The sequence below is a fragment of the Hakea prostrata genome, chromosome 5 (genome assembly GCF_041222555.1).
Source record: "Hakea prostrata isolate BN-2017 chromosome 5, UWA_Hpros_2, whole genome shotgun sequence".
NCBI lineage: Eukaryota > Viridiplantae > Streptophyta > Magnoliopsida > Proteales > Proteaceae > Hakea > Hakea prostrata.
In genome coordinates, this window is record NC_142604.1 from 9,358,881 (window position 1) to 9,477,228 (window position 118,348).

Sequence of the window (118,348 nt, forward strand, 5' to 3'; positions counted from 1 at the left end):
ATCTTCCTAGCTTCATTTCTAGCAAAACTATACATTTGAAGATCCGGATCCTCTGTAGTCGAGCTTGCTTCACCTCGTTTCGTTGAAGTGGTTTTTTTTTTCTTTTCTTCGAGAACAAGTTTTGATTTGGACCGTAGGGGGTAGGTGTTGCACTACAAAGAAGAGCTCTCGAAAGAGACTAGCATGTTCTTGCTCAGTCTCTTCCCTAGATACAGAATCAAAACAATCTGAAGAACCTTTATGCCACTACATGATTGTTACAGAATGAAGTTCCAAGAAAATACATGAATTTCCCAGCATGTATGTTAAAAGCATCCCATACATACTACGCAAAGAAACTCTTCAGACGAGCAGAAAGCGAATTAGCCTGCAAGATACAACAAAGTAGGTAAAAAGGAGACTTATTATTAAACAAGAAGCACTAATACAAGTAGACTATATGATTTCATCTGGATTTCAAATGAAAATCAGTTCGATATCATAAATAATACACACATTCTCCTGCTAACGTTTCCTAAAGCATGGGCATGCATTAGTTGCCGATCACTGGACTTGGGCCAAAGTGGTCTGTATGAGCTGGTGAACGTGGTGGATCTTCCATTAGAACTGTAGGGTCCATTGCTCTAGTGACTTTGGCAAGAACGGAGACCTCTGCTACGCGAGCCATTGCTCTACTTGCATGGGAACCACTCAAGGTGGTGTTGTTTTCAGCACCAATTGTCGATGTAGTTTCCTTCTTGTTAGGCTCTTTTGCCTCTTCAATCTTCAAATGCCTGCTCTCCACAGAAGTAATTGCAATAGAGAAAATAGCAAAGACAAGAAGAAGAAAAAGCACAAGAGGAGCAAAGGTGATCTTGACATTCGCCATTTGTCTGAATTAGGAAAGCAGAAGCAAGCATGGGGAGGTCAAGACTTAGAGGCCAGAGAAGAGAGAGATATATAGGCCTTAAGTGGGGCCTACACGTGATGTATTTATCATCGAGATGGTTTCTTGGACAGCTTCTAAATGTATCTCCCAAGCATATCCAGTGATTCTCAGCCTTTATATCAAGCTTTATTCCACACTTTAGGGTCAGTTGTCCCCAAATTGTCTCTGTATTCTTCACAAAACGCCATCGCGTGCTCGTATTAAAGGACAAACAGAGCAGTTGACGGGACCCTACTGATCACATGGGATGGAACGTAGAAAATCATTTCAGATCGATTCCATGGCCCCCACCGCCGTCATTTCAATTTCCACCGCGTGCAGGTGCAGGTGCAGGTGCAGCACCAAGCAATTTCATCTAGAAGCAGAATCCCGCACACTAAAATCTAAAGACAACGACAAAAGCTTATCTCTGAATTTAGCAATAAGTTATTAACTCTGAATGCAAATGGCATCGATTGTCTCATTGTCTGCATGTAGGTAAAAGGTTAGGGTTTCAGAGAAATTCTCGTTGAAGTAGCAAGTCAAACACTGAAAGCAAATGAGATCTAATCAAAATAGCATTGGCCCTTTGGCTGCTTTAGCGATAAGTTATTCTATTAATTTTTTTCTATATTGGTTTCTTGTGTACTGTGCTGCCAAGGTACTGATACAGAGAATATGAACCATGAATCTTAGAGAACAGGAAAGATATATACACGACAATCAGCCCTGGTATATTTTAATCTATTACCCATTAATCACTGACTGTGAAAATGGCATGCAGAAAGCTTTAAGCCACTCATCATGGTAAAGAGGGCAAATTGCAAATCCTACATATCAGATTCCAATGATCCCCCTCCTACACCCTTTCTCTTTCCACCCTCGTTTTTCACTGCTAAGTTAACAAATATTCTTGTCATTTTCTTTTCTTGACTCTTGATGACCTAGAGGAAATCATGGGGTTGGAGAAGTTGAGGAAGGATGGTTTGAAAACAGAGGTTAGTGTTTACCCAAAAAAAAAAAAAGAAAATCATGAGGTTGGTGAAGAACACCATTGCTCCTTCTGAATCTAAACCACAGGCGCCCCTTCTATTCTACATCTGCTTAATTATAAATTTAGGGAGCTTCCCTTCTGTAAGAAATTTTTTTGTCTACCATGCATGAGACTTATTTTGTTCAAGCTAAAGCCAAAGGCAATCAAAATATTTTTGTGGTTATGATGTAGAATTTGAGTTTTTTACATGAAATTCACTCTTTTTTTTGGATAAAATTAGTGACCACCCACTATTATGCTATAAATTATATGGCATCTACTTGAAAAATTAAAAATTATCCACAGTTAAATTTTTGTTGTTAAATGACAAGTAAATTACCTAAATGTCCTTATCTTTCTCTGATTGAAAAAATGAGAAGAACTTGCTTCCTTATGTTAGAAGTTTACAGTGCATGCTTTTCTGAGTAAAACTCTTAATTGCGTCAATACTTCTTATAATTCAAAGTCAAATACTTTTGTGACTAAAACTCTTAGTTGAGTCAATACTTGTTATAATTCACAATCAAATTTTATCCTCTACTTCACATTTTAGATTGGGGGAAATCGCAAAAATTTGAGAGAGAGACGGTTGTTTTAGGGTATTTTTGTAATATTTCTGCCCAAAGACATTTACGTAATTTGAATTTTTGAATGATTTAAATGGACTTAAATAAGGATAAGGGCATTTAGGTAATTTAACTCGTCATGCCTGAAATGGGTAGATCCCATTAAGCTTAACGTTTGTGAGGAATAGTAACCATTTATATTTCCCTAGGGTGAAAGAAGAAACGGTTATTTTCCTTTTCTCTCTTTAATTATATTAAGAATGAAGATTGTTTAATTAAGGTTACTTTTCCCTTAATTACTAAGATAGTAATGTAATTTAGTATAAACTGTAAATAAATAATATAAAATTTCAAAGTTAGTTTAGAAATTTTTAAATAAATTAAAGATGCCATCATGTCATCACTTAACTAACAGAATTTAACGATAATAGAACATCAGTAATTATATGTAAAACAGGGGCAATAGTAATTATCTCTATAGAGTTCCTGTGCTTGTGTATCTTTATTGGTGAGGCACGGCTCATTTTGAATTTTTTTTAATTTATTTACAAAAGCTCTTTTTATATATTAAATAAATAGAGGAATATAAAAATTGAATTCATCACCACCTCTTACTTATAAAAGCATCTCTATCATTATTCAATTTTGCCGTTTGCAACTTGCAAGTGGATCAAATAAAGTATAATCATCTGTCTCCCTTCAATGTCTCCGCGGTCTGGGGAGCTTTAATCATGTCTATGTAGTTATAATGGGTTCCTACGCACCCGGTGACTGCTTCAGTTCATCTTCACTTTAAAAATAGGAAAGAAAGTCTGATGGGCTTCACTACCACATCGAAAAAGCAGTAAGATTTGATTATTTTAATAGTAAAAGAATGTTCCATGGACAAGTTCTTGGATCCATGCAGATTCTTTGTTCTTGAGATCTGCTAGATGCAGATCGAGGATCTACATGCCAAGCTCTTGCATAGATTAATTAGGCTAAGTCCTAACCCTAACCCTAACCCTAACCTTAACCTGAGAGTGTGGCCGGCATTGTTGCTTGATTGACAAGACACTGCAGGACTGCATGAAATAACCTATATAAATTACAAGGGGAATACACGAGTCATGTCAGGTGGGTTTTAAGAGGAAAATGTTAGGTAGGCTATAAGAGGAAAATGTTAGGTGAATATGCATGGGACAGTGAGGTAGAAGATCATGTGATGTTCCCCTGTACATTTGGACGGTATTTTTGTTTAAATGGTTTAGGGTTCAAAGCTTTAGTATATAGCCATTTCAGTTTATCTCCAGTCCACAGCCATAGCTTTCGAACACCATAAGCTGTGAGTCATTGTACCACTAGTGTATATATACTTTGGCTTGTAAGTGTAGTGTTTTCTGGTTTTCGTTCTGGACTTTCTGTTTTTTCAGTAAAAGGAATGGTTAGGACTTAAAGTCTTTGAACAGTTAATGAATGACTAAAGACCTATGTGTTCACTCTTTGTAGTAGAATCTAGGGTTGGCCAAAAAGAAAATAGTAAGATCTAGGGTTTAGAAGCCCATTCTTATCTTCAAAAGTTGATATTTCATGTGAAAACTGGATTTTTTTTTTTTTTTTTTAATACTACCATGTGTAACACTTTAAGTGCAAAAATACCCAACCAGTAATGGAAAGTGGACTGTTGTGAAGTTCAGATTTGAGAGAAATGCTACGCTTGACATGCTGCTAGATTGAGTTTCATTCCATCTTTAACAGTTAACAACAAGGTAAAACACTCTTTATTAGAACAGTCTGTTCAAATGCAAGAAAACAATATCTCTTCTATATGATACTCTTTAGATGCATCTCATTAAGGAGCTCTCCTACTTCTCAACCTTCCTGGTTTGCTGGTTGATGCATCGGACAAGATAAAACTAGATCAAAGTGAAGAGTTTCCACTCTTGAAATAGTAAGCTTAGCCTGAATTCAACCTACAAATTAGAATGTGTTTTATAGATTATGAATTCTCTATCTTGTCTATTTAAAAGAAATAAATAAATATAATAATTTATTTTGGGCAAAAATGAAAATTATTTGATAACATTTGTCTAGAGTAGGTAATGGAATCAAATATAAGTTTGGTATGTCAAAATGAATTGGAGAAATAATGATAATGAAAATTGATAACAGATCGTTAGGGTTTGAGAGTGAGAAAAAGGAATCGAGTTGTCTACATTCTGTTAGCTAAACTAGTAATATGTAATTTGTATGTAATATGTAAATATAGTACACAGTGTTTAATTATAGGGAGATACAAGTATATAACATAATAACTATCTAAGCTACCGGTGTATCTAGTGGTATCCTAAACACAAACTTTAAACCCTAACTGGGTAGCAGATCCGGACGACAAATCGACAATGAAGTAGAAGAGGCTAGTTTGCTAACACTAGTCTTCTGAGAAGCAGTGACAGCGCTGCGAAACCTTCTGGGGCAGCAGGTTTTAATTAAATACCGAGTTGAGGTGATTTTTATGAATGAAACTATACAAAATTCTCATTCCTGGTCTCCAAGACGACAGAATTGGTGAATCAAAAGGCTTAACTGAAACAATTCTTATGAAAAGAAGAAAATCTCGTTGATTTGATGGCCAACACACAAGTCTGTTCTGACTCACGAGCGCAATCTTGTTAGGTTAGTGCGCTGCATTCGCTGATGAATGTCATTAAATCTCAGCTGTTCGAAATGCTAGGCGCACATATAACCAACTATAAATAAAAATCAAATTTTCTTGAAAACGAACCAAATTATGTTTTGAATGGTTGGGGTTCACTAGTCTACCAATATCACTGCATGGCTTCCTACTCCAAAGAGACTTGCATGTCTTGCTAAATATCTTTCTCTGGATACAGAATGGAAACACATCTGACAAACCATTTATTCCAATACATGATTGGTGCAGAATAATAAAGTTTCAAGAAATTAAAGACATGAATTTCCCAGCTTGTGTATGAAAAGCATCCCATACTACACTAAAGAAACTCTTCAAGAGACCAGAAAAAGAATTATCCTGCAAGATACAACAAACAAAGTAAAAGGACACTTTAAATAGGAAGTACTAATACAAGCAAACTACAGGGGTTTCTGGAATTGGTATCAGCTAGGCTGCTAGGGTTTCGGTTTGAAAATCTGTTTATAATAAACGACCCACACAATCTGCTGCTACCGATTCCCAAAGCATGGTGCATTAGTTGTGAAGGGAGTGCCCCGCCCCTGGACTTGGGGCAAAGCGCTCTGCATGACCTCGTGAAGGTGGAGAACCTTCCAATGGAACTGCAGGGGTTACAGAGACCGCTGATGCACGAGCCATTGCTCTACCAGCATACGAACCAGTCAAGGTGCTGGTGTTTTCACCAACAAGTGTCGATGCAGTTTCACCCTTCTTCTCTGAGGGAATTAGGGTTGTTTTCCTGTTCGACTCTTTTGTCTTTCCCATCTTTAAATGCCTGCCCTCAACAGAGTTAACTGCATTAGAGAAAACAAAGAAAAAAATAAACATAAAAGCAAAGATGAACTTGACTGTCCCCATTACTCTAAATTAGAAAACCAAAAGCAAGCGTGGAGAGATCAACACTATTTGAGAATAACTCAAGGTTAGAGACGAGAGATGCTTCAATTTGACTATACCATGGGCTATTTATACACGTGAAAAGACGATAGTGGTTGGGATGGTGGACCCTATTGAGTAATAGAGACAGATCATTCAACGGCCGAGATTTGCTCTACACCCAAAATATATCTTGACCTACTCCCAAGCAAAATCAAAGAGACAAGACTGCAAAGAAACACACAGAGAGCGACACACACAGAAAGTTTGAAGTCTAAAACTACAAAGGGAGCTGAGATAACTTGAGTAAGACGTAAGGATAGGTACAGGGATGCAAAGCCGCACACACGAGCACATACACGCACGCACACACACACGAGGGTTTGAATAAGTATTCAAAGATTTGAGTCATGGAACTAAGCCAACTTAGCTGGAATAAACTCTATACGAACTAGCTACAAAGAAATGAATGAATATATCTATATTGGTTTCCTTGTTTCTGAGGACTTTTCTAACAACTTCTCCCTAATTCTCAGCCTCTGGATCAAAGCTTTATTTCACATTAAAGGGTCAATTCTCACAAAAATTTTCTTTTTCCTTCTCAAACCTAGCTAGTTCTCACAGTTTCATTCTGTGGCGTGTCTGTACTGGAAAACAGAGATGCTTTGGAGAATATTGTAGCTTTATCAGATTCTCATGTTCCCCCTCACCTGCTTCCGCACACAGCGAGCTTCATGGAAGTTTTTAATATGGTTCAAAGCTTTAGTTCTAATCAGCTCTGACTTCAAGTCAAGACTTATCTTTTGGTGTAAATGTTAATTTGTTGAGCTGTAGGGGTAGTTTAAAAGAATCTTGATTCTCTTATTACGTATGATACTGTCTAGGTGCATCTCATTAAGGAGCTCGATCTCCTCCTTGTCAACCTTTCTGGTTTACTAGATCAAAGTGAGTTCCAGCTTTTGAAATGGTACACGCCAGCTTAGCTTGAATGCATGCACCATACAAACTAGAATGTGTTAGTAAAATTTAGCATGTCCCATGTATGCATTAGAAATGGAACTGTTTCCTCGTCTTGTCATCTCCTAGGTTTTGGGTGCTACTTTTAATTAGCTTTTCTGTAATAATTGCATTGAGGAAATGGAGAAAACTTTCGGCGAACCAGAATCAATACTGCCATCGAATATTCTTTATCTACATTCTAATTACCCTTGATTCAAAGCTGTTTCAAGTGTTGGATCGACTTCCTTAATTTACAATTCTAGGGTTTGATTCTCCTGATTACATGGTATGAGAAACGGATCACTTGATTCATAAAAATCTAAGTTTATTTGCTGTATACCATCTAAGTTTTTTAAAAGCAGAATATGAGAATCTGCACACGAAAGAAGTACAGAAAACCACAATAGCTAACTCTGAAAGCAAATGCCAGTCCCTTTGTGTCGTAATACAAATTTTACAGTTTCAGAGAGACTATTCTGGTTGTCGTCATCGTCAAAGACTTTCTGGGAATAATAAGCGGTGAAACCTACTGAATGAAGATAATTTAGTTAAACTTAGAAGTCTCAGATCAAATGCGGCTTTTTCATGATATGTGGCTTTATTTTGTCCCGTCTCTACTCTCTACTTGGAGCCCAAAAGGCATCCCTCCCGACCACTGCTGGGAGCAGCTCTGCTCCCAAGCAGCCTGGGCTCGCCTCCTTGGCTAGCAAGATCCAGGTTTTACGGAAATTTCTATAGTTTTCTTTATTCAAGTTCTACAGACTGATGAAAAGAACCTGTGATTTTATTATTATTGGGTAAGTATCACTTATGTCCATGTTAGTTGATCAAATGACATTTACAGCCCCTCTTAATTAGGTAATTTAACTTACTTTTTCTCTTACCTAGTAAAGTTATCAAAAGTCTCTCTTTTGTGAATTTTTTCAAATTTTTTTTTTTTTTTTTGGTAACAAATAAACAGGGTTTAGTAATCTTGGAAAAGAAAACTACTCAAGCATTAGGGTGTCAATTGCATACCGAAACCGTTTAACCGACCGAACAGCGCCGTCTAAAACCGCACCGTACCGTACCGTACAAAATTCGGTACGGCACGTACCGAAACCGACTCTTGTCTGCATTGGCTTGTAAGTGTAGTGTTTTCTGGTTTTCGTATAAAAGGAATGGTTAGGACTTAAAGTCCTATGTGTTCACTCTTTGTAGTAGAATCTAGGGTTGGCCAAAAAAAAAAAAAATCGTAAGATCTAGGGTTTAGAAGCCCATTCTTATCTTCAAAAGTTGATATTTCATGTGAAAACTGGATTTTATTTTATTTTATTTATAAAATAATAACTTATTAATACTACCGTGGGTAACACTTTAAGTGCGAAAATACCCAACCAGTAATGGAAAGTGGACTGTTGTGAAGTTCAGGTTTGAGAGAAATGCTACGCTTGACATGCTGATAGATTGAGTTTCATTCCATCTTTAACAGTTAACAACAAGGTTTAACACTCTTTATTAGAACAGTCTGTTTAAATGCAAGAAAACAATATCTCTTCTATATGATATACTCTTTAGATGCATCTCATTAAGGAGCTTTCCTCCTTCTCAACCTTTCCTGGTTTACTAGTTGATGCATCGGACAAGATAAAACTAGATCAAAGTGAAGAGTTTCCACTCTTGAAATAGTAGAGCTTAGCTTGAATTCACCATACAAATTAGAATGTGTTATATAGATAATGATCTATCTGGTATATTTAAAAGAAATAAATATAATAATTTATTTTTGGGCAAAAGTGAAAAATGATTTGATAACTTTTTTCTAGAGTAAGTTATAGAATCAAATATAAGTTTGGTATGTCAAAATGAATTGATAAATAATGATAATGAAAATTGACAACAAATTGTTGGTGTTTGAGAATGAGAAAAAGGGGATCGAGTTGTTTACATTCTGTTAGCTAAACTAGTAATATGTAATATGTAAATATAGTAAACAGTATTTATAGGGAGATACAAGTATATAACATAAAAAGTAGGTATCTAAGCTACCGGTGTATCTAGTGTATCCTAAAACACAAACTTTAAACCCTAACTGGGTTGCAGATCCGGACGTCAATGAAGTAAAAGAAGCTAGTTTGCTAACATTTGTCTTCTGAGAAGCAGTGATAGCCCTGCGAAACCTTCTGGGGCTGCAGGGTTTAATTAAATACCAAGTTGAGGTGATTTTTATGACTGAAACTATAAGAAATTCTTATTCCGGGTCACCAAGACGACAGAATTGGTGAATCAAAAGGCTTAAAAGAAACAATTCTTATGAAAAGAACAAAATCGCATTGATTTGATGGCCAACACACGAGTCTGTCCTGACCCATGAGCACAATCTTGTTAGGTTAGTGCGCTGCGTTGGATGATGAAATGTCATTAAATCTCAGCGTTTGAAATACGAATGCACATATAACCACTATAAATATAAATCGATTTTTCTTGAAAACCAACCAAATCATGTTTTCAATGGTTGGATTCACTAGTCTACCAAGATCACTGCATGGCGTCCTACTACAAAGAGACTAGCATGTCTTGCATGCTAAATATCCTTCACATCTGACAAATCATTTTTGCCACTACATGATTGGTGCAGAATACTAAAGTTCCAAGAAATTAAAGACATGAATTTCCCAGCTTGTGTATGAAAAGCATCCCATATTGCGCTAAAGAAACTCTTCAAGAGAACAGAAAACGAATTATCCTGCAAGATACAACAAACAAGGTAAAAGGACACTTTAAATAGGAAGTACTAACACAAGCAAACTACAGGGTTTCTTGAATTGGTATCAGCTAGGGTTTCGGTTTGAAAATCAGTTTATAATAAATGACCCATACAATCTGCTGCTACCGATTCCTAAGTCGATAATTAAACTGCCATAAATACTTCAAGCACAGAAGCATGTAAAGCTTTCCATATCAATAAGCTAATTAATGCAATTCCTCCATTGTACAATTAGGAAGAATCAAATTACACTGATAACGTTAAGCCATCATATGGTCATCTGACTCTAGTGCAGATACCCAAAGCAAGGGTGAGTAATGGTCATCTTTAATGCAGAAGCACACCCAGAAACCCTAGTAAACCGATCATTACTTTTCATCACTCCTTTTAACTCTTCTGGCAGCTTTTTCTCTTGTTGTTAACTCGGGGAGAGCAGAGCATCATATGAATGAGACCACTAAGAAGGGCCCTTGACAATGAAGCATTCAAATGGGACTAGCCAATTTGTCACAATATTTACTAGCCGTATCCTTAAATTCTTGAAGCTTTAAGTAACTGAAGATTGAACAACCAGGAGAGACCATGAAATAGGCCTCAATATGCATGATTTCAGCAAGAGATCTGCATTTTAGATGCATGATTCATGAAAGCATTCAACCAAAGCAGAAGAGTCATTCAAAGGTACCACTAGAACTTCTAAGAATTCGTTATTGATGCATCTAACATCAAACTGCATCAAATGATTCTTCACCCCCTCTTCTGATTTAAGAACAAAACAAATTACTGTTTTCATCAGTTTCTTGCTTCTTCCATTAAATTTAAGTAGGTAACTGTCAATAAAGAAAGAAATGTAAAAGAAGAGGGGAAATGATAAGAGCTTAGAAAATTGTTGGGTTTGGTTTTATTGGAAGATGGCCCATTACTTGAGTTAGCCCATACCCCATATGCTTTATAGATGGGCATTTAAATCTTTTTGTTTAGAAGTTGTTGGCTGTTTTCTTGTTTTGCAAAAGTTTTTCTATAGAAGTCAAAAAGGGGCTAATTACATTTTTGTTAAAAGAAGGAATTGAAAAGGAATAAATCCCAAAATAGAAAGGAAAGAGCTTCAGTCTCGTTTTCAAGTATGTCATATCCAATTTCGTTCAAACTCTTCATTGGGTGGTCATCCAATGTCCGATCAAACTGAATTTTGAAATAAGTTCGGTGACTTCTCGTTCTTCAAATCCAACGGTGAGATTGTGAATCAGAGCTCGCAAAATCAGTTGGCATTTATGCTTCTATTTTGATGAGATCTATCTGAAACTTCTTGATTTCATTCATTATTGGAGTTTATACATTTAATGCTACATGTCAAGGACTGTTGTTCTTGATGAATATTGATGATTTCTGATGCGTTCCTCTAATTTTAACTAGAGAAGATCCTTGTATTCCCAATTTTGGTGATTAATAAATTTTTAAGTGGATTAGAGTCCCGTGGTTTTTGCTCTTTACATCAAAGAGGTTTTCCACGTTAAAATTTTTTTATGGTATGTGTTGATGATTTTTATGGACATGCTGATGTGTTTCTGGATGTGTTTGTGATAGAATTAGCAACTAAGTTGTGAGAAAAATATATTGTTCACATTATGTTCAATAATTTGTCTACAAGAATCTCTATTTATCTGTTTTGTAACAAGTTCGCTCAAGGGGAAGAATTCATTTGTTTCTATTGTTATTGTCAACATTGTAGTTGAGTTGTTCGTTCCTCAAATGCATCTTTGTCTTTGCAAAAATCTCGACCAGTTTGGTCGAATAAACAACGAAGAGGGGAAATGATTGAGTTTAGAAGACTGATAGACAAGTTATAGAAATATCGGGGAATTTCGAGCTTTCTTCAAAATCAAATAGAAAGATTGACCCAAATGAGAAACTCAATCAAGGTTCACTGGAGCGATTTTTCGAAAGAAAGCCATTGGGAAGCAAGGAAAGGGACGAGTCGGAACCCACCCACAGCAGAGCTAGAGACTTGTGTGGATCTCTCACTTTGGAGACGTGGGCTATTCAGATTTTCAAACTATAGTATTATGTAACTTGTATGTAATATGTAAATGTAGTATTTAAAGGGAGATACAAGTGTATAACATAATAGTTATCTAAGCTACCCGTGTATACTCAACACAGACTTTAAACCCTAATGGGGTAGCAGCTCCGGACGCCAATGAAGAGGTGATTTGTTAATTTGGGTAGAAAATTTTGGATTTCTTGTTCATTTGGATGATTTGTCAAATTATCTGATTCCTTAGATTGGGTCTTGTTGCTATGAAACTGTATTAGAAAACATAAGAATTATAAGGAATAGTTTAACTTTGCCGATTCATTCCTTCTTTGGCTCTAACTTAATGGTTCTCTTTCTTGAATCTTCAATGTTTTGACTTTTTTTTTTCTAACGAAACCATTTGATTATTAATGGTGGGGGCCAAATGAAGACATATTAATTTGCTGCTGTGAACAAGAGGAGATATTACATATGTTACAGTGAGAATTCAACTCATTATCTCTCCACTAAGAATGAGTTGAAAGAATCTCATCACTACTCTATCTTAGCAAGAATTTTAAAAAATTGATCAATTCAGTTTTGCCCTTTGCAAGTCGATAAAATAAAATATAATCATCTCTCTTTTCTTTCTTTTTCGTAACCATCATCCCTCGCTTTTCTTTGGCTTCGGAGAGCTTTATTATATCTGATCACCTGGTCTCCATGTAGTTATAATGGGTTCTTACGCACCCAGTGACTTCATCAGTTCATCTTCACTTTAAAAGCAGGAAAGAGAGTCCGATGAACTTCATCTTCTCCATCAAAAAATATCAAGATTTGATTATTTAATAGGACGCGTTGTTGGATCTAGATCTTCTGCGTCTATGTTGCGTGTGATCATCACCCTTACAATTCATATCATCAATAATCAATAAGAACCAGAGTCCCCTCCAACACACAGTCGGCGACTCAGTGGTGGAAGATCTTCAAGGTGAGTGCCTTTCGTCAGTGGACATTCAATGCAGAAAGAAATCCTCGAAACTTGGAACGTACAGTTTCTAGGGTTTTTTTCTTGAATTGATTCTGAACCAAAATTGACCCTTTACGTCATTGATTACCACTTCTGTTTCGTCACTAGCTAACGGTTTCAAAAGCCTGGACAAGACAAATTTTGAAACAGCAAGTCGGCTTTAGATTGAATTAACGAAACAAATACAAACTAATAAAATGAGACTCCTACGTTGTTTTCCTCACTAGCTAAGTTGAGTTTAGCATGGATTATATTTAAGCAGTTAGAATTGAGAAAAAATTTTAATAAATTGAGGAAAAAATACAGAGAAAAAAAATCGTAAAGATTCAAATTAAATAAATAAATAAAATATTACATTTGCTATGGCAAGAATTGAACCATCATTTCTTTATTAAAATTTGTGAGTCTTACCACTAGAACACTTTGACAAAAATCATTATTTAGTTTTGCCTTTTGCAACTTTCAAACTTGCAAGTGGATAAAATAAAATATAATCATCTCTGTCCTTTAAAATGTCTAAGGTGATCTTGACATTTTCCATTTTAGTCTGAATTTAAAAAAAAAGCTAGACTTTAAAAATAACTCAAGGTTAGATGTGTTTCAAAGTGGAATACACGTACGTGTCATGTCAGGTGGCCTTTAAGAGGAAAATGTTAGGTAGACTGCAAGAGAAAAATGTTACGTGCATGCATATGCATGGAATAGTGGGATATATAGAAGATCAGAGTTGGGATCATCTCCCCGTCAGGGGAACACAGAGTGTTCTTCGATAGCTTTTCAACCACAAAAACAGTGGGGCCCACAGGTGAAAGTATGAGTTTTTATTTTTCTTTCCCAAAATGTGTTTTTCACCCTATGGCCCCCACTGTTTTTGTGGTTGGAAACCGTCAGAGAGCACTCAGTGCTCCCCCGACAGGAAGATTATCCCAACTCGAAGATCACGTGATGTCCCCATACATTTGGACGGTGGTTATGGTTCAAAGCTTTTGTATACAGCCATTTCAGTTTCTCTCCTATCCACAGCCATGGCTTTCGAACACCACACGCTGAGTCATTGTACCACCAACTGAAATGGCATGGATATGCTCTGAATCTAAACAACCGACTCTTGTCTGGCTTTAAGATTAGTGTTTTCTGGTTTTCAATTCGTTCTGGACTGGGGAAGGTTAGATATTTTTATTCCTTTTTCGGTGAAAGGAATGGTTAGGACTTAAAAAGTCTTTGAACAATGTAAGACCAAAGGCCTATGTGTTCACTCTTTGTAAGTAGGATCTAGAAGCCCATTCTTATCTTGAAAATTTGATATTTCATGTGGAAACAGGAAATTTTTTATTTTTTTTGGTTGCTAACTTCGGTTACTAATCCGGTGTTCGACCCGAGTCGCACACCTGGCTATGGTGAGCGAGTCTCCCAGCGAGAATTTTTTGCATCCACAAGATTTTAATTCCATGACCTTGCTTAAACGGACTAAGGTGCTTATTCTACACTAGGTTATGGAATCAAATATAAGTTTGGTATGTCAAAATGAATTGACAAATAATGATAATGAAAATTGATAACAGATTGTTAGGGTTTGAGAGTAAGAAAAAAAGATCGAAGTGTCTACATTCTTTTAGCTAAACTAGTAATATGTAAATACAGTACAGAGTGTTTATAGGGAGATACAAGTATATAACATAATAACTATCTAAGCTACCGGTGTATCTTGTGTATCCTAAAACACAAACTTTAAACCCTAACTGGGTAGCAGATCCGGACGACAATGAAGTAGATGAAACTAGTTTGCTAACACTTGTCTTCTGGGAAGCAGTGATAGCCCTGCGAAACCTTCTTGGGGTTGCAGGGTTTAATTAAATACAGTGATTTTTATGAATGAAACTGTAGGAAATTATCATTCCTGGTCACCAAGACAACAAAATTGGTGAATCAAAAGGCTTAAAGAAACAATTCTTATGAAAAGAACAAAATCTCATTGATTTGATGGCCGACACACGAGTCTGTTCTGAACCACGAGCGCAATCTTGTTAGATTAGTGCACCGCGTTGGATGATGAATGTCATTAAATACTATCCGCACATATAAGAATAACCAACTATAAATAAAAATCGATTTTTCATGAAAACGAACCACATCATGTTTTGATTCTTTTGAATGGTTGGATTCACTAGACTACCAAGATCACTGCATGGCGTCCTACTCCAAAGAGACAAGCTGAAGCATGTCTTGCTAAATATCTTTTCTGGATACAGAATCAAAACACATCTGACAAACCATATATTTATTCCAGTAGATGATTGGTGCAGAATAATAAAGTTCCAAGAAGAGAACACATGAATTTCTCAGCTTGTGTATGAAAAGCATCCCATACTTCGCTAAAGAAACTCTTCAGGTGACCAGAAAACGAATTATCCTGCAAATACAACAAACAAAGTAAAAGGACACTTTACATAGGAAGTACTAATACAAGCATACTACTGGGTTTCTGGAATTGGTAACAGCTAGGGTTTCGGTTTGAAAATCAGTTTATAATAAATGACCCATACAATCAGCTGCTACCGATTCCAAAAGCATGGTGCATTAGTTGTGAAGGGAGTTTCCCTCCCCTGGACTTGAGCCAAAGTGCTCTGCATGAACAGAGACCGCTGATGCACGAGCCATTGCTCTACTTGTATACGAACCAGTCAAGGTGCTGGTGTTTTCACCAACAATTGTCGATGCACTTTCACCCTTCTTCTCTGAGGGAATTAGGGTCGTTTTCTTGTTCAACTCTCCTGTCTTTCCAATCTTCAAATGCCTTCCCTCAGCAAGGTTATAAGCATTAGAAAAAACAAAGACAAGAAGAAGCACTGAAGCAAAGATGAACTTGAACTTTGCCATTAGTCTGAAAAAGAAAAGTAGAAACAAGCCTGGAGTGATCTAGACTCAAGAATAACTCAAGGTTAGAGACGAGAGATGCTTCAATTTGACTACATCATGGGCTATTTATACACATGAAAAGATAATACTGGTTGGGATGGCACACCCTAGTGAATAATAAAAATGGATTATTCAACGGTCGAAATTTGCTCTACACCCAAAATATATCTTGACCAACTCCAAGCAAAATGACAAGACTGCAAAGAAACACAGACACAGAGACAAAAGTTTGAATGAGGAGTCTAAAATTACAAAGGGAGCTGAGATAACTTAAGTAAGAAGTAAGGATAGATACAGGGATGCAAAGACGTACACGCGCACACACACACAGGATTTGAATCAGACAAAGATTCGAGTCATGGAACTAAGCCAACTTAGCTGGAATACACTCTATACGAACTAGCTACAAAGAAATAAATGAATATATGGGTATTGGTTTCCTTGTTTCTGAGGACTTTTCTAACAACTTCTCCCTAATTTTCAGCCTCTGGATCAAGCTTTATTTCACATTAAAGGGTCAATTCTCACAAAATTTTCCTTTTTCCTTCTCAAACCTAGCTAGTTCTCACAGTTTCATTCTGTGGCGTGTCTGTACTGAAAAACATAGATGTTTTGGAGAATATTGTAGCTTTATCAGATTTCCATGTTCCCCTCACCTGCTTCCGCACACAGCGAGCTTCATGGAAGTTGTCAACATGGTTCGAAGCTTTAGTTTGAATCAGCTCTGACTTCAACTCAAGCTTGACTTATCTTTTGGTGTAAATGTTAATTTTTTGGGCTGTCAGGGTAGTTTAAAAGAATCTTGATTCTCTTACGTATGATACTGTCTAGATGCATCTCATGCATTAAGGAGCTCGATCTCCCCCTTCTCAACCTTTCTGGTTTACTAGATAAAACTAGATCAAAGTGAGGAGTTCCGGCTCTTGAAATGGTACGCGCCAGCTAGCAGCTTTAGAATTTGTTAGTACAAATTTTGCATGTCAAATGCATGCATTAGAAATGGAACTGTTTTCTGGTTTGTCGTCTCCTAGGTTTTGGGTACTACTTTTAGTAAGCATTCTGTGTTTCTCAGCCGTTTGTTCAAACCATGTTTCTTGTGTTAGGTCGACTTTCTTTATGCCTCATCAGGACTCTCAAAGGGTTTGTATACTTGCACTTTTACATTGAATATGATTGATTAAGAAAATGGAGATAATTTTGGGACTCAAGTAGTTGGCAAACCACTGATCGCATGCTCCTGTTTACATGCATTTATATGTAGATAATGACAATGATAATTAGAATAATTGCATAAAGAAAATGAAGAAAACTTGGGAGACAAGTAATCGAGGAACCAGAATCAATGTTGCCATTGAATATTCTTTATCTACATTCTAATTACCCTTGATTCAAAGCTGTTTCAAGTGTTGGATCGACTTCCTTTTTATAATTCTAGGGTTTGATTCTCCCAACTGATTACATGGTATGAGAAACGCAGCTAAGTTTTCTAGAAGCAGAATATGAGATAATGCACACCAAAGGAACTAAGGAAGTAAAGAAAACCACAATAGGCAACTCTTGGCCACCCATTTTGATTTTTTTAACTTTTTGGGTTCAATAGTATAGTTCAAAAAAAGGGGGGGAATCGTGTCTAATTCCGACCATTATTTTAGATTTGGACGTTCACATTAATTAATGCACAAAACCAATGTAACTCTGAAAGCAAATGCCAGTCCCTTCATGTGGTAGTAAAAAATTGAGAGTCTGAGAGAGGCTATTCTGAGAATGATAAGAAAATGCTGTCGGGGAGCACAGAGTACTCCTCAGAGAGAGAGATGATCCAGACTCAACTAGGGAAGCTTACTGAATGAAATTAATTTAGTTAAAGTTACAAGCCTCGGATCAAGAGCTACACAATATTACCAAAAAAAAAAAAAAAAGCTACACAATAAAAATATATATTTTTGAGGCTTTTTTTATCATCTGTGGGCTTTATTTTGTCCCGTGTCCCGTCTCTCCTTGGCTAGCAAGATCCCGGTTTTACATGAATCCAAAGATTTCATGAATCTAGATTCATGAATGCGAGATTTATACCTATTTAGTTGTGAAAATCATGAATTCATGAAATTTAGATATTCATATTTTTACACTAAAAACATGAACATGTAGATTTATGGGTATAGCAGAGATTTCACCCCCTACTATAAAAGCACTAAACATTTTTAGATATTTGAAATCTCCAGACTTGTGGAACCAAACATGCCCTTAGTTTTTCTTTATTCAAGTTCTCCAGACTTAACAAAAGAATTTGTGATTTCATTATCATTAATAACAAAAGAAAGTTACTCTCATGCGCAGGAGGTTTGGGCAGTTCCAACTCCGAAACACCAACTAGTTTGGGAGGACGAGCAATAACAATTTGGTATAGCTTGATGACCAACTCACTAATGGTTCGTCATTACTAATTTCTTGAGGAAGCCTTCAGGATTGAAAATTTTCAGAGTTCATTATTTGTTTTCGAACCTCAAATGCATCCTTATCTCTGCAAAAATCTCAGCCAGATTGGTCGATTATAACAACAAAGAAATGTGATCGAGTTTAGAAAATGGACGGCCAAGTTATAGAAACGTTGAGGAATTTGGAACTTTTTTCGAAAATCAAACAGAAAGATTGACCCAAATGAAAAACTCAATCAAGCAGAGCCACTTCTCATCGACACCTTCGAAGTTCGTTGGAGCGATTACCCGAAGGGAAGGAGTCAGAACCCACCACGGCAGAGCTGGAGAACCCTTGGACCTCTCATTTCTGAGGTTGGGGATCCATATGCCTAATCTACAATTCAGATTCTTCAAACTTTAAACCCTAATTGAGTAGCAGATCCAGACGACAATCAAAGCAGAAGAAGCTTAACTCAACTCGTTCATTTCCTATTCTCTCATAATTATAAATGATTCTTATGTTTTAATGTCTGTTTAGGGTAGTTTTAAATTTTTTTCAATGGAACAAAAGAAACCATATATTAGATATGCAAAATGGCATTAACAGGAACAACAAACTGTACATTGCCTTGCATCTCTGCATACAGATGACGCTAGAAATCTAAATCAATACAACAGAATTGATCAATCAAAATGCTTAAAAATACAATTCTTCAGAGTGATCCAACATGAAAAAAAAAAGGCTCAGTAACTAAAGGTTGTGACCATCGTACTGAAGTTGGTGCTGTGAGAACATCCTGATTATCACACCAAATCTCATTGGTTTGATGGCCAAGACAATAAATCTGATCAGACCCACGAGCAATGCTAATAATCTCAGGTTAAATACTGCACGCTGTCAGCATCCATCCTGACCTGACGACAACGAAAAGGCCACCGAGAAAAACCCCGAAAAACCAGCCTGATCTGTTTATTGTGCGCTGTAAGCTCCTGCGCATAACAATATGGGAAGGGAATCATTTTCGATTGCCAAATTGCCATAAAAATCTAAAGAGAATAGCATGTCTTGATCAAAAGTACATAAGAAAGGGAAATTCTGGGAATACGAATTCAACTGAGAAAGGATCTGTACTGGTCTTACCATGTATAACATTATCTCTATGAACCCATCAGTAAAAACAAATTTCTTACCAAAAAAATCAGAAAAAACGAGTACTGAACACCACAGAAATAGCCACTTGACATGAACTAAGTCCAACTTAACCTGAACTACTTGTTGATGATCATAGAATAGCATAACTAGAGCAGTGGTCTATGGGTAAGAGTTGGTTCCCAACACCAATGGTCCATTGATCCAAATGTGCTTGGACCAGTCACAAGAAAGAAACAAGTTTCAATGTAGCTGGATTACAAAAAAGTGTTAAAATAGAAGGGAAGGCATTTGATTAATTCTGAAGGACTCTTCACAAAATTCAAATTTCTCTTGAATAATAAATTTTCTAATTTATTTTTCTTACCCTTGAGTGGTTGAAAGCTTCAAAAGCTGTTTATAGGTCTCAGCCCCAAATCACTGAATAATCACAGCACTATTTGCTGGCTTCAGAGCTAGGGTTCATAGGATCCGATCTCTCAATTACAAAATGATCAACTATTCGAACAGTAGCAAGTGGGTCTTGATGAGCAGCAGCAGAACTCCACTTGCTTGGGAACTTCCTAAGGTGACTCGGTTTCTGAAGTTTTACTTCCTTCTCCCACTCTGAATCCAGTTTCCATTCCTTTGGCACCTGCAAATTAAAAGAATCAATAATGCCTCCCCAAGGAAATGGAGAGAAAAAGCAAAATAAGAATGGAATTAGCTACACAGCCCCCCCCCCTTCCCCCAACTGGCCAAAAAAATATTTTGAATTAGCAATATTTATTAAGTCTTCTTTTGCCGAGGATGATAAATTCATCAGACGTATTCTGAAACTGGATCAGTTGGAAAATTCATTTCCACAAATGGCCAGTGCTGAGAACCAATCACTAGAGCAAACCCAACTACAGCCGCCATTATAGTTACCCAACCTCGTATTTCCATACACATGAAAGACGAAGGTAATAATTGGCTTTATCAATTGCTATTTCCATACCATACCCAAATCTCCAAGTATAGGGGTCGGTCTTGTTGAATTGTCGGTTGAAATACAGTTGTAGACCAAGGTCAATGCATCGAAACAGCCTCTCAGCAACAATTGTCGTGATAATGCAGCATAGGAAAGTCCCCCACCCATGCCCCCCCCCCCCCCAAAAAAAAAAAAAAAAAACAGACTACTTGTGTGGAATACTTCTGTGCTAGGTTAGCCACCCAAATCTCCAAATGGCCCATGATACAAAGCCGGCAGCGCCAGAACCCAATTGACAGGAATTGGGCAGAGGAATCCCCATCAAACAAATGGAATTCAATGGCAATTGTTAAGTACAGTTCCTCAGTATTGCCAAAATTTAGTGAAGGTAGTCTCATACCTTGTCAACTGCAAGGGTGAACACTTCAAGGTCACCGTCACGCGTAATGTGGAAGCGAGTGAATGCCTTGTAATTTGCAATGCGAAGTGAGGAAAAAGCTTCGTCAAAGTGGATGTGAAACCAGTTGATACAGACATATAAGTAACTACCAAACACCAGTGATACCACAGGGGTTGAGAAAACCCAGAAATAGAGGAAGACACATGCATAGTAAATGATGGCACCTCCACGTGACAGTGACTCCATCCCATTCTTGCAGATGCTACTCCTAGTGACGGCCATAACCTGAAAAATATTCAGCACATGTTCAATATTTATTAATAGAGAAGTACCCAAGGGAATTTTTCAGAATTAGACCACATTTCTCACCTCAGGAACATCAAATGCAGACATAAGATACTTTATACATGCTGGATACAGGCCAAACGTCCACTGTTCTATACGAGCTCGAAGACCAGTTGGGTCCGGGAAGTGCTCACTCTCCACCGATCGATACCATTCATACAATGTGTGATATCCTTAAAATAGACAAGTTAAGCACAATAATAAATATTTAAAAGTTCCAGCTACCAATTTTAGCACCTTTTTTAAGATAACAAGTTGACTTCAATGATGGAATTTGCATATTCACTACTCCCAATCAACAATTTTAGGCACTGCAAATCAACTTAGTCAAACAACTATAGCTAATCATCAAGGTTAGCATTTATGCCTCTAGTTTTTCATAAACTGCATTTTCAACCTATGAACACCAGTAATTAACCACACTTTTACCCAAGCAATTCAAGTATTAATATCTCACTTTTATATAGATCCTCTTAGTTGTTTCAATAACTTAATCTGGATACAGAACCAAAACAGATCTGACAAACCATTTATGCTGCTACATTCTTGGTGCATAACTAAAAATATGATCTGCTATCATTTTGCATAATTGACAATTTTTAATGGTACTATACAACCTAACAAGGAGTGCGGAGGAAGCACACAAATAAGAAAAGCAGACCTGAGGTTGCTAGCAGCTGATGACGGATACATGTCTCAACACCCAGTTCCAGCAACAGCATGAGAATTAGTGCTGCAGTCATGTGAGTGAAACCATGAACTATTCCAATTATTGCCCGTTTCTTCCGAGACATTTTGGAAGGGACAAAACAAAATGATGCCAATAGTAATAACAGAGTTCCAACAGAAGAAACATATGAATTTCCCAGCATGTATATTAAAGCATCCCATACTGTGCTAAAGAAACTCTTCAAATGACCAGAAAATGAATTATCCTGCAAGATGTGGCCAAGCCGACACTGGAAAGAACAAATCAAAACTGTTAATCGTCTCTAACAAACATTTCCAATTTCAGCCCAGAACAAAACAAAAAATCCCCAGCATGTTTATGGATGAGAAAGAGACGGTGCCCCATGCCAGGACCACAGGGGGCAGGGGATGGGATTGTGTGCATGTAAAGTCAACCCAATGTGAAAACTATACTTGTCATCTAGAGAGAGACTGTACATGTCATCTAGGAGGTCAACAAAATCTGGTCATAAAGAGGAGACATAACAGGGAGCACAGAAAGCTACCTGTGGAAACATAGAAAAAGCCAGTACGAAGTAGATGATGCCACCAATGAAGTCAAACTGCCAGTTCTTCTTCCTGAACTTCAAGATATTTCCTAATGCAATCTGTAGCAAATTCACATGTATGTCAGATTGGCAATTATTAAGTTTGTACCCAGTGCATTAGGTTCCACTGCAGGGTCTGCGGAGGAGTAGATATACACGGCCTTAGCAAACCCCTGCTTCATGGAGAAGCTGTTTCCTGATTCAAACCTGCAACCAGCAGATCTCAATGGAGACCTTATCATTGTGCCGAGGCCAGCCAGTAGGGTCAGATAGACCATTATGACAGCCAAAAAAAATATGGAGAACTTATATTGTTGACTAGTTTGCAACAACTGAAGTGCAAGAATCTTTTACTAAGAAAAATGTGCAAGAATCAAAATTTGAAACTCACTCTGCTTGAATCCTCAATAGATGGATATGCAGCCTTCCTTTCATATGGAATCCCATTCAGCCCTTTGAAACCAGTAAAAACATGGGTAGGATGCAAAAAAGCCCCACCACAACCATTGACAAGTAAATGTTGCACACAGACTGGATTATCTGAAGAAACAGAAGAATGACGCATATAATGGTGCAAGTCTCCAGCCATTTGGAGCTTACACCTTCCCTTCAGATAATCACGAATTAAATGAGAGACATTCTTCCCTGTGACATCATTCCAGTACCAATCAAGTAGCCAATTTGGTTCGTGTGTTAAAATGATTACACGGTCATTCTCCCCAACCTGGAAAAAACTGAATATTTTATAATCCATATGATCCAGACAAACTACATGATTAATTCTGTGAGGTTACCTCAGCAGAAACTAATGGCGTGTTCAAATCCTGGAATACATTCTGGGTATAGAATGCATTCAAGTGAGAAAATAGAGAAGAATCCGGATTCAAAATGCCTTGTAAACCCAGGATCTATTCTAAGAATGCATACCAATGATCGACTAAGCAATTAATCATAGACATCAAAAAATTATGTTCCTCAGGTTGAGCACTGACATTAAATGAAGTATATCACCAATGAAATCAGGTAACAAGGTTCCCAATAGTTGAAGTGTGAAATCTGACATGACCCAAAACTTCTTTTAGTGAAATAACTTCCTTGAGTAATATATCATGAACATAATAGATCAAGCATGGTTGCAGGTGCAACAAGAAAAATCACTAACATTCAAGTCACAAATTTCTTCTTGCAACTGAAGTTTTAAAGCTTTAGAACTGGAGTCAAACACTAAAACACTTCATTTCAAAAATAGACAATTAGACTAATTAGTAAAAAAATTCAGGGTGTCAATCGGTACGGTTTCGGTAATTCAATACGGTACCAACTTTGAATACCGAAAACCAAAACCTTACCGTACCAAATTTACACAGTATAGTACGGTTTCGGTATTTGCAAAAACGGTTCGGTACGGTTTCAATATTAAATCGGTATGGAAAAACGGTTTAAACACGGTATCTAAGCAGTATACTTTTGGTACAAACAAACCCATGCCACTTTTGTTATTAGTTCATTAAGATCCTAATGAAATTGCAACCAAACAATCAATAGAATTTGATATTAACAAAGACAAAGCAAGTAAATCTAATTAATAGTGACAAAAACAAGTAAATCTAAGAAGAGGAGTGAAGGACGAAATGAAAAACTGAAATAGGGAATTATGGATAGGGTAAAGGTAAAATGTTTTCATTGTAAAATTACAATTATATCTCTTAATTTGGTACGGTACCAATTCGGTATGGTTTCGGTACATACCGACAGTGTCGGAATGAGTACCTAAAACCGGAACCGTACCGAAGAAATTCGGTTTCGGTACGGTACGGTGCTGTTTTAGATGGCGTGGTTTGGTACGGTTTCGGTACGCAACTGACACCCTTAGTAAATATCATATCGCTTCCAAAACAAATATAAAGCAACTAGTAGAAGAATTTCCTCGACTAGATGATACAACATCAGATACAAAGAGACTATTACAGACAAACAAGAGGAATCCATCATGCCACTAAACTGTGTTACATGCAACATAGTCATTCAAGGAGGCTATATTTGGTGTATATTGCAAAATCACAAATGGTACCTTCTCTTTAATCAACTCCGAGAAGAACTTGAACTGATACACATCAATGTCACAATGGAGAGCCTGATCAAGACCGAACACCCACCATCCTTTAGGCAGTTGCAAGGCAAAATAGCTTTTTTTTTGGGGCAGCAACCAACCACCTAACCAGCTTCTATGGCATATGTGCCTCATAAAAGTGTGAAGCCCATCAAACCAGTCTGTAGCAAATCTAAGACTTGTAAGGACCATATTAATGATCTTGGCAACAAAAACACTAGACCTAGTCTGCAAACTAATTATAATAATAACAAAATTGTGTACTGAAAGTAAGACTACACTAATTTCCTTTTTTCATTCTGTAACAACCCATAACTCTAATTGTTCAAAGAGTTTGGTAAGCATTAGCACTAACCATGATTTCCAGGAAGTACAAAACACTGAGGTCCATCATTTTGAATTGGTTCAGATTCTGCACAGGGTATCTCAGGCTTGTTTACAGCAACATGCTCTGGTTTATAACAAGGTGGAGGCTGCAATGCGTATTCGAATGGACGAAAAAACCGCTTCTCATAAGTAAATTCTGAAGGATTGGGGTACCTGTAAAATAAATGGGGACTTTAACTTTTCCCAACTCAACAATAAAAACACACTATGATAACAACTGTTTTTCATCCTTCCTAACAAAACTGACAAATTATGTACCTATAAACAAGCAAAGCAACTAGAAAATACAACTAAATTACCATGGAAGCTGCACTTCATTTTCTCAACCATAAAAGTTTCAGTAGGCCATTCTTTCCAGAAGGCAGGAAACTAGAAGAAAACATTTAGTTATTACTCCAGCATAAGTTGCATCTAATCAGAAAACCTGGACCAAGTAATCAGTTATTTATTATCTTTACGGAAAACAGAATACAAGGAGGTATATAGATGAGAGAGAGAGAGAGAGAGAGAAGCATATTTTGCAATCCATTTTGTCCTTGACTACATGAGAGAGATCACAAGGGAAGTGTTTGAAATCAAGCACTTGTGAACCTAAACAGTGGCTGAATCGATGAAGAGAACAGAAGAAAAGAAGAAGAAGCAGATGGAAAAACCAGCAGCAATGGCCTGCGATTCTAGCAAGTCTTCCTAGAATTGCAGCCTCCCTTATTTATAGATCTCATAGTCTAAATTACAACTTGAGAAACAAGCCTCCTTGCCCTCTATAAAAGGAAATAAAAGTGCATCTCATGGACTCATGAATCTGTCCAAAATAGAAAAAACCAAAAAGGAAAGTACATGAAATTAGAAAGAAACTTGAAAAATAAAAAGTATGATGAAAACAGTAACTATGCTGTCCCATTCTCCTAAACAATGAGCACCAAGGAACCTTTTCCAAGAAAAGAAATTATGTAAATCATGAGCAAACCAAGCTGGCTGTCCAAGGCTGGTGCACCAAGGCAGCAGCCTTGAACTATGTGCACTAAGCCTGCACAATTCTCAACACTCCCCCTCAAGCTAGAGTATACTCAAAGAAAGCTCCAGCTTGGACAATAAGAATAAACTTGAAAGGCAGCACCAGTCTTGAACTGTGTAGCAATAGCAAACTCTAATAAGAGAACTTCACCTAGAAGATAATCAACATCAACTTTAATAAAAATAATAATAATAATTCTTCATGTAGAACAAACCATCCAATAATGAAAACAATCAGAAAAATCCATAAGTATAGCAGCATCAAAGACACTATCCAAATACTGCCAGTAACAAGGAGGAATCTCCACTCTAACAGATAAAAATTGTATCTCTAATGTCCACACATAACCTCTTGCAACACAGCAAAGTAGTAGGCAAAGGTACGGGTAGGTAAAAAAACAATATTGGTTATTGCGGACCAAATAGGTAGGTAAAAGGCAGTATAGGTTACTGCAGAACAAGTAGGCAAGGTACTATGGATTACTAAGAATCAAATAGGCATATAAAAGATAGTATAGGTTACTATAGACTGAGTAGGTAGGTGGTGTTGTACAATACCATCTTAGGAGGACAAGGATCTTTACCAATAATATTCTTCAACAAATCTTGAGTAGATGTGGAATGAGCATCCAATCTCCCCCTCACATGTAGCATTACACGTAGACTAGTAATGAGAACAATATCCAATATAGAAAGATCCAAAGCAAGAATTTCCAACGTGCTATTTGATGGTAGATATAATCTTTCATTCTTCTAGCAAGTCTAAATCCAAAAAATTATTTTCAAACTCTCCTCATGGTAGATTATAAGCTGCATGCATGTGCCCAGCTTTAAAAAAAAGGTTCAACATATCCAATCAGGTAAGTTGTGGAACCATCTGAGTATGTCAATGCAATTAGAGAAATCCCCAAAAGGAAACACAGCCAAAAAGTAGACTTGGAAGCCTAAATTGAAGGAAACATTGGGAACCATTTCTAATTAAATATGGAAACACGAAATAAAGAAAGTTTAGGAATTAGGAAACTGAATCAGAAACAAAATTAGGAATAGAACCAGAAACAAAATCAGAAAACAAGCCAGGAATTGAACCAGAAAGGTCCCAAAAACTGAATCATATATGGACCAAGAACTAAGCCCAAAACTGAACCCAAAATTGAACCCAAAATTGAACCCAAAACTGATCCAAGTCTGAACCCACAACTTAACCAAAACCTGAACCAAAAATCAGACCAACCAAACCATCTTCTTCCTCAACAAACCCTCAAACTTGCAAATCGAAGACAATCGAGCTACCTCAACATCTTCCTATTCAACCTTCCAAAAGAACTATTTTCTTAAATGAAAATATGTCTTAATGAAATCAAGGCAGAAGACAAAATGCAAACAACAAGAAATCTTAGAAAAACAAGAACTTCGATCAGCAGAAGAAAATAGACGGCAGAAACTCAGAAGTAACGAAGTTGAAGAAAGATGAACCAGACTTCTTAGAGTAGTAGTAAAGAATCATAAAAAATGTAAGAAGAAAAAAAAGTGAGGGAAACACAACAACCAACCAGACAAACGGATCACATCAAACACAACAACAAATAAACCACAGACTTTCTTCTTCGAAAAACTTTTGAGTCTTGGAAAATTTGTCGGAATCCTTCAATTTTAAAATCAAGGGCGACAATCGAACCATCCACAAAGTGCAAAAGCAACAACATGCAGTGATAGTGAACACCGAAACCACCGTAAGTCCCCTTTTTCTCTGACAGCTTATTTTTCTTCTTCACAACCGAATATCGCAGAAACAAAACCCGGATCCCAGCAGCCGCACCAGAACCTCCAATCTAAGCAAATTGCAGAAACCTTCAATCAAAGTTCAGGAAACTAAAACGAAGTATTTTTATTTTTTTTAATGGAAACCCTAATTCATCTTTTTCATTGAACTAGGGTCTCATTATTCAAACGAAAAATTGCAAACGACTCTCAAACCGGCAATCAAAAAAAGCAACCTAGAAATCAGATTAATGCTCTGATATCATGTTAGAAATCAAGCACTTGAGAACCTAAATAGTGGCAGAATCGATGAAGAGAACAGGAGAAAAGAAGAAGAAGAAGCAGCAATGGCCTGTGATTCCAGCAAGTCTTCCTAGAATAACAACCTCTCTTATTTATAGATCTCATTGTCTAAATTACAATTTGAGAAGCAAGTCTCCTTGCCCTCTAAAAAAAGAAATAAAAGTACATCTCATGGACTCATGAATCTGTCCAAAATAGAAAGAATCAACAAGAAAAGTACATGAAACTAGAAAGAAACTTGAAAATAGAAACTATGACGAAAATAGTAACTATGCTGAAAGTAGAAACTATGCTGTCCCATTCTCCTAAACCTTGAGCACCAAGGAACCTTTTCCAAGAAAGGAAAGTATGTAACTCATGGGCAAACTAAGCTGGCTGTACTTGTGCACCAAGGCAGCAGCCTTGGACCACGCACACTAAGCCTGCACAATTCTCAACAGGAAATCCTAGTGGTGCAAACTTGCTCATTCGATGACCTGCATTTTTTTAATTTACGGCGGTGGAACAGTAGGTAAGGGCGCTGGCTGACCTGAGACCATCTGCTGAGCATGGCTTTGACTCCAACAGTGCTATGCAGTAGTCCTCAGGGACTGTATTTATGCTCCATTGTTCATATATCATCCTTAACAGACTTACATGCCATAAAAATTTGTTTCACCAAACAAGATCTTTTCACGGAGAATGAATTTCAGATGGGAAACATAACTAATACCTAGAGTGACCCTTAATGGTAAATTTAGAATGACATTATGATAATAGGGAGAGAATTGTCAATTCACAATACGGGTAGAACTGTAGACCAGAATCAAGATAGACTGAAATGAAGATTACCAAGTAGAGATGAACCAGGTACCCTGAAATTCTGACGTCAGACAGATGGACAGATCTGATTAGTTACTAAAAACATAACATAAATAACTAAATGGATGTGTTAATGGATGAGGGAAGTGAACAAACAATAAAAACCACAAAGTAACACCCAGGCTTCTTACCACAAGCTGGATCGATTAAATTGACCACCAACCTACCGTGACCAAAACAACATTTTTCTCCATAGAAAAGAATGACTTGCAAAAGCACATATTGATTTCAACACAAGTGAGGTGATCAACGCCTTACATAAGTCCCTTTATATAGCCAACCTAAAGTAGTAGATATTAAATACAAGAACCAACCATTAGCACACCAACTAACCAGAATATTAACTCAAACCTAATATTGACTTAACCATTACATAACTCTTGACAAAGGAAAGCTCCTTCGACAATGGAGTTTCTTATTCACAGCACTTTATATTGATTATGAGATAATTCTCAAGTTTCCATTCATATTGGAGTAGACTCACTCTTAGGTCTATCCCATGAACGGCATAATGTGTCAGCTGGTTCTATCCCACTTGAATAGTCCTAGGCTCCTAGCCCATGAAAGTCATGGACTGATTTGGATCATATCCTTAGGCCATTTGTGATGCCCCGCATCTTTTTATATTATTATTTTATTATTGTGTGTGACTGTGTTAGTCTTTAGGATTATTAAAGGATCCGATGATTGGTTTAATCAAATGATCTGAGTATAGTTAAAGGATAGTTTAATTGAGGCTAGATTCCAATTGACATTTGGTCAAGGTCAGACATCGCTTGTGGGTCCCACAACAGTTGAATTAGACTGAACTGAAAATGAGGAAATGATCAACATGATCTTCTGAACCCAAAGGTACTAATATTAGCACCTCAAAGTGGGCCCTGCATAAGATATTACAGCGGGCCCACAAGCCCATAACAAAGCCCATATAATTAGTCAAATATAAATATATGTATATATTATACTATAGATAAATATATTATGTATAAAATAAATCATATATATATATATTGTATTATATATAATATAAATCACATTATTACACCCCACATATGATATAAAGAGGAGAGAGAGAGGGAGGAGGTGACACATCTCCCACCTCCTCACGTGGAAGACTATTGTCTTCTAATGCATGCCTATGAAATTTATAAAAGCAAGAGGAAGCGACACATAAGGGTATCTTCATTCCATCTCACCACTTCATGTAAATAACCTTGATAAAGTGAAAATGGGAATCAAAACAAAAGGGGTGTTTCTGCGTAAACAGAGAAGAGAAAGAGGAGAGAGAAGAAAAGATTTCAGATTTTAGAAACGTGTAGAAGAGGAGTTAAGATGAGAGAGAGCTAGCATAAGAAAGAGAAAGAGAACGTGGAGAAAAGCATTAAACCAAGAGAGAGAAGATAGGTGAGAGAAAAGAAAGAAAAGGAGAAATATTGCTGAGGTACAGAACAGAGAGTGAGAAGATAGGTGAGAGAAAAATAAAGAAAGTGGAGAGAAGCCATTAAAGGCCTAGAGGAGAGAGAAAGAGTGGGGAGGAGAAGAGAGAAGAGGAAGGCAAGAGAGCAAAGAGAGGAAGACCGTGGGGAAGAGAGAGAAAGGAAAGAGGAGAGAGGAGAGAGAAAGGAGGAGAGAGAAAATAAAATAAAATAAAGGGGAAAATCTCTCATTGGTTCCCACATATTCGAAATAGCCAGGAATTACTTGAGGTACAAGAGGGAGAGCGGATTTTAACAGAACCAAGGTCAAAACACACACGCATGAAACAGGGACAGGTAAGTGATACTGACCAACCTATGTATGTTAAGTGGGTGATTCCCTTTAATAGATATGTAACATTCACATGATGACATGAAATCTATTTTGTTTATTTATTGATGCAATTTATGGAAAATGCATGATATATGTCTTTGTGTATTAAACAAAAATGCATGGGATTGGATGACAGCTTAATGACTTGATTGAATTGCTTGAATTAGAATGCTGATAGTATTCTTGAACTGTTAATCATGAATTTGAAATGATGTTCATGCTTGTTAAATGTAGAATTATCAAGCTCTCATATTTAAATGATTGAATTGTATGAACTGTGTTCAGATGAGACTAAATGATGATTGAAAAGAAAAGATACATTGAGATAGACAGAGCATGGTAATGCAATGCTGAATTGAATATGAAAAGAGTAAAAGAAAAAGAAATGAAAATGTAATGGCTTCTGTAAGTCCTGGTGCTTAATGTACCCAAATGGGAGGGCATAAAGAAAGACTGAAAAGTGAAAAGAATGAGTCTGTGCAGATGGCAAATCACAAGGTGTACAAGGCCTTGTGCCTAGAAGCCACTTCGGTGGTGAAGAGATAGAAGCCACTTCGGTGGTTAAGAGACGAAGCCACTTCGGTGGTGAAGAGACAGAAGCCACTTCGGTGGTGAAGAGACAGAAGCCACTTTGGTGGTGAAGAGAAATGTATATCCTCTGGATTTGCCTAGGCTCAAGACTATAATGTCAAATAACATAAATGAAAATAAATGAAAGGAAAATTGAAATGCACAATGTTATATGACTTTGATGTAATAATTGGTGCATAATGAATTGCCTGACTTACTTACATGGTTGTCTATATTGCTTACTGGGCCGCAAAGCTCATAATTGTAAATGTTGACAGGTCCACAGGTATATGACAAGGGCATGGTTGTCTATATTGCTTACTGCCACTTGATAGTGCATTTTAAAGTAGAAGATGGAAAACTTTTCTTTTCTTTTTGTTGCAACTGATGTTAGTTTGACTGAACTGTGAATGTATACATTTCTTTGAGACTGTATGTACTTTACTAGACACTGTTGAAAGGACAAACGTAAACATGACAGGACTTTAGACTGTGTACATATGTTTATGAGTCAAACTGTCAAACAAGTTGTTTGTTTGTTCTTGAGAATGTTTAGTTTAGCATTTTGTTTTAGTAGTTATAACCAGATTGATAAAGGAAGGAACTGTCGCGTGCCCTAGTTAAATGTCCATAATGTGGGCCCCACCAAGCATGTGAAAACTAAGGTCGTGACACCATTGATGAACGGCTTCTTCCTTCGAGAGTATGTCTTCAGCTCTGCATCACATAGGTAGTTCCTTGTTTCCCACAAGCAAATATTCAAATGATTTCCACAATCTACAACAGCTTGGAAGTTTTAGAACTCCTCCATGAAAAGAATCTTTTTAGCTCTCATCATGACAACAACAAACACATTAAAAAAATGTGCAGATCATCTTATGTAAACCCAATTCTAGGGTTAGGGTTTCTCAGGCATATTCCTAGAATTTGGGAATTGCCTAGAATCTTCCAGCAAAAAATCATAGAATGCCTAGGATTGGTAGAAAACAACAACAACAACAATAAGCCTTGTCCCAACTAAATGGGGTCGGCTACATGGATTCTTGCCCTCCAATCAGTTATGTTCGAGGCCATGCTGAAAACAAGGCCTAAGCTATACATATCCTTTCTCACCACTTCTCCTAAGGTTATCTTAGGTCTACCCCTAGCTCTTCTAGTTCCTTCAATATGGATTATATCACTTCTCCGTACAGGGGCATTTATAGGTCTTCGTTGAACGTGGCCGTGCCACCTCAAACAACTTTCTCGAAGCTTATCACTTAAGGGAGCAACTCCCAGACCAACTCTAATATGATCATTTATTATCTTATCCATCCTAGCTTTGCCACTCATCCATCTTAGCATCCTCATTTCTGTTACACTGAGTTTATCTATATGATTCTTTTTAACCACCCAACACTCTGCACCATACATCATAGCTGGTCGAACAACAGTCCTATAAATTTTTCCTTTAAGCTTTAATGGAATACGCCGATCACATAAGACCCCGGACGCACCTCTCCATTTCATTCACCCTATTTTAATTCTTTGGGAAACTTCATCCTCTAAATCACCTCTTTTACTTATGATTGAACCTAGGTACCTAAAACAATCACTCTGGGAATCTTTTTATCGTCAAGTATCACCACCTCATCATCTGCCCGATCATGACTAAAGTTACAAACTAGATATCTGTCCTTGATCTACTAAGTTTAAAGCCTTTTGATTCCAAAGCTACTGTCCATGAATCTAATTTGGTATTAATCCCCACTTGGGTCTCATCTATCAACACAATATCATTTCCAAAAGGATACACCAGGGGACCTCATCTTGAATGTCTTCGGTTAATTCATCCATTACCAGTGTAAATAGATATGGGCTTAAAGTTTACCCTTGATGTAGCCCAACTGTTATCGGGAATTCATTACTTTGTCCCCCCACTGTTCTAACACTAGTCATTGAACCATCATACATACCCTTAACTATATCTACATATTTACTTACAACACTTCTTTTCTCTAGTACTTGCCAAATTAACGCTCTAGGGACTATCATAAGTTTTTTCTAGGTCAATAAATACCATATGAAGGTCTTTCCTACAATCTTTATACCTTTCCATAAGCCTCCTAATTAGGTAAATAGCCTCAGTTGTAGATTTTCCCGGCATAAACCCAAATTGGTTCTCCGTAACTGTAGTTAAGAGTCTCAAACGGGTTTCAATTATTCTCTCCCATAATTTCATCGTATGGCTCATCAATTTAATGCCCCCATAGTTATTGCAACTTTGAATATCTCCTTTATTTTTGTAAATTGGAACCACAACGCTTCTCCTCCATTCATCAGGCATTTTCCCTGTGCTCATAATCTTATTAAACAACTTAGTCAACCAAACTAGTCCATGGGTTCCTAAGCTCTTCCATACTTCAATTGGGATTTCATCAGGACCTTGTGTCTTGCCGAGTTTCATCCTCCTTAAAGCTTCTTTTACTTCGGACATCGAAATTCTACGTACATAAGTTCAAACATTGGTGCCTTGGTGAAAGGTGTAATCGTCCGAATCATAAGTGCTTGAAGAATGCTCATTTAGTAAACTAGAGAAATAGGTTTCCCATCTTTTCTTAATGTCCTCCTCACAAACTAATACTTTACCATCTCCATTTTTAATACATCTAACATGATCAAGATCTCTACTCTTCCTATCCCTCACCTTAGCTATCTTATAAATAGATTTTTCCCCTTCTTCCGTGCCCAACTTATTGTATAACTCTTCATACTTCTTTTCCCTTGCTTTTCCCACAATTTTCTTAGCTTCATTTCTATCCAACCTATACCTTTGAAGATCCTCAACATCCTTAGTTCTTTGCCATGTCTTAAAACTAGTTTTTTTATTCCTAATGGCAGTTTGAACCTCATTATCCCACCACCACATCTCTCTATAAGAATGGAACTTTCCTTTTGATTCACCTAGGACATCTTTAGCCACCTTCTTAATACACATAGCCATCTCATTCCACATTGCATTGGTATCCCCTTTAAAATCTCATTTTCCTTGTTTGACTACTTCATTAACGAAGGTTTTCGAGCACTCTCCTTTCAAATTCCACCATCTTATTCTAGGATAGTTTACCTTGGACCTTTTATGTGTTCTTGGGACTAATCACATACCCTAAGACCACAAGTCTATGTTGTGCAATTAAGCTTTCCCCCGGTATCACCTTGCAATCCTTGCACAACAATCTATCAATCCTTCTAGTTAGGAAGAAATCTATTTGGCTTCTGTGCTGTCCACTTTTGAAGGTAATTAAATGCTCCTCTCTCTTTTTGAAGTAAGTATTTATAATAAATAGATCAAAAGCAATTGCAAAATCTAAAATTGAAATCCCTTCCTCATTCCATTCTCCAAAACCATATCCTCCATGTACACTCTCATATTCTCTTTGATCTTTTCCAATATGTCCATTTAAATCACCTCCTATGATAATCTTTTCTCCTTGACGAAATCCTTGTATTAATCCATCCATATTTTCCCAAAATTCTAGCTTTATACTTTCATCTAATCCTACTTGAGGTGCAAATGCACAAATTATATTTACGAACTCTTTCTCTATTACAAGCTTGATAGCAATAATCCTATCATCCACTCTTTTAACATCCACCACATCATTTTTTAAATCTTTATCCACTATTATACCCACTCCATTTTTATTTGTTTTATCCCCAGCATACCAAAGTTTAAAGTCATCCAACTCTTTGGCTTTTTTACCCTTCCATCTAGTCTCTTGAATGCAAGCTACATTAATTCTTCTTCTCCTCATAACATCTATCAATTCTAAGCTCTTACCAGTTAAAGATCCTATGTTCCAAGATGCCAATCTAACCCTACGTTTATGGTAGAAAGAAGCTAAATAATTTTTGTATTGTGGAAAGGATGGATATGGGTCATCCAAAATTAGGTGGGAAGCCTTTTGGAGAAAAGGGGAAAATTTTGGGTTTGTCAAAACCCAAGATGGGATCCTTTACTAGGTAGTAGGGTAAGAGACATAAAAAAGTAATGCGGAAAGGATAATATTGCTAACAAAGATGAAGATCTGACGACCTAAGAATGGGTTAGATGGGATGGAAGGGAATTAAGTTTGAGGCTTATCAAAAGGATATGGGTTGAATTTCGAAAGGGAGAAGGATCTTTCTTTCTTGCTCCTTCCTCTTCTTTCTTTTCTTTTCTTTTCTTTTTCTTTTTTCTTTTCTTTCTTTCTTCTTCTTCTTTCATTCTTTCTTTTTTCTTTTCTTTTTTCGGTTTTCTGTTTTCTTTTCTGCCGCAAGAAAGAGACACAGAGAGAGAGGGCCCGACAGGGTTGGGAGGGAAAGAGGGGGGTCGTAGGGTAGGGAGGGATTGGGGTGTCATGAGGGGCTGGGGGTGCTGCTGTTCAAGTGCGGCAGCAGGCAAGGTTGCACAGAAACAGAGGAGGGCTGGGGGTGTCTTGCAGGGGTAGGGATAGGGGATGGTGAGGGAGGGGCTGAGGCTTGCTGGGGAAGAAGGGGGGAGAGAGAGAGAGACTGGGGTGGGGAGGGGATGCTGTACTTACTTGCTTTGCTGCTGTAGTTCTTGAAGGAGATGATGGAGACTTGAAGGAGATGCTGAAATTCCTAACAGAGATGCTAACTCTTGAACAAATCTTCTACTCAACCATGGTCCCCTCAACTTACGAAACCATGATCCTCAAACTCAATCAATTTTATTTTATCATCAACAATGAAAATTACAAGATTGCTAGCTATTTATTAGCTTTCAAAAGACTATAGGACCCAGTGGAATTCCTATTCAAACACCACTCAACTTAGGAAAAACTCAAATAAAACCCTACAATTCATCTGAAAATAATTCCAGCACTAAAAAGAAGGCTAAAATGCCCTAAATACCCCTACTAGGGGGTTCGGCCAGATCAAAGGGGCTTCTTGCAGCCATCCAAGGGGGCCCCCTTAGGGTTTCGGCCGGCGGGTCTTTGTGTTCACATGATCATCAGATTATTCTTGGAAGTGTCCTCGGTATGGTACTTCCCCAGCTGCTGCCTATCTCCATCTTTGCACAATAAAATAAAATACTGGTATAGATGAAATCACTAGAAAACATGCACAATTGTGGTGACACCCCCCCCCCCCTCCCAAGTTCAAAAAATATCTAATGTACATTCTACCAGATGAAAGTACCGAATTCTCACCTAAATATTGAGCTAGAGCTACTAATATAGAATATAGAAAAAGAATAGAGCAAATTACATGACACCAACTATATTTGGGGTGAAACTAGTGACCACCCACTATTGTCTCATAAATTACATGGCACCCCCATGCAAATTATAAGTTACCCATGCTACGAAAATGGGTTATGAAATTACCTAAATGCCCTTTGATGCCATAACCAAAACCAGGTCACCCATATATCCTATGCCGCAAACTGCTCTCTACCACCGGAAACCACCCACCATCGCCAACGACCAGACCTCCCCCCCCCCCATCTCTCTCTCTGGTATCGAATGGATCCCTTTACGCTTGAACTCCTCTTCCACCGCTGCATCCTTGAATACCCATGCCTCAACTCTGATCCTTCCAAAGCCCAAGCAATTTTCCTCCCTTACTACGGCAGCATCAACTCTCTCCGCTATCTCTATGGCCCAGAAGTTAATTCCAGCGCCGACCATGGCATCTCCCTCTACCGCTTCCTCCATTACGATAACCCACAAATCTGGTTTATCTCTCAAAGACGCCATTAGCGCAAGCATTTCAAGGGGAAAACTTGTCTCTGGCGCCGCCAACTATTCAAACCCTAAATTGACGGCTTCAAGATCGTTTGCGAATCCATTATGGGTTGAAGTTGCAGTTCTACCGAAGCAATCGATAACAAACATGAGAAGAATGCCAGAATTGTTCACAATCAGAGTGGGAGCGATCATGGTGACTGGTTTTATCTTGGCTACAATGTTCTATCACCTCGATAATTTGCCAAAGGGAATTCAAGAACAATTAGGGTTTTTCGCCTTTGCGAAGTTGATGATTTTCTACACCTGTGTAGATGCACTCCCTGTTTTCAACAAGAATGGTACATCTTCATAAGAGAAACAGCTTACAACGCTTATCGACGCTCCTCCTACGTTCTCTCGCATTCTCTTGTAGTCATTTCATCAATCATCTTCTTGGCATTCACATTCGCTGCAATAACTTTTTGGGCGGTGGGTCTCACCAAGGGTACAAAAGGCTTGTTCTTCTTCTTCGGAACAATCTTAGCAGCTTTCAGTTCAGAGAGAGAGAGAGAGAGAGAGAGAGAGAGAGAGAGAGAGAGAGAGAGATGGGGGGTGGGCTGAAATAGCCGGCGGGGAGGGGGTCTGGTCGTCGGCGATGGTGGGCGATTTCCGGTGGTGGAGAGCAATTTCCGGCATAGGAAGAAGATGGGTGAAGGGGAGAATCCCTTCCACCTGGGGGTTGGGTATGGCATCAAAGCTCATTTAGCTAATTTCGTAACCCATTTTAACAACAAACTTAACCATGGGTAACTTGTAATTTGCATGTGGGTGCCATGTAATTTATGAGACAATGGGTGGTCACCCAAATATAGTGGGTGTTGTGTAATTTGCTCAAAAGAATATATTCTTACAAAAGCTAGTTAATGGGACATCACCTACAAAAACTCTCCTCCAAGTTCAATTTAACAAATAGGATAATGTTCATCAAGCTGTCTTCTCAGTGAACTAAAATGCAAGGGGGAAAAGAAGTCCTGATTCTATATCAGCTAGACATTAATAAAGTATATGTTCTTAAACATGCAAATTAATGGATCATCAAGAAATCCCCTCCCCCAATTTTAATTAACAAAGAGGAAAATGTTCAGCATACTGCCTCATATGTTAATATCAAACTCGAGGAAAGATAGGCATGGTCCCATTCCCACATCAGCAATACCTATATGCAGAGTTTGGGAGAGCAGAGTGACAAAAGAAAAGTAAATCAGACGCTAGCTAACAAGGATTCAAGCTCAAGCTGATTCTGACCAACTTAACCAGCTTTCTCATGACGAAAAGAAAATAAGTGTTTTGTTGATCTAGGAAGATGCAACAAAAAAGGGTTAAATTAAATATTTGATCTCAGAAATCAGTGATCTACATTCTAACCATCCACACTCGGCTTTTATCAAAGGTTTGGCCTCAAGGTGATGCCTTAAAACTATAGAGCTACAAGAAATGCACTATCTTGATTAGTATAATTAAATAAAATGTTAGAATTTTTCAACAAGGAAGCAGGTAACAACAAATCAAACATGGGGAGTTGGTAACCTGTAGCATATAAAGAAATTATAATCATTTTAAGAAACAAATAATTCATTGCAGAAAAGCAACAAGAAGCCAATATATTCCTTCCAAGACAAGTCAAAACCCCAAAAAAGCATGGCAAAATTTTGTGATAGGTGAAGAAAATTACACAGATACTCATTGCTCAATAGTTTCTGTCCAATTAGACCAAAGTTGTAATAACATCCAGGCGACCCAGGGCATTGGAGAGGGCCTGGATGCAAGGCTACATTAACAAGGTGACCAAGGCAACCAAAATGCCACCTAGGTGACACTAGTCATCAAGGTGCATGGTTGCCAAGGTTGTCATCTAGGAGACAATAAAAACTATACTTTAGACATCAGCTTGGACCATTTATTCCTTTTAATTCAATTAAGAATCATAACTAAGAAGCAGAAGTTCAACTCACGCAAGATCCCCGCCTATGAGAAGTAAATCTCCACGTGGTAGCGAAGACATAGAATTGTTGAAATTGACACGAATAGAGGGCTGAGCAAGTAATCGGGCTACAGCATATGCTGGGTTTCCACCATCCCCAGTATCAGCCATGAAGTCAAACCATAGGTCTTCCTTATCACTAAAATGATCAAATAAAAGATCATCTTTTTGAGCTCCATCATGAATCTTACTCATTGCAGCCTGATCAGAGAACAAAGATGAAGAAGCAAAGGAAATTCTGAAACAAGAAATTTATTCAGAAAAGAAAAACAATCAAAACAGTCTTGCAGAGGGGGGGGGAATCACTAGAGAACCTTTAATGCACAGCACAGAAAGAAAGAACAAGAACCAGCACTTTAAAGTTCACTTCGACGCTTCTTTACTCAGTCAAGGGGAACCAACGAGTGGTGAAAACAAGGGTCATGATGATTGTGAAATAAAATGGCCTGAGAATGCACTAGTGATCTTTTCCAGCTGTGTGATTGTATATTCCCCTTTTTATCCACTTTGTCTTGAAACAATGAGAAGGAAACAAAGGGGACCTATAAACCCTACATTGAAATGGTAACTACTAATAGAAGGTCCTGAAACAAAATAGACAAAGCTCACCAACACACCGTGAACGAGAAATATGGGATTTTATTAGTCATCTCCTAGAAAATTGTTTTCCAGCCATTCATATCTACATTCCGTGCACCCACTATACCATCACAGAGATGCTGGGCAAAATTATTGGACATCGGTGCCGTGAGTGTCCTCATGGATACCAGTGTACTCCAAAAAGGCATAAAAGTAGGGCTCAATGGACTTGAGGTACATTGCATCTTTTCTTGTAATTTATTGTTCAGTATTTTTTATACTAGAAAAGCTATGGTCAGATCAAATTATTCACAAGATATGACTAATCAAACAGAAAGAAAATCATTGTTAATTTTTAATTAATACCTTAGTATTCTCTGCACATGTTATTTTAGCTTACAATGGTGTAAAGAAATACTACAATTCGTATAACAATACTGCAAATACCATAGAAGAGTGTCTACGCATGCAAATATGGGTTCGCAGAGTTACCATATGTTATGGTTGTCATGGCAGTCCCAGGCAAGGATGAGGTTCCCAACTTAGGCAACATATTGGGCAAAACGGATGTCAAGCCAGTGCTTAGATACACAAGGTGATAGAGTCATTGAAGGGTTCATTTCTTTCTTTCTTTCTTTCTTTCTTTCTTTCTTCTTCTTCTTTTTTGAAGGTGGGTGTGGTGTGGTGCGGGTAAACAAAATTTTATTGATGATGTCAGACAAAATTCTGCCGAACAATCCCCAGATGCATCATAAAGTGGGAAGTGCATAATATTAGGAGGAAGAAAGAAAGAGACACTTTAGTAGCTTCCCAAAGAGCAGCCGAAAGTGCTAGTTCCCCCAAAAAAAACTTATACATAGACCAATCAGAAAATTACTGCCAAACAGGTGGAGCAAGAGGGGGAAACATCTAAAACATTGACCATTAGATTGCAGATCAAGATCTCCAAGAGTTCTCTATAATCATCAGTAGTCCTTTATCCCCATAATGCTGGTTTGATCATTCTTAATCATTTCAGTCTATCAAACACAACAGGCTTCAACAAAGTGTGCATTTGAGGTCTTTTTCAAAATAGTTAAAATCTTTCATGCAACTACAGTTGTCCACAACATTTAACAAAAAGAAACATCACAGGATCATTTAATTTCCGATGTTTATCTGACAGCGGATTGATAACTGTTTAAATAAATCAAAAGATGAATAAGCATTTGGCAAGACAGTGTATAATTTAATATAATGTCGAACAATACCTGCATCATACGCATATCAAATCGACCAACAAATACTGTTACAGATACCAGGAGGTCAAAAACCGTCTTAAATAAATCAGCAGATGTCCTACAATATATAGCCATCAGCTTCATCAGAATAGGTAATGGAGTTTTCTCCTGGATGTGAAATGCAGAGCAAAATTGTAGGCACATACCCCGAGTACCAGGGAACCATATCCAAGAAATCAGGTCTCATTTGTTGTTTCTTCAGCTTCTCATATTCCTCAACTGGCAAAGGGTGAGTAAGAGCCCATCTGTTAAATGCCAACATTAGTAAATTCAAAAATTAAATCACAACTGACTTTATCAAAATGAATACAAAAATACAATATCAAGACCTCCTCTTTAAAAATGAGGTTATAAATAAATGGCCAAGGACAGATGTAAAACAAAATGTTGGTGAGGCCAATCCTGATTCAAACTAGAATTAGAGTATATGCATGAAATCCTCACACAGATGCCCGTCCAAAATAAGACCCATCATAAGATTAACAATCTATCTGGTGATTGTTTTCTAAATGTTTGCTGTACTTTCACAGATACAGAGATTCCACTGAATATATCTCATCAAATGCAACAAGAAAGTGGTTACACTGTTTTGTGGCATTTTAAGTCCAACTGAAACAAGAATTCACAGTAATGAATATACAAACCGTAGCACTTACCCCGTAGACCGTTCCACCACATAATTGGCAATATAAAGACCTATAAATGTGGCCCACAATGAATATATAGGAGAGATTTCATTTGGTGTTCCTGGACATGATCCGCTGCAAGCTAACTGAAAAAAAATGGGGGTAGTGATAAAAAAGTATATATATGTGGGCAACGGTGTAACCAGAAGTCAAAGAAGAAGGCATATACAGATAAAACTTGCAACTAAAAAATAAATAAAGATATTTAAAACCGAAAAAGAAAGGTGGCTTCCTCCATACCTCTCCATAGATAACCCACTTTGACAGAAGTGGGTAATCACTGGCTGATCCCACCGGGGCAAACCAGGATGAGCAGACCTCATCCTTCAGCTCATTCATACGCAAAAATTTTGCCATCAATGTATTTCTTTCTTCTTTCTTCCAAATGGAAAACCAGACAGAACTTCTTCTTTCAAAAGGTCTCTCCCTCAAAACAGCACGGTTACCACAGTGACTATAAAATACACAGCAGGCTATACTAATGACCTGCACAAGTATGACAGAATCCCAATAAATGAAGACCGAAGTGATTAATAGAAGCAACAGCGATGTCTGTTGATGTACACGAGTACATCTGTGTGTGTTTGTGTGCTTCAATCATCACTTACAGCACAATTTTGAAAAATGGCTAGGATCTCTGGCCGCTTTCCGGCTACACGAGCAACAAGTCCAATATACCACATGCCAAAGAATATAATGTGGAAAACAAGAAGAAACAAGATAGATGAAATGTATATCGTCAAAAATAGCGAGAGGTTCATCCTCATATCAACTCCCATCGATTGAAAACTGGGAAGATGATACAAAGCAGCTACTAGAATCCACCCAACATACCTGAAATATTATCCATTTCTAAAAGTCAGCAATATCCAAGGTTTACACACCCTATGCTAGGAATCAACAACAAGATGTCCATATATTTAACCATAGGTTTCAGAGTAAATTACATACCACCTACTGAAGTTTGAGTAGCTTGGTTTAATAGTCTTCCCAACAAATGGAGTTGAAAAGAAATAGAAAAATCCAAGTAAGCATGCATACATTGACCACCATTTGATATTGCTGTCTAACTTCTGTATAAGAGTATGCATGTTATCTGATGAAATAAAGAATAAACACCCCACAACTACTGCAATTATGGCATGGCGTGAATGTTCATGTGGATACTGATATGTTGGGGTCAATATTGTTCTGACCCTGTCCATCTTTAAGGTATCTAGAAGACTCACTGACGGCATTGTGGATCCCATCAATCTCTATGCAAGAAATTAGGTTCCTTCACTCACAAAAAGCACTTCCAAAGGAATGGCACTCGCAGAAGCCACATCCAACATAGAAATTTCTCCAAGTCCTTGGAATCAAGTTCATGTGAAAAAATCTGCAAGCACATAGTTCACAGATTCCTTCAGAGTGTAGTCCCATGTATATAAATGAACCTGCAATAGATGGAAGAACAACAACATCCAGTATCCGTGTAAAAGCCTAAAAGCAACCACTGTCCAGAATGGCGTAAACTAAAACTCCAGTAAGTTACTGTTTTTAACATGATTATAACCCCCCCCCCAAAAAAAAAAAAAAAAAAGGAGAATGTGTAACAAAGCAAAGCATCATAATACTATGATGATAAGGAAATAGGTTAACAGTGGAGTGATTGAGTGGGTGGCAAAAATGGATGGTTTGAGAAAAAGGAAAACCCACTAGAAGAGTCGAGAAGAGCCATATTTCCAATTATTAGGACTAATTACTCAGATGAAGCCAAGTTATAAATCCCACACAGGCTCTACCTATAAAATGAAGTAAATACCATCAATTAAGAAGATACAGAATAAGATAACAAGAAATAGCAGTAAAATAAGGATAAGATTCCTCTTCTTCCTACTTTGATTGTCCGAAATAGTAAATCTTAGGGTTTTAATTCAGACATTGCAGAGCAAGGTAATAGATAGGGACAGAGGCAACGCAAATACGAAAAACCCAGAAAAGACGTTGATTTCTCCCTCCATTGTAGAAGTCTTAACACCATAAACACAACGAAACCACATACAAGAAAAATGGAATTAGAAACACAGACAAGACAGAAGCTATCGTATTCCAATCAAAAACATAGTATTCGATACTGTAGCAAAGATAAGAACATAAATGAAATAAAAAAATTTAAGGGGAAAAAAAAAACAAAAAACAAAAAGAAACAATGCACAATTATATTAAAAGAGAACTTGGAACTGAAGGCGAGAGAAATAGAGACCTGAATGAGGGCAAACGAGAGGAGAAGAAGGAGAATTGCAGAGTAGTTCTTAGAGATTTTAAAGGTGAAGAGAAGGGAGGAAAATGGGTTCCTAGGAACTGAGTTGGCATTGCATCCCGGAACGTTTGCCAGTAACCAGAAAATGGCATATTCTTCTCCACTCTCTACTCAAATTACCAAGAGACTCAAATACCATTGCGAATCACATGTGAAAAATTAAAAATAATCTACCAAAAAATATTTCTTTTTAAGATATCGCAGACATGGAAAATGATAAGCTTTGTAACGTATAAATGTATAATCATCTTAAACTTTTCTCTTTTTTTTTTTTTTTTTTTTAGAAAATAAGACTTTATATTAATAGAAATAAATATAATACAAACAATAATACAGGATTAGGTTTACTATCTGTTGCTCTTCTACAACATATTGAGAGAGCTGAGTAGGCAAAGAGAGAGCTTACAGCCGTTGGATGACTAATCATACTATTTGATGTATCTCGGATGATGGCCCATATTAATGAATTGGAATAATCGTAATTATGAATCAAGATACTCTACTCAAGATGCTTCCATCATACATTCAGAAAGAAGATGACATTTCTCAAAGAATTAAAATGAGTAGATGAAATGGAAAAGTGTGTCTAGGATCTTGTGTGATGTGTATTGCTTTAAAGTTCAAAGAAAAATTATATACAACCAGCTATGATGTATGGTACAAAGTGTTCGACTATTAACAAACATCATTTAGATAAATTCTGCATAATTGAAACGAGGATATTAAGCGGCAAAACTAGGAAGGATAAGATAATCAATAAATTTTTTTTTTTTTTTTTTTTTATCTTTATTTAATCAAAGCTCCCTTTCTCCAAAAAAAAAAATCTTTTTCTCCCTTTTTTTTTTTTGTAACAAACGCGCTTTATATATAGGGAAAATTAGTGAGGTGATTGTTCTTAACCACTCCACTATTCATCCATATTACAACTAACCTTGGAATAGCTCCTATAAATGATAAGATTCGAGAAAGTCGTTTGAGATGGTACGGTTACGTTCAACTAAGGCTGAAAATGCCTTAATATTGGAGAAGTGATTTAAAAAACTAAAAGAGCTAAGAACAAACCTAAGATGACCTTACAAGAAGTAATGAAAAAAAAATGCATAACTCTGGCCTTGTATTCAATTTGACCTTAAATAGAGTTGATTGGAAGGCAAGAATCCACATAGTCGAACCCATTTAGTAAGACAACATTTAGTAAGACAAGACTTCTTCTTGATTTGATTGTCATGTGTGGTGGGGAGACATCTGAGTAGTGTCATCCTCTACCTTCAAGTAAAGTTCTAAATGGATAACAAAATCCACTTCCAAACTCTCATATCCAGCTAGGAATACTCAAATCCAAACCCATTCAATTACTTTTAATATGTGGATATGATTAAGGTTTAAAAGTATCGGTATCAAATATCGTATCGATTATATGATTTTAAGAGACATATCATCCCGTATCAAGTATTATATCGCTCTGACTAATGTATTTTAGCATAGTTCAATAGAAAGACGTATCGAGATGTATCGTATCGCTCGAGTCAAATATGGATACGTATTAGCTAGTATTGTATGGTATCGTGAGATACTTTAAACCTTGGATATGAGAATACCCCATTTCAACTGATTAAATTATCAAATGTTTAACATGGTGTACTTGAAGAGTCGCACTAAATCATATTTGGCAAATTTTGATTCCAGAGTTATTAAAACAGAGAATTGTTGGATGCGAATCAAATAGTTAAGGGGCTGTTTGATTACATGAGTCCGGAGATTTCAAATATCTAGAGATTTCAAATCTATGGAGACATAATTTTAAAATTAAATGTTTGGTTGTGGAATGAAATTTGTGGTTTCATCCTAAAAAACTATTTGATTGACGTGATTTTTGTGAATGTGCAAATGTATAACTATTTTGAAATCTCTGGATTTCACCCCTTACCCATAAATCTACAGATTCATGTTTTTAATGTAAAAATGTGAATCTCTAGATTTCATGAATCTGTAAATTTTTACAACCAAACGGGTATATTTCTCAGATTCATGAATCCAGAGATTTCAAATCCAGAAATCTGGATTTAAGTAACCAAACAGGCCCTAAGAGAATCAGTGAAGAGTTTGCTTCTAAGGTAAGCCCATCTTTGAGAGCCACAACCTAGATATCCTGATCGGTTGGGACTGGTTATGCCCCATTTACCCTCAAGGCCATGGATTTCAGGTCTGTTTAGAAACACACTCGTGCACAACAGCACAAGCTTAAAACAGGTGCGGCAAATGATGTTTCAGATGGTGCTCAGACTCGGCCAAAACCAGGTTGATGCTCTGTTCTGGGCCAGTTAAGAAACTACCCATCTCTTGTATTCAATTTTATTTGACTTGTCTGAAAGGTACTGAAAATGGGCAGCCTCACTTGTTTGAGGCCTCAACCTCCCTGTAGAACTCCCAAGTAAAACTAAATAAAACAAGTGTATAAGCCACAGAGAAAGATTTGATTTGATTTGATAATTAAATTTACATGAATGTCAGTCTGGAACACATTTTTTTTTTTTTTTGTGGGGGGGAGGAGAATGAAAAGAGCTTCAACAAAAGATTTAACTTAAACAACAGTAAATGAAAATAAAATATGAAAAGTTGAAGCTCATGAACGCAAACAAAACTTTCAGCTGCATTGCGAAAGGAGGCAGAGGGGAAAAATGTGGGTTGCTGGCTCTTCTTGTGGAAAGGAAGAAAAAAAATGTGAATGGGGGCTTCTTTTGGGGGTGGTGGATGCTGCTGGTTGCTATTTACAGGACTTGAAAGAGGACAACAGCACTACATTTCATAGTCTGAATTGAGGAAGCTCTCATACTGTGTTCCCTTGAGTGTCTTGTTAACATCATCCCAGTTTCCAACTTGATCTGATAAAGACCCTGTGTGTATCTTCACTTGACGGCTCTTAAGCTTCCTCCGGGGAACTCTTAGAAAGTCTTGGACGTCCATAAGCTTCTGCAGAGAAGATGAGGAACTTCAGAAACGAAGATAGCATTGCATGCAGGGTGAAAAAGATAAAAGGGAGCATAAGCACCATGTCCCATATATGGAAGATATCTTACAGTGCGGTTCTTTATTATGTCCTCATAGTAAAGAATCATGTGTCGAGTACTCTTGAAGTATTCTAAAGCTTTTGCAGTTGTATCCTCCACTTCTTTCAGATTTGAAATCAATAATGTGGCATTGATGACAGGCTTGTATGTTGCTAGTATCTGGGCCTGTAAACGGTGAGAAACCAGATTAAAAAAGCAGCTAAGCTAAGCTAATGCATGTGGGGGTGTGTGGGTGTGGGTGGGTGGGGGTGTGTGAGAGAGAGAGAGAGAAAGAGAGAGAGACCTCATGAGGTGAATGTACATGCGACTTGTGGGTCCCATTCAGTAGCTTAGCATTTCGATCATAAGAATTTGCTAGGACTGATATCATCCTGCGCAACACATTTCTCCGGAAGAGAAATATTGCAGAGACGCCCCTGCGATTGAAGTATTCTACAATTTCATTGGGATGCTCCATCAAACCCTGAGAGTTAAGCATGGCAAGACAAGTAATGTCAACAATGCTTTACTCCCACAAAAACAAACATCATAGAAAGGACCAATGTTGCTAAGAAATCCTAACAGACCAACATAAAGCAGATGTATATCAGACTATAAGTCAGAATTCTATCCAAAATTTACCCCAAACAAGAATCTAAAGAACAGATATTTACATGTTAAAATAACGTATAAATCGCACACAAAGTTCTACACATTGACCAATCAACGAAAGCAGAAAAAAGAACATTACAGGTAACAAATCAATGCCAATCACTAACAAATTTGTATCATCCAAAAATTGAAAAAAGCTAAAGGAAAAAAAGGGGGGGGGGACTCCAGATGGTCAGAAAGTACAGTTCACATAAACAGGAAACTGATTTCTTAAAGAAACATGTGGTTTTGTCCCATTCATCAGCTTTTCAGTTGTTACCTAAATAACAGCAGAAAAAGAGTGCCTTGGCCAAACCACAAAAAACCAGAGATCTTTAATTACAGCTGGAAACATGAATTACTGCACTATCAGAGGATAAATGCAAGCGCAAGATGACTATTGTGAAGAATCAAGAAAATGAAAAATTATGATTGGCACTTGGGACATTACTACACCTAGCAATTGTACTCCTATTCGAGATATTATAGAACCAAAGCCACCATACCAAGGTAGAAAAAATATCAGAACAACTTTTTTATTTGAGTGAGGTTTGGAGGACAGCAGGACAGCTGCAGATTGGGATGAGACCATCATCATATTACTTCATGATAACAACCCCATGGGTTAAGGATGGCTTCAGATTGAGGTGGTTACTGATGAAGCTCTTATTTTGTTTCCCCAAGAGTTGAACAAAGCTTTCTACCCTCCAGCACAGTATGGCTGCTAATCTTCACCTAGGATAGCTGAAGGAAATGACTGTAGTCTCCAAATTTGATACTTATTATATAATAATACAATCTTACAAACTTTAACAAAATTGATTATTTCTACCAGAAAAAGAATAATTTATTACTTTCTTTGGGCCAATTTGCATGTAGATTTCTCATGAAAAACTTCATGCCTATTGATTTAACAAATATGAAAGCCAGTGAAGAGCACAACTACAACAACAACATAAACAACAATAAGCCTTGTCCCAACTAAATGGGTCGGTTACATAGATTTTTGCCTTTCAATTAGTTATGTTTGAGGCCATGCTAGATACAAGGCCTAAGCTTTGCATATCCTTTCTCACCACTTCTCTTAAGGTTATCTTAAGTCTACCCCTAGCTCTTCTACTTCCTTCAATCCGGATTATATCACTTCTCCGTAAAGGGGCATTTATAGGTCTCCGTTGAACACAGCCGTGCCACCTCAAAAGATTTTTCTGAAGCTTATCACTTATGGTAGCAACTCCCAGACCAACTCTAATAAGATCATTCCTTATCTTATCCTTCCTGGTTTTGCCACTCATCCATCTTAACATCCTGATTTCTGCCACAACTAAATAAAGAAAATTCAGTCAGTAGCTCTGCTCTTTTAATGCTGATAGTACCAACACAACTCCACAAATTGAGAAGTAACATTAAGCATCACCGGAGGAAGAACTAGGCTAGTGGTTCCAGTGAAATATCAACCTGTAAGGATCTTTGCAGTCATATGTCTGCTTGTAATCACAATGTTACCTTAAGGAACAATAGTTGGTGAAAAAACAACCCTTTGAGTAAGTTAATGGAGATACATGAGAAAAACCAAATACATGAAAAATAATAGAACCTGGAAAAAGTCAACCCAACTGCAGAAGCAAATGCCAATTTTAGCATGTAAAGCCCTTCCAAGGTGTAAGGAATGGACCTTTTCTAGGGAGAAGGTTCCACTAAGATAGATAATGATGTTATAAAACCCTTGACAAAAAGAGGCAGTCAAATATCAAGAGAAGACCCCCTCTTGGATTCATCAATAGAGGCTGGATTCACCAAAAGGCAGTAACAATTTCCCTTCTATGCCTGATAGAGAGTGCAGTCGACCCACAACCTCGGTCCGAGAAACAATAGAGAGAGAGAAAGAGCATTCTCTTCCTCCTTTTCTACAATCTACCACTCAGGCCTCCTGTGTTTGTCAGGCATAAAGGGGTGGGAGAGGAGAAATGATGGACCATATACATAATAAGATCAAGCAGCAGCAAAGACCAAAGAGAGAGTATAGTAAGGGATGGATTAATAAAATAATAATGTAACTGCAAACGACCCCATAATCTGTAACCAGTACCAGGCACAGAGAAGGAGGGTGAGGGGGAAGAATAGAGAACACGATTGGGCAGTAGAATCTATATTTATAATAAACAGAAATACAATTACAAAAAGAAATATCACTCTTACCTAATTAAGCTTAAAGCCTAAGGGAACATTCAATCAGACTAGGACACTAATAAGTGAGACCTAAACCAATAAGCAAACCACAATAGAGGGTCAACCCTATTGTGTTACATCATGTTGTCTTTCATATCTCTAACAATCCCCCTCAAGTGAAGTATATAATATTAATAGAATGTCCCAACTTGGACAAACAAAAACAACTTGAAAAATAGCACCAGTCTTGAACCATGTCGTAGTCAAATGCCAACAACCTCAAAGCAAAAACCCAATCAATTGTCATGAATCTATGCCTTCCCAACAAAGATAACAAAACACAACACCTAACAGTAACATCAAGCACCCTCCCAAATGAAGGTCATGAAATGCAACAACATAAAAATCCTTCAAATGTAGCACCTAATGGCTATGGAAAAGTCCACTAAATGTAGCACCTAACAGTCACATAAAAGTCCACAAAATAACAGCTTTAACGCCTGCGCAAAGAATCTCAGATAAGTGCAACTCCTGTGGCCACACAAAATTTCATAGAAGTGCAGCTCCAATGACTATACAAAAGCCTATGCCAAGAAAGGCACTTCAAGAACAATCAAACTCACTCTTGAGTGTGTAAAATCCATGTAAAAGGAATCTCATGAAAATTAATTTGCTTGTTGCAGACATCTTCAATCTCCTTCTCACGTGTGGCATCACATGTGACCAAATAGTGACCAAGAATCATGTCAAACAAACATCTCAAAAAATTTGATAAGAAAAGAACCAATTAAGTATGTCTACCTACAAATCATCCCCACAATGACAAATAAAATCCCAATTGACGTGACCAATCCACCAAAGTTAGATAATGGCAAATTAGTAATTTATCCACCAATCCCAATGCAATCCCTAGTTAAGTCCAAGTAACTATACCGAAAAAAGTAATACAGGGTTTCAAAATCCATTTCAAATTACTCATGAATCCAACCAATTAACAAAATAACATGAAATATAAAATAATGTTACTATCATAAATTATGAAATTCTCCAAGGGTTTTTGGTAAATAATGAAGCAAAAGATATGAAAGGAATTAGATTTACAAATGGAGGACAAACTTGGAAGAGAAAGCTCTTAATGGCAAGATTGTTATATAGCATAAGAGAGATGGGTAATTACTGAAAAAGAAGGATCGTGATTGCCTTCTTTTCCTTGCAATAAGGAACCAAAAAAAGGAGGCAGAATTATGTGAAGCCAACTAAAATGGAAACCCTAAAAAGAAATCAGAAAAACCAAGGAAATCAATATCAACAGCTCAAAGCAACGAAATCAATATTAACTAGAGGTGGAAAAGCTTGGAATCGGAACCACCAATACCATCTCGTACCCAAACTCAACCAATGGTGGAAATCCAACAACTGCGGTCTTCAACCATCGATCAACAAAAGCAGGTTTCTTCAACAGCAGTAAATGCAAAAAAATAAATTCTCCAATCAATCTCAATATCTTCAGCTGAAGAACCATTTGGGGGCCACCGAAGAAGATGCATGACTAGTTCAACAAATTTTCTTATAATCCTCGCCAAATCAACAAGAAGAAAATCGAAAAAAAATCACAGCAGCCAATTTAAATCAAATAGAAAATTAACAAAGAGAAACCCTTATCTCTAACAAGAATTCAAAAATCGAACCAGTAACAGGGCCCTACATAAATCGTCCTCTTCAATCAGTGCAAGCTGTAGCTAGCAGTTTCTTCAGCATCCAATTAAGAAACAACAGTAGTGGAAATAGATTGAGTATGATCTACACCAGTACCAGCAACTTTCAAACCAAACTTATACCATTTCCCATGCTAAATCTAATGGAAATGCTAGTTCATCTTCTTTGAACTAGGGCTTCATTCTTCAAACTAGAAACCTAAACAACTTTCAAAACAGCAATCACGAGGAGAAACAAGTACTGATTAATTCTTCTATGGAACCAGGTACACAATCCCAAAATTAGGAACCAGTACCAAGTAAAGAGAAGGAGAAAGAGAGATTGAGGGAGAAGAAGAGAAACAAGTGGAGAATAGAGCTCGAGAATAAAATATATGTTCCGCCACACCAACCAATACATATTATTAAAATAAACCGAAATAGAGTTACAAAGTGAAATATAACTCGAACGTAACTGTTAGCTAATTAAGGCTAAAGCCTAATAGGAAACTCAGCCAGACTAGGACACTAATAAGTTAAGACCTAAACCAGTAAGCATACCAAGGCAAATTATCCACAAAGTCCTTTTACCACCTGGCTTCTGAGACAAGCTGAAACTGGGAAAGGTGACATGCAGCAAAGAGATTCTTAATGTTTGTCTATGAATTACAGATGCTATAGAGTTCTCCTGTGTTGGCCACCAAAAATATGTAGGCATCATTCCATTTTATTAATGAACGAATGCAACAAGCCAGAATTTTCATTTATATCTGAACTGGACTTGAAACAAAATTATAACACAAGTAAAGAAGGCTGGGTAAGCATAAAACAAGTACTGCCCGATAGGCAATTGCTTTGAGAGTCAACCATGATAATTAGCATAACTTTTCATCCATGACAAAACTAAGCACTATGAATGTTTTAAATTATGATTTTGTAAATGAAGCAGTATCAAACTTAAAAGTCACTGTGGTGAAGACATTTTAATGGGAATGCAGCTTAACTTCAGATTACAGACCTGATTAAGCATCCACTTGAAGCCAACTGCAGCTGAACATTCATTCTTGGAAGCACTAGTTAACCAGTCAAGATTATAAACCTTATCCAGCGTCTCCACTATTGCCGAAGCATTTGCTCTTCTTTCCTTTGGAGAAAATATTTCACCATTCGAGCTTACATTGATATGGCTGTTCAACAGGGTTTCAAACCACCCACTTCCAGATCTCTGCATCGATAATATGGCAAAGAATCTTACAGGATGGCACACACATTCAGCCCTGCTAATGCATCAAACAACATTTGATGTTGATTAACGTAAACCCGGACAGAAAATTGCAATAACCAAAAAGAATATCTGAATTACCTGTCAAAAGTGTTGGGTATGGGATAGTGCACATAATGAATTTCCTCTGGAGCAATATCTAGAACATGACAAGACCTTTGAACCCCTTGAAAACTTAGGAACCTGGCTTTTGTCTGGGTACTTATCTGCCTTAAACAGATTGAGCAAATATAAACACCACAGACCACGGAGAACAATAAGACAACCGTCCTCAATACTAAGGGAGATTTCTTAGGGGGCTTGATGATGAGAGAATCCTGCGATGAAGAAGTTACACAGATATTTTTCAGTGTCTGCTACGTGACCAAAAACAGATTAATAAGCAATAACAATATATTGATGCTGGAGAAATCAAGATGGCACGGACTAGAGAGACATAAGTAAAATCTAAACAAACTGGTGACAGAAAAATCCCAAAAATTCGACCCAAAAAAAAAAAAAGGGGGGGGGGGCAATCTTCATTCTCTTTGAAGTTTCAGCCAAACGGAAACCCAAAATCAGAGGTACCAATAAAATATAAATCATAGAGAACAAGAGACAAAACATCAACGGAAAAAAAACCATGTATCGTTGGGGAGAGATGCCAACACAGAATGAATGAGCAGAATACAGAGCTCAGAGTTGAGAAATTTATTTAGAAATGATTTACATTTCGCCAATGACATCATCAAAATCTGATGTACACTCTATTAATCAGACAAAATAATAAAAAGGGCTCCTGAAAGAAGGGGAAAAAACATGCTTTATAGCAACCCATAAACTCAAATTTTGTTAAGGAACCTTCAACAAAAGAGTAAAGGCAAATTAAGAAAAAACAGAAGAACAAACGAGACACACGAACAGAACCAAACACACACCTTGCCGAAAGATAAACAATGATCCTCCGTCATCTTTGTTTCTGAAAAGGAAGGAAACAAAAGGGCATTTGTAGCTCCAGGATTCTCCTCCTTCCAAGTTTCCAACCCTTTTTCACCGACACTCCTATTCAACCCTTTTCATCTATGACTCTCAAAATGCTTGAGGGACTAAGAAATTGATGGAAGAAAGAGAAGCCTACAAGCATTTCTTCGAGAAGAGCGACATCATTAACACCTGCACGCGGCTTCTTCTCGTCTTGGATTTATTTCTGTTTGTTTATTTTTACTCTTGTCTCTCTCTCTCTCTTCTTCTGTGCCTCTTCTGTGCCTCTGTGGCAGTCAATTTCGTCTTCTTCTTCCTCCCTTAAAGCTCTTCGTTCTAATCGCCCACTGGGCAGAGTCACATTCCGTGAATTTCTTCAGTACAACCCGAGTCCTAAGACAGCCGCATTTGACTTTGCATTTTTTCTCGGGCTATTCGTTAATTGCTTATTTTAGTTAGCTCGTTAATTGGCTTCTGCAATTTAGTCTTGATCTTCCTATTTATGTATTCTATAAAAAGTCTACAACTTTGAATCTTAAGATGGTGATGGATTTTTTTTTCTTGCACTCCCTTAGAAAATACTGTTTTGTGACAACCAAGATAACCAAAAAAGAAAAAGACAATCAAGATAACATTATCTTTGCCATTGATACATTTCTCAATTGTGCTGCCGGTCTTGGTTGGGAGTAGACTTTGAGCTCAATTTAATTGTCCCAAAAGAAAATCAGATTGAATCGAATCATCCATAAAACGAGGGGTATAAGTTTAGTCTTAACAAGGCTTGCATGCTTTCTTGGAATGTGGTTTAGGCTCGTAACCGTAACTTTGAGAGTGATTAAAACAATAATATTTAACCCCGAGGGGTGGCTCAGTCGGCAAAGCCCAACGCTTCCACATAGGAGGTCAGAGTTCAAATCCTCTCGAGGCCAGGGGCGAAGCCTCGCCTATATTAATTATATAAAAAGCGCCTTGAAGATGTAGTCGTGGTGAGCGTAAGCTAGCCCTGATGAACCTCATTTCCAAAAAAATATATATATATTATAGTTTTGAATCAGAATCTACTAGTTAGGGGTGAGAGTTTGGAATTCGGATCATCACCCCCGACGGGTTTTCCACCACAAAAAAGGTGGGCCCCACCACTGAAAATTAAAATTAAAAAAAAAAAAAAAAAACCCTCCCATCACCACCCTGGGCCCCCCTGTTTTTTGTGGTTTTAAGCCGTCGGTTTGTGCTCCCCCGACGGGTCGCAGATCCGAACTCGAGAGTTTGACCCTATCAACTCGACCCTAATACTGATCTTAATAATTTTGTTTATTTTTATTATTTTACAATCAAGTCATTTGTAGGTTTCATGAGTCATGACATGTATATAACTCATTTCTTATTATACAGTTCCTATCTATGTAAATAAAAATAGGAAATTCTATCCGTGTAGATGTAGGTGTAGGTGAATATTCCATCTATGTAATGATCGTATTAAGAAGCTCTCTTCGTAAATATTACTAAATGAAGCTTAACACAAGACACACATATGCATTGCATCAAATCTTCATTGTGATTATTTTGTTAACATCTCTTACTAAGGAAATACAATAATTTCAACCCATCATGTGTTTAGCATAAAAAACTCCTATAATCCCATGTATCCATCCATATCCCATGTATCCATGTTTATATTTACATTAAAAATTGAAGGAGGGAATGAAAATTAACAATTCAAACATGGCATTTATAGATCCTTCACGAATCATGACTCCCTCTAATTCCAAATTTGCCTTCTAAGGAACCTTTCTTCCTTCCTAGACCCACTAAATTAATTTCAAACAAAAAGAAAAGAAAAAAAAGGGGGAAGAAAGAAAAAAAACGACGACGGATGAAAGGAAAGAAGTAACGTTCCCAAACCGCACGAGGAAGGGACCGATGAATCTAGGATTACACAAACGGGAACGATCAGATCAGAGTTTGAAATCTCTAGATTCATGTAACCAAACCTGCCCTAAAATAATTTCAAACATAATTAATAATTTCAAATTACAAATAGGTCAAGATTAGGGTTTTAAAGAGTTCACCCGACCATCATATTACAATTCTAATTTATAGAAGATCAATGGCATCAAAATTTCTCATGCTAGAGCCATTGAATTATTAATTATATTTCATTAATGAATATGAAGAATAGCAAAGTCCATGATGTAAATGAGAATAAATAAATCCTTTTCAATTAAGTTATAATTTTTAATTAAAAATATTTTATCAGGAAATATATGATCAACACGTTACATCTAATTGCCTTATTTTATTTTATTTTTTGGGGACAAATTAGAATGGTTGAGAGAAGAACCATTGTAGATCTTAATTTTTTTTTTTAGGTTTTTACCAAAAAAAAAAAAAGGAAGAAATTGCAGGCCAAAGAAAATAAAAGGTCAAATCTCATATCATATTTAAAAAATGTATGAATCTTCTAATTATTATTAATTGTTGTATCAACGTAAAGCACGAGACGATATTACTCAACTGCCACTGTGCCACAATTAATTTCTGTAGAAGGCAAGTACATAACACGAGTATTTTATAATTTCTCTCAAACAAACATCACATGAGAGAGAAGGGTAGTTTGGGCTTTTCATATTCTGGTTTTGCTTTTAGGTTTTAACGTTGACGATGATCATTACAAAACAGTGCCCACTAGTCCTCGCTGCTTTTTATCATTACCTTCTTATGATGATCACTTGGTAGCCTTCCCTTTACGCAAAATCTAACGGTCATGAAGGCTGAGTTGCCCGATATGATATGTGTAACTATATCTACCGGTTTTGCATTAATATCGGTATCGTATTGATAGCACGATACACACATACAAGGGCAAATTCGTCCAACATATAGAAATGGTATGTAAGTGGGTTTTCCATGCTGCCAATGTAGTCTATTTGTCGGCCAATGAGGTTTTGAATAGCTGATCCCTGGAATTGTTGGATCAATGTGTTTTTCATACATTATTAACTGGCCATAACAACTTTCTATTTAGAGATAGTAAGTCAAGGAAATTTCAGATTTGAAAATTCCTCATCTCTCACTTTTCTATTTCCTGGACCTATGAACCCTAGATTCTTTTTTTTTGGTAAACTGAACCCTAGATTCTTAAGATAGCGTTTGGTTCTCCAATTCTTTGGAATCCACTTCAGAATCATGTATCTAAAAAATCATGATTTTGCGGAATTAGATTCTGTAAGATCATATTCGTAATAAAATAATTATTTGATTTTTCTGATTCTGATAAGTGAATCTGTCTGAAAATCATTTAGTTACTATGATTTTGATAAGTGAATTTATCTGAAAAATTGTTTGATAGTTTTAGCCTGAATTCATGATAAAGGGCATTGTTTGAATTTGGTGATTCATCATGGGTTGAAAGAACAAAGGGAGGTAGTGTTGGCATTATTATCCGAGATGTCGAAGGCAAACTTCTGGGTGCTTCATCGATACCGGGACATTATAATTCAGCTGAAGAATGAGAAATTATTGCTTTTAGAGCAGGATTATTGGAGGCGCTTGCAAGTGGTTATGAGTCGATTCTTATTGAATCTGATTGTAAGCAGCTAATCAGGTATCTTGATGGTGAGATCCAACCCCCAATGGTAGTGGAGCCATTGATCCAAGATATTCATTACTTAATGGATAACTTCATTCACTATATCCCTACCTATATTCCTAAGAGATCTAATGTAATAATTGATCTCTTAACCATGAAGGCTCTTTCGGTTTTAGGCCCGAAAGCATGGCCGTCTTCCACTTTGTGGTTGGTGGAACTTGTTCCTCCCCCACTCCTTGCCCGGGTGGAATAAATCTGTTGTTTACCAAAAAAACAACATTTTTTTTTAATCATTTGGCAGGAACATTCAAGTCTCATTTTGATAAAATAGCAATAAAAGAAAAACTGAAAAACTGTTTGGTGGATTGCTATTTTGCACGGTTTTGTGTAATTGACATATGGCAGGCTGGAATATATTGCTTCCAAGTCTTTCTTTTAATGTATTTTGTCTGATTGGGGGTGGGGTTTAAGGATCAGATCTCTCCCTGTGACTAAATCTTTAGGATCTATCAGATCCAAAATTAAAATTCAGTATTCATAAGAAAAAGACAAATATATGGTATGTAGTTTGAAATGGTAAAGAAAATGTTAATATTGGTTTGGTGCAAAATGTATTATTTAATCATATAAGGAATGGAGGGGAGCTCTGTCTTTTCCAAACTTTATTCAAAGAAAGGAATTACATCTATTTATAGTATGTGATGCTTTTGAATACTGTGCACCCGTCTGAAGCTTACAAAACAATAGTTAGATGCGGGCCGACTTGTCGGCTAAGAAGCCAGCTCTAATGGCTAAGTCAATAATTGCATCACTAAAGAGCTCTGAATAGTTGCAAAACTTAATTAAGAGATAGAATAGAGGAAGAATGATTCAGTCACCTCCCCTTTGTATTGATTACTATTTCATGTAGGGTTTACCTTCCGTTCTCAACCGTTGGATTAATCCGTGAGTCTTGTTTGTGACCGTATGATCTTAGGGTTTAACTTTTATAATCCGTGTTATTTCACATTCATTTCTCGGCACGATCGCATATCCGATTTTGACGGGATCATGACTCTTACTATAACGGTCGGTTTCATTCCTCTTAATATTAAAATCCCTTTTCCATATTTGAATGTTCCTTTTTTTTTTTTTTTTTTGGTTGCTCTTCATAGCTTCACTCAAGTGATTTGGACAATAAACAAAATGAAATCTAGTTAAAAGGTTGTTCTTAACTTTGGTACCTAACTGTGCATTTTCTAATTTCCCACCTAACACATGCATATGGTGAGTGGCTTCATTTCCACTATATTCATTGTCAAAAGGGACACTACTTTTGGATAAAATATACAGACAAGGGATGAAATCATGCAAGGAAAGCAATGGATCCAAAAAAGTCCTCTTCAACAAGTATGAACCCATCACACAATTTCACTTTCTCTTTTCTTTCCTTTCCTTTCTCCTTAAAATTTCTTATTTATTGAAATTTTATCTAGAAGCATATAGAATTCAAATTTAATCTCTCAGAATAGGTAGGAAAAGCAGTGTCTTGATTGTTACATATATAATAAAGGAAATACCAGATTAGAACTAATATGAGCCACCTAATCCGCTTTGTAAGTTACTTCTCCTTCGGAGGAAAACTTGTATTTATAGAGAAAGAACCCCGACCCCAAACTGATTTGAATTCCTAACCTATTACTTATGAAGTGTTGATCTTTACCAACTGAACTATTTTTTCAAATTTACACTCATGTAAAAAAAATTTAACCCAACCCTCAAAAAAATTTCAATATTAACTTATTACTTATGCAATGTTGATTTTTACCAACTAAACCACCCTTTAATGTTTTTTTTTTTTTTGGTCAACACCTTTTAATGTTTCCACTACTCATGTGAAAGAGAGACATATTGCCTGAAATACTACCAAGCACAATGAAGTTCAAGAAAGGTCATAATGGAGGTAACTCAACCCCTATGAAGAATGGATTTTTCCTTGATTCAAATCTGTGAGTCCTGTGACCACTAGATCTCAATAGAATATTCTTTCATACTACTTAAATAGATCAATTTGATGGAAAAATTAACAGATGACTCATATGCTCTTTTCTGTTGTTTAAGATGAGTGACATAATGGATAACAGCCTGGCACATAGGCTTCCATTTCTTTGTAAGTTTGTTTCATATATTTTTATCTGATTCCAAATCTTTCTTTTCATGTAATTTGTCTGATTCACAGTGGAGGGATTTCTAGAACCAGATCTCACTCGCTGTGACAGAACAAGCAGGATCTATCACCATCAGGTCTGTCAAATATATATAATACCAGGTAACAATATATTGTATCGGAGTTTGAAATGGGAAAGAAAGACAGAGAAGTTCACCTTTTAGAACTAATAAATTATGAGACAGTCTCTTGGGTGAAGGATTTGATAGAAATAACCCATGGACCACAAGCACACATGTAGTGTCTTGATTCAACCGAGCCATCAATAGTAGTTCTAATTCAACCAAATGGGCCTCACTATCATTTGCTTCCTTTCCAGACAATTCTTCCTTGTTGTCCATGATATGACCTTGCTCACATGAACTCGATGACAGAAACTTGTGTGGCTATTGTAGAAGATGGGAAAAGGCAATCCAAAATCTGGGTTACAGCCTTACAGGTGGAGAGGAAATTTAGGGAAGGGAATATGACCTCATGGGTACAAGTACAGAAAAGGAAAATTACATTGTTGGTTACTGTTTCCTTGGATATTTGACAATTGATGATGATGGAATCATCCTCCACACCATTGAACTGGATTGTTCCATTGAATGCCCCTTCTTTTACTTAGATTCAGCAAACCTGATACAAGAACCATACACCTTCATGGATCTGGATCCTTCCAATGAATGTCACTTCTCATATATGGAACCACTGGCCATGTCAAAACACTGCATCACAGATAATACAAGGTCCTGAGAAGATGCAGAAATGCAAGTAAAAGAATTTGGTTTTACTAGTTCGAACTTCAAAATTTCAAAAATCAATACAGGAATGTGAGGTGGAGAAAATAACCAGGTGCTTAGAACAGTTCCTTTTATCTGATGGAGATGTGTGTAAAGAGTTGAGCCATCAGATAACTAGGGAAGATAAGAAGCCATACAGAAATACTATTTTGCTTGATATAGTAAGTTTACTGCGGGTATAAGTTCTTCAAGCTAGAAACAGCCGATGCGTTGCAACTGGAGAGCATTCAGATCCACTGAGTGAAATTATGTCAGACTACAAAATTATCAGGCGGGTGATCTGCCCTAAGAAGTTGAACGACTTCTTTGCTTCCTTCAAGCATCTGTTTTTCTCATCCCGTGTCCAATTCTGCCTTGTCAAAAAACCCATGAACCAAAAAGATATATCAAAAGAAGTGTTTAAATCATTCCTTGAGAACATATACAAGTAATTACATGATGCATTTACCTCCCCCAGCTTGTTCAGGTTTTCTCTCACATTTTTCAACATCTCCTCCTCATCCCCATTCCATTTGTAAAAGTCCAGCTCCCTTCCTTCCAGGATCTTCTCTGAAGCCTACATAAAACAATGCAGAGAGACCAGCTTGTGAATCTCACTACCCGAGTAATTTATGAGAAAGGACCTATTTCCTGAACTGTTAGTTTAAAGTTGCTTTAACAAGAAACATATGCTTCCTGTACTTGCAGACATTAAGCAATGAGGCTATGGCTCATGGACACCACTAACTTAAAAGGCTTAGAATACAACATCTAGAACACAATATTTACCAACATAACCGAGTTAGGATAAGCAAACAAGCCAGAAAGCTAGGAGGACCTAAGGGAATATTTCCAGTCTTCATATACCAGGCATTGCGTATCTTGATATGCAGCAATTCACTGGAAAAAGGTAGACGCATGCTAAAAGATTGCATAATATACCTAAGCTTACATTTCATGATGTACTGTCATTCTGTTAGTGTGCCTGTTATTATATTAATCCTAAAGTCAAGCAGAAAAGAGCACCCCTTTCCCCAGAAAAGTTGATGGTTTCGGTAGGCAAATACAAATTGGACATGCACTCAAATGTCAATTTTAACTTGGTCTTTAAACCATATTTAGAGCACAACATCCAACTTTGTGTGTCTAACTTGTATGCTCTAAGTTGGACCGAGTTTTTCTCCACCAAGTGAATGGGATAGGACAAGAGAGGGCATCAAAAAGGTATTTTATGAACACAATAAATTTCTATAGGGATTGGAGGACCCTTGGATGTTGAGTGAACCATCCTTTATGGATGGAGGAAATCTTTCTGCTTCTACATTTGTATATGCAGGCACTTAAAAGCAATTGATTGTGCCGCGTAGTTGGTTATTGTAATTTTCTCAGAGAATTTTTGTTTACATTCTCATTGATGGTGAAGCCTGCAAAGAGCCACTATTTCATTGTAGGATCCATTCAAGGGCCTTTAAAATGAGCTCATCACACAACCTAAGAACCTAAGTGCCTAACGATCTCATGATCTTCTCCAAAGCTGATCATTTATCCATTTCTTCCATTCTCTCGACCTTTCCCTTTTTGAATCTAACTCTGGCCTCCCAGATAACCTCGATAAATCCAACATCTACCTCTCGGGTGTCTCTGATTAGATGCGAGCCTCTCTTCTTCAGCTCTCGAGGTTTAAGCCAGGTTCATTTCCCGTCACCTACCTCGGCCTCCCCCCTCATCCCTGGTAGGTTCACTCATCATCATTGTCTCCTTATGCTTGACAACATTCATAAGAAGCTTCAATTTTGGAAAGGCAAGCTTCATTCCTTCGCTGGTAGAATGGTACTCATTCGCTTTGTTCTTTAATCCTCATACCTCTATTGGTGTGGAATCTTCTCCATCCCGAAATCCACCATCCATGCCATGGAGTCCCTGTTCTCTGCTTTCCTTTGGAAAGGGTGTGAAGTTTCCCGTTTTATCCACCCTGACTGTTGGTTGACCATTTGTCGCCCAACTTCTGAAGGTGACCTTGGCATTCGTCGGATCTCTGATGTTAACTTGGCCTGCCTTCTCAAGCTTATTTGGAAAATTGCCTCTAGGCATGACTCCCATTTGGGTTTCCTGGGTCTACTCCTTCCTTATCCGCTCATACTTCCTTTGGACGGTCCCCATGCCCTCCAACCCCTCTTGGATCTGGAGGAAAATTATCTTGCTCTGTCCCCACGTTCTCTCTGCTATCTCTACTTCTGTCTCCTTTGGCTCCTCTACTTCCTTATGGCTAGACCTGTGGCATCCGTTGGGCATTCTTTTGACCCTTTTAGGCCCTCGAGTAGTATATGGTACCTGCATCCCCAAAACCACCCCCTTGTCCACCTTTATTTCCAATGGCTCCTGGTCCCTTGCTCCCCTCCCCATTCTCACATAGGTTTAGGACTCTCTTCCCACCATTTTGGCCTCTCCTAGTGACACTACCATTTGGCTTCCCTTCCCTACCAAAACCTTTTCCACCTCCTCTGCCTGGAACCTCCTTCGTGACCATAACCCTTAACCCCCTGGCCTCCATTGGTTTGGTTTAAAAAGCACATTCCCAATCACTCCCTCACACTTTGGAGGCCCCTCAACCATGCCCTCCCCACCCAATCCTTCCTTAATGGACGCCACATCCTTGTTAGCCCAAACTGCATCCTTTGTTGGAATAGTTTGGAGGACCTTGACCATCTTTTATTCCCTTGCCCTTTTGCCAGATCTATCTGGGAAAAAGCCCTGTCCTTCATTTGGCCCATTCGAGGTGATCATTTGGCTTTGCTAGTGAGTGAAATTGGATTCTGAGGAACTTCCCAAGCTCTACTATTTGTGATCGGGTTGGTAAGCTCGTGTTCTGTGCTACTATCCATCATCTTTGGTGGGAACGAAACCTTCTGAGATGGACTTCCAAATCTCGCTCGAAATACATGATTTTGAATGTCATCCATTTTGATATTTTTCTAGACTTGTTGCCTCTCCCCATCCCTTGATTGATGATACCCCAAGGAACAGGCTCATTGTTGTATCCTGGGTTCTTAACCTTTCTTTCCAGTCTTCCTCCTAAAGACCGTTCTTGTTTGTTCCTTTCTCTTTAATATATTATTTATTCATCCCAAAAAAAACCTATAGTCAGAGGATCAGACTCACAGTGAGGTACAAACACCGTTCCCAGAAACTTAAACTTCACATTCATACAGCCCAACTTCTCAAATGTGTAACTCATACTTAGGACTAAAACTAGGTTATGGATACATGCTTGGTATCTTATCAGGTTTGATTCAACAAGATGGAATGATCCCACCACTACTCTGTGAGGTGATTCACCTTGCAAGAACTCAAAATTACTACCCGGCCCTGCACTAAGAGGGTTTTCTCTAATATTTCATACATTAAATTACTCTAAATAATCAGCTTTCACAAATACTATATAGCCATGAGGAGAGTCACACCCTCATCAAAATGGGCTGTGAATGACAACATTTGTACCTGTTTTGCAATCACTTGACCGCCAGCAATGTGGGCAAAATATACGTTATAGAAATGGCAGAGAAACAACGGGGCACTCCTTTCTGCAAGTGCCCTCAAATATTTAGCATAAGAAACTCCAGGAGGACCCGGTTCTGGAATCACAATATCCTGTTGAGCAAACCACTCAAGATCTTTTGAAAGACAGTCAGACCGCTCCAATCCGGTTTTTCGAAAATAAGCAACTGCAGAAAAAGATAAAACACACAGAGGAACCAACAGTGAGTGACAATATCATTATTTTGCTTAATATCTAAACTTACCAAGGGTGCCAAGCAGAAAAAAATCCACAAACAAAACTCATAACCATTTTTCTATTCCCTAGTTTGTAGTTCCTCTTCTTGCAAGATGCAATCTCCAATCAAAGCAGTTCAAGAGTCTAAAAAAGAGTATGTCCTTATCTGTTTTAGTTTCAGAAGCACATTTGGGTTAATACCCTAATCTCATCTCCACGAGTGTGCGACTGGGCTTCAAGAATACCCTAAATGTAAGATACATTTCTATAAAACAAAAAATTATGGAAATTCGAAAGTGAAATTTCTGAAAGGGCGAGAGAACAAGCTTACAAGCGACATTATCAGATGCTTCGACAATGCGGTCGAGGGTGTCAAAGACAAGCTTACTGTCGACCAGGAAGTTGAGAAAGCCTTCCATGCTGGGCTGCCATGTCCCTTCCTCTTCTTCCAGTTCTTCTTCCGATTCCTTGTTGGAACCGTCGTTTTCTTCTTCTTGTTCTTCTTCGCCCACAGTAGGGATAGGCTTGCCTTTGTTGTTCCGAAGTCTCATGGCGACAAACCTCATTTCTTGAACAATACCCTCGCTCTCTCCTGGATAAAGCTTCCTGTATCTCTTCCTCTTCTTTACAACAGGAGACGGTAAAGGAACTACTGCTGTTGGTGTTGGGGCAGTATCAATAGCAGTTGAATTGTCGGAATTAGAGCAACTGAGTATGAGAAGCCCATTATTTCTGTTCCTCTGAATCTCAGAATGAGATTGAAACTTGGGCGTATTAATCTTGAGAAAGTGCTGAAACCCAATTTCATGCCGGAGTGAGTAACACAATCGACTACAAGCAGCTACGACAGGCTTAACCCCTAAAAGCTGCAACGACATCCGGAAACGAGACGTTGTCCGTGTTGCAGACGCAACAGCAGCTGGTGGTGGTGGTGGAGAAGAGAACATCGGCTCTGCAAACTATACCATGAACCCTCGACCTCAGGTGTTAATGCAAACACAAACTCAGAATCCAATGAACGGCTGAGGATGGATCCGGTGCTAGAGAGAGAAGTCCATGGGCTTCATTATCAGGAATTGGATCCTGTGTTAACAAAGTCCATGGGCTTCATTATCAGAGATTCGCAAGGGGATCCGTGTTCAAAGTCCATGGGCTTCATTATAAATTGTGGTGAAACGTGGGTGGGCTCCCACACAATATGTGTGGAGGAAAACAATCAACGCCAGGTAGGTGATCAAGACGCATTTTGCTTCAGTCCTGCGCATTTGTTCAGCCCGGAGATCTCGGTCGTCGGATCGAGATTTCTGTCTCCACCGCTTGTTTTTCAACAGCCGAGATTGAAAATTTTGACCGAGATCTCGATCCGATCAAGGCTCCTTTAATCAAGACTCATACACTTCTCTTTTTGGTAAACAGAAAATCTATTCTATACCAAAAAAAAAAAAACAGAAAATCTATTGAACAAAGCTAATACAACGGTTGGGTTTGGTTTCCAAAAGCAAAACAAACAAAAGGCCAGACAGAAGTGCCACCATGCAAAATGATGAACAAAACAATATCCGGAAAGGGGCAAACAAATCACAGACATCAGCGGGAGCGGGGATGATGAAACAAGGAAAACAAGGACAAAGCGGGAACATGGCAAAAGCAACAATGGAGGCAAAGACGGCGAGAAAGAAGGGCGAAAACCCAACAAAGGAAGCGGATCAAGACGGAGCACACCCGGCCAGCCTCCCAAAAACAACGGCCACCACAAATAACCGACGGAGAATAATCAAATTAACCAGCAATTTTTTGAATTATAATCCCGACACACTCAACTTTTGATACACGGTTACAAGGAATATTGGTAGCAACAGCTAGAACCTAACCCTCAAAAAAAAAAAAAAAAAAAAAAAAACCTATTACAAGCATTGATTTCATCACAACATAATTGAGTCAGCCAAGGCTTGGTGTTACTCCACACAATTGGTAGCTCAACCGAGGGAGGGGCATTTGCAACTGCATTGCATGCCCTTCCCAATAAAGGAAAACACACACGATGGAAACTCATTTTTAAGCTTCCAAATATCATTAAAAACAATAGTTTTATACAGTTAAATTACAACATTAACATTCTTAGGCTATGTGTCGACAACCATAACATAAAACAAGATACAATCAACACCCACACACCCAAAATTAAAATAAGAAACAATAAGGAAGCAATTTGAATGCCTAAGGGTGTGTCATGGGAACTGGCTGGATGACCTCCACGCAAGGAGCTCTTCTCAGTCAACAATGTTTCAGCTCTTCCAGCCTTCTTGTTATCCAACTCATGTAATGTACATGTATGTGTATACATCAAGCTACCTGCTCCAATTTCTTAATTTTGTGGATGCATGAAGCTCTTAACTATAGTTATTCTTTTTATATACACAAGGGCCGAAGTCCCAAATTTACAGAACCAAATCTCTCTTCATGCGCAACGGGATTTCAGCTTTTCCATGAACTGTAGTGTTTCCGTGTAGGATGGATCTGTGCGGCTGAGTGGTTTGCAGGAATTTATATGATCGGTTTTCTCTAATACCTGGTCCAAAAATGCAGCCAAGCAAAAATATAAGCTGGCCTAAGTAAAAATCTTGGTCAATAATTTTAGGTTAATGGCAACCAATGTAACCATAGACACCAATCCCAACTGCATTCAAATGTAAAGCTTAACTGATAAAGTAGAGAGATTTTTATTGTGGTGTATTATGATGGAAATTGAAGAAAAGTCTGTAAAACCTAGGAAACCTTGCTGTATGACTCTAAATTCCACATGGGCCAAAATAAAGTCACATCACCTGTTTCCCAAACAATGATAATGATATAAGTGAAATGGTCCAGAAGTAAGAGTCACAACACGGCAGTATGGTAAACAATCAAATGAGCATAACGTACATGTCATCATCTATCCTTGAATTATTTCTACTATCCAACACTGACATATTAACACTTTGCAAACTCAATGTCAACATAAAGCACTAAAAACTCTTTGAAGAATATGGCGTATTGGAATGCCATCTATTTTAATGCATCTTCCAAACTCCACTTGCTCCCCCCAAACCCACTCTGTTTCAGACACTCCAAGGAACAAGCTCAATGTTGCTATGTGGGGTCTTGCTTCCTCTTTCCAGCTTATTAGATAAGGCTGCCAACCCCCCCCCCCCAACCCTTCTTTCTTCTCTCTTCCCCTTCTATGTTCTTTCTTTGCCCTAGGGGTTTTTGATAATGATAATTTATTCATCTAAAAGAAGAAGATGTCATATTGAATAAATAAAAGAACCAAATGGGCATCATACACCATTGAGGTGGCCTATCTGGGGAATTTACACCTATACAAAGGTTACAGTGACCAAATCAGTCACCACATTGAGGAAATCACTCCCATATAGTGCAGGTTGCTTCCAGCACAGTCTGGTGCTTAGCATCTTCCCCCCCCCCCCCATGCCCTTTTTAAGTATCTCACTACAGTAATTAATCAATAACAGTATCACATACAAACTGCTGAGCAGAAAAAGGTAAAGAAAAAACTTACAACAAATTCACCAAACCCAGGATATGCGGATTCAATCGGTACGATTTCCATTCGGAATGCCCATCCTCCGTAACCTTCAACAAGTGGAGTTACCTTGGTCTGCAAAACAGCTGTAATTGTCTTACCTGATGCACTATAGTAATGATTCTGAAATGCCAGGGAATGTATAAAGCACAAAGTGTGGTACCTCGCTGAAACTGAGAACCTCAAGCAATCCTTTATTATGAAGTTGACGGATGAAGTCGTTAAGTTCCATTAGTCTCGGAGATCCACTCCTTAGCTCCCCTATCTGCAGAAGATGGAAGAGAGCAACAAATTATGGCTCAAAACATGATCAAGAACTACCAAGAAATTAGCAGCACTCTTGTGATGGAAATCATGGACTAGTAAGAACTTATTTTCTTTCACACCCCCCCCCCCCCCACCAACAAAAAAAAAGAGGACTTATTTTCTGAAGCTCAGATAATAATGAAGAAAATACTAACAGTGGGAGCTGGACGAAGAACAAAGCCCATACCCCAAGGCATGTCTGCAAGCTTGCTGCCAAAATGTGGACAGCTATAAAAAACCTGAAAGCAATAGCACCAACAATTGTCAAAGATTACACAAGATGAAAATACAAGGTAAAGCTGCATTGGAAGTACGACATAATTTGTGAAGGAAACATACAACTCCAAGAGTGTTGTTGATAAATTTTTTCAAGTTATCCGCCTTTGCTTGATACAAAAGCTGCTTAACAACCAGGCCTCCCATGCTGAAAATAAGAACCCACTGACGGGTATAAGTACAGAGAACACACGCTAAAGATTAAGCTTCAGTAAAACACAAATCCAACCTCAGTTACACTCCAATTGATAATGCAAATTAGATGGAAAAGGACAATGATCATGGTAGCTCTACTGTAAGAGATTTATCCGAAACAATACATAATAACTTCTAAATGTGTATCTAGCGGCCATCTTCCCTTTAAGAGTTCTTCATCTTCTGTAGCTCTGCCGGCCTTAAGTGATCATCAATCCAATCATTGTTGTCAAGGCGCCAGGCATCAGGCTTTTCTGGGTCCAAGACAAAAACACACCTTGTTGACTTGTTCATGAGGAATCCTGGTCGCCTAGGTGGATGCTTCATTGCCCAAGCACTTAGCATCCCCCCTTCCCCACTCCACACACCCCCCCCCCCAAAAAAAAAAAAAAGAGGAAGGAGAAAGATTTAGGAAAAATACCCAAGACAGTACATGGACGACTATGCACCATAAAATGGGGCAAAATAGGTAAAAGGAAAAAATGCAAAATGACAATATTATTACATATGAGTCAACTAGTAAGATTGTGGTGCTTTCAGCATAATTAAATTGCAGATATATCACCCCACAGTGCTAGATTCAGAAACATTGAACAATGTTGAGGTCCAGCCCTTCCAAAGTTACTAGAGCATGCTTAAATATGCCCATTAAATGATGCTACTAAGAAATTTGTTCCAATTCTGTGACTTTACTGCAACCCCCCCCCCCCCCACCCCCAAAATAAAAGTAAAAAATAAAAAGAAAGAAAGAAAGAAGAAGTGCAGAGAGAAGAAAGATAGGGGCCTTCCACTGAAATGTACAACTTTCACGAACTTAAATATTTTTACAGCCCAATTCCTGTCTTTAATCCCATCCCAGTAAATACGCAAGGAAAAAAAACCCCCAAGTATACAATTGGTCACTTTCAATCAATGTGATACGTTTGAAATTTTGAAATTTATAGTTCCCGTAACTAGAGGCCATTTTTTCAGTCTTCTATAAAACCAAAGAGTAGAACAGCATACATATGAGTGATCATCAAGTTTAAGTACATAGTGAATGCAAATAATTGATTGACAACAGTCCAAAATCATTACCAGAACAAAATAAACAGAAATAAGCACAAACCTGTGAGTCACAAACACAACAGGTCGACTCCCAATGCCTGCAGCTGTAAGTTTCTTTAGCAGTCGTGAGCTGACATCCTGTGCATTTCCAATTTATCAAAGAGGCTACCCTAAATTAACACAAGATACCATAAAATGGAAGGAAAAATAAATACTAGAAGATTGTTGTATTAAACTTCCAAGTCCCAACAAGTTGTTTCTGCATTCTGCTTTCTTTTAGTTCAATGTTGATTTTTGATGACTTGAAGTGGCTTAATGTTGATTTTTGATGATATGAAGTATTTACTGTAAGATACTGAATAACGTTAGTGTTGTAAACTGAGGGAATATTGCACTCCAAAGATTATTTTATTCATTCACCCTAATAGGGTATTTATAGATTTAAAATCATAGACTAGAACCAACTTAGGGATGGTATAGGAGAACAGATTACCAAAGAAATAACTAAAAAAATCCTATAGACATAATGAGAGTCCTAGTTTCATTAGGACTCCCTCTCAACAGTTAGAAAAGAAGCAAACTGAAAATTGACACTTGGGTAAAGTCCTCAAGCTGATTGCAGTCATCATGGTTGTCAAGGTGACCAAAGCGGTTGGGTCAAAATTTTTCAATACAACTATTTTCAATAGAACTACTTTCTATAACAAACTAAAAAAACATTCAATAATCACATTCATCCCCAAAAAAAAAAAAAACCATTCAAGAAACTTTTTCCACCCAATACGATAAATTAATAGGTCACATTATTCTGATTTCCAAGTCATTGTCCATTTAATTATTCATTGATTCTCGATATTGACTATTGAGTATGGCCCATGCTTCAAATTCTTTTGCCGATGGACACAAGGGTCCTATGTCACTTTGGGCCTTGGAGTTCCTTTGCAGTTTGGCCTCGATTTCGAAATGGCTAACTATTAAATTTATATACAGTTTTGTAGAATAAAAATTAATTTAAAAAATAAAATTTAGAAAAAAAAAATATTATGTACAAAATGTAAAAAAAAAAGGCTACCTTAGCGTCTAGGCGGCAATAAAACGCACAAGGCAACAAAGTGGTAAAAGAACAACATGTCAACTAAGTAGTTCAAAACAAGGCAGTTGAAAAACCGCCTTCCTCCTAGGTGACGCTTTGACAACCATGGCGGTCATGTGAAAGAACATGCTCATTCAAAAGCCGTCTCCAACTTAACAAATAATTGGAAAGAGTGGCACAGGATTCTATAACCTAAAACAACTAAAATCCTACTAGTAAACATTTGTTTCCCTTTCCTAACACCAAATTGTAAAAATTGCACCATATAAATTCTTTTAAGAATAGCTTCCAAGACATCCTGTTTTCCTGTCCTATTGACAGACAAGAGTTCAAATAAACAACTATAAGTTGACACATGATCAAACCAAACACTGAACTAGGTATAATAACTTCTGTGTCATTTACCAAAAAATCTTCAACAGAACAGACCAAACAGAAATTTCTTTCAAAATCAAAGAACATTTGTGATTACTCATCTAATAGATGGCATACCTGAAGAGGAAGGCTAGCTCCAGACCACTGAGTCAGATTTGTCTGCATGAATCATTCAATTAGATGGTACATGTTCATCAGAGGGTCCCAACCTGGAGACGGCCTTAAAAAATTAAAATAACCAGAGCTCTTACGTAGATGGACATAAAGGACAGCAGCTTTCACAACAAAAATATAGTAGAAAATAATCTTATAACTACAAATTTAGTAACTGTCATCAGGCTTGCCAACTTGGCCAATTCATTTTGGCAACCATAGTCATAGATGCCAAAACAGCACTCGTACATATTGGCCTATACGGTTAAAAAGAAAAAGAAGAAGAAGAAGAAGAAGAAGCTTTTAAGTAGTTTCTTGTGCTGTAACTAGCATGACTCAGAAGTATCAATATCAGTATTGGCAGTATCTGTTACTGTCGTTGATAATGTGAACAAAAACCTTGCTTACAGTTCTTGATAAAGGATAAGAATACTGATACAAGATGCAATGTCAAACTATTAATGTACTAAAGCACATCACAAACCTTGTATTTAACACTAAATATGCGAGCATTAGGAAAATCAGTTGGAAGCCATTCACCAGGCCAGAATGTTCCCTCTTTTCCAGCATCCAAATCAATATTCTCTACCAGACCAGATTTAGTAGTTGAGGACTTGTTTTCTGCAATGCGCCAACTTTTGAAAGGTCCACCACGAAGTCCGTGAACAAAAACAACATCCACTAAAGGATCATTTGACTGTGAAAGTTTTCCAGACACAGGAGGAGAGGAGACATCTGTATCATCTGAATTTCCTATAATAGACATACCATCATTGTTAACAGATTTGCCGTGGTATGCAGATGCATTATCATTACAAATTGATATTTTTACAAAACTGGAAACTCTAGTTGACCTGCATCTGGACTGGCTTTTTCAGGACATTTCCAATGTGGCAGCTCAGGATTGATTAAAAATATCATGTCATCATAGTAGGGATACATACTACTCAGGACTGGAGCACCTCCATCAGGAACATTATCATCTACAGGAGATTCATCAACTTTCTGAGAGCGAAAAATATTTAACAATGTCGCCCTTGCATAACTTTGAATCTTAAGGTCACTGCAACCAGGGATTCTACCATGGGCACAATCTTCAAGCCATCTGCACCAAGTTTCATCCGCTGCAACAGCCTTCTGAACCTTCGGGAGAATAGAAAGAATGGTGAGAAGCCGAGCAGCATGTCTCCGAATATGAGCTGTGGGAGGAACTCGGACACTGGAAGAATCATTAGAATTTAAAGCAGTGTTCTCAGAAGAAGCATTGATAGCTTGGTCCTGCATCTCATGGATTCTTGATGCATCATATGCCTCAATAGCAGCTAGTTGTTCATAATCATCCCGTAATAAAAAGCGCCTCAGCAAACACAATACCCCGAAATCAGCTATTCTGTTTTGGGCAACAGAATTTTCATAGCAAAGCTCAGACAGTGCTTTAATACCCTTAAGGGTAGCCATTGCAGAATCTGCCGCATCAAACTTGGACAAACCATTTTTGTTCATCTTTTTGAATGGCCCGGCAAATGGTTCTTGAGAAAGAAGATCTGTGAGAGGGAATGCATCGACAGAATCAGCGGCTGCACCCAACTGCTTTCCTGCACGATTAACAACCGCACTAACTAACTGATTCGCAATTTGTGTAGCAGAAGCAGCATTTGAATTATCAATATGAGTCTGAAAAGATCAAAAACAAAAAGAAAAAGATATATATGAATGTCAGAATTCTAGGAAACAGAAACTTAGGGAACCAACATTGAATTTCTGTACTAAAATAGAACAATGAACAAATGAAATCTTCTAACCTTTACTTTATCGTCTTTTGGTTGTTTGCTTCCTTTCACTGATGTTATCTTGCTCAAACCTACAATATCAGTGAGCAACAGAGCCAACCATCCTTGAGAAATTGGGATCGAGTATGGCCCATAGTCTTCAAGAATGTGTGATAGGATTTTAGAAGCTGAAAACCGTATGGTGTCTGATGAGAGTTTTCCACATACCCAAGGAAGAAGGATACTGGACCACTTTTGGCTTTCTTCAAGAGATAAATGCTTATCTCCAGTGCAAAGTAATTCCAAAGCTTTTGCTATTGCTTCTTGTACATGCTTATGCTTTTGAGTCTTTGTTGCAGTTTCTCTCATTAGAGGAAGACCCTTCTCCATTACTACATTCAGTGCATCAGGACTTCTCTGAAGAGAAACAAGAAAAGCTGATAAAGCCATCCGAGCCAATGCAATGTCTTCAGATTTACTTGCCTGGGAAGCAGTAGAAAGAAGAATGGAGCTCCAATCAGGAACAGAATTACTTAGGGGTAAATTACGGTCTTCCAACAACAGCCTAGCAACCAAACTTCCATGCCATTTGACAGTTCTCTCAGCAGCCACCAAAGCAGTCATGACAGCTTGCCCATCTTGATCTAGCTCTTGAATATGTGATCGATTAAGGTTTGAAGCTGATGCCCAATTTGCCAAGGCCCATGCTGCGAAAGGCACAGCAACATGTTGACCCTGCAAATCATCCCATAGACCTGGAGTAGAACCAGAAGCTGTATTCGCTTGCACAAGTGAACTCTCATGATTTTCCAGCAATGTGATTGGTCTAGGAATAGACCCAACTGATTCTAAGTAATTCACATCAGATCCATCAGTTCTCGAGAACCCTAGCACAGTAGTACCTCCGAGAACTTTAATTCCAATACCCCTAAGTCCCTTCCCACCATCATCATCATTATCATCACCAAAGGGCGCATCAATGTGCATGCCACCTTCCTCAATTACCTGAATAACAGTCGCAATGTCCCTCATATCTGCATTTCCTGGTAGCAATGGTCGTGAATCGGCTCTGTCTAAGCTATCACAGTTGGAAGTCACAATGTCCATAATGGCAGCAACAAGCATACTCCGACCTTTCCAATTATCAGAAGCATCAAATGAACTTCGTCTAATTTGCTGGTTCCACAAGAAAACAAATAGTTTATAGCCGAAAAATTCCATAAAACATGAACGAAATCGTTAAATCCAACAGAACCATCCAAAAGCAAGAAAAAGCAAACGAACAAGCTACAATACTAACCTTTTTTGAGCGATGAGGCTGAAAAGAGAAGATAAACCTTAGAAGATATGGAACAGCGTGAGGACGCCCAAGCACGGCGTGGCACACAGTAGGGTCAGCAATCAAGTGTGAGAGAGCCCTGGCAGCCTCAGCTTGGGTGCCTAAGTTATTATCACCCGAAGAAGAAACGGTCTCGAGGAGCCAATCCACGACGGCGCCACCACCGGCATTAACGATTGCCAACCTGCGGCTCTCATTGGCCGCAGCAATGTCAGCAACAAGCGCCGCAACCCTAAGCTCAAATCCCAAACGAACTTCGTGATTCGCCGACGACAAGACGGAGCTCAATGACTTCCAGAGAACAGCGGCGGCGACGCCTGTTTGCTTCATCTGGTGTAGAATCTTCTTGAAGGATTCATTAGAACGCTCGACCGAGTGTTCAAGATCAGCGTATATATCAGTGGTTGTACGCTTGAATCGATCTTCTTCGGCAAAGGTTAGGGCAGCGGCGGCGGCGATAAGGGCGGAGAATAGGGCTGCTGAGAGGGCGAGGAGGGATTTGCGAGTGAAAGAGGCGGTGGTGGTGGTGCTAGAGAGAAGGGAAGATGGGTAATGTAGAACTGAAGAAGGGGGAGAAGGGACATCTTGGGGATTTTGAAGTTCTTTTGAGGATTCGATAGAGTTCCCCAGAGGACGAGAAGATGAAGAAGAAGAAGACGAAGAGAGGAAGCGAAGTGAGGAACGTCGAGTTCTAGCGACGCAGAGACGAAGCATATCGAAGGTGATTGACTAATTATCCAATGGATAGAAATGGAGATGAAGATGGAAACTGGATTACTCTCATCTCATGATCGACTGGTATGAAGCTAATGGATAAAGAAATTCTGTTTTTTTTGTAACAAATTGATAAAGATTTGAAGAGAGAATGAGAATAAATTCGAGAGTTGCAGAGGAGAAGAGACGAAGGGCGATTCTCGCGGCGAAAAGAGGTTGTGCGTGCGTCTACGCGTGTCGTGTTGGACAATAGAATGGAGGGAAGAACACGCGAGGCTTCCGGGAGGTTTAAATACCTTTTCGGATCTTGAAAATGGATTTCTAGAATATATTCGGATCGATAAAGGAATCTACTTGGGATAATTTCTGTTTATTTTTAGGACGGAAGCTTGGTACGAAGGCTTCTCATGTATAGTATACTTATTTAAAAAGAAATAAGTATAAAAATTCATTAGTAGTCAATAATGAAAAATGATTGTTTACAAAAAAAAAAAAATGAAAATGATTTGGTGAAATTTATCGAAAATAAATTTGGTGTCAAAATAAAAAATTATTAAAAAATAATAGTAATTGTTATGGATGATTTATAATAGACCTACCTAGGTAGATCACGAATAAACATATAAAACGAATGCACTAAACAACTTGTACAATTTGAATTGCTATTGGAGTCCAGGTCAGACTCTACAACTACAATCCAAGTAATATCCTCTCAGCAGATAATATTCATCTTTTCTTCTCGGAAGTTAACAACAATTATAGAGTTCTATTCGAACTCCATTATTGCACAATTAAGGTAACATCTCCTATGATCTATAAATATCCACATATTCCTCATTATCAAGTACACACTCTTGGGTTACTTTCTCTAGTTTTGAGAGCTCTATTAGTTATTTTATTATCTTAAAGCTATGACTTCTACTAACTTGATCGTCGGAGACTTTCCTTGACCAACCCGGTCTAGAATGTTACTTTCCTTGACCAACCCGGTCCAGCATGTTTTTTTGTAGGTTGTTCACTTGCGTTGCCGGATAGGATTTTGCAACAACAGTAAACAAGTGGAAAAGAGGGAAAAAGTATGGTTCTTATAAAAGAATTTTTGTTGACTATTCTACTCCCATCTTAACTATAAAGTTTTAAGTAAACTTGTACATAAATGAAGATAATGAAATTTTCACCATAATGCAAAATAGACAAAAAGTTTATTATGAATTTTGAGAGTTTTTTTAGTATTTTAAATAAAAATAAAAGTGATAATACATGCCAAATAATTTATAATAATAAAAAATTTTCAGAACTAAGAATGATAATTGATACCAAAAGGAGCCGTGCTAGCCGATAGTTAGTGTGACCGCTCTAGCATTTATCTTCTTCGTTAATATTTTTTTAATCAAATATTTATTTGGAATAGATTTTTAATCAACTATTTTAACTTTTTTTTGTTGTTTTATTTTAATCTAGTTTTTTTTTGTAATAAAGCACTTCATTGATAGGGAGTGGCCGAGCAAAGCTCTAATAACCACTCAGTGGAACACAACCATTCCGTTGGTTTAGTAACCAAGAGGGCCTTCCGTGCTAGAAAATCCGCAATGTTGTTTTTTTAATCAAATGTTAATATCACGACTCTTATGGAAAAGAATCAAACCATGATACCAACCACGATCAGTGGGCCCTATAGTCAACATCCATTAAAGGTCTCTAATGCCCTAAAGGATCATTTGGGTCAAATCAATTATTCTTTAATTTTATACTAGTGGAATGGAAAATATCATATATATCACATAGAGTTGAGTTTATGATCCTTTACTAAAAGATGTTAGTGATTGCAAACTAAGCAACTATTTTCAAATAAAAAATTTAAAAACAAATTTGTTTGAAGTCTCTTATTTCTACTCTTTGAATTTAGTCTGCCATGAACTTTTTGCAATTTTTTTTGTTAAAATTTGTTCTTTGACATGATCTAAAAATACTTATTTATCTATTAAAAATAAAAATGACAAAGAATATCTCTTGATTTGACTTGTTTCTAAGGAGCTCGGCATCAATGGGTGATCTGGGTTATGAAGGCATCCCATTGTTGGACTAGAATCCATACAATTTCATGTCAATCGCAATTAATTATTGAGACGTGTACATCATAGCTCTTTTTTTTTTTTGGTAAACAATACTTCATTCATTAAAGAAAGAAAAGTATAAACACACAGTTGCATGAAAACACAAGGTTCACATCGAACCAAGGAGTGGAAAGCGACCAAACTGTCATACATGCAATAGACAGGGTCATCCTGAGTAAGGGATGGGTCAAGCCCACTATACCCTTAGAAATAAAGCTGCAACAAATACAGCACCAAATAAACATAGGCACCCACAAAGGGGAACAAAATACACGCCTCAAGGGCGGACACATAACACGCCTCAAGGGAGGACACACAACACGCCTCAATGGTGGACAGACAACACGCCGTTCAGGCGACACGGACACATAACACGCCTCAAGGGCAGACACAAAAGTCGTTCGGTTGCGCAGTGGTAACATCAAAGGTGCGGAGGAGGGTCAGACCTGCCATCCGGCGCTGCCATAAAGGCGTTCAAGCTTGCCGCATAAAAACTTGTATCCACATTTGGAGTTTATCGGCGGTGTGCACCAATCAACAATCGCCGCAACCAATGAAATTCTTCGTTATTTAAAACTGAAAAATAGGGAAAGAGAAGTATTGCAACCAAGGTGAGAGATTGGCCGGAAAAAAGGCAAGAGGCGGAGGAGATCGGTGAGGGAGAGGCGGAAGGTGGGAGGCGGGCGGAGATGGGAGACAAGAAACGGGTGGTGGAAGAGGCCGGAGAGGAGAGAGGGAGAAGAAAAGACCAGAGGAGATTGAGGCGGGAGACGAGAAGGGAGAGAGGGAGAGGAACGGGGAGACGGAGATGGGAAGTGGGAGACGGGAGGTGGGAGGCGGTAGATGGGAGATGTGAGATAGAGACGGAGAAGAAAAGACTGAGATTGAGGTGGGTGATGAGAGAGAGGGAGATGAGAGAGCCGGAGCTAGGAGAGAGGAAGACAAACCAGAGGAGGCGGAGAGACTATAGCGGTGAGTCTCTCCGCCTCAACGGCCGGAAAATGAGAAGGCAGAGGTTGAACAGGAGTTGTTGCGTCTACTTTTCTAGTTTCTGGTTTTCCTATCGATCACCTCGCAGAGGCTACTTCTGCTAATGTACATCATAGCTCTTTTGAAGAAAGTACTATTTGGAAGCAAGGGTGGAGCGAATCCAGATCCTCACCCCGTTGGGTAGCATAGAGTGCTTCCCGACGGGTTCCCGACCACACAAAACAATGGGGCCCACGGATGAATTTTTTTTTTCTTTCCCAAAAAGTGTTTTTCACCATGGGCCCCACTGTTTTGTGTGGTCGGGAACCCGTCGGGGAAGCTGATCCGGACTCGGGTGGAGCTACCCCCAATTTTTTGAAAACTTCTCCTATTCTTTCCCCCTTTTTTTTTTGTAATTTTCTCTTTAACCTTCTTTTCTAAGCTATTAGCACTTAGACCCCAAATTTTTTGGAATGTCCACCCTTGTTTTTCCAAATTTTGTAAATCTTCCCTCAAGCCCTCTTTTCATGTATGAAATATTAATACCTGACTTCTCTATATCAAACACTGACACCTACTTGGAAGCTAAATAAGGCAAAGAACAAATAGGTTAGTCAAGAAAATTGTGGTTTGTAAAGAAAATAGGTGTGTTTTTTTCCCTCCCCTTCTTGAAAAAATGTATAATTTTTTTTGATAGAAATATTTATTTCAAGAAGACCCAGAAAAACGCATGGTGATGTGATGAGATTCATCTAGCCACGGAGTGGATAACAGCAAAAAAATCATGCTCGAAAGTGACAAGGCCTCATTCACTAAGTAATTGGCCACCATATTGGCCAAACCTAGGAACATAGCAGAACTTAAAATCACCAAAACTAGAAGAAAGACCAGAAATATTAGAAATTCAAGGTTGAGCAGTAGGTGGAATTGATCTGCTATCCAACTCCACCACCACATAGTCATACCCTTGCTGTAGCAGATGTCTCAACCCTTCTATAACCGCTTGAGCTTCTCCCTCAAGGATGTTAATGAAATTTGAAGGGATAGAGCCATAAAGGCCACAAATATAAGCTGACAACCAAAATCCCCTTTGTCATTTTTCCCTCTTGCTGCATCTGCTTTGAGTTTCAGGTAGCCTTCAATGGGTGCAATCCATTTCGGCTCCTCATTTATTCTATTCAGCTGTTGGGTATGTTGGTGGGGGTGTTGGTAGTCTGCTGTCCCTAACTCTTTTAGCCTTCCTCTGTGCTTCTTCCACAATCTCCATAGGTTATTTATTGCCTTCGCTAAAAATTCGATCATTCCTTCCTTTCCTATAGATTTTTGAAAATTTATGTACATATTTTCTTAATCTCCTCCCTCCTTACATGGAATATCACTATGGCCCCCGCCCCAAAATTAAAATAAAAATTTAAGATATAGATAATGGGTACAAATGTCATTCTTAATCATAATCAAATGGTTATCATTAAACCCCTAGTTTCAAGGAATAAATGATTAAATTCTAATTAAAAACTAACTCACGATTCATGAATTTCTCCGTATATTCTCTCTCTCATATTTTCATTCTTATTTATTCTATCATGAATCTCCTCTTTTATTCCTATATCTTCTCTTTTTTTTTTTTATTTCTTCTCACATGTCTCACAAAATATTGGAGTAGTTAGCAGACATTGGAATTTTTCGAAATCTTCTCCATTGTTATCAGTATTCACACTCTCTTTTTCAAATTATTCATCTTTCTCTCTCTCACTCACGATTTTTCTAGTATTCATTTCATAAAATCTAATTTTATTTTTTTATTTAGTTGTTCTTTCTTTCTCCTAAAATTTGATTCTACTAATAGCAATTTGAATCTCGTTAGAATTCAGCCATTGATTTTATCAGATCTAATCATAATCATTGATTTTAATTTTTTTTAATCCTTAAATTTTTTCCTAAAATTTCATTCCTATTAATGGAAATTCAAATCTCGCTGAGAATTTCAGCTAAATTTACCTAAATTTTTAATATAGGCCCCACACATCAAAATATAATAAAATTTTATGATATGTTTAATCCTGGCTCCGCCCCTGTTACCAACCAAAGAGACCACATGACTAAGGAAGTGAGGCGTTCCCTTTCCTTTCCTATAGATTTATCACTCTTCCTTAGATAATAGGGTTTGATTATGAAAGTGTGGATCCCTAAACCCCAAGCCTTAAAAAGAGTAAGCTTTTCCCATGAGATCTAATGGACACACCTCCTATCCTCTCTTCCTCCCAAAATAAATTTGTAGTCATGCTCTTATCTTATCTTGTCATGATGAGTTTTAGGGAGCTTGAAGTGTCTGGGCAGCATAGTAAGTGAAATGGTAGGGCTGATGCTTTCAATAATACTTCATTCCCTGCATAAGAAAGTAATTGTTTAGCCCAACCTTTAAACTTTAAAATGGGCCATCTAGTGAGCAAGGCCCATAGACTTATCTTGCTGCGCCTAATTTATACTCTCAACTCTCTTAGGCTTTGAAATGGGCTATCCAGTGAACAAGGCCCATGAACTCCACTTTTATAATTCCTTTCTATCTACCAACGCATGGATGGGCCATCAACTCCAAATTATCATATTAACTAGTGGAACACAAATGCTAATCCTTGCCGATCTGAACTCCTTGCACATCACTCCAGATTTTAAAGGCCTGGCCTCATGAAAGAGATTTGAGACCATATATATGCTAGTAAAAATGCCACGTGCGCCAACACAAAGTTGTTCTAGTGATTGAAACCAACACCTCTTAGTAAAAAGGTCGTGGGTTCGACTCTAGTTGAGGCATATTAATATCACATGGGTTCGACTCTAGTTGAGGCATATTAATATTTTTTTTTGGGTACGAAACTAAAGAGCTTCATTCATGAACTTGAAAGAAACTACAGACACGGCAAAGAAAAGAAAGAAATACAAAAGATAACTGCATGAAACACAATGTTCGATCTGAACTAAGGAGTGGAAATTGACCAAATGTCATACATGCAATAGACATGGTCATCCTGGCTAAGGAATGGGTCGAGCCCAAACCCTTAGAAAGGTGGTTGTAAACTTGTAACAACCACAATAACATTTAAGCTCAAGGAATACGACATACGTATCCTCTATTACAATTGATACGCATATTAATATCCCATCCCCCCAGCTTAATAAAGCCCCTTTGTACCAAAAAATAAATAAAATGCTAGGTATTTATCAATCACCATGTATTGACATGAAAGTTGAATGGCCTATGCATAAGTGAATCTATTAACAACAATTAATGTTGGAATTTTGAATAAGTTTATCTTTTAAATGCATGATTTTGATTATGATTTTGATTAAAAGTTTTTAATGGAGTTTCTTCTTCCTCAAGTAACATTTCTTGGTTTTTTGGAATTTTTTTATTTATATTCTTTTGGTTGTTAATAGTTTCTTTGAAAAATGAGAAAGAGAAGAATTGAGAGTTAAATTGATTCAAATAATTTCAAGAATTTTAATTGACCATTATAGACATCATTTAATACTAATACAAATGTCTTTTGAGTTCATATTTTTATAATAATAATATGCCAGTATGATATATTTCATGCAACAAAGTGGCTTATTGACTCAAAATAAAAGACTATGATAGAGATGCTTAAATTCTAAAATGGGACCAGCATGTCCATTATTAAAGATCATAAAAATAATCATTATAGATCAGTAGCTAGATTTTTTAAATAAAAAAATGTAATAATCATGAACATACCTGCCTAATTTATTTTGTTGTTGACTTTAGACTTTCACACTTTCTAGAACATCTATTGGATCAATAGATACACAAAAATATCAGCATTAAAAAACTATATATTTGAATCAAATGGATGGATTCTTTTTCTTTATCATGCACTAGAACAACCCTAACAAAGATACTAAAAGATTGAAACCAACAATTATCTTTTAATGATTAATCAAAGATAATAAAAATTTATAAATCAAAGCCGCCTTACTATTGACTTGTTCTCAATATTCGAAGGCATGTTTCATGAAGTTACATGAAGTTTCTTTGATTTTAGAAGTAATAGATGTGAATGAAAACTAATATGTAGAAGACGAAGAAAAAAGGAAATTGACGAAATTGGAGAGAAGTTACGGAAGAAATTTGAAGGAATAATTAGAAGTATTTTCTAATTATATTCTAATTGTGACAATTGAATAGTTAATTGATCTGTATCACCGCTTAACCACTACCTGCAAGAAATTGTAGACAGCATGTTGACCCAATTAGAGAGAGAGATTCAAATTCTAAAAATCTAATTAGCAAGTTTTATCATTGAGGTAACTAGATTTCTTAAAATAAATGTGAACATAAATAAAATATTAGCGTTGAAGATCTATATATTTAAGAAGTCATGGATTTCAACTCTTCTTAATGGTATATTCAAATTATATGTAATAAAAATATCCAGAAGAAGTAATTAGCTGAGCATAATTAGAAAAAATAATTATAATGGAATATTCTTTTATCCAAAAAAAAAAAAAAAACACTATACATTTCAATCAAATGGGTGAAATATTTTTTTACATTATCATGGAGTAGAACAACCCGACCATGGAGGTATTTAAAATTTGAAAATTTGAATATATAACATTTTTTTCTTTTTTTTTGACTAACTTCGATCTTCACTGGAGAAAACCTTGAAGCGCAAGTGCCCAACTGGTCATCCTTGAACAATTAAAAGTCATGGAATTGACCATGTCTTTCCCATGGATTTTTTCGATCAACAACATGAAACAGATATGGTTTAGATGACTTTGGTAACCCGGAGATCGATTATAAATACTTCTACTTCTCTGGTTATCTCCAAATCATTCTCCCATTGAAACCATCTGCCTATACACAGTGTTTTAATCTAGGGTTCTTGATCATTACCCACTTATTCCTTACTACAAAGACTCAATATTTCCTAATGGAGAGAAAGCCATCATCTGTGCCTCAGTTAGAACCTCCCACTTATGGTAACCTAATTACAGTTCTTAGCATTGATGGGGGAGGAATCAGAGGAATCATTCCAGCCACCATTCTTGAGTTCCTTGAGTCAGAGCTTCAGGTCTCATAATTTAGGGTTCTTGAACATTACCCACTTCCTTACTACATTAGTATTGTTGTTCATATACATTATCTTAGTACAGACTGCAACATTGTAAGAAGCACTGATCATGTTAGGATTCTCTTGTTTTTCAAATGGCAGAAACTAGATGGTGAAGAGGCTAGACTTGCAGATTACTTCGATGTGATTGCTGGGACGAGTACAGGAGGACTTGTGACGGCCATGATAACAGCTCCAGATGAGAACAATCGTCCATTATTTGCTGCCAAAGATATCAAACCCTTTTACCTTGAAAACTGCCCCAAGATTTTCCCACAAGAAAAGTAAGTAACAATCAATTAGTTTACAGCAAAGAATTCATTTTCTGTAGAGAGCTTCTAAAATCTCCTCATGATCTTTCTTTTCCCTTGCAGTGGCCTATTTAGGAACGTTGCAAAGATGTTCAGAACAGTTTCTGGACCCAAATATGATGGGAAGTATCTGCATCAAATCATAAACGAGAAGCTTGGAACAAAGAGGTTGAGCGAAACCGTAACCTGTGCAGTCATTCCAACCTTCGACATCAAGCGACTCGAACCAGTCATCTTCTCTAGCTATGAGGTTGATCTCTATCTCTCTCACTCTCTCTCAAAATGTTCTAGGATAAAACAGTTCATTTATTTATGTAATCGGAAAATTAAAATTGTAACCAACTTTACCTTACATTCTTTATCTGAATGTGGGCTTTTATACCACAAGTTCTCCACACTGAAGGCTGAACCATGTAAAACAAACCCTGCTTGCTGTCTTTCTTCTTCTTGTTCTCCTTGTTCTCCTTGTTCTTTATCATGTGAAAGGATGATGTCTTAACAAAAGATAATAACCCTTATTTTTTCTTTTTCCTCATGCAGGTTAGAAATGATCCAAAAATGAATGCTAAACTTGCAGACATATGTATAGGTACTTCTGCAGCACCAACATTCCTTCCTACCTATTACTTCAAGAACGAAGATAAGGAAGGGAATGTGAGGGAATTCAATCTCACTGATGGCGGTGTTGCTGCTAATAATCCGGTAAATTCATGACTGATCCACTTTGTTTCTTCTGCAACAATCTTTAACATAATCTAAAGGTTGTTTAAACATAAGCTAACGCATTTTCATACACATGGTTCTAGACATTGGTTGCTATAGGTGAAGTCACCAAGCAGGTCTTCAAAAAGAATCAAGATTTCTTCCCAATTAAGCCGATGGACTATGGTAGATTTCTTGTCGTCTCTATAGGAACAGGAGCAGCAAAGATTGAACAGAAATATGATGCTAGTGCGGCAGCCAAGTGGGGTGCTATGAACTGGTTATATAATAATGGATCAACTCCATTAATATCTGTTTTTAGTCAAGCTAGTGCAGACATGGTTGATCTCCATCTTGGTGTGGTATTTCAAGCTTTGCACTCCCAAGAGAATTACCTTCGAATTCAGGTACAATTACTAATGACAATTTTCATGGATGATATAAACATCTCCAGAATCATCTAAATTGCAGCTGCTTGAATTGAATTATATTCACTTACTCTATCTTTCTAATGAAATTAATTCAGGATGATTCGTTAACTGGTTATCTATCATCAGTTGATATTTCTACCAAAGAAAATTTGAACAATCTTGTGAAGGTTGGCGAAGAGTTACTAAAGAAACCACTTACAAGGTTGAATCCAGAGACTGGTTTCACTGAACCTGTTACCAATGGTGTCACCAATGCAGAGGCTCTTACGAAGTAAGTAATTAATTTAGATTTTGGTCACCATGCACTCTTCTTAATTGTTACTGATTAATGCTAATCATCTTGTTATGATGTAAATATATATCAATTAATTATTTCTCTATCACAAACAGATTTGCAAGATTGCTTTCAAAGGAAAGGTTGCTTCGTCATCAGAGATCACCTCACGGGAGAGTTGCCATATAGTGGGAAAAGCTTCTCTTCTTCTTGGCTATGGCCTGAATATTTATTGTATTAATATTTGTTTGTTATAGTTTGTAATTTTATTCTCATTGCTTTTCTGTTATTAAAACTTTAAAATAATTTGTTCTCTCATTAATATAATATTTAAAAAAAGACATTTTTTGTACCAACTTCATCAATGGCTTCAATTCATGCCGCCAAATAACAAATGATAGAACTTCAAATCCTTACCAAACACAGCTATCTTCATGTCAAAAGTCAAAGATAATGAAGATTTATGTAGAGGATATTCAAATTTTGAAACAGTTAATCAAATTAACTCAGCAAGACTTAAAAATGGGTACTAAAACTGGATTCAAATCACTTAAAAATTACAGGTTTGATTTCAACCATTTATAAGACATATTCCATGTATCACATTATGGTGTTGCACGACAGGACCTCCAAACGAAACAGAACAAAAACAAAACCAAAAGAAACAAGCACACGCAGAAGAACAGACACGCAAGGAAGAGAGAAAAAAGCAAGAAGCAAAAAGGAGGGAGGCGGGAAGCCGGAGAAAGAAAACGAAAAAGGCGCGAGGGACAAAAAGAAAGGAAAACGGGGATCGGAGAAACGAACCGGCGAAAGGGCGGGGTACGATCACCAAAGCCAAACGCAAGGCAAGGCCACAAGTTTTCAGACCACCTTGTGGGAAGGACAAAACCCGGAAAAAGACAAAGCCCCATATAGTTCCAGGGAGGGCAGCCAGGGGGATGTAGGGGGGTGGGCGGTCATGGGCGCCCGGCGGCGCATGGTTTCCACCGGGTGATCTGGCCGCACGGGTTGCTTTTAGTTACGAGTGCTGTAAAAAAAAAAAAAAAAAAAAGGAGTGGCAGCCATTGTAGAGGTATTCAAGGAGTGAGAGCAGCTGGAGCCGTTTCTGGAAATAAATCTCAGCGCGTTCGGCGAAGCTGTGTGAATCATCGTCCTCAGGGATGTTCAGTGACAGAGCTTTCATCTGCTTTTCGACATCTGGGCATACACAGGAATTACAAAATCGAGAGAAGCTTTTCAATTTCAGCCGCAGGATCTTGGGTTTTGAAATTCTGCAATTTTTTATATTCTGAATTTTAAGAATCAAAATTGAATTTAGATCTCTCATGTTGATGTCTTGGGATTTGGCCGGGGGTGGTATCTTCAACTTGCTGTTTAGTACATAAGAAGATAGCAGGCGAACCAGCTCAACTTGATCTAAATCATGTGAATTGAAGTAGCTATCAAGGTTTCATACTTGAATCTAAAATTTCAGTTTAAATCAAGTATTTTAAAGGGTTGTGCACAGGAGTTGCATATGTTAGGTTCATGACAAAAGAGAAAATGGCGTCAGTGTTAGGGTTGTCATGGATTGTACTGGCGAGGGAGAGTGGGGGTTAGCAATGAAAAGTGAGGGTTACTTTCAAGGGCTTTACAGTTGCCAGAGTCGGAGGAGGAGCAAGCGGTAGTGGATGTTGTTTGTAGAAGCTTCTCCCCATAAAGTCGCCAGAGACGGAGGAGGTGGATGCGTTGGTGTGTATGATATGGAGATTGAAGAAGCTTCTTTATGGTCAATACAGGGTTGGTAGAGTGGTAAGATCCATATTTCTTAGTGGAGAGGTCATGGGTTCAACCTTGCGGACACAAGCAGGCCTGGATGAACCTCAGATACAAAAAAAAGGGATTTATTACAGGGAATTGCAAGGGCACTCATATTTTAGTTATTTTATTCGTATAAAAGTATATTAATCACTTGACCAAAAAAAGAAACCGCCAAACCTTTGACCACTAACGGCAGGTAACTTGAAATTATACAAAAAACCTTTATTATACAAAAACCTAAAGGTAGACGCCATCAAATATTGAGTCAAGGAGATCTATTGGACCAATACATAAAAAAATGATACCAGCATTGAAAAACTACACTAGAATTACATTATGATGCAGTAGAACAAGCCAACCATGGAGGTACTTGAGAGGTGAAAGATTCAAACCAATAGCTATGTTTTAATGATTAACGCAAGACGACGACGACGACAACAACAACAACAAGAGCAACAACAATACCGAATGGTTGAGTGAAGAATAGAATATAGAAGACAGAGAGAATAAAGGAAATTGAAAAAAATTAGAGAGAAGTTGGGAAAGAAATTCTGGGGGAATAATTAGAGGTATTTTCTAATCAAATTTTAATTGTGATGACTAAATAATCAATTTCCATTTGCCATAATCTAAAATACTAATTACAGCCTTGCAGGAAATTGTAGAGGGTATGGACCCATGAGAGAGACATACAAATTCTAAAATGTAATCAGCAATTTTTATCATTAAAGTCACTAGATTTCTTAATAAAATAAATGTGATAATCATGACTTTATGATCATGCATGTCTAATTTTGTTGTTTACTTTAGAATTTGACATTTTCCTATTAATCCGAAGATCCATTGGACCACATGATAAACAATATATTGATCTATATATTTAAGGAGTCATGGATTCAACTCTTCTTGGTGGTAATATTTAAATAAAATATAAAAAATATTATCCCAAGGAAATAATTGAAGTGCGCGTAAATTGGTTCGGATGAACCTCGGTCCAAAAAATAAAAAAACAACATACAATTCAATGGAATATTCTTTTGTATTATCATACAGTGGAACAACCGTAACCATGAAGGCTTAAAATGTGAAAAATTGAGTATATACTTTTCTTTTGACTAACTTCAGTCTTCACTAGAGAAAACCTTGTAGCACAAGTGCCCAAGGAATTAGAGGAATTATTCCTAATTACAGTTCTTAGTATTGATGGAGGAGGAATTATTCCTGCCACCATTCTTGAGTTCCTCGAGTCCCAGCTTCAGGTCTCTTAATTTAGGGTTCTTGAACATTCCCCACTTACTACATTTGGTATTATTGTAGTACATGAATGCAATAATGTGGGAAGCACTGATCATGTTTGAATTCTCTTGTTGTTCAAATGGCAGAAACTGGATGGTGAAGTTGCAAGACTTGCAGACTACTTCGATGTGATTGCAGGGACGAGTTCAGGAGGACTTGTGACGGCCATGTTAACAGCTCCAAATGAGAACAATCGTCCATTATGTGCTGCCAAAGATATCAAACCCTTTTACCTTGATAACTGCAGCAAGATTTTCCCACAAAAAAGGTAAAAAAAATCAATGTATCAACTTATAGCAACGAATTCATTTTCTGCAGAGAGCTTCCAAAATATCATCTATCTTTCCTCTTGCAGTGGCCTATTTAGCAAAGTTGCAAAGATGTTCAAAACAGTGACTGGACCCAAATATGATGGCAAGTATTTGCATAAAATCATAAACGAGAAGCTCGGACCAAAGAGGTTGGGTGAAACCCTAACCTGTGCCGTCATTCCAACCTTCGACATCAAGCGACTCCAACTAGTCATCTTCTCCAGCTATGGGGTGGATCTCTCTCTTTGATCTCGAACATTAATGTTAGGTTTTTAACCAGTATGCTAAAAGCTTCAAAGCTGATAGAACATATTGAATCAAGTCTTTTAACTTATCTTATACTAGGCTGACCCAATCTAGCCCGGCCCAACGACGCTCCAAGACAAACAATATACTCTTACAAAACACGATAACCCTTATTCTTTTTTTCTTTTTCTCATGCAGGTTAGAAATGATCCAACAATGAATGTTAAACTTGCAGACATATGTATTGCTACTTCTGCAGCACCAACATATGCTTCCTACCTATTACATCAAGAACGAAGATAAGGAAGGGAATGTGAAAGGGGGCGGGTTTTTTTCCCCCCCCCCCCCCCCCCCCCCCCCCCCCCCCCCTTCCTTTTTTTGTCGTGGGGGGGGGGCTCCCCCCCCCCCCCCCCCCCCCCCCCCCCCTCCCCCCCCTCCCCCCCCCCCCCCCCCCCCCCCCCCCCCCGTTGAGATTGAATTCAATCTCACTGATGGCGGTGTTGCTGCTAATAATCCGGTAAATTCATGATTGGTCGAAAAGCTTAGTTGTTCAATTTGTTTCTTCGGCATCAATCTTTGACATGAGTTAATGGATTTTCATGCACATGGTTCTAGACCTTGGTTGCCATAGATGAATTCACAAAGCAGGTCTTCAGAAAGCATCAAGATTTCTTCCCAATTAAGCCGATGGACTATGGTAGATTTCTTGTCGTTTCTTTAGGAACAGGAGCAGCGAAGATTGAACAGAAATATACTGCTAGTGCAGCAGCCAAGTGGGGTGCTGTGGACTGGTTATATAATGATGGATCAACTCCATTAATATCTGTTTTTAGTCAAGCTAGTGCAGACATGGTTGATCTCCATCTTGGTGTGGTCTTTCAAGCTTTGCACTCTCAAGAGAATTACCTTAAATCGAATTCAGGTACAATAACTAATGACAATTTTCATGGATGATATAAAGGTCTCCAGAATCATCTAAAATGCGACTGTTTGAAGTTGCATTGAATTATATTCACTTACTATATCTCTTTAATGAAATTAATTCAGGAAGATTCGTTAACTGGTAATCTATCATCAGTTGATGTTGCTACAAAAGAAAACTTGAACAATCTTGTGAAGGTTGGTGAAGACTTACTGAAGAAACCACTTTCAAGGGTGAACCTAGAGACTGGTCTCACTGAAACCAGTTGCCAATGGTGTCACCAATGCAGACGCTCTTACAAAGTTAGTAAACAATTTAGTTTTTGGCCACCAGTCTTCTTAATTAATTGTTATTGATTAATGCTAATCATCCTAGTTATGATGTTAAATACATATCAAGTAATTATTATTTCTCCATTACAAACAGGTTTGCAGGATTGCTTTCAAAGGAAAGGATGCTTCGTCACCAAAGATCACCTCATGGCAAAGTTGCCAAAGATTAAAATAGTGGGAAAAGCTTCTTTTCTTCTTGGCTGTGGCCCGAAAATTTATTGTATAAATATTTGTTTGTGATAGTTAGTAATTCGATTCTCAATTCTTTTATGCAAACCCCAAGTCATAGTGGATATAATTGGATGGACACCAATGCATATCAGCCAAAATAAATTGAAAATTAAAAGCTAGTTTTCCTCATAACTCAATCATGAGACCAGTGGAAACAAAATGTCATAAGGACAAATTAAGCTTGTTTGAAGACTTGCTGGTATAATTCTATGGATGCCTCACCGTACATTGGAGCTACTAATGAATCGGAGTGAATTACTACAGCTCTTTCTAATTGAACCATCCTGAAAATGTCCTCATTTCCAAACGCATGGCTTCAGACATTGAGTGCAATGCAAGGGGCCAGGGTTTCGACCAGGTCCTGTTTGGATGGGTTTGGAGTTAGTAATTGAATCGGTGTGAATCACTGGGTCAGCCATTGACAGATTCGTACTTGTCGCAAGTTCAATCCAGTTCGACCAAGACTTGCCCTGAAACACTGCAGTGCAATCAATCAGTGGCTTGGGTACAAAGTAACCTCCACGAGACCTATTGTTTTTCTTAATATGGGCCACATTCTCCCAATTAGGTATGCATTCTTTAATTTGTTATTCTCAAGCAGTCTGAGCTATGCAACTAGTGTTCTTTTCTTCTAAGGTTGTGTGCTTCCACTGACATAATCGTCGGAGTCATTACTCGACCAACCTGGTTGAGCACGTGTTTTGCATGTTGGTTTGCTTGCATGCCAAACAGGTTTTTGGAGCAAGATTAACAGAAGCTAGCTCCAGTCTCAAAAGCTATAAGTAATTAAAAGTGTCTTGAAAAACAGATAACTATGAATTCTTCTCAAGCAGTAGTCTAGGATTCTATTGTTTAGGTTGAAATTTTGGCATTTGTAATTTAGGATTTCCTTGGAGAAGATGGCATCCTCACAGTTGTTCTGGTTTGTTTTCGAGAACTCTCTTGTCATTGGGGAGCTCTTTAACGACAGACCAAGACCTACTCATTGAAATTCTAGCAACTCATCAGGTGAGAATAGAGTCCACAAAAAGGAAGGACCATTTATGTAATCGTTAAAGAATGGAGTAGAAGGGTGTAACATTATAAGTTCATTTAATTTAAGATAAGGGTATTATGATCATTTCAGGTTTGGGATTAATGTAATAAATCTAAAAGGGCATGGTGGATATTTTCATCATAAAGAATACTAAACCAATAGAAATCATTTGATTATTAACGGTGTGTTCCTAATTGTTCTTTTTAGCAAATACCTTAGGGAGGCAAATGCAAAAATTGTATTTTTTTTGGACTACAAGTGACATGGGTCAGACCTCAGGGTCCAAATAAAAATTGCCCAAAAATTAAGTTTTAAGAAAATGAATACAGCAAACCCAAGGGTGTATAAATAAGTTTTCCAATTCATTTCCTAAATATTTCTAATTTTAAAATTTTTTCATCTAAATATTTAATTCCTAAATTAAACTCTAAAACAACAACACCATTTTAGTTCAAACTTAAATCTCTAAACTGACTTTGATAAAAAGAAATTTAAGGATCACCCTATGAGGTACCCTATAAAATTAATGCCACCCTTTGAAATGTTAATTAAACAAAAAAATGCCATAAAAATTCTAAAAAACCAATTCTCTAAGTACATAAAATGTGATCAGCATGTTTATCACTAAAGACCATAAGGTCACTAGCTAGATTTCTTAATTTAAAAAAAAAATGTGATAATCATGAGCATCCGTATCTGATTTTGTTGTCACTTTCAAACTTTCTTGTTAATTAATCTCAAGAAGATGTATTGGATCAATTGATAAACAAAAATATCAGCATTGAAAAACTATATATTATTTGAATAAAATGGATGGATTCTTTGAGATGATATGTGGCGGCCATCTGGAGCGGCCGCAGGATGGCCGCAGAAGATTGAAACTCAACAACAATATGTAGAAGACAAAGAAGAATGGAAATTTGAGAGAATTGAAGAAAAATTAGGAACGAAATTTTAAGGAATAATTAATTAGAGGAATTTTCTAATTAGATTTTAATTGTGACAATTGAATAATCAATTTCCATGTGTCACAAAAAGAGATTCAAATTATTCTAAAATCTAGTCAGCAAGTTTTATCATTAAGGTCACTAGATTTCTTAAAATAAATGAGATAAGTATGACTTCGTAACCGCACGTGTCTAGTTTTGTTGTTTACTTTAGACTATGACACTTTCCTGTTAATCCGAAGATCGATTGGACCACAAGATAAACAAAATATTGATCTTTATACTTAAAAGCTCATGGATTCAATTCTTCTTGGTGGTATATTTAAATTAAATATAGAAAAAATTATCCCCAAGAAGTAATTGTGGTGTGCATAAACTGGTTCGGATGAACCTCGGGTCTAAAAAATAAAATACACTATACATTTAAATCAAATGATGTAATATTCTTTACATTATCGTGCGACAGAACAAACCTAACCATGGAGGTACTTAAAATGTGAAAATTTGTTATATATAGGTACTTAAAATGTGAAAACTTGTTTATATATATATATATATATACAAATTTTCGACTAACTTTGATCATTAAAAGTTCTACAAATTTACCATGTCTTTCACATGCATGTATTTTTTCAATCAACAATATAAAACACGGCATAGAGGACTATGGTTACACAGATCGATTATATATAAATACTTATACTTCTTTGATTATCTTCATATCATTCTTCCATTGAAACTATACCCACTATACATAGAGTTTAATTTGAAGTACTTCTTGATCATTACCTGCTTCCTTACTACATTGAGAATCAGTATTCCTAATGGAGAGAAAGCCATCATCTGTGCCTCAGTTAGAACCCCCCACCTATGGTAACCTAATTACAATTCTTAGTATTGATGGAGGAGGAATCAGAGGAATCATTCCAGCCACCATTCTTGAGTTCCTCGAGTCTCAGCTTCAGGTCTTTTAATTTAGGGTTCCTGAACATTACCCACTTCCTTGCTACATTTGGTATTATTGTTCATATGCATTATTGTAGTACATAAATGCAATAATGTGAGAAGCACTGATCATGTTAAAATTCTCTTGTTGTTCAAATGGCAGAAACTGGATGGTGAAGATGCAAGACTTGCAGACTACTTCGATGTAATTGCAGGGACGAGCACAGGAGGACTTGTGACGGCCATGTTAACAGCTCCAGATGAGAACAATCGTCCATTATTTGCTGCCAAAGATATCAAACCCTTTTACCTTGATAACTGCCCCAAGATTTTCCCACAAGAAAGGTAACAATCAATCAGTTTACAGCAAAGAATTCATTTTCTGTAGAGAGCTTCTAAAATGATCTCCTCATGATCTTTCTTTCCCCTTGCAGTGGCCTATTTAGCAACGTGGCAAAGATGTTCAAAACAGTGACTGGACCCAAATATGATGGAAAGTATCTGCATCAAATCATAAACGAGAAGCTCGGAACAAAGAGGTTGAGCGAAACCCTAACCTGTGCTGTCATTCCAACCTTTGACATCAAGAGACTCCAACCAGTCATTTTCTCCAGCTATGAGGTGGATCTCTTTCTCTCTCTCTTAATCTCGAACAATGTTAGGTGCTTGACCATTATGACAAAAGCTTTGAAGCTGGTGAAACATATTGAAATCAAGTCCTTTAACTTATCTCATACTAGGCTGACCCAATCTAGCCCCCATACAGCAAACTAGGCCCCAACTACTCTCCAAGACAAACAATTTACTCTTGCAAATTAAACACCATGACGCTTATTCTTTTTTTCCTTTTCCCATGCAGATTAGAAATGATCCAACAATGAATGCTAAACTTGCAGACATATGTATTGCTACTTCTGCAGCACCAACATACCTTCCTACCTATTACATCAAGAACGAAGATAAGGAAGGGAATGTCAGGGAATTCAATCTCACTGATGGCGGTGTTGCTGCTAATAATCCGGTAAATTCATGACTGGTCGAAAAGCTTAGTTGTTCATTTGTTTCTTCTGCATCAATCTTTGACGTGAGCTAATGGATTTTCATGCACATGATTCTAGACCTTGGTTGCCATTGGTGAAGTCACGAAGCAGGTCTTCAGAAAGCATCAAGATTTCTTCCCAATTAAGCCAATGGACTATGGTAGATTTCTTGTCATTTCTGTAGGAACAGGAGCAGCGAAGATTGAACAGAAATATACTGCTAGTGCAGCAGCCAAATGGGGTGCTATGGACTGGTTATATAATGATGGATCAACTCCATTAATATCTGTTTTTAGTCAAGCTAGTGCAGACATGGTTGATTTCCATCTTGGTGTGGTCTTTCAAGCTTTGCACTCTCAAGAGAATTACCTTCGAATTCAGGTACAATAACTAATGACAATTTTCATGGATGATATAAAGGTCTCCATAATCATCTAACTTGCAACTGTTTGAAGTTGCATTGAATTATATTCACTTACTATATCTTTCTAATGAAATTAATTCAGGATGATTCGTTAACTGGTAATCTATCATCAGTTGATGTTGCTACAAAGGAAAACTTGAACAATCTTGTGAAGGTTGGTGAAGACTTACTGAAGAAACCACTATCGAGGGTGAACCTAGAGACTGGTCTCACTGAACCAGTTGCCAATGGTGTCACCAATGCAGAGGCTCTTACAAAGTTAGTAAACAGTTTAGTTTTTGGCCACCAATCTTCTTAATTGTTATTGATTAGTGCTAATCATCTAGTTATGATGTTAAATACATATCAATTAATTATTATTTCTCTATTACAAACAGGTTTGCAGGATTGCTTTCAAAGGAAAGGATGCTTCGTCACCAAAGATCACCTCATGGCAAAGTTGTCAAAAATTAATATAGTGGGAAAAGCTTCATATCTTCTTGGCTATAACCTGAATATATATTGTATTAGTATTTGTTTGTGATAGTTAGTAATTCTATTCTTAATTCTTTTATGTAATTAAGATTTTACAATAATTTGTTCTCTCATTAATATATTATTTGAAATTTGAGATCGATTTCTTGTACCAACTTCATCAAAGGCTTCAAAGCAGCCGCCATATATTATAAATACTGCTAATTTGGTTATCCGTCTTCTTCAAATCCCTACTGCAGCGGAAGTCTTGTTTGGAGATCTTGAACATTACCCACTTCCTTTAATTATTCATTCAGAATTAATTTCTAATGAAGAGAAAGCCCTTGTCTTTTCCTCAATACAAACCCCATGCACCTATGTTTACCTAATTACGGTCCTTATCATAGACGGAGGAGGGATTACAGAGATTATTCCAGCAACCATTCTCCGATTCAAGACATTGAGATGTGAGGAAATTAGAAATATTCAGTCCAGACTTTCTCATTTGGTTCTTCAGATTCCTATCTTTTCCAAGTCGCATGTTATTTTGTGCTTAGACTTTCAGTGGGAATGACAATTGGAATGCTTTTTACTGTGTAGTCATTGTAGTGGGATGTGGGGGCATGCTAAGCGGCTGTTTGGAATCATAGAAAGCCTTATCTTGTGACTTTGTGCCTGAAGCACTATATATGGGGCTTGTGACAAATCACTTCTAATCAATGGGGGAGAAGACTATTAGTTCACCCAAGAAGAACACCAGCAGCCAAGAGAAAGGTTACTGAGAAAAACAATAGGTGATTAAAATTTTCTCTATTGCATTCCAACAAGACACTGGCTTGATGGTATTCAACAAGCCTATAATTAAAACGAACACCAGACATTATTTTGTGGTCCATTAAGGGAATTCACACGTAAAAAACTCAATCAAAAATATATAGAGATTTAACTTAGTTCATACACCAATGCATGTTTGTGAGTGAAGAAGAAGAAAAACATAATGGAGATCTCTCAACCAATCGTCAGAACGACATTTCCAAAAATCTCGCCCAGCACCCTAAGGCAAAACTAAAAAAATTTCACAATGACCTCTTAGGAAAACATTGGTTCATAATAAAGGCTTTAATCGGGTAAAAGGGTCGACCCATCTAGTCATTCGAGTCGTCTACCAAAATATATTGGTGTGGGTCTATCTTCGAAATCAAGTACAAAAATTCGAATTATAACATAACAAATAATATTATGAAGATATTAATATTAATACACTTCATCCAGCAAAGTATCTTATTAATTCAAAGTAAAAGACTGACAGAGACTAAAATTCTAAAATATGATCAACATATCTATCATTAAAGATCATAAGTCAATAGCTAGATTTCTTGATTAAAAAAAATGTGATAATCATGAGCATATATACGTGTCTAATTTTGTTGTTGTTTACTTTAGACTTTCACACTCTCGTGTAAATTAATCTCAAAAAGATCTATTGTATCAATAGATAAACTAAAGATATCAGCATTGAAAAACTATATATTTGAATCAAATGGATGAAGTCTTTTGCTTTATCATGCACTAGAACAACATAACCACGAAGCTACTAAAAGATTGAAACCAACAGCTATCTTTTAACAAAGACAATAAAAATTTAAAAACCAAAGCCGCCTTCCTGTTGAATTGTTCTCATCCAAAGGCATGTGTATATTTATTCAGATACATGAAGTTACGTGAGGTTTCTTTGATTTTAGAAGTAATATCAATGTGAGTGAAGAACAATATGTAGAAGACGAAGAAGAAATTTTAAAGAATAATTAGAGGTATTTTCTAATTAGATTTTAATTGTGACATTGAATAATCAATCACCATTTGTCACAATCTTAAACACTAATTACAAGAATAAATGTATATTGACCCAATGAGAAAGACATTCAAATTCTAAAATCTAATCAACAAGTTTATCATTAAGGTTACTAGATTTCTTAATAAAATAAATGTGATAATCATGACTTCATAACAAAACGTGTCTAGTTTTGTTGTTTACTTTAGACTTTGACAGTTTCCCATTAATCCGAAGAACATCAATTGGATCAGAAGACAATAAAATATTATTGTTGAAAATCTATATATTTAAGAGGTCATGGATTCAATTCTTCTTTGTGATATAATTTAAATTATATGTAATAAGAACTATCCTGAGGAAGTAATTAGATGAGCGTAAACTGTTCTGGATGAACCTCAAGTCCAAAAATTAAAATAAAAAAACATTACATTTCAATCAAATGGATGGAATATTCATTATCATGGAGTAGAACAACCCTTACCATGGGTATTTCAAATGTGAAAATTTGAATATATAACATTTTTTTGACTAACTTCGATCTTCACTGGAGGAAACCATGCAGTGCAAGTGCCCAACTGGTCGTCCTTGAACAATTCAAAGTCCTGCAATTGACCATGTCTTTCATGGACTTTTTCAATCAACAATATGAAACATGGTTTAGATGACTTTGGCAACACGGAGGTCGATTATAAATACTTCTACTTCTTTGGTTATCTCCAAATCATTCTTCCATTGAAACCATACCTACCTATACGGAGAGTTTTAATCTAGGGTTCTTGATCATTACCCACTTCCTTACTACCTTGAGACTCAATAATTCCTAATGGAGAGAAAGCAATCATCTGTGCCGCAATTAGAACCTCCCACCTATGGTAACCTAATTACAGTTCTCAGTATTGATGGGGGAGGAATAAGAGGAATCATTCCGGCCACCATTCTTGAGTTTCTCGAGTCCCAGCTTCAGGTCTCATAATTTAGGGTTCTTCAACATTACTCACTTCCTTACAACATTAATATTTTTATTTATATACGTTAACTTAGTACAAACATGCAACATTGTAATAAGCATTGATTATGTTAGGATTCTCTTGTTTTTCAAATGGTAGAAACTAGATGGTGAAGATGCTAGACTTGCAGACTACTTCGATGTGATTGCTGGGACGAGTACAGGAGGACTTGTGACGGCCATGTTAACAGCTCCAGATGAGAACAATCGTCCATTATTTGCTGCCAAAGATATCAAACCCTTTTACCTTGATAACTGCCCCAAGATTTTCCCACAAGAAAGGTAACAATCAATCAGTTTACAACAAAGAATTCCTTTTCTGTAGAGAGCTTCTAAAATCTCCTCATGATCTTTCTTTCCCCTTGTAGTGGCCTATTTAGCAACGTCGCAAAGATGTTCAAAACAGTGACTGGACCCAAATATGATGGAAAGTATCTGCACAAAATAATAAATGAGAAGCTCGGAACAAAGAGGTTGAGCGAAACCATAACCTGTGCCGTCATTCCAACCTTCGACATCAAGCGACTCCAACCAGTCATCTTCTCTAGCTATGAGGTTGATCTCTTTCACTCTCTCTCAAAAAGTCCGAGGACAAGACAATTCAATTATATATGTAATAGGAAAATTGAAATTACAAGCAACTCTACCTTACCTTACATTCTTTATTTGAATGAGGGCTTTTATACCACATGTTCTCCACATTGAAGGCCAAACCATGTAAAACTTGCCTTTCTTCTTCTTGTTCTCCTTGTTCTTTATTAGGTGAGAGGATGAGTCTTAACAAAAAATAATAACCCTTATTTTTTCTTTTTCCTCATGCAGGTTAGAAATGATCCAACAACGAATGCTAAACTTGCAGACATATGTATAGGTACTTCTGCAGCGCCAACATACCTTCCTACCTATTACTTCAAGAACGAAGATGAGGAAGGGAATGTGAGGGAATTCAATCTCACTGATGGCGGTGTTGCTGCTAATAATCCGGTAAATTCATGACTGATCGAAAAACCTTGTTGTTCACTTTGATTCTTCAGCAACAATCTTTAACATAAGCTAACACATTTTCATACGCATGGTTCTAGACCTTGGTTGCTATAGGTGAAGTCACCAAGCAGGTCTTCAGAAAGAATCATGATTTCTTCCCAATTAAGCCGATGGACTATGGTAGATTTCTTGTCATTTCTATAGGAACAGGAGCAGCGAAGATTGAACAGAAATATACTGCTAGAGCAGCAGCCAAGTGGGGTGCTATGAACTGGTTATATAATGATGGATCAACTCCATTAATATCTGTTTTTAGTCAAGCTAGTGCAGACATGGTTGATCTCCATCTTAGTGTGGTCTTTCAAGCTTTGCACTCCCAAGAGAATTACCTTCGAATTCAGGTACAAAAACTAATGACAATTTTCATGGATGATATAAACATCTCCAGAATCATCTAAATTGCAGCTGCTTGAATTGAATTATATTCACTTATTACTCTATCTTTCTAATGAAATTAATTCAGGATGATTCGTTAACTGGTAATCTATCATCAGTTGATATTTCTACCAAAGAAAATTTGAACAATCTTGTGAAGGTTGGTGAAGAGTTACTAAAGAAACCACTTTCAAGGGTGAATCCAGAGACTGGTCTCACTGAACCTGTTACCAATGGTGTCACCAACGCAGAGGCTCTTACGAAGTAAGTAATTAATTTAGATTTTGGTCACCATGCACTCTTCTTAATTGTTATTGATTACTGCTAATCATTTTGTTATGATGTTAAACACATATTAATCAATTATTTCTCTATTACAAACAGGTTTGCAGGATTGCTTTCAAGGGAAAGGAAGCTTCGTGAGCAAAGATCACCACATGGCAAAGTTGCCAAAAATTAACATAGTGGGAAAAGCTTCTGTGCTTTGTGGCTATGGCCTGAATATTTATTGTATTAATAGTTGTTTTGTTATAGTTTGTAATTTTATTCTAAATTCTTTTATGTAATTAAGATTTTAAAATAATTTATTTTTTCATTAATATATTATATTAAATTAGACATTTCTTGTACCAACTCCATCAAAGGCTTCAAAGCAGCCGCCATATAACAAATGGTAGAACTTCAAATCTTTACCAAACACAGCTTGATCTTAATGTCAAAAGTCAAAGATAATGAAGATTTATATAGAGGATATTCAAATTTTGAAACAATTAATCAATCAGCAAGACTTATCTAAAATGGAAATGTCAATAATCAACAAACAAGATGTTTATATATATCCACTTCTTTGGAATTAACCATACTCTACCAAGAATTAAATTATACAATTGAATTACAGCAAAAAGTATTGATACCCTTAATGTTTGGATAGTGGGACTTTGGAACATGAAAATTAAAGTTCCTAAAATCTTAGTTGGCAATTGGCACATCTTCTTCTCGTATGGTTCCTTGATCTTTCTCTCATCAACACAAAGATCCATTATAAATACTGCTAATTTGGTTATACTCCAAGCCATCTTCTTCAAATCCCAACTGCAGAGGAAGTCTTGTTTGGAGATCTTGAGCATTACCCACTTCCTTTATTCATTCAGAATCAATTTCCAATGGTGAGAAAGCCCTCATCTTTGCCTCAGATACAAACCCCACCTATGGTTACCTAATAATTAATTGCCATCCTTATCATTTATGGAGGAGGCATTATAGAGATTATTCCAGCAACCATTCTTGGATTCCTAGAGTCGTCTCAGCTTCAGGATGATGAGACATGAGAAATTAAAAATAATTCAGTCCAGACATTCTCATTTGGTTCTTCAGATTCTTATCTTTTGCCTTCTAAGGTTCGATGGCTACACAGCTTTTGATTGGTTTTCCATCATTGTCCATATCCAATGTTATTTTGTGCTTAGACTTTCAGTGCCAATGACAACTAGAAGGCTGCTTTTCCTGTGTAGTCATTGTGTTGGGAATGTGGGGGCATGTTAAAGGGCTGTTTGGGATCATAGAAAGCCTTATCTTGTGACTTTGCGCCTGTGAATTAAGCACTATAAATTGGTCGTGTATGCAGTAGAAGGGCAGGGGTGGAGCCAGGATTGAACATTGGGGGGCCGAATGTATGTGGGCCAATGTGGGACCCACCGTAGGTCCATATCAGAATATATTATTATATTTTAATGTGAAGTTTACATTAAAAATTAGGTAAATTAATAGAAAATTCGTGAGTGTGAGAGAGAGAGAGAGAGAAAGGAATAATTTGAGAAAGAGAGAGTGAATATCTGATGTGGAGAAGATTTAGGAAAATTTCAAAATTTGCTAACTACTTCAATATTTTGTGAGACGTGTGAGAAAAAAAAAAGAAAAAATAGGAATAAAAGAGGAGATTCATGAGAGAATAAATAGAAATGAAAATAGGAGAGAATATATAAGGAGAAATTCATGGATCGTGAGTTAGTTTTTAAGTTAGTTTTTAATTAGAATTTAACCTTTTATTCCTTAAAACTAGGGATTTAAAGATAACCATTAGATAAAGATTATGAATGACATTTGTACCCATCATCTTTATCTTAAATTTTTATTTTTAATTTTTAGAGGGGGGCCAAATAGTGGTATTTCACATTTAAAGATAGAGAGATAAGAAAAAAAAACAAGAATATTTACAATTTCAAAAAATCCAGGGGGCCATGGCCCCCTCCAGTCCCAACGTGGCTCCGCCACTGTAGAAGGGACAAGTCACTTCTAATCAATGGGGGGGGGGGGAGAAAACTATCCAGTTCATCCAAGAAGAACACCACCAACCAAGGGAAAGGATACTTAAAAAGAACTCAATAGCTGATTAATATTTTCTTTATTGCATTCCAACAGAGACTCCACCTTGAATTGATAATATTCTACAAGCCCATAGTTAATACGAACACCAAGAAATTAAGAGTAAAAATCAAAATAAATTGAAAATATATAGAGATTTAAAGTGGTTCACACACTAATGCACGTTTATATGTGGAGAAGAAGAAGAACTTTCAATACACAACACCATTGACTAACCTCTTTGGCTCTGTATCTCCCCAGCCTGCACTCTTATCACTCCCTTGTCACGACATCAACCAGTGCCACACTTTCTTTCTTTCTTTCTTTTTTACCCCACCCTCATATGCAAACCTTAACTTACAGTGGATATAATTGGATGAACATCAAATAAATTGAAATAAAAGATAATTTTCCTCATAACTCAATTAGGAGACTAGCGAAAACAAAATAAGCGTAAAACTCATTGAAGAATAGCTAGTATAATTCTATGGCTGCCTTCACCAAGCACAATGCACTCTAAGAAAGTGAAAACAATCCTTGTGCACTCTAAGAAAGTGAAAACAATCCTTTTGATTGACTTGGCTTGAGGTGTCTCATTCAATCTTTAGATTGTCTTTGGTTACGCAATTTCTTAGAATTGGCTTCCAAAGAATCATGATTCGGTTAAAAAACTGTTTAATTCAAAATTGGTGATTCTATGGAATCGGCTAATTCTGTGTTTTAATGTAAATTTGTGATTTTATGGAAATCCATTTAGAATCTCCAAAGCATAGAATCACAATTCACAACCCATGGTTGAAAAAATAAATAAATAAATAAAAATCGTCAAATCCATCCTTCTGCGGCTTTGCCATCCCTTCTCCATCGTCACCATCAGCTTCTCTTCAAACGAGTTTTTTAACACGTGAACCCTAAACTCGAGGCAAGCTTCAATCTCTTGTTTTCTTTACAACCCTAATCATGAAATTTCTTGTACCTCTGCAAACCCTAGTGATGGAACAGAGATAGAGAACAGAAGAAACCTAAGGGCGCGTTTGATAACACTCTGAAAGAACGTTTTTAATGTTCTTTTAGTCTTTAAGAACAGAAGAACGGATTAGAAGCGTTTGATAAAACTGTTCGTTCTTCTGTTCTTAAAGAACAAACCGACATAAAAATTGGTTCCAAGAACCCCTTTTACAGAACATCTAAAACTTGTTTTTTCTGAAAGAACAAAAACAAAACAAAACTGATAAATCGTTCCCGATAAAACCCCATTTGTGTTCACGCTAAGTTCAATACTGCTTCTCTATGGCTTGGAGAAGTTCGAAGGTCTGCAAACCCAGTGTCGCCTCCACGGTAGGTTTCAACAACGATGATTTTTCAGTCATTATATTCGACGAAAAACCTAGTTCGTCGTCTTATTGACACGGATTTGGTTGCAGGTAGAGTCGATATGGAGTTATGCGCCCTACCTCTGCTCGTTGCAAAGTTATTCTCCTTTTGTCTCCGGAAAAGAAGATTTAGGTAAGCAAATCTCTTTTTTTTTGTTTTCGATGGAAGATGAAGAACTGTTCCGACTTTTGAGAAAGAAAAACTGAAATTAATCATACAAGCTCCACGTTTTCGTAAGTAATCTATCTTGAAATCCATTAAGCCATTTTCCGTGTCACTCACCTTTCATGTTTCTCTTGACGCTTTAACATCTGAATTTCAATGGTGTTCTCAACTATGAATTCTCAATTCTCACGAGTAACTAGTTAATACGCTTAGGTCTTCTCACCTTGCATCGGCCGCTCACCTCGCTGCTGTTGCGTGTGACCTTCGATTGAAGAAATAATATCGGCCTCGAATGTGAGAAATCAATTGACGTTTATGCTTTTCGATTTTCAAATATGCATTTATTGATACATGTTTGTTTCTTAAATGCCAGTTTGATCGTTTAGAAATTATATTTGGCGAAGTAGATTTTCAGGAGCTATCTGTGTTTCTCATCACACCCTCTCCAATCCATTGGTAAAAGAAAATATCCATTCCTCTCCTAACTTCAGATTTACTTTATAATACCACCTAAATCCTGGATTAGGATCCTCTGCTGCGCTGCTGTTGATTGTTGAGATTGCAACTCATAAGCACAAAATACATCCAACAGCTTGTTTTCAAACTCGGTTTAGTTAATAAAAAGCACTCAGAAGTGTTGGACATATTTTCAAGCTGACAGGGTGCTATCTCAATGATCAACAGCAGGGGCAGTAGGGCCTTAAGGCAGCAGAGGATCAAAATCCCCTGAATCTTGTTTTGTTACCTACTAAATCCATATCTTTTTGTCACAAGCTAGGAGGCTCGCATCCTTTTATCTTCTCTAAGATGAACAAGGTAAACATTTGCGAACCAAGACCAAGAAAGAAATTCCCTTTCCATCTTTATCAAGCTTCAAATTCATTAATTCATGACTCATTATTGCCTCTTTTTTCTTCATTCTTTTCTTTCCATCTCTTTTCTTAGCTGCTTTTGACTTCCTAACAGTTGTGGGTTATTGTGTAAGAGTAGAAGTTAGAACTGAATTTAAAAGACCCATAGAAATGGAATGATGAAGGTGACATTGGGAACTAGAGTCAGAAAAGGAAAAAGGATGGATAAGGTGAGGCAACCAATCTATCATCCTTTCATTCATTCATTCATTTGTTATTCATTTGTTTGTAGTCTTCTCTAGTCTTCTAAGTAACCAGTCATCACTTTCTCTGTTTGTCACGACTGAGGTTGGTTCTCTGTTTGGAGTTTTGGATTGAATAGTCTCTCTCAGGCTTATATAGCTCATTACTACCTAGAAATAAAAATTTCAGAGGTATGGTTTAGGGCTTTGTGGATTATATTTCTAGTATCTATCATACCAGGTGAAGTCTATCTACCTGAACCTCATTTTTGTTGGGTGGAATTAGATTTGAGAGTTATCTTGTTGTGATGAACTCACACCAAATTAGACTTGTTGGGAAAAAGACCGATAGACGGTTCACTATTTTCCATCCTGTGTAAAAGATCGACAGAGAAAAACAATACAAAAATGTATTCGTGAATAGTGCCCTTGTGAATAGTGTCAGTGTGGGGCCCACGTGAATAGTACTTGTATGGGACCCACGTGAAATATAATGAAGGAAATAATCACAAAGGAAGCACCAACACAACAATATACGTGGTTCGGCTTTGCCTACATCCACGGGCGTAATATGACCTTCACTATGAGAAAGTTGAAATACAACTCTTGTACAGTGCTTGGATTTACAACCCAACCCAACCCTATATCCAAAACCGGATACCCCTGTGCACCCTCTCTCAACTCACACTCTCAACTCTAGAGGAGTGTTCCCACACTTGCCTTACCTTCTCTTGGCTTGCCTCTCACTTGGCTTACCTCTCACTTGGCTTGCTTGCCTCCACTTCTCTGCAATCAAGCAAACCTCCCCACCCCTATTTATAGTTGGAGAGGAGGATGAAGAATGGACGTTGCCTTATCTCCCTTGCCATTTTGTCAAAGGACTTACCGTCCATATTAATGGAGTTGTCTCCAAAGGATTTAGAGATTAGGAGAGAGAGAGAGAATGAGAGATTTCCTCTCTCACTTAGTCAAATATAGTGGTTGAGAGGAAATCTTTCCCATATGTTTGTCAACAAAGATGATCCCTCCATTAATGAAGAGGACTTTACAAACTCCCCCTCCGACTGTGCCGTGATCTGTCCCTCCATATGAGTCGGAGGGGGAGTTTGTAAAGTCCTCCTCATTAATGGAGGGATCATCTTTGTTGACAAACATATGGGAAAGATTTCCTCTCAGCCACTATATTTGACTAAGTGAGAGAGGTAATCTCTCCTTCTCTCTCTCTCTCCTAATCTCTAAATCCCTTGGAGACAACTCCATTAATATGGACGGTAAGTCCTTTGACAAAATGGCAAGGGAGATAAGGAAACGTCCATTCTTCATCCTCCTCTTCTCAATGACAAGGGCTTCACTGTGAGATGAGATTGAGGATTTTCTCCTTGTCTCTTCATTCAGTAGGCTTCCAGCTACTATATCCATTGTGAGCTTTCCTTCAGGAGCTGAGTTACTGAGGGATACAACTAAGGTCTCTCAGCTTTCTGGCAATGAACTTAACAATAACAAAGCTTGCAACTCATCATCAAGTGTCATTTTCATAGAACTGAGTTGGTTAACAATACTTTGTACCTCATTTAAGTGTGCTGCCACAGAACTCCCTTCCTTGTATTTGAGATTTACAAGTCTCCTGATAAGGAATGCCTTGTAGCAAGCGGATTTTCTCTCATACAGACCTTCTAGCTTTTGCCATAGTGAATGCACCGAACTTTTAGTGGAAACGTGATGATAAACAGAATCATCTAACCATTGGCGTATGAAGCCAACGGCTTTTCGATCTAGGATTTTCCATTCCGCTTTAGACATCTGCTCTGGTTTTGACGATGCACCTTCTATGGGAGCATACAAGTCTTTGCAATATAGCAAATCTTCCATCTTGGATTTCCATATCATCCAGTTGCTCCCGTTCAAGCTGATCATCCGTCCTACGGCGCTTGCCTCCATCGACATCTTTTACGACAATCACGCGAACCTTGCTCTTATACCACTTGTTGGGAAAAAGACCGATAGACGGTTCACTATTTTCCCTCATGTGTAAAGGATTGACAGAGAAAAACAATACAAAAATGTATTCGTGAATAGTGCCAATGTGAATAGTGTTGTGAATAGTGTCAATGTGGGGCCCACGTGAATAGTACTTGTATGGGACCCACGTGAAATATAACGAAGGAAATAATCACAAAGGAAGTACCAACACAACAATATACGTGGTTCGGCTTTGCCTACATCCACGGGCGTAATGGGACCTTCACTATGAGAAAGTTGAAATACAACTCTTGTACAGTGCTTGGATTTACAACCCAACCCAACCCTGTATCCAAAACCAGATACCCCTGTACACCCTCTCTCAACTCACACTCTCAACTCTAGAGGAGTGTTCCCACACTTGCTTGCCTCTCACTTGGCTTACCTCTCACTTGGCTTGCTTGCCTCTCACTTGGCTTACCTCTCACTTGGCTTGCTTGCCTCCACTTCTTTGCAATCAAGCAAGCCTCCCCACCCCTATTTATAGTTGGAGAGGAGGATGAAGAATGGACGTTGCCTTATCTCCCTTGCCATTTTGTCAAAGGACTTACCGTCCATATTAATGGAGTTGTCTCCAAGGGATTTAGAGATTAGGAGAGAGAGAGAGAGAGAATGAGAGATTTCCTCTCTCACTTAGTCAAATATAGTGGCTGAGAGAAAATCTTTCCCATATGTTTGTCAACAAAGATGATCCCTCCATTAATGAGGAGGACTTTCATTGCCCACCAAACACAAGAGATCAACGAAACTCACTTAAATTTTTGCAAAAGGAAAAAAAAAACCCCCCTTCAAAAAAAAAAAAAAAAAAATTTTTTTTTTTTTTTTTTTTTTTTTTTTTGGGCTAATTCTCATCCTATAGAAATTCTTATACAACCAAGACATGATAGACTAGTTAAGTGGAACATGGTTAAATATAAGTACGAATTTGAACAAAGATGCTGAAATAAGGTGGGGATGCTTTGAAGTTCAACTATCTTTGATTCAATTTATAATATATGATTTCTTTCAGGTATATTTCTGTTTTCTTGTAGGTGAAATTGGTTTGGTACTATAATATGCGCTTGGAAGGCCAGATAAGAAGAAATTTATTGCACGGGAAAAGTCGTATGTTCTTCATTAGTTAATTTAGGAGTCCAAAGTCGTATGTTCTTGTTTAATTTAGGAGTCATCATATATTTTTATTAAGGATATAGCTTTATTTCTTCTGCATTTGACAGGTACCATGGGTCAACTTTGATATCAAGTAGCCTTTCTGAGTATGTGTGGAAGCAATATTGCCAAATGTAACTTTGGAAGTTAATCTTGATAGTGGTGCTCTTTTTCTTGCAAATTTGGCCTATTATGATATTTTAAGCATCAAGTTATTTTATGTTTTGTCGGAGTAATTATCGGAATGTTTTAAATGCACTTCTGAGAAAGTCCCCTTACAGTCTTCTAGCTCTTCATCAGAAATTTGATCTTCCTGCACCATTTGTTTTGCATGCTGACTGCCCACATTATTGGCGGTATCATTTACCAGGTTGTTTTCTTACTCATGTTAGTTTTGATTCCTTAGTTTGTTTCTTTTGTTACTGAGAGACATGTTCATATGTGTTCCAGGAGAGATGGAGGTTTTCCACTAGATTAGCCTATAATTTGGAGAATATTATACTTAAGGAGGGACCAGAGACTGTAGTTGCTTCGGATATCACCCCATGTCAATAGGAATTCTTTATATTTGCAAGAGATGTTTTGTTGCTGATCGTTCGTATGTCTAAATCTCAGATTGCTGCATTCATTGTCGTGCCTGTAATGGGTGTTGGAGGTGTAATTCCACCACCTGCAACATATTTTGAGAAGGTGATTCCTCAAGATAATCTGTTTGTGAATGCTTGGCCTGTGGGTGACCCAGTCAGTCATTGAATTTCACCAATTGAGAACCCAGATATGATGGTCTATGAACTTGACAACATACCTGCATTTCTTATTGAGCAAATTGTTGATGTAATTTCAGATTCTTATTATATAGAAAATTATGAGGAAATGAGATCAATTTCTTTGAATATTTGAAATAGATAAGGATTTGTTTTCAGTATTGAAAATCTATCATGAACCAACCTTGAAAGTGTTATTTGGAATGTTTAGTAATAAATCAAAGCAAAATTTTGAATTAGTCAATCTAACAAATCCTATGTTCCATTTACGCAGATAAGGACAATCATGGGTATGTTGGTGCTAATCTTGTTGCTCTATATACTGAAGCTGTCCTACAATCAGAGAAAAGATGGATGTTATTGACTTGGGAGATGAACCCATTGATGCTGAGATACTGAACTCTATGGTTGTATACCATGAGTTTCTTGGGTTTATATTTGATATTTTTTCTTTAGCCCAATCCCCACATTTCGATAAGTCCTATAACTATCACATGTATGTCTTTGATTGGATGGAGGGAATAGATTGATTGTAGATTTGTAGTGAGCTTTCTTTTATTAGATAATTCAATATAAGTATGGTTTTTGGTCCAGCATTAAAATATGGCTTTTTTGGAAACATTTTTTTTTTTAAATAAAAAAACTTATCCCGGCGTTTTTAAAACACCGGCATAAGTCACATATGACGGGGTTTATAAAAAACGCCAGCAAATAAATTTTACTCTCATCTCTACAACGGCGTTTCAAAAACGCTGCGAAAAAGCACTAAAACAAGAAATGCGGGCAATGAAATGGCACTTTGCTTTCCAACAACGATGTTTAGTAAACGCTGTAAATATAATATATCGCAGCGTTTTGTATAAAAGTCGACATTTTAGAAAACTATAATGGTGTTTCCTAAACGTCGGTAAATGTGTCATTGTAAGTCACCATCACCGGCGTTTGTTTTTAGTGCCATTGTTGCAATACGACACTACTTTTGCCGGCATTTGTGAAGCATCGAGAAAGGTTTACTGCGGCATTTTTAGATTTACGGTGTAGGCCCGTTTTCTTGTAGTGATAACATATACATAAAGGCTTTGTTTCAAAATTTGGCTTTCAGAAAAAACTACAAAAATACATACCAAATCTTTATTAAGGGGACCCAAGATTAGTTTGCATACCTAACATTAGTCTATGACCCACTAAATGGACCCATACGTAAAAAATTCTATTTCTTATTTGTTAATCCAGGCTTTTAATTGATTTCATGCACATTTGAATTTGGTATCCATATTGAATGTAGGGTATGAATTTAGTCATATTTATTGGTTTAACCATAAATTTTTGTAATAAGAACATATTTCCTAAAACAGTTTTATCAAACATCCATATGTTCTATAAGCGTTCTTTTTTCATTACTGGAACGAGTTTATCAAACACCAAATTGTTCCGGAAATACTTTTAGAACAGATTTATCAAACGCCTATTTTTAAACAGTAAATGTTCTTTAAGCATAGAAACATATAAAAATGGTTTTACATAAGAACTGGTCCCCTAGAACAGAAACGTTACCAAACACATACTAAATGGCCAAATCTATGGATTTTTCTTATGCATGGAATCTCAGAGGGAGTGTGAACATCAAACAAATTGATATTAATATATTTATTATTATTCTAGCCAAAAGAGTGGAAATTCAAATTGCTCTCTCGAAGGGACCGTGTAATTTGGGAAAATTACATGATTAGCAACATATATATAGGTTTGCCTTTACAAAAGTAACCACTCAATATTTCAATTAATAAAATTAGCTAAAACTAAGTTAGGTTTACAAAATTAACCAAAATACCGATTTTTTTAATCCCCTTCGGACATTTTTTACCCCTAAGACTAATCACACTTAAGGGAAAAATCACCATTTTGACCAAAAGGAAAAGTCACTAATTTTTTCATGTCCTTTCGACATTTTTATCCCTATATTGGTATGGTCAATTTTAGAGGTAAAAACGTTCAAAAATATGAAAAATCACTATTTTGATTAGTTTTGCAAACACAAACTCAATTTTAGTTAGTTTTGCTAAGTGAAACATTGAATGATTATTTTTTTTAAAGGGAAACCTAAAAGTTTCTAATCATGTAATTTTTAGATTGCTCTTCAACTGGGACCGTGTAATTTTTAGTTGGAAATTCATATTTGAAATTCAGACCACTCTCCAACTTGACAATTACAAGGAGAATTGGTAAATGCATTGAGGTGCAAACTCTTTTTTCTCTGCGTTTGTTTGGGGTGGGAAAATTATTGAAAAAAACAAAAATTTTCTACTTTTCCTACAAATGTATATTGTTTAGTTGTTTAGGGTGGAAAAGTGAGAGATGAGTTTCCTTGAATTAAAAGATTTTCTAGTGAGGTGGCAACCCAACTTTTTCACCCCAAGACTTTTTAAAACTCTACAAATTTTGTGGGATTTTGTGGAAAAGTAAAAAATGAGACCCACTAGTATCACTTTTCCACAAAACTCTTTATTTTCCTTTGCTTCTCCCTTACCCCACTACACATACACATAAAGCCCACATATTTTTTTTCTCACCCCTTTTTTTCTACCCCACCTTTGCAAACAAACGCAGCCTAAAAGATTTTAACGTCCTCACTATTAGAGTTTCTATTCAATTGGGCATTCCCTAAGTACAGGGTTGCGAACTCGGTGATAAACATCTACTCCAAGTTGGGCAATATTAATTTGGTCAAGAAAATTTTTGATCAAATGGATTTTAAGGATGTAGTAGCATCATGGATGATGATGGTTAGTTATTATGTAAAAAAAACAGGGGTCTATAGTTGATGCTCTCAGGTTGTTTGATGAAATGCCTGAACGAAATATTGTATCTTGGACTAGCGTGATTGTAGGTTTTGCACTAAGAGATAAACCTAAAATGACTATTATTCAATATTTCAGAAAAATAGTCTCACATAATATCAAGCCAAATGTTGTTTCCATTGTCTTGATACTCTCAACTTGTGTCTGTTTGAAGGGTATGGACTTGGGAAATGAATTCAATATGAAGGTAGGCGAAGGAGAACATGTTCCAGATAAGAAATCTAAAATAAAAAAACAACACAGGAAGGAAGATAAAAAATGGTTTGAGCTGACCTGGGCTGGGCTGGGGGCTGGGACAAGAAAGAAGTAAGAAGGAGAGTCAATAGAAAATGAAAAAGATAAAATTTGTTTGGGCCTAAGTACATAAAGTTATTCTCAAACCCTGGCCTTGCTTAACCATACACTATCCTGCCCTCAAGAAAAGTATATCTCAATCCAAGCCCTACCCAGGTTCAAGGTGGCTTGAGTTGATGCAATTTCGGTGCTTCATGCGTTAGCAGAGGATATTCAGAGAGTTGTGTTTGAATCAGATTCTAAAAGTGTAATTGATGTCCTTTCTAAGCACAAAACAAAAATAAACACAAGCAGAGGGGCTATTATGTCCTGCAAATTCCTTTCCATGGTGCTAGTTGAGGAACACCTCCCCTTCACTAAAAGAAGGAAAGCTGAAAGTAAATTCATCAACCTATGAAACAAGAATGGCAAATAGAGAAGATTAGGTAATGAGCTGACAAAGCATCTTCTCCCTGTTCTTTTATAAGCATGAAATGAGCTTGTATCATTTCCATCTCCCACTTGTTCTTTTTTAATACAGAAAGTAAAAGCAGCAAGTGGGAAGTGCAGTAAGATCAATTCTCAAGAGAAAAGAGAAGAGTTTTTTCTCTGTTAACCCTTTTTTCTAATGAACCTTGTCTTAACTGCATCAAATTGATTAAGTCTATATCATGCAACTGTTGTCTTCCCTCTTTTTTCAGATGGTCCAGATACCTATTTCCTTCAATGCATAGTACAAGGTAGTTGCACACTGATGAATAGAGTTATACTTTTGCCTGTGATGCCTGATGTCTACCTGAAAGTGAGGGAACAGAGACCCCACTGCATTGAACATAAACATGAACCTTGTTGATCCTCACAGCTCACATAGTTAAGTTCTCATGTCACAGTAGCCATTGTTGACCTTTCACTGTCACCATTCTTAATTAGTAGCTTAAGGTTTAAAAAACAGAACTCTGGTGAGGTTCTAGTGGCTTCAAGGCTCCACCTAATTCTCCTTACCTACTATTCTGCTTGTCTTAAGAGCACCCATGGGCCATGGCCATCTTAGAACCAGGAGTCTGCTTGTGTGGGTTGGAACAATCTTGACCTTTCATTGGTAAATGACTAGACAATTATACATTCTTATCCAAATTCATTTCTTGGAAACAAGACTGAAATTGAAGAAGACTATATTGTTCTTCTTGCAACTTGCTAAGGGTGAAGCAAGACCTGAGAAGACCTGAGAAACTATAAATACTCTGTACCACAGGCATAACTGCACACCCCCTCAGATAACTCTCTCTCTCTTTCTCTCTCTGAGACAAGAAAATCAGTTACCTTGCAATCTTGCATCCTATATTATTCATTCTTAGTTATAATTATGGAAAAAAATCTGGCAAGCTTACAGCCTCCAACATTTGGAAAACTAATTACCATTCTCAGTATTGATGGAGGTGGAATAAGAGGAATCATCCCTGGCATTGTTCTTGGCTTCTTGGAGTCCCAACTACAGGTAAGAAAAATATATAGAATGAACTAAATGGATAACTGATGCACCAAATGACTCAAAAGCTTAGAATCTTGTTAGTTTTTCAGCTGTTAAAGTGTTCAAATTTATGAACTATGTGATGTAATTGGGTTTCTTTGTTGCAGGCTTTGGATGGAGAAGATGCAAGACTTGCAGACTATTTTGATGTCATTGCTGGAACTAGCACAGGTGGTTTGGTGACTGCCATGTTAACAACACCCAACGAGAAGAACCGTCCCTTATTCTCTGCCAAAGATATCAAGGACTTCTACCTGGAAAACTGCCCTAAGATATTTCCACAAATGAGGTATTGTTCTTCTGTCTTTATTGATGGTTTATTGCTTCAGTAGAGCTGCATCTACAGTTGTTTTCTCGTTTTGGGTTCAATGGAAAAGAGTGAATCCCAAGAATCACTTAGTCTTATTCAAGATGAAATTTCTGCTAAATCATCTTAAACCACAAACTGGTATGTGGACCACTGGACCTTAGCCTGAGCTAGCCAACCACTATACAGCTGTTGTTAAGACTTTAGGGTTCCTGAAAAAATGCAAATTCAGTGCCTTGAAGTCAATTACAATGACATGAGACAATTTTGTACGATTGACCAATTTCTCTGTTCTTTATTACAGTTGCCCATTTTCTCCTATGGCAAAGATTATCAAATCAGTGACAGGACCAAAATATGATGGCAAGTCTCTTCACAAGATAGTCAAAGAAAAACTAGGAACCACACAATTACATCAGACACTTACTAATGTGGTTATCCCTACTTTTGACATCAAACGAATGCAACCAACCATCTTCTCCACTTATGAGGTAACCCTTTATCTCTTTGGGTTTTCTCCCTTTGGAATATTTCCAGAAATCCTGTTTTTTTTTTTTTTTTGATAATTTTTTCTGGTTTAGGTGAGGGGAACTCCATCCTTGGATGCATTTCTCTCAGACATATGCATCAGTACATCAGCAGCCCCAACCTATCTTCCTGCCCATCACTTTAAAACAGTACATTCAGATGGGAGTGAGAGAAAATTCGACCTCATTGATGGTGGTGTGGCTGCTAATAACCCAGTATGAATCTTGAATCTTTAAAAATGAAGTTACTGCTCTTTTACTGGTTTTTCTCCTCATCTTAATCCATGCATGTTTTTCAGGCTTTGGTGGCTATGGGAGAAATTACAAGGGAGATTGTGTGTGGAAACCCAGATTTCTTCCTCATTAAACCAATGGATTATGCAAGATTTATGGTCATATCTTTAGGGACTGGTACAGCCAAGACTGAAGAGAAATATAATGCTCAAGATTCAGCTAAATGGGGTATTCTGGGGTGGTTGAACAGTGGTGGCTCAACTCCATTAGTGGATGTGTTTACTAACTCCAGTGCAGACATGGTAGATTATCATATTTCTGTGGTTTTCAAAGCTCTGAACTGTGAAGACAAGTACCTCCGGATTCAGGCAAGTCTTGCATAACCATGTAGTTGAAAACTTGTATTTTTACCAAAACTTTTTCTGTAATCGTCATCTTCGATGGCTCTCACTTTTGGGTGTGTTCTTGCGGAGCAGCAGATAGTCCTTTCGAGTGCACATACACTAACAAATACTGAAATTAATACAGGATGATACACTAGGAGGAATGGTGTCTTCTGTTGACGTTGCTACTAAAGAGAACTTACAGGAGCTGGTGAAAGTTGGAGAAAGCTTGTTGAAGAAACAAGTTTCAAGAGTGAACTTGCAGACTGGAATTACTGAACCAGTGAAGGGAGAAGGAACTAATGAAGAAGCTCTCATCAAGTATAAACCAAATCTAGCTACCTCTGGTTATTAATTTCAGATTATTTTAGTTCTTGAATTTTAGTAATTATTTTGTTGTTCATGGTTTTGCAGGTTTGCGAAACTACTCTCACGAGAGAAGACAGAACGAGATATGAGATCGCCACACACGCCAGGGAAAAAATTGCCAAATATAGTACCCAAATGATTTTAATTTCTGATGATCTGTAATTCGTATTAAATAATTCAATAAGAATCGGTTGGTAAATCGAGTTTGGACTCGGCTGACCTGGACTGAAACGTGTTGATCCCGACTCTGAAGTCAGTGCATTGAACGTCTGACCACCAATTGTGACTTGGAATTTAGAATATTCAAAGATGCCGTCTATGAATGGTAGGTTACTGAATCATCTCACAAATTATCTCCCCTTATATATAATTTTTTTTATAAAACTAAGGAGGTCTTTGAATCAAATTTCTATCCCTCGCAGCTTGCCAACCCTCCCCCGATCCTGGATCACCTCTCCATCAGGAGAAAACAATGTGCAACCCTGATATTTTTCTATTAAACAATAGTAATAGAGCCTACGGACTCACTGAGGTCCCACAATGATTTATTTTAGGGTAAAATAAATTTTATCAACACCCCAAAATCTATAGCAAAAAACACCAACACTCCCAAATCACTGTTAGTAGATTCTATTAAGTTATGGTTAAATAATTCATAATTTTTAGATTGCCCTTAACCACTTACAGGGGCGGACCCACTAAGGGGTTGGAGGGGGCCATGCCTCCTCGAATTTTTAAATTTTTTTGCTATTTCCTTAGCTTTTTCATTTTTTATATTAATTTCCTTCATTTTTTCAGCTTTTTTCTTTTCTCACATGTGAAATATCACTATTCCTCCCCTCCCCCAAATTTGAAAACAAATTTTAAAAGTAAAATAATGGGTATAAATGTCATCTCTATTTAAAAAATTTATCCCATCTCTTCTCTCTCACATCTTTTCACCCATTATTTAACCAAATCTAGCTACCTCGCAGAGGTAGTTTTTCTTCATCGGTCATCTTTCTTTGTTTTGCCTTCTTTCTATAATCTGCATCATGTTTTGATGATTCAGTTCTTCCCTTTCTCTTGAAATTTTGGTCTACATAAAAAATAAAAAAGAAAGAAAGAAAGAAAGAAGAAGAAGAAGACTGCCCAAGTTGGTTCCGGTTTTTTTACATTTAGACGTTGAATCGAATAAGATAAGAAAAGAAAGGTTTTATTGCCAAACGTTGGATCAACCGGAAAAAAAATTGCAAAGAAACAAAAAGCAAAAGCTTGTTTTATTTATTTTTTCCGGTACAATGACGCCTTTTATATATAGAAAAATTGGAAAATTGGGAATGAGAATATTACGTATACCACCGATAAGGATTGAACCCACGATCACTTCATTGAGAAGTCAAGTTTTTAACTATTCTACTAACCTTCCTTTAGCAACTTGTTCTATTTTTACTTCAGATTTTGCTTATTCATAGATTATTTTTATAGTAAAAATGGTTGATTTATTTTAGAGCAAATTGCAGTGGCACCCCTAAATAGAGGCCTTAAAGCACTGACACCCCATTTTATGTTTAAAAAGCATAGAGACCCTAAATTTGAATTTTTATTGGATATATTTGTCAAATTTAACACTGAAAACAGTTAAATCACTGTTTATTTTCGAAAAATTCCTATAATAAACTAGTGTCTGAAAGGTTTTCAATGACAAATTGGACAAATATATCCAATGAAAATTCAATTTTGGGGTCTCTATATTTTTTAAAATAAAGTGAGGTGTTAGTGCTTTAAGGCCTCCATTTTGGAGTGCCAATGCAATGTGCTCTTTATTTTATGACGAAGAAGTAGCATATTATTTTCTCCAAATGGGAAGGTGATATTCCAAACTCCCCAAGGCCCATCAATCATAGTTTTTGTGACTAGTTCAACAATGACAAAAAATAATAAAAAATAAAAATAAAAAGCATTCAAACATAAAGGTGGGGAGAAATGATTAGCTCATTGGATGCTGGATTTTTTCCCCATCTTGGCCTTCAGGTTCATCAAAAAGCCACACTCCCCCTCTCTCCCAAAATAAAAATAAATTTCAACAAAAAATAATATTTTGTTATAAAATAAAGAAGGTATATTAAATACAAAAAAGAAAAATGTACAAGATGAATTCAACTTTACTTAGGATTCCTGGATATCTTTAATTTCTCCTAATGGGATCTTGTCAACGAAACATGCAAGCAAGACTCTTCTAATGATGACTCCAACCAAAACCCAAAGGAGAGTAGAAACTGGTGGAAATATTTTTGGAAACTCCCAATTCATCTGAATTAAAAAAAAAAATTCTGATGGCTACTCAATGCAAGGCTACCTCTGGCTACAACAGTAGCCAAGTGGATGTTATTTTCACCACAATGCAAACTATGCAGTACCGGCAATGAAACTTCTTGACACCTAATTATCTCATGCTAATGGACCAAGCAAACATAGGCCGCAAGACACTTGAGCCTTCAAACGGAAAACATCATAGTAAACTCAGATTCTATTCGTAATCTTTGTGAGACTATGTTCCGAGACTAGAGAATCGACAACCCAACAAGGAGATGGACAATGTCAATATTCATTATTACTTACTACGTCGTGTGGAATGAAAGGAATTCAACCACTTTTTCTAAGCAATCACCAAATCTTGAGACGGTGCTACAATCCATTTCTAAATGGGTGGTAAAACTAAAACTCTCAGTCACTATGTATTCCAATACTTAAGAAACAAAAGATATGCAGACTGGAAATGTGAATATGTGAATATATGCATATGTGATAATATCAAAAGCATACGCTTAGGTATTTTATTATAATGCAGGGGTATATAACTCAGGGCTAGAAAAAGCAGCTTGGAGTATTGGGGTTATTTGGAATGGGAAAATACAGTATTTGCATAAAGGCACTCTCAACAAAGGGACAAAGGCACAGGCTTATAGTCTATGGAATACAACAGTGACTCATTGCAACTCAAGAGTAAGTTCAACTTCATGAAATATGGTGCAATGATGAAGCCGTAGCTCAACTGTATCCACAGATGAAGAATCCAAATTGGCCTTTAAATCTTATACTCATGTTGATTGACTTAAAGGATTGTATTAAAACCAATGTTGTCATGTTTAAATCCCCAACCCTCCAAAAAATATTTTTTTGACTAGTTACTACGGTAGATACAAACTACAGTATGTATGAATTATGTAACTATAAGGTTTTTTTACTTAAAAAAATTTTATTTTTATTAAGTTATGTGCATTACATATTTATAGTAGAAGTAATATCTTATCTGATATGAAAATATCAGAGTCTACAAAGAATTACAATATATAATTCTAAAACACAATAAGATGAGCTTGATATAAAAAGAAGTATTGCTGCGATCTTCAATTAATATGGAAACATAAATCTCCAAGATTGAATATTGAAATGGCTGAGATTTTTATTTAAAACTATTTTTTGGAATAAAAATAATGAATATCTATAATTAATATCATTTATAACATATTTATTATTATTATTTAGAACTAAAATTCTCCAGGTTCATGCATGTCGGTTATATCTTTAAGGAAGGTAACTTTATAACTATTTAAACATACAATAGACTTTTATCCTTGACTTCAATCCATAAATGTCGATATCAATAATTAATTAAATGAAACAATTTTATTATGGGGGAAGATCTGATGACAGCTCTTATGGTCCCCTCATTTTAAAGACAATGAATTCAACAATTCAATGGCAAGCCATGAAAATGTCAAAAAATGAAGGAAAAGATCTCAACAACTATAAAAGAAGGAATGAATAATAGTTGGTAGAAAGTAATTTTGCTGTTCTAGTCTGTCAGGCCGGTCTAGACGTTTTGGGATATTTTGATTAAAAGGTAATATGAGTCAGAGAAATGGAGAGCTGTTTGATTCCATTTGGAAGTTCATCAGATTAGAAGAAAGAGAGACTATTTCAAGTCCAAATGTCCAATATCAAAATAAGGAAAGCTTCTTATGTTTGAATTTTAGTCATCTCTAAATCTCAAGAAATG

At 37.1% G+C, this 118,348-nt stretch overlaps 8 protein-coding genes, 1 long non-coding RNA gene and 1 pseudogene across 26 annotated transcripts; 6 read left to right on the forward strand and 4 right to left on the reverse strand.

Moving 5' to 3' along the window:
• Positions 1 to 18,702: 18,702 nt before the first annotated feature.
• LOC149014962 (uncharacterized) lies at positions 18,703 to 43,926 on the reverse strand. Its single transcript, XM_089157312.1, has 17 exons — positions 43,681 to 43,926; positions 42,387 to 42,813; positions 42,044 to 42,269; positions 41,676 to 41,921; positions 41,406 to 41,521; positions 40,896 to 40,994; positions 40,720 to 40,807; positions 38,862 to 39,091; positions 24,786 to 24,970; positions 24,392 to 24,591; positions 22,712 to 23,044; positions 22,279 to 22,380; positions 21,705 to 22,002; positions 21,068 to 21,216; positions 20,699 to 20,983; positions 19,714 to 19,980; positions 18,703 to 19,186 (listed from the first exon to the last, which is right to left on the reverse strand). The coding sequence occupies exons 2-16, from the start codon at positions 42,683 to 42,685 to the stop codon at positions 19,783 to 19,785; spliced, it is 3,054 nt and encodes a 1,017-aa protein (XP_089013438.1). The 5' UTR covers positions 42,686 to 42,813; positions 43,681 to 43,926; the 3' UTR covers positions 18,703 to 19,186; positions 19,714 to 19,782.
• A 2,261-nt stretch (positions 43,927 to 46,187) lies between these two features.
• Positions 46,188 to 54,002, reverse strand: LOC149014963 (uncharacterized). Of its 2 annotated transcripts, none has more exons than XM_089155907.1 (6): positions 53,498 to 54,002; positions 52,662 to 52,897; positions 52,317 to 52,578; positions 47,089 to 47,268; positions 46,815 to 46,970; positions 46,188 to 46,707 (listed from the first exon to the last, which is right to left on the reverse strand). In XM_089155907.1, exons 1-6 carry the CDS (start codon positions 53,528 to 53,530, stop codon positions 46,534 to 46,536), a joined length of 1,041 nt encoding a protein of 346 aa, XP_089012033.1. In that variant the 5' UTR covers positions 53,531 to 54,002; the 3' UTR covers positions 46,188 to 46,533. The 2 variants fall into 2 exon arrangements, with proteins under 2 accessions (XP_089012033.1, XP_089012034.1); XM_089155908.1 differs by having other exon boundaries at positions 46,189 to 46,707; positions 52,317 to 52,575.
• Positions 54,003 to 59,274: 5,272 nt separating this feature from the next.
• Positions 59,275 to 64,918, reverse strand: HO2 (heme oxygenase 2). Of its 2 annotated transcripts, XR_016173529.1 has the most exons (5): positions 64,203 to 64,918; positions 63,598 to 63,821; positions 60,569 to 60,676; positions 60,170 to 60,469; positions 59,275 to 60,045 (listed from the first exon to the last, which is right to left on the reverse strand). XR_016173529.1 is itself a non-coding variant. In XM_089156247.1 (4 exons), the coding sequence occupies exons 1-4, from the start codon at positions 64,816 to 64,818 to the stop codon at positions 60,377 to 60,379; spliced, it is 1,041 nt and encodes a 346-aa protein (XP_089012373.1). In that variant the 5' UTR covers positions 64,819 to 64,918; the 3' UTR covers positions 60,056 to 60,376. The 2 variants fall into 2 exon arrangements, 1 of the variants encoding a protein (XP_089012373.1); XM_089156247.1 differs by lacking the exon at positions 59,275 to 60,045 and having other exon boundaries at positions 60,056 to 60,469.
• Positions 64,919 to 65,781: 863 nt separating this feature from the next.
• Positions 65,782 to 74,964, reverse strand: LOC149014965 (uncharacterized). 6 transcript variants are annotated; one of them, XM_089155798.1, is made up of 11 exons: positions 73,969 to 74,964; positions 72,702 to 73,844; positions 71,754 to 72,573; positions 71,384 to 71,643; positions 70,864 to 70,905; positions 69,340 to 69,416; positions 68,100 to 68,184; positions 67,916 to 67,999; positions 67,618 to 67,719; positions 67,431 to 67,529; positions 65,782 to 66,440 (listed from the first exon to the last, which is right to left on the reverse strand). In XM_089155798.1, exons 1-11 carry the CDS (start codon positions 74,719 to 74,721, stop codon positions 66,330 to 66,332), a joined length of 3,576 nt encoding a protein of 1,191 aa, XP_089011924.1. In that variant the 5' UTR covers positions 74,722 to 74,964; the 3' UTR covers positions 65,782 to 66,329. The 6 variants fall into 6 exon arrangements, 4 of the variants coding, with proteins under 4 accessions (XP_089011924.1, XP_089011923.1, XP_089011926.1 ...); XM_089155797.1 differs by having other exon boundaries at positions 65,783 to 66,440; positions 71,384 to 71,652; XM_089155800.1 differs by lacking the exon at positions 65,782 to 66,440 and having other exon boundaries at positions 67,437 to 67,540; positions 71,384 to 71,652.
• A 7,524-nt stretch (positions 74,965 to 82,488) lies between these two features.
• LOC149014966 (patatin-like protein 2) lies at positions 82,489 to 85,000 on the forward strand. Of its 2 annotated transcripts, XM_089155669.1 has the most exons (7): positions 82,489 to 82,900; positions 83,042 to 83,223; positions 83,314 to 83,500; positions 83,791 to 83,952; positions 84,057 to 84,359; positions 84,479 to 84,654; positions 84,774 to 85,000. In XM_089155669.1, the coding sequence occupies exons 1-7, from the start codon at positions 82,760 to 82,762 to the stop codon at positions 84,844 to 84,846; spliced, it is 1,224 nt and encodes a 407-aa protein (XP_089011795.1). In that variant the 5' UTR covers positions 82,489 to 82,759; the 3' UTR covers positions 84,847 to 85,000. The 2 variants fall into 2 exon arrangements, with proteins under 2 accessions (XP_089011795.1, XP_089011796.1); XM_089155670.1 differs by lacking the exon at positions 84,774 to 85,000 and having other exon boundaries at positions 84,479 to 84,658.
• A 1,202-nt stretch (positions 85,001 to 86,202) lies between these two features.
• LOC149014967 (patatin-like protein 2) lies at positions 86,203 to 89,737 on the forward strand (annotated as a pseudogene).
• A 2,868-nt stretch (positions 89,738 to 92,605) lies between these two features.
• On the forward strand, positions 92,606 to 94,643 carry LOC149014968 (patatin-like protein 2). Its single transcript, XM_089155408.1, has 7 exons — positions 92,606 to 92,746; positions 92,890 to 93,071; positions 93,161 to 93,347; positions 93,586 to 93,747; positions 93,845 to 94,147; positions 94,273 to 94,448; positions 94,568 to 94,643. Exons 1-7 carry the CDS (start codon positions 92,606 to 92,608, stop codon positions 94,641 to 94,643), a joined length of 1,227 nt encoding a protein of 408 aa, XP_089011534.1.
• A 2,554-nt stretch (positions 94,644 to 97,197) lies between these two features.
• Positions 97,198 to 99,502, forward strand: LOC149014969 (patatin-like protein 2). Of its 2 annotated transcripts, XM_089155510.1 has the most exons (7): positions 97,198 to 97,441; positions 97,584 to 97,765; positions 97,852 to 98,038; positions 98,306 to 98,467; positions 98,566 to 98,868; positions 98,991 to 99,166; positions 99,287 to 99,502. In XM_089155510.1, exons 1-7 carry the CDS (start codon positions 97,301 to 97,303, stop codon positions 99,360 to 99,362), a joined length of 1,227 nt encoding a protein of 408 aa, XP_089011636.1. In that variant the 5' UTR covers positions 97,198 to 97,300; the 3' UTR covers positions 99,363 to 99,502. The 2 variants fall into 2 exon arrangements, with proteins under 2 accessions (XP_089011636.1, XP_089011637.1); XM_089155511.1 differs by lacking the exon at positions 99,287 to 99,502 and having other exon boundaries at positions 98,991 to 99,170.
• Positions 99,503 to 102,462: 2,960 nt separating this feature from the next.
• On the forward strand, positions 102,463 to 108,449 carry LOC149014970 (uncharacterized). 9 transcript variants are annotated; one of them, XR_016173549.1, is made up of 5 exons: positions 102,463 to 102,601; positions 102,688 to 102,769; positions 103,016 to 103,883; positions 106,946 to 107,753; positions 108,102 to 108,449. It is a non-coding gene; the product is annotated as an uncharacterized LOC149014970 (long non-coding RNA). The 9 variants fall into 9 exon arrangements; XR_016173547.1 differs by having other exon boundaries at positions 102,688 to 103,883; positions 106,946 to 107,433; positions 107,514 to 107,753; positions 108,102 to 108,448; XR_016173552.1 differs by having other exon boundaries at positions 102,688 to 103,883; positions 106,946 to 107,433; positions 107,679 to 107,753; positions 108,102 to 108,448.
• A 3,758-nt stretch (positions 108,450 to 112,207) lies between these two features.
• LOC149014971 (patatin-like protein 2) lies at positions 112,208 to 114,666 on the forward strand. The gene is made up of 7 exons (XM_089156290.1): positions 112,208 to 112,453; positions 112,594 to 112,775; positions 113,098 to 113,284; positions 113,375 to 113,536; positions 113,620 to 113,922; positions 114,083 to 114,258; positions 114,352 to 114,666. Exons 1-7 carry the CDS (start codon positions 112,322 to 112,324, stop codon positions 114,443 to 114,445), a joined length of 1,236 nt encoding a protein of 411 aa, XP_089012416.1. The 5' UTR covers positions 112,208 to 112,321; the 3' UTR covers positions 114,446 to 114,666.
• The last annotated feature ends 3,682 nt before the right edge of the window (positions 114,667 to 118,348 follow it).

What these genes read in the sequence shown, in the direction of transcription:
- LOC149014968 (XM_089155408.1), top strand. Translation starts at nt 92,606, where the DNA reads ATGGAGAGAAAGCCATCATCTGTGCCTCAGTTAGAACCCCCCACCTAT. An exon ending in AAGATTTTCCCACAAGAAAG is followed by an intron (nt 93,072 to 93,160) that starts GTAACAATCAAT and finishes TTCCCCTTGCAG; the next exon opens with TGGCCTATTTAGCAACGTGG. An exon ending in AGAATTACCTTCGAATTCAG is followed by an intron (nt 94,148 to 94,272) that starts GTACAATAACTA and finishes AAATTAATTCAG; the next exon opens with GATGATTCGTTAACTGGTAA.
- LOC149014962 (XM_089157312.1), bottom strand. Translation starts at nt 42,685, where the DNA reads ATGGGATCCACAATGCCGTCAGTGAGTCTTCTAGATACCTTAAAGATG. An exon ending in AGTGGGTTATCTATGGAGAG is followed by an intron (nt 41,522 to 41,675) that starts GTATGGAGGAAG and finishes ATTTTTTTTCAG; the next exon opens with TTAGCTTGCAGCGGATCATG. An exon ending in TGTACTTCCTGGAAATCATG is followed by an intron (nt 24,592 to 24,785) that starts GTTAGTGCTAAT and finishes GATTTGCTACAG; the next exon opens with ACTGGTTTGATGGGCTTCAC.
- LOC149014969 (XM_089155510.1), top strand. Translation starts at nt 97,301, where the DNA reads ATGGAGAGAAAGCAATCATCTGTGCCGCAATTAGAACCTCCCACCTAT. An exon ending in GTGTTGCTGCTAATAATCCG is followed by an intron (nt 98,468 to 98,565) that starts GTAAATTCATGA and finishes GCATGGTTCTAG; the next exon opens with ACCTTGGTTGCTATAGGTGA. An exon ending in AGAATTACCTTCGAATTCAG is followed by an intron (nt 98,869 to 98,990) that starts GTACAAAAACTA and finishes AAATTAATTCAG; the next exon opens with GATGATTCGTTAACTGGTAA.
- LOC149014965 (XM_089155797.1), bottom strand. Translation starts at nt 74,721, where the DNA reads ATGCTTCGTCTCTGCGTCGCTAGAACTCGACGTTCCTCACTTCGCTTC. An exon ending in GAGCTAGCCTTCCTCTTCAG is followed by an intron (nt 69,417 to 70,863) that starts GTATGCCATCTA and finishes GGAAATGCACAG; the next exon opens with GATGTCAGCTCACGACTGCT. An exon ending in TTCTTCGTCCAGCTCCCACT is followed by an intron (nt 67,720 to 67,915) that starts GTTAGTATTTTC and finishes CATCTTCTGCAG; the next exon opens with ATAGGGGAGCTAAGGAGTGG.
- LOC149014966 (XM_089155669.1), top strand. Translation starts at nt 82,760, where the DNA reads ATGGAGAGAAAGCCATCATCTGTGCCTCAGTTAGAACCTCCCACTTAT. An exon ending in TCCTTGAGTCAGAGCTTCAG is followed by an intron (nt 82,901 to 83,041) that starts GTCTCATAATTT and finishes TTCAAATGGCAG; the next exon opens with AAACTAGATGGTGAAGAGGC. An exon ending in AGAATTACCTTCGAATTCAG is followed by an intron (nt 84,360 to 84,478) that starts GTACAATTACTA and finishes AAATTAATTCAG; the next exon opens with GATGATTCGTTAACTGGTTA.
- HO2 (XM_089156247.1), bottom strand. Translation starts at nt 64,818, where the DNA reads ATGTTCTCTTCTCCACCACCACCACCAGCTGCTGTTGCGTCTGCAACA. An exon ending in GTCAAGTGATTGCAAAACAG is followed by an intron (nt 60,677 to 63,597) that starts GTACAAATGTTG and finishes TGTTTTATGTAG; the next exon opens with GCTTCAGAGAAGATCCTGGA. An exon ending in ACCTGAACAAGCTGGGGGAG is followed by an intron (nt 60,470 to 60,568) that starts GTAAATGCATCA and finishes TTGACAAGGCAG; the next exon opens with AATTGGACACGGGATGAGAA.
- LOC149014963 (XM_089155907.1), bottom strand. Translation starts at nt 53,530, where the DNA reads ATGACGGAGGATCATTGTTTATCTTTCGGCAAG. An exon ending in ATTGTTTATCTTTCGGCAAG is followed by an intron (nt 52,898 to 53,497) that starts GTGTGTGTTTGG and finishes TCTTCATCGCAG; the next exon opens with GATTCTCTCATCATCAAGCC. An exon ending in ACATAATAAAGAACCGCACT is followed by an intron (nt 46,708 to 46,814) that starts GTAAGATATCTT and finishes TCTTCTCTGCAG; the next exon opens with AAGCTTATGGACGTCCAAGA.
- LOC149014971 (XM_089156290.1), top strand. Translation starts at nt 112,322, where the DNA reads ATGGAAAAAAATCTGGCAAGCTTACAGCCTCCAACATTTGGAAAACTA. An exon ending in TCTTGGAGTCCCAACTACAG is followed by an intron (nt 112,454 to 112,593) that starts GTAAGAAAAATA and finishes TCTTTGTTGCAG; the next exon opens with GCTTTGGATGGAGAAGATGC. An exon ending in GTGTGGCTGCTAATAACCCA is followed by an intron (nt 113,537 to 113,619) that starts GTATGAATCTTG and finishes CATGTTTTTCAG; the next exon opens with GCTTTGGTGGCTATGGGAGA.